At 41.0% G+C, this 131,510-nt stretch overlaps 5 protein-coding genes and 3 long non-coding RNA genes across 10 annotated transcripts; 5 read left to right on the forward strand and 3 right to left on the reverse strand.

Moving 5' to 3' along the window:
- Window positions 1-4,076: 4,076 nt before the first annotated feature.
- On the forward strand, window positions 4,077-6,668 carry LOC118560346. The gene is made up of 5 exons (XR_004929263.1): window positions 4,077-4,310; window positions 4,500-4,613; window positions 5,695-5,721; window positions 5,812-5,985; window positions 6,064-6,668. It is a non-coding gene; the product is annotated as an uncharacterized LOC118560346 (long non-coding RNA).
- Window positions 6,669-9,405: 2,737 nt separating this feature from the next.
- Window positions 9,406-35,974, forward strand: LOC105918435 (zinc finger protein 34). Its single transcript, XM_036131294.1, has 3 exons — window positions 9,406-9,678; window positions 24,825-25,610; window positions 35,069-35,974. The coding sequence occupies exons 1-3, from the start codon at window positions 9,519-9,521 to the stop codon at window positions 35,389-35,391; spliced, it is 1,269 nt and encodes a 422-aa protein (XP_035987187.1). The 5' UTR covers window positions 9,406-9,518; the 3' UTR covers window positions 35,392-35,974.
- An 11,829-nt stretch (window positions 35,975-47,803) lies between these two features.
- On the reverse strand, window positions 47,804-57,802 carry LOC110366402 (zinc finger protein 664). 2 transcript variants are annotated; one of them, XM_036131293.1, is made up of 4 exons: window positions 57,545-57,585; window positions 51,135-51,157; window positions 49,278-50,500; window positions 47,804-49,105 (listed from the first exon to the last, which is right to left on the reverse strand). In XM_036131293.1, the coding sequence occupies exon 3, from the start codon at window positions 50,475-50,477 to the stop codon at window positions 49,290-49,292; it is 1,188 nt and encodes a 395-aa protein (XP_035987186.1). In that variant the 5' UTR covers window positions 50,478-50,500; window positions 51,135-51,157; window positions 57,545-57,585; the 3' UTR covers window positions 47,804-49,105; window positions 49,278-49,289. The 2 variants fall into 2 exon arrangements, with proteins under 2 accessions (XP_035987186.1, XP_035987184.1); XM_036131291.1 differs by lacking the exon at window positions 51,135-51,157 and having other exon boundaries at window positions 57,545-57,802.
- Window positions 57,803-60,123: 2,321 nt separating this feature from the next.
- On the reverse strand, window positions 60,124-98,261 carry LOC105922647 (zinc finger protein 239). Of its 2 annotated transcripts, none has more exons than XM_036131296.1 (2): window positions 97,985-98,261; window positions 60,124-62,944 (listed from the first exon to the last, which is right to left on the reverse strand). In XM_036131296.1, the coding sequence occupies exons 1-2, from the start codon at window positions 98,142-98,144 to the stop codon at window positions 61,947-61,949; spliced, it is 1,158 nt and encodes a 385-aa protein (XP_035987189.1). In that variant the 5' UTR covers window positions 98,145-98,261; the 3' UTR covers window positions 60,124-61,946. The 2 variants fall into 2 exon arrangements, with proteins under 2 accessions (XP_035987189.1, XP_035987188.1); XM_036131295.1 differs by lacking the exon at window positions 97,985-98,261 and adding an exon at window positions 71,972-72,296.
- LOC118560356 lies at window positions 72,360-89,291 on the forward strand. Its single transcript, XR_004929277.1, has 3 exons — window positions 72,360-72,591; window positions 84,096-84,097; window positions 89,282-89,291. It is a non-coding gene; the product is annotated as an uncharacterized LOC118560356 (long non-coding RNA).
- Window positions 98,262-98,961: 700 nt separating the features above from the next.
- Window positions 98,962-102,737, forward strand: LOC118560307 (E3 ubiquitin/ISG15 ligase TRIM25-like). Its single transcript, XM_036131222.1, has 3 exons — window positions 98,962-98,970; window positions 100,353-101,380; window positions 101,960-102,737. Exons 1-3 carry the CDS (start codon window positions 98,962-98,964, stop codon window positions 102,006-102,008), a joined length of 1,086 nt encoding a protein of 361 aa, XP_035987115.1. The 3' UTR covers window positions 102,009-102,737.
- A 13,021-nt stretch (window positions 102,738-115,758) lies between these two features.
- On the forward strand, window positions 115,759-117,594 carry LOC118560335 (E3 ubiquitin/ISG15 ligase TRIM25-like). The gene is made up of 2 exons (XM_036131277.1): window positions 115,759-116,218; window positions 116,300-117,594. Exons 1-2 carry the CDS (start codon window positions 115,759-115,761, stop codon window positions 117,412-117,414), a joined length of 1,575 nt encoding a protein of 524 aa, XP_035987170.1. The 3' UTR covers window positions 117,415-117,594.
- Window positions 117,595-118,719: 1,125 nt separating this feature from the next.
- LOC118560354 lies at window positions 118,720-119,891 on the reverse strand. Its single transcript, XR_004929274.1, has 3 exons — window positions 119,354-119,891; window positions 119,197-119,250; window positions 118,720-118,913 (listed from the first exon to the last, which is right to left on the reverse strand). It is a non-coding gene; the product is annotated as an uncharacterized LOC118560354 (long non-coding RNA).
- Window positions 119,892-131,510: the final 11,619 nt, after the last annotated feature.

The raw sequence follows: 131,510 nt of genomic DNA on the forward strand, positions 1-131,510 counted from the left end.
TGCTCGTATCTTAACATGTTAACAGCACCAGACACCTCTAAGGACACCTCTAAGCACTGTTGTTATGTATTTTAAAAATTGTGTGTTAATATCCAGGTAGGTTTCATAAGCAACCTTTTTTAACAGTTATTTGTTGTTATCAATAGTTCATCCTTGGCCCCGTTTTACAAAGAATGGCCGATCTACCCTGAGTAGAAAGCTGCTACTCTGAGTAGTTCTACCTCACGCTGTCCTACTCAGCATTTTCGGTTTCAAAACAGGTGATATCAGTCAGGTAACTAAACTTAGCGTCCAATCAACCCTGAGTTAAGCACGAAAGAAGCTCCGTCAATGGAACACAAATAATGAAATTTACCATGGCAATAGCAAGAAATAAGAAGCATCAAAGTGCACATTTCTCGCGAGTGGAATTAGAAATCTTTAATGAAGGCACATGGAGCATATTAAACCATAATTAACGTAAAGAAACAATGCTGTTGCTGCTAAAAAAACAGCAAAGAACTGCACTAAAAGTCTATGCAAGAGTTATATGAGAGTTATTTGACAGAGAATTAAAGCTGTATTCTCTGGGGTGAGGTGGGGTGGAAAGTTGCAACCAGCTCCAGTCAACAGGCTTCTTCCTCATTTTGGGCCGATTCCAGTAAACTTCCTCATTCAGTTCCTGCTTGAGTCACAGCCTTCACTGAACATGTTCAAACATGCTTCTCCTTTTCAGACTGACACATTTACTAAAAACAATCATACTCGTATTATTTAATTCATTGAATACATAAGTGCTTCAGTCTTTAATAAAAAGAAAAAAAAACAAACATACAATTTCAAATACATGTGAACTGTCACATGTATTAGAAAAGTTGTGTTAGCAGTTTAAAATCCTAGAGAGATACATTTCAGGCTTTATATTGAAGTATTTTGTGATTTTGACAGAATGAGTCCTTGAGACAACTTACAACTAACCCTGTGGCCTTTGATATCTATGTGTGTGTGTGTGTGTGTGTGTGTGTGTGTGTGTGTGTGTGTGTGTGTGTGTGTGTGTGTGTGTGTGTGTGTGTGTGTGTGTGTGTGTGTAGTTTTTTTTTTTATCTTTGAAAGATCTTCTTTAACTGTTTTTAATCCACCACTAGTTTCTCTGTTAAGTTTTTCTTTCCTGTATCTCGCTTAATGTTAGAGGCTTAAGAGAAGTCACCAAAATAATCTCTATATTGTTATTTTGTAAGGGTGAGAAAGCAAATATTATTTTTCTTCAAGAAACTCACTCTAATTTGTGTTTTAGATCTTAATGAACATTACATTATTCTTATTAATATCTATGGTATTAACTAGTGTTGCGCTGATGCCATTTTTTGACCCTGATTGTCAAGATCTCAGCACTGAGGTCTGGTTTGATCACCTATGCCACACACCTGTTTAACTCCGCCCTGTTTTTCATTACAGCTCACCTGTTCCACCTGCTTAGAACAGTATATATTCACTTTCCAAACCAGACAGCATTGCCAGATTATTTTCAAGCCTTAGGTGCGATATTTTCCAGCGTTCATACTGTCTGATTTCCTGATCCCGACCAGTTCCGTCTATCGACCACTGAGCCTGCCTGTCCTCTTACATTCTGTCTGGTTGATTGTGTACTGTACCTTTGACCTGTGACCCGACCACGTCTTGGATTATCCTCTGGCACCTCTTCGGATTTCTGACAACCCGGCTCTGACCTTGGACCACATCCCCGACACCGATTCCGGATTATCCTTTTTTGATCATCCTGCTACTGTTTCCCTCCACGGCTCCGACCATCCGCCTGTCCGACGACTGCCGACGCAGCAGCGTCCGGGACACCCAGGGCGGTCACCGCCGCGCAGCGTAAACAGCCAGCCGGCTGGGATTTTACATCGGACTCCGGAGCAAGTCTGGACATTGAGCTGAGGTTAGTGACAGTCACGTTTCTGAACAATCATCTCCTGATAGACGTGGTCACTAATCTACTGTCTCTGTCCTTAGTTTTCCTGCCGTTGGCGTTGATTGCCCCGTTTCAGTTAAATAAACTGTTTATCGGAACTTACTGTTTGTCTGGTTTGAACACTGATTCCATCTAGTTTCGATCCTAACACTGATACCGATACCCGATACCTGGCTGTGCAGTATTGGCTGATACCGATATTATTTGTTTGAAATTGGTTTGTGTGTGTGTGTGTGTGTGTGTGTGTGTGTGTGTGTGTGTGTGTGTGTGTGTGTGTGTGTGTGTGTGTGTGTGTGTGTGTGTGTGTGTGTGTGTGTGTTTGAAGAACTGCATAATACTTAGGGTAGTAGAACTTTTTATTGCCTACCTGGAATTGGTGACAATACTTGAATAAACTTTTGTCTCTCAAATGCCAAAATAGTGTAATATTCGTGAAATTATAACATGTATAATAGTAGTGCAACAGTAAGACAGTAAAATTACATTAATAATTGAACAATCTCTTTTAAACCCTGAGTTTTGGCTCTCAAATGCCAAAATAGTGCAACTTTCATGAACTTATATAACATTTATAATACTAGTCAGGAGAGAGAAGGCTGCGTTCAAGTGACATACAAACATCAAAATGGTATCAGTGCCTATTTGTTGGTACTCGCCGATACCGATACCACCATTTTAGTGCTGGATCGGAACCCCGTCCCATACTGGTATCGGTAACAGTGCAACACTAGCATTAACACCCCTGGTCAGAAAAACAATTAATTTTAGAAATTTCTGGAAGTATTGAAAATCTCAAACTTTTCTATCCATCTGCTGATATCATTTTTTGAGGGGATTTTAATACGTTTTTTTATGATGTTCTTGATAGATACCCCCCACCCCTCCATGAGTATGTATCAAGCTGCTCTTTTAACTCTTCTGTTATGATTTTCTTCTCTCTGAGATCCTCCAGAAGACCACTCATAGTGTTCTTTGCCCTTCTCTCTTGCTGTCCTTGGTGTTCCCTCTCGGTTTTTCCAGACTCTCCACCCCAGCTAAGGCTTCCCTCAGTCTGGCCCTTAGATCGTCATTGGATGAACGCAGAACATAGGAGGGGTCCTTGTACAAAACTAGATGAAAATGTTTTTTTAATGATAACTAGCACATTTTTATTAGTGCAATGTGTTCTCAATTGCACCACAATTTTACTTTATTTATTATTAAATACTTACATGTTTAAATATAGTGCATCAGTGTTGTCACAAAAGTGAAATGACATATCTGATACCTGATGCTAAGAAAAGGGACGGTTAAAGCCTGGTGGCCCGCCAGGCTTGTAATACACTGGGGGAAACCCTGGAGACAGTTTTTACTACAATATAATTTATGTTTAAGAGGAATATAAAACTGAGTTCTATGACTGCTGTATTTGGGGTCACCCCTCCAGGTATACATACCAGGCCAATGCATCGGCATTGATCACTTTACTTGCTAGACACTTAATATATTTCAATAGAAACAAAGCTACCACTCCAGCTCATAAGCTGTGGATAGAAAATACTATGTCCCAGCTGAAGTTTGAACATTTGAAACATACTGCCGATGACTGAGTTCAGAAACTCAATATGACTTGGTAGCCATTTCTTTTGTACTTTGAGTTGCAAATTTTATCCTTGGATACATGGAATCTGGACAAAATAAATGACACTTGAAGTTATTTAATCATAAAACCAGCAATATAGCTTGAAACCCATCAGGAAAATGTAGTAAGAAAGAAATGGAAGCATTACTTGTAGAATAAGTTGCACATACACAGCTAAATAACTAAAAACTGACCTGTTTATTATTAGAATGTACCGTGTATAAGAAGGAAAACTCAGAAACAGCTGATAAGTTTTATTGTAGGGAAAAGTATTGGTAAATATCTGCTCCATTAATGACGGTTTAGAAAAGCTCTGGGGTCCGTTCTTCGTACGTCGCTAACTCAGTTAGCTGGATTTCATTGTTGACGATTTGGCATGATCTTGGATCGTTTGGTTCTTCGAAACTCATCCCGGACTTGTTGTCATAGCAACATGTGCGCCAGCTTAAACCTGCTCGCTCTCAGGTTTATTTCATGTAAACAGGATTAGATTGTAGCAGAGGAGATGAGAAGGACCTCGCTGCAGCCTTGCGGAAAGGGGCGGGGACGGACCACTGTCAGTCCCATACCTTATATGGAAATGGGATTATTGCACTCCGGAAATGAAGGGGGCGCTATTTTCATTATCACTAGTACCTTAAAGAAGCGGAGTTGAGAAGTCGATTAAAAGAAGTAGAGGTTCTTCCACTGATGTTCGGCACACGATCCATAATGCAAAACCTACGAAGTCAGCAAAAGGTATTTTTACCTTCTTAAAACTTGTTTTCACATAGTAAATCATTTTTTAGATTAGGTTTAAAATATAATTAACAGCTGTAGACAAGTGAAATTCGTAATTTATACAGCGAAGGCTAACATGTAGCATAGATAATTATTTTCCTGCAGGGCACCATTAGATGGAATTTGTTTGTTATTTTAATCACACAGATCCACGCATCTATCTATTTGCAACATATTGATGTCCCCCTTGCTCATACAATGCCGATGAGTCGCACAAGGTACAGAACCATATAGCAAAAGCTGCTATGGCTCAACATAACGGTATGTAAAGTAACACTTGAAAAATATAAAATATTTTTTTTACATGCTTATCAGTTTTCAAGTGTTTTTCTTTTATTTTTAAATGTGTTTTTGGAACATGAATGTTACATTTCTGGAAAGTCAAATATTTTTTATAAACTAACAGCTGTCATCATATGTGGGTGTAGTACCCAGATGTGATGCTCTAATAACGAGTAGCACTGCTTCAATATATTTTTAATAAGTAACTGTGCAAAAAAACAAAAACAAAAATACACACAAGTAAGAGTAACAAAGTATTTTGTGAGATGGCTATTATTAAGTCCTGTTTTACTGATCATAATGTGCGATGTAATATTGCCCATTTATTTTAGCAGACATGAATAAAAATGAAGTTATGTACACTGTTCGGCATTTTCTAACCAAAAATGAAAAATATTATTACAAGAAAACAAATTAAGGTTAGAAGAAACCTAGCATGAACAACATTTATCTGTGTATCGTGTTTTATTTTTTTGTAGGTTAAAATGTGTTCTTCATTCAGTTAAATTACACGCATTGGGTTGCGTATCAACAAATTTACTCAAGATTACAACATAAGGAAAAATAGACCTATTTTTTTTATTTTTTTTGTCAAACGTTACAGAATAATTGAGTAAATCTACTTAGTTAATACCTGCCCTTGGCTGTTTGAGCAATATCACTTTTACAATTTCAATTAATTTTTTGCAGAATATATATCTGTTAACTGGAAGCCATTGTGACTTCTAAAATTAATTGTTAAATCCTACAAAGCAGTAACAATAAAGTTAAAAAATCTACAGTGATTAATTTCAAACATGCCTTTTTTATACCAATCATTTGTATATTTCCTGATGAGTACTAACCTTTTCCTTTTATGTCAGTAGCTATTACGATTTGTCCTTAAATTTACGTTAAAGTTAAATTTACAATGTGCAAATGACACTAAAACCCTAAATGATTTAAAACAAAAATTAAATTCATTATTTGGACAGCATTTTTTATACCATTAGAGATGGAAAGGATAAGATCTTGAGCGATATAAAGTATTAACTAGCGTTTAATGCTCTTCACCATGCAGGTGCAAAGGATATCGCCAATCTTACAGGTAAGATTCACTCATAATCACGTGTCATAGCTATTCTTCTGGTATGACTGTCTTGCAATGCACCTGTTTTTTTATTTTTTTTATTTTCAGATGCCTTTGAATGGACTTGAAGCTGTTCTCCAGGAGGTGGTACTAGCACAGGGAGACACAGCTTACCTCACCCTGGCATGCCAAGACACACCTTGGCATCGACCTTCAAGTGCTTTGAAGCCATTGTGTCTGACCCAGTTTCCGGGAAGAAGACTCACTTTGCTTGGCTGGATGGTAAGGACCTTTGAATATTTTCACTTTAAACATGCAAAATTAGATTTGAACTACGTGAAATATATTTTTTATTAACAGGTGAGATCCACTGGGATAAATTTTAAGAGTCATTCAAAGCAGAAAATCGGATTCCTTTTGGGGTCGAAACGTGTTCTTCCTGCAACCGGCCATATAAAGACTGTGTGGGCTTCACCAGAAATGGAAGGGGAGTACCCTCGTTACTACTGTGATGCCATACCCGGACGCTGCCCTGAAAGTCAATAATGAATGAATCAGTTGTTTTCCATATTTCTGTTGTCACACATTGTTCGTTTTTTTTTTTTTTGTGTGTGTGACATGCCATTTTAAAACATTTCTGATGAAGCACATTTGCCTTTTAACTTGTGCGGTCATTCGTTTTGAGTTATTTCAATATTATGTAAATTTTTGAATGTTCTTTTTGTTGTAGCTCATTCATTCATTTAGTTTTCATAGAAATATTGTCGGTTCCAGAAAAAGTTACATTGTGGCTGTAAGATGTTCTAAAGAGAGTAGAACCAATAAAGTTATTGTAACTATACTGTAACAGCATTGTTTAACATTTTGATAATCTTGTTTTAAAAATTTGACATACAATCAAAGTTAATAACTTGCAATATTTTATATGTTTAAATAAAATGTTTCCTAAAATCTTTGAAAAATGACTGGAATCAATAGAAATTTTCTTTACAAATCCGACATACAGCTAAGTTGTTTATGTTTTACCAGTCAGAATTAGATTTTTTTTTTTTTTGTAATAAAGCAAGCACAGAGAAAAACATTGTTCGGTTACATAGTCATATTGCAAACATGATTAATGTATGCTGAACAAAGGTGGAGACCAGATGGAGGTGAGGAAAGCTCAGGTGAGGAGCAATTGCACACATCAAGCCGGACTTTATGAAGGGTGGAGGAGATGAGACCGCCGCCGTTAGGCTGGGACAGAGGTGCATGATCAAGTGATTCGCTGAGCAGATAAGATGAAGATAGTTATAGTTAGAATTTACACATTGGTTTAACTTATGTATCCAGTGACTTTATTCAAAAAGGTTTTCATATAGAAAAAAAACCCTCATCCACAGCGGATCATTCTCTCTGCCGGTTACCAGCACCATGTCTACTGACGGATTCCGAGCGCCAAAGATTATTTCTTGTCAAATAAACTTTCTAAAACCTATCTCTGTGTGAGTCTTTCCAGGTTGAAGCTACATTTAAAGTTTCAAATTAATCCCTTTTGGTTTAGCAAAAAGTGGATATTTAAGGTATTTGGAGCGCAGTTTATGAATCGATTGCAATTGGTAGAATTGATGTGGAAATTCTAAATGGAATAGTGGGACACCAATCAGTTTTATGTAGAAAAGTTTCCAATGAGACATTATGGTAAACAATGATAATAGTTGAGCCAGGTCGCCTGCAAAGAAGTATATCTTAGTTTTCGGAATGCCACTTGTTAGAAGTTCAAAAGTCATTTGGTTTGTTTGTAAATTGTATTCACAATGTGAATAATAAGAGAAATATTTGGCAAATAAACAGAACAAAAGTGCACTGTAAATGGACATACTAAATTGGACAAAATTGTTGTCTAAATGTCTTACCGACCAAACCTCTTTTCTATCTAGTCCTTATTAAATAAGGCAAAGGCTATTATATTTTAGATTTGAATTTATTTATTTTAAGAGTACCATTCAAACATCAAAATCTGTTATTCGAACTTCAGCACTAGCAAGTATTTGGTTATATCTGTTTTCTTACTCAACGCTGGAGATAGGCACCAACCACCCCCGCGACCCCATAAGGGATTAAGTGGGTCAGAAAATGGATGGATGGATGTTTTCTTAATCTGCGATGGACTGGGAATCTGTCCAGGATCCACCGCAGCAGCCCTAACGATCCCACTATAGGGATAGGTGTGGATGGATAAATGTGTTGTAAATGTAATGTACATTTGTCTCTAAAATATTAATTTGATTTATGGTTGGCAAACAAATGGCGTTATTAATATTATAATTATTATAACACGGCTGGTACAGGAAATAGTGTCACTGGCGCCCCCTTAATTTCCGGAGTGGAATGGTCCCATTTCCATATAAGGTATGAGACTGACAGTGGTCCGTCCCCGCCCCCTTTCCGCAGGCTGCAGCGAGGTGTACTTGGAGGAGATAGGGAAGTCCGTGTCTAGCCAGTGCACTTGGACCACCTAGTGGCAGAGGAAGGGACAGAATTGTGGAACACCATTTTATTTTATGTTCAATAAAAGACGAAACAAATAATGCTTTGTTCCTGTCGTTTTATTTAAACAATTATTTATAAAGAAAAGTCAGCAAGTCATCTTTTGCCTGCAGTAAGAGATAGTTATGTAAAGTCAGCAATACTACTATGTGTAAAATGGTTTATTAGAATTTACTCTGAAGGTCCTTTTGAAGCAACTCGATCTCTAGTGCAATTTTTCTCTTTTTCTTGTTGTGGAGTTCAATTTCTCCTCTTAATTTTTTTTTTCAGGACAAAATACTTTTTCTTTTGTTGAAGATGCCGTTAATATATGGAACAGATGGCACCTTGAGTCATTTTGTGAAAAAAAAAAAGAAAAAAGAAAAAGGGTTAAACATGTAAAAGTAAAAAGAACCCGATTTTTTTCAGCCTTCTTATTGGTGGCTGTTAAAAACAGACAAACACATAATTTAACAGTGGCTTTTAAAAAAGAGGAAGAAGTTACTTTTTAAAATACAGTATAATAATTAAAGCTATCATTTTGTAGAATATTCTTGTACTTCACTTTTTCCCCATGTTCTAGTGGCTCCCATGGAGGCTCTGACATAAAAGAACTTAGTACTTATGAAATTATTAAAATGCAAAAATTCATACTGTAGAAAGTGATAGAAACATCTATCATGGACAGTATTTACAATTTAATTTGTCTGCTGCTGTTTGCCAGCCCTCTCTCTTGGTTTTAGCAGACTTTGAGGTGTTACCTGTCGTTTTAATTGACTCAAATTCGGCATAAACTTCTTTTAAAAGCTCGTGTTCTGCTTGAGAGAAAAACTGTGGGCGTTCTTTGTTCATGCTGAACAGCCAATAGCAGCGTTGCTGATCAATGTTTCTACTATCGATACATTTCCCCTTTTAAACAAACGCATGAACGCGCAGTTATCTCAGATAACTCAATCCAGCCATACTAATCGTAAACAACAGGTGTGTTCGAAGAACCCAATTAGCCGGATCATGATTAGCCGGATGAAATCATCTTGGATGTCTCATTTGATCTCGGATGTTTTAAGCAACGTACGAAGAACGGACCCCTGGTCTGGTTCTGACAATGTCGTCTGTTGCTGTTGCATATCTGCTGCTCCTCTCCAGTCCAGCAGGGGGCGGTAAACGGACCAATCAGCTGCTTAGTCTCAGCGTGACGCTCAGCGGAAGTAAAACTAAAAGGCTCCAGCAGCAGCGTGTGTGGACTCAGCAGGAAGACGGTTGTGTTTGTCGTATCTCAGCTGAACATTTGCGTAGTTTCAGCAACAATGTCTCCAGTTCAGCATCTGAGAGAGTTTATCAGAGAGCGACTGACTGCTGCTGCTGAAGAAATCTTCTCAGAGGTTGAGAAAACCATCGTCCGCTACGAGGAGGACGCCAGACTGCTGGAAAGCTGCTGGAGACCCCAGATAAAACTCACCAGAATCGGTATGAAGCTACAAAAAAGTGTCTGATAAACCAGTTTCTGATTTGAGCTCTTAGTTTTACACACAGGCTTCAGCCTCTGAGGCTCCGTTCAGACCGTTTTTTGCATCCTTTAGGTTTCGGTAATATGTTTAAAGTGGGTTTGACTCCGCTTGGAAGGGAAGAGAGTTGCAGCAGTGAGATAAGGTGTGTGGGGCCAGGGAATGGGGTTTGCCTGGCCCCACACACCTGAATCAAATAGCACAATTAGCTCCTCAGTATGTAGTCAAGTTCTTCAGAGTCCTGCTAATTAACCGATTATTTGACTCAGGTGTGTCAGACCAGTGACACGTCTAAAGTTTACAAGACACCAGCTCTCGAGGATTGGAGTTGGACACCCCTGTTTTATATAATCATACTTTCAATTATCTCACCACAGCATTAAGCTACTCTATTGAATAATAATAATCTGATTAATAAAAACAGTTAAATTTCTTGCTGCCAATAGTCCTTGTTTACAAGCATCTTTCTCAGGCCATTTGCGTTGCGTGTGGTTAATGCAGAGATATGCAGGTCAATATTAAATCACAATTACAAGTTACAAAAAATCACAATTGTTGAAATGCATCGCGATTTAGATTTTTGGCAAAATCGTACAGCTCTACCTGCAGGTGTGTTCTGTGGTATGGAGGACCGTTCCTGCCATAATCAAGAATATAAACAGAAATAAATAAAGGAGTCATTTAAACAATCACTAAACCAAATGGTTCCTTAAACTCTAAATTAGTGTACCGTTAAATGCAACAAAATACTACTTACTTACCTTCACTGTGAACAATATGAGAGCCCAGAGAGATAAGATAAGATAGGCTTTATTGATCTCACATTGGAGAAATTCACTTGCCACATGGGCTCATTAGTCAATAATCAGAAGAAGGTGCAAAAGTAGGAAAGGTGCATCGGTTATATACAGTGTATCTTCATATATACAGTGGATCAAAATAAATAGTAAAATAAGAATAAAAATACAAAAAGAAGAGAGAGCATGTGTTATTTTGAGAAACTCCTCCAGCCTCATCTCTCACACTTTCAGTTGTTTGGAACTTTTTTTTATTAATACTCTGACTGTAGATATGGCCAAGTTTAGGCCAGTAGATCTTTGCTTGGATTCATTACCTATTTATTTTTTTAACATAATCAGTCTTCTTTAAAGGACATTTAATTGTATTATTTCCTAGAAAACCAGGATGCCATTCCATACTTATTCAAGTTATACACAATCTGATCAACTATGAGTTTTAAAAATACTTGAGTGACATATTTTATATAGTTGTTGCTTTTGGTGCTAATAACTGTGTAAACAGATTTAGTTATAACAGTTTTTGTGGCATGAATTCAGCACCTAAACCCAGAAACAATTGTCTTTTTTTGACTTATAACCATTATGAAATTTTGATGAGAAACCAGCTCAGAGTGCATATGTAACACCCAGAAACAAATTAAAAACACTATTTTAGAAAAACCAGTAACAAGTAATGGCGAGTTACACAATGAAAGCACCCAGTGTGCTGAAAAGTGCACGTCTTCTGAGGTTTGCATTCCCCGTTGTAGAACCTTGCATCTATCGCAAGTCAAAAGTGTAAAAAAAATAAAAAAATAAAACACTTTTTGTTTGCAATCTGAAAAAACAAAATTATTCTTAACTTGTGGTTATAAAGGGAATGGCAAAAAGTGTTGTTTTAGAAGTCAAGATGCTGTAAAATATGGCAAGTCATGCAGTTTTTAAATCCGAGTTTAGTGTCCATTAGTGCTCAGTGGTGGCCACACCTTAACAAACTCATTCCGCGAGCAAAAATGTTAGCTTAACCACTATTAAACTGATAAATAAGAAAATTTGAGGAAGCTAATGCTAGCCATTAACCGTTGGCTGTCACGCAGTCTGTGTCCCACCTCTTCAGGCAAAAGATGCTGCATGGGGGCATGATGAACGTAGCAGCGCTGCTCAGGATAAATTACTTTTAGATTTAAACTTTTACACATTAGTGGAAACACTGGAAAAGTATTTCCTATCCATCCGTGCCCATAAAACAGTCTTAAATGACACGTTGAGTGTGGGCCGCCAGTGTTGCCAGTTCTTGAGAGAGAAATAAACAACCAGCTGTACTACCTCTACCTTGTAAACAGTAGAAATATAGAAGCTTAAAGTCACTTATAAAAAGCGGCCATGGCAGGCACATGCACAGATAGACCCTAAGTGGGGCTGGAGCACCTGCCCTATTTCTTCTTTCTTTTTCACGTTTATCTATTACAGTGTATAGCAAGTGGAGTGGTAACTTTTCTGGATTTAATTTTATCAGTGCACCACATTTCCTGTAAAAGTGCCCCTGACTGGTCTTCAGACAGGACACAGTGTCCCCTGCGCTATCTGCAGGTTTCAGCTCCACACCATGCTGCTGCACTAGCTGCTCGGCTTTTTGCTGGCTGGATTGGCGCTCCTAGTTTTTCTTTTGCACATCCATATTTTCCCCACAAAACGTGGATGTGGGGAAAATTAAGCATGTAGTAGATTATATAAAGTAGACACAGTAGGAATTTATGAGAGGGTGGTTTATTTTATTTTCAGCAGGGATGAGTTTCTGCCTTCACAGCTTTTCGAAGAAGGTGTCTCTATTTGTTTTTGATTTAATGTTCCTTCTTCCTTTTCCTGATGGAAGAGGAGCAAATAGTGTATTGCTTGAGTTGGTGCAATCTGTGGCAATACGTCTGGCCCTTTTGGCCCTCTGGATCTTTTCCTTGTCAGAATGTGGGATTCCACTATGCTTTAGGGGAAGGCATCCTGCATTCCCTTGTGCTTTCCTCACCACACGTACTAAGTCCATCCTCTCTTGTGCCATGCAGCTCCCATGGCACCGTCATGCTTAGAAGCTTCAGAGCCAGCATGTCTAGAATAGCATCCTAACATAGGCGTTAGGATGCTGCAGATGAAGCAGAGCCGTGTAAATGGCTAATGAGACCGCATCCTCTGTAGAACAATTCTTGTAAGTTTACTGCAGGCTATCCAGGCCAGCAGGGATGGCATCCTTGATGTACCGCTCTGATCCGGACAGACTGCATCCATCCCATCTTTCTATGTGATTTTGTTAATTAGTCCAAGGCCAATTAATAGCTTCAATTCTTTTGAACATTTATCACTTAGTTTCTGTCATTCAAACTACAAACCAATAAAACCTCTATTGTGTGTTGTTTTGTAACATCCACCTGGCCCTTTTTTTTTTTTTAGATCAGTTCTCATGCTTATCTGATTTAGTGCTAATAAATGCTAACAAAGTCATTATAGTGGGGGGATTTTAACATTGATGTTTACAGTGAATGTGAAAAGCTTAACCCTAAACATTCAATTCAATTTTATTTATATAGCGCCAAATCATGAAACATGTCATCTCAAGGCACTTTACAAAGTCAAGTTCAATCATATTATACAGATTGGGTCAGATTATACAGATTGGTCAAAAATGTCCTATATAAGGAAACCAGTTGATTGCATCAAAGTCCCGACAAGCAGCATTCACTCCTGGGGAACCGTAGAGCCACATGGAGAGTCGTCTGCATTGTACATGGCTTTGCTGCAATCCCTCATACTGAGCAAGCATGAAGCGACAGTGGGAAGAAAAACCACCCATTAGCGGGAAGGAAAAACCTCCGGCAGAACCAGAACCAGGCTCAGTATGAACGGTCATCTGCCTCGACCGACTGGGGTTACAGAAGACAGAACAGAGACACAACAAGAGAAACAAAAAAGCACAGAAGCACACATTGATCTAGTAATCTGTTCTACATTAGATGGTAGTAGCGGGTGAGCCGTCTTCTCTGGATGATGTCACAGTTAACAGAACGCCAGACCAGGTGTACCTACTATGAAGAGAAAAGAGAGAGAACAGAAAGTTAAAGCAGAAATGACAACACATAATGCATAATTGAAGAACAGTAGAACTCAATAGAGTGAGAAAATTAGATCCTGATATACTCCAGTAGCCTAAGCCTATAGCAGTAAATCTATAAAGGTAGCTGAGAGTAACATGAGCCACTAGTTATAATTTTTGTCAAAAAGAAAAGTTTTAAGCCTAGTCTTAAAAGTAGACGGGGTGTCTGCCTCACGGACCAAAATTGGGAGTTGGTTCCACAGGAGAGGAGCCTGATAGCTAAAGGATCTGCCTCCCATTCTACTTTTAGAGACTAGGAACCACCAGCAGACCTGCAGTCTGAGAGCGAAGTGCTCTGTTAGGAACATACGGGGTAATCAGAGCTCTGATATATGATGGAGTTTGATTATTAAGGGCTTTATACGTTAGAAGAAGAATTTTAAATTCTATTCTTGATTTAACAGGAAGCCAATGAAGGGAAGCTAAAATTGGAGAAATATGATCCCTCTTGTTGATTTTCATCAGAACTCTTGCTGCAGCATTTTGGATCAGCTGAAGGCTTTGAACTGCATTTTGTGGACTTCCTGATAGTAAAGAATTACAATAGTCCAGCCTTGAAGTAACAAATGCATGGACCAGTTTTTCAGCATCACTCCTGGACAGAATGTTTCTAATTTTGGCGATATTCCGGAGGTGAAAAAAGGAAACTCTGGAAACCTGTTTAATATGGGATTTAAATGACATGTCTTGGTCAAAAATAACACCAATATTTTTTACTTTATTACCAGAGGCCAGGTTAATGCCACCCAGATTAAGTGATTGGTTAAGAAGTTTATTTTTTGAGGACTCTGGCCCAAAGATTACAACTTCGGTCTTGTCAGAATTTAGATGCAGGAAATTTAAAGTCATCCAGCTTTTGATGTCATCAAGACATGACTGCAGTCGAAGTAATTGATTGGATTCATCAGGATTTATGGATAAATATAGCTGAGTATCATCAGCATAACAGTGGAAATTAATCCCATGCTGTCTGATAATTTTGCCTATCGGAAGCATATATATATAGTAAAGAGAATTGGTCCAAGGACTGAACCCTGTGGTACTCCACAAGTGACCCTAGAGTTTGAGGAAGATTTATTATTAACATGAACAAATTGGAATCTGTCTGACAGATAAGATTTAAACCAGCCTAATGCTTTCCCCTTAATCCCTACAGTATGTTCAAGTCTTTGTAGGAGAATATTGTGATCAACTGTATCAAACGCAGCACTGAGATCTAACAGGACAAGTATAGACACAAGTCCATTATCTGAGGCCATGAGAATATCATTAGTGACCTTCACCAGAGCTGTTTCAGTGCTATGATGAGCTCTGAAGGTAGGTAGGTCATTACTTTGTAAATGTTCACATAGTTGATTAGCAACTACTTTCTCAAGAATTTTAGATAAGAAAAGAAGATTAGATATAGGTCTGTAATTTACTAACTCATCTTGATCAAGAGAAGGTTTCTTAAGTAAAGGTTTAATAACAGCTACTTTCAAAACCTGTGGTACATATCCATTTACTAAGGATAGATTAATCATGTCTAAAATAGTGCCACTGATCAAAGGGAATATGTCCTTAAACAACTTGGTTGGGATTGGGTCTAACATACAGGTAGAAGGTTTAGATGAAGCTAAAATTTTAGATAGCTCAGAAAGCTCTACTGCTTCTAAACAGTTCAAACACTGCGCAGATTCTAAAGATTCCTCCAATGCTGCCTCACTTACTGAGGACGAGGTAATCATGTTTGGGAGGATGCCAATTATTTTATTTTTAATGGCATCAATTTTATTTATGAAGAATCCCATAAAATCATTACTACTAAGAGCTAAGGGAATGGATGGATCAACAGAGCTGTGGCTCTGGGTAGGTTTGGCAACTGTACTAAAGAGAAATCTAGGATTATTTTTATTCTCTTCAATTAATGATGAAAAATATGCTGCTCTAACTCTGCGGAGGGTCTTGTTATACAACAATAGTCTGTCCCTCCAGATTAAGTAGGATTCCTCTTGGTGTGTAGAGCGCCATTTTCTCTCCAATTTCCTAACATTGTGCTTCAAGATGTTAAACATCTGCTGAGTTCTACTACTGCTCTCCAACATTGCATTATTTATTTCAACTTTTAACTTTTTTCTCTCTTTTTTTCTCTTCATAGTAGCTACATGTGGTTTGGCTTTCTCTTTAGCTTTGACACCATCCTGGGGGGGCAGATCATCTGTTGTTGTTTCAGTATGTCCCGCAGCGCTATCTTGGCAAACTCACGCTACCGCCTCGCCAACATTCCAAAAAAAATTAAAAAAAACAGGCAAAAACACATGGATACGCAACCCCCCCCCCCCACCCCCCCCCCCCCCCCCCCCCCCCCTCATCTTCTTTAGATAACGTATCACAAGATCGTTTTAAGAGTAACTTGGTGGTTGATGGTATCAGATTGCCAGATAGCGAGTCTGTGAATGCTGGCCAAACGATTTAGTCCGGTCCGGTGGCCAAATGCATTATCATTATTCAACGGGTGTATCTCCTCGCTGCATCGACCGATCTGCACCAATCTGGACCCGTTTCTGTCATTACTCCAGACTTTTTCAATTGAGAAAGCTGCCTGGAGAGGAAGTGAAATGTCTTCAACTACGAAAGTCCAGTCCAGTTGCTTTGTTTTTTTTTTTTACTTTTTTTTGGAACACCCTTGTTCTAGTGCACCAAGGGAAAACAATTGGGCAAAACAATGCAACCAGCGCAAAAGTGCCACTTCTGATAATCAAATAAACCACCAGCCCATTTCAGACTGTTTCAGCACAAGTTGCATTTTATATATTGCATCAACTTCAGGAAACTAAAAAAAGTTGCTGAGAAGCTGAGGTCGGACCGTTCCTTTCCTTGTCTGACGCGCTCGTTGATAAAAAAGGAATCCGCTGAGATCCAATAGTGCTGACAGTGTAAACTTTATTGACAAAAATAAAGTAAACGAATAACGTATCCAAAATATCCTGACAAAGGTTAATCACAGCAATCTGTATAGCGGTCAACAAAGAATACAGCGGCCCGCTCACCCACTCTTACCGTGACACTCCAATAGGTGAGTAATATGCCCAATTAGCAATCTCCGCCCACATCCTGTTTACCTGTTTACCCATACCTCCACAAACAAACAAAAAGTTTTAAACCCAGACAAACGGACATCAAATTATCTTTTCATTTATGGTTCCTACACACCAGCCCCTAATTATTAAGTCATTACATAATAATTACATTCTTAAAATAAGTAGGAGACATAATGATTAAATCTGTTAAAAACTCAAGTCCATACAAAATCGTTTGCACAATATATTTTTCCTTTTTTTTTGTTAAAGTCCAGAAGTTCTAATCAGGATCTAATCAAAGGTTAGTAGATTGAGTCTATTAGTCGTAGTTAGCAGATACAACTTTATTCTTCATCCATCTTCTGTTCCTTGGTGCAGGCAGAGTTTGGTTATTGGACGATCCAATATGCTGTTCTTTGTTTTAATACGCACTTGACGTACAAATCCTCTTCTGTCTGGAAAGGTTTCCAGAACTCTTCCCATCAGCCAAGAATTGCGAGGTGCTGTCCCGTCCATAATAAGCACAATGTCGCCAGGGATAAGATTGCGCTTAGTCCCCAACCATTTCTGACGCTCCTGTAGCTGAGGCAAGTATTTCTTAACCTACCTCTTCCAGAACAAGTCAGACATATACTGAACTTGCCTCCATCGTCTTCGTGCATAGATATCTGCTTGCTGGAAGTTTCCAGGTGGTAAAGATGGCTGAGTATTCAGGAGTAACAGATGATTTGGTGTCAAAGCTTCAAGATCATCAGGATCTGTGGAGGCTTTGGTGATTGGACGGCTGTTAAGTATAGCTTCCACTTTACAAAGAACCGTGTGAAGGCCTTCCTCATCTAGATGTTGCACATTTAAGGTGGAATTGAGGACCTTTCGTATATGGATCTAATCAGTCGCTCCCAAGATCCTCCATGATGCGAACCAGCAGGAGGATTAAATGTCAACTTGATTCCCTTCTGAAGAAGGACACCATTGATTTGTGACTGGTTCCATTCTTGAATAGTTGCTCCCAACTCACGCTCTGCTCCAATGAAGTTTGTCCCGTTATTTGACCGAAGCTCTTTAACTTGACCACGCCTTGCTATGAAACGTCTAAGAGCAGTTATGAAGGAGTTTGTGTCCAGTGAAGCTGCAACTTCAATATGGATAGCTCTTATTGTGAGACAGGTGAAAATAACACCGTACCTTTTCACAATGCTTCTCACTTCAAACGGCCCAAAATAATCTACGCCAACATGGGTAAATGGTGGTTCATCTGGAGTTAATCAATCAGGCGGTAAGTCTGACATCTGCTGGAGAATTGGTGGTGCATTTATTCTTCAACAAATAACACATCTTGACAAAATCCTTCTAAATGTGGTACTAGCACCAGTAATCCAGTACTTCTCTCTCAGCTTGGATAGCATGTAATTACGTCCACCATGACCCGTTTGTTGATGGATGTCCCTCAGAAGATCTGAAATGTGGAGGTCTTTGGCTAGTATTATGGGATGTTTAGATTCCACTGGCATGGATGATCTTCTTAGCCAACCACCAACTCTCAAAATCCCATCTTCTATTATTGGACAGAGTTTATGAAGGTGACTAGTGGCTTTTACACCTTTGCCTTCCTTAAGTCTTGAAATCTCCTCCTCAAAGGTGATTTTTTTTTTTTTTTTTTTTTTTTTGAGAACTTTATTTCCAGCTCAGCTTTTTCTACTTCCTTTACAGTCAAAAAACCATGGTCCACTTCTCCCTTAATCTTTATCCTTTTATCCTTCAGCCACTGCCTTTGTTGTTCGACATTCAAACCCTTTTTGGTGAGCTCCATAGTTAAATGTTTGTTCTTCTGACAACAAGACCAAAGCCAGTTCTTGAATCTTAAGATCCAAGCAACAGACCGTTTGAGACTAGTCCTGGAAGAAAAATAACTAAACAGCCGAGTCACTGGATTGTGATTTTTCTCTCATCTGCAACAGATTGACTTCAATAACCTTCTTGACTTTGGGAACCTCTGATGAAACTTTATGGTCTTCGTACAAGGTAACATGCCATTCACTTTCGGGGTTAAGCAGAAAGCGAGGCCCTGACACCCACAATGTGTTTTTAAGGAAAACATCCACTCTTGAACCTCTAGAGGCCACATCTACAGGATTGTTTGAACTTTGAACATATCTCCACTGAGAGACATTTGAAGCTTTCTGTATCTGAAATTCTATTCGTAACAAACACTTTGAATCTTGAGGTCTCATTTTTAATATATCTCAACACAGATGCACTGTCTGTCCAAAACAGAGTCTTTCTAATGCATATGCAGTTCTCATTTCCATAGCACATCAATGCGGCTTGCCATTGTAGCAGCAATAAGTTCCATACAAGGAATCGTTACGGATTTTAAAGGAGCCACTCTTGATTTTCCCATAAGGAAGGCGCTGTGTACTCTGCCGTTCTCATTTTGTGATATCAAGTAAGTGACGGTCCCATATCCAAACTCACTTGCATCACAAAAATGATGTAAATGTGTACTGACTACTTCTCCAAAGTCTGTTTGTTTCAAATATCTCATGAAGCTGAAGTTCTCAACCAGCTGCAGTTCTTGCAACCAGTTTGTCCATTCTTTGGCAACTGATTCAGGAATGATGTCATCCCAGCCACATGCTCTTTTGCTGAGATCGTTCAGGATTTTCTTTGCGAGCAGAACAACAGGACTCAATATACCAAAAGGATCATAGATAGAACTCACAACGGACAAGATTCCTCTTTTAGTGAGTGGTCTGTCTTTAATTCTGATCTTGAATTTGAATGAATCAGACTGGATACACCTTTCAACTGCGAGCACTCTTTCCATAGGTAAAGGATCTTTGTTCATGTCCAGCCTCTGAATGTTCTTGGCTTGATGGCTTTCAGGAATTTTCGCCAAAACCAGTTACTTATCCACTTTTTAAGTTGGAAGCCACCTTTAGCACAGATAGAGACGAGTTCATGGTAAAGCATCAATGCTTGCTCTTCTGAAGCCACAGCCATCAAACAGTCATCAACATAAAAAGAGTGAAACAATTTATCCACAGCTTCTTTGCTGAACTCATCCTTATTATCTTATGCACAGTTTCTCAGGGCAAAATTGGCACAACTTGGGGAGGATGTTGCCCCAAAAAGATGGACAGTCATTCTAAACTCTGCCAGATCTTTATTTAGATTTCCCTCTGGCCACCATAGGAATCTCAATAAATCTGCATCTTCAGCGGGAGTCTTCACCTGATGGAACGTTGACTCAATATCAGCCGTGATCACCACTGGTTCTTTTCTGAACCGAGTCACCACCCCAATTAGTGAATTGGTCAAATCTGGACCTTGTAGCAACTTTGCATTAAGTGATGTGCCTTGAAAACTGGCTCCACAGTCAAAGACAACCCTTATCTTTTGTTTCATGGGATGATAGATTCTATGATGCTGGATATACCAAACCCTTCCATCACTACGTTGTAGTTCCTCTTCAGGCACCCGTTCAGCAAAGCCTTTGACAATAAGGTCATCCATTAAGGTAGTATAGTCTGTGTGAAAGGATGAATGTCTTTGAAGCCTTTTCTTCAGCTGTAAAGCTCGCTGCTCCACCAACCCTTTGTTGTTTGGCATTTTAAGATCCTTCTCCCTCAAAGGTAAGCTGATCTCATAATGATCATTGCATCGCTTTACAGAACTTGTAACAGATTCCATAAACTTCTGATCTTCCCTTGAAAGTCCTTGACACTCCTCGGTGTTACATTCAGGAAAATCATTCTTGAATTGTTGTTGCCAGAGCTCCTCCAGATTGACCACTGAGAGTCTGTTCACACTTAATTCTGGCAGCTCCTCATCCATTACATTTCCACTTTCTCCTGTAAGTGGTCCATTAACAGTCCAGCCAAGCATGGTTCTAACGGCATAGGGACCATTATCAACACTCTGTATAACTTCCAGGGGTTCTAATGCTTTAGGAACAGTTGTTCCTATCAGTAACTCAACATCAGCCTCTATCTCTGGAAGATGAATGTGCTTCAGGTGTGGCCAGCCTTGTAGATCCTGTTGTGTAGGGATATTTCCTCTGTATACAGGCATGCATTCTTGGGTATATGTTTTGGGAAGCTCACAGAATTTCTCCTCTTTAAGTCCAGCCACTTCCAAACCCACAACAATGTGGCTACTCATAATTCTTTCCTGACCCATTGTTCTTAAAAGTATGAGTTTTCCTTCCAGTGAGACCAAGCTTCTTTATCAAGTTCTCTGTACAAAAAACTGCTGTACTCCCCTGATCCAAGAATGCATAAGTTGAAAGTATATGGCTGCCTTTCTTGGCTTTAACTTGCACTGGAACAATAGGAAGTTTGCATTTTGAATGGCCAGCCCCTGTTAAGCCACTTGACACAAGTGTCTTGTCCACTACACTCTTTGGCTCTTTATCCATGAGGTCAGAAGGGTCTTTGTTTTCCTTTGGATAGATGTGTAACACAGTTGGATGCTTAAGACCACATCTTTTACAGACCGTTTTTTACAATTCTTACTGATGTGTCCAATACACAAACAGCCAAAACAGACGTCGTTTTCCTTCAAGAAGCCAATCTTCTCTCTGTGAGTCTTTCGTTCCAACTGTACGCATGATGCTAGAGCATGTCCACCTCCACAACAAAGACACTTTCTCTGTGCTGGCACACTAGGGTCATTTACTTTCACATTTTCAATCTTTTCCAGTGGAGCAACAGCTGTAGCAAAACTACTCTCTTAATTTGAAATGAGGCTGTGTTCCCTGCTTGTTCACACATTTACTTATTGTTGGTGATGGAGCACCGGTAATGTTTCCATACACAGGATCACCTAGGATTTTTACTTGTCTCTCAACAAAGTTGACAATGTCAATAAAGTTAGCTCTCTAGCTACGTCTCTTCTGTAAATCACAGGCTGTGGTCCTCCATTTGTCCTGCAGTTTGTAAGGCAATTTTTTGATGATCATATTCGCTGGAATGTCCAACTCTTCCAGGTACTGTACTTCCTCCATTGCATTTGAACATCCTCTAAGGAAAAGGCTAAAATGTTGAAGCAATTTCACATCATCAGTCTTAATTGGGGGCCATAAGAGAACTCGTTCCATGTAGGCGTGTGCACTTTTCTGTTCATTTCCAAATTGCTCCTTTAACAATGTCTTTGCTTTCTTGTATCCTCTTTCAGGATTGAGATGCTGACATCTTTGAACAAGTTCCTTTGGATGGCCACTTGTGTACTGCTCCAGAAAATGAAGTCGATCGCTGTAGCTTTGTGTGTTTCTTTCAACTCCATTTTCAAAAGCCTTCACAAATGCATGATATTTCAGTGGGTCTCCATTGAATACTGGAATTTCCCTTTTTAGGTAAAGAAGAAAAGCACTGCTGTTGAATCAATAAAGTTATTTCATTTTGTTTCCTCATTATGTCCAATATGTTATGATCCCCATTTCCAGAGCTGTAATTAATATTTTGATTGCTTTCATGTTGATGTTGTGTTCTGTCTGGATCACCAAATGGAAATAACGGCACACCATGTTTCTTAGACGCAGTCTCACCCTGTGAATGTTGAGGTGATAAGGGTTCTTTGAGCTGTGTTGCTGGATCACAACATTTAGTTTCCATGTCTTGCAGTTGTATTGCCACTTTTGGAACAAAGGCCTTTGCATCAAATGAGAGAGACGATACTTTGACTGTTCCTTTTCTTAGATAATGGTTAATTCCATCTAAAGTCTTCTATGTCTTGTGGAGCTTTGTGATTTTAATTCACTCAGTTTGGCAACTTGAGCTGCAATCTCCTCATCCAGGTTTAGTTCTTTCAGTTTCTTTATTTTTTGTTCCTCTTCTTCTAATAGATGTCTTTCCTTTGGCAGGTTTTGTTTCACCATTAAAGCTGCCAAATCAGCTTCAGCTTTAAGACTAGCAGAAGATGATGATGATGAAGCAGATGATTTTCTGTCTGAGGCGCTTGCTCTGCTTTCCATGTTTAACACACTGTCACTCGGTTTTACATCATTTTGCAGATCCTCCATATTCTCTGAGGTCACAGCAAACTCTGGTGCTTCGTTTATTTCTGCATTAGCACCAGAGCAATGTGCTCTTCCGGGTCTTCATTCTGACACCTCATCAGGTTCATCCAGCCATCGTTGAACGTTGCCTTTAAATGTGTAGCTGTATTCCATTATGCTTGCAAGCCATTCACTTTTATTCTTCTCCTCTGGGAGTAAAGAAATCAATGTGTTATGTGACAATGTTGCACATTCACTTAACTGGATCAAACTCTTAAACAGCAGATGAACATGAGCAGCATTTTCTTTTGTTTTCAAGAGTGATTTAATTTCAGGAATAAGGTCTTTAATTTTATTCACAGCACCCTTACGTTCCTCCTGAAGATTTTCAATTTTATTTGCCAAACCTTTAGCAGTCATTTTTCTCTCTCTTTTACTCCTTTCCATTGCAGCATAAGTTTGACTCCTTCACAAACTCAAACTTGAGGATTCAGCACGCTTGTTGCGTCAAAGCATCCACCGATTCATCCATTAACATCACAGCAACAGTTTCACATATGGTGCAGAAGACATAAAAAATAATAGCAGGATTTTCACCGCAGCAGAATTCTTGCGACCTCATTTTGCACATCCACTTTCAGCAGATAATCAAACTTCACAGACAAGCACCCAGCATTTCGCAATCCATCTCATTTGGCGTTACGACTTTAACGTGCGCTTACCTGGCTTCCAGCGGCACCTGCTGCTCCAGAAGTTGTTTCACATACCTCTGTATTATGGCTTACTTTGATCCTCTACCATCCGTCCTTTATCTAATGATCCTGTTGCCATCCGTAGTTTTTTGTTGACAATATTGCAGCAACTTCAGGAAACTAAAAAAAAATTTGCTCAGAAGCTGAGGTCGGGCCGTTCCTTGTCTGACACGCTCGTTGACAAAAAAGAGGAATCTGCTGAGATGGAGAACCATAAAACCTCTGCAGTTTTATGGAAATTCCACAACTCCGCTAATGTCAGTTTCTCCTTTGAATACAACTTTGTGCAAAATTGCACGTCGTGCTCAGATTGTATGATTTTGAGCCCATATAAAATGTGCTTTCCGAATACTATATCCAAACACATTTCAACCCAATCAGGGAATATTGTGCATGTAAACAAGCTCCTGTCATTAACCAGCTAACGAGCTAACAGCCGCATTACGAGCTACCAGACAGATGTGCAGGCGGCACCCCGAAGCATGACTTTGGCTGCGCAGGACTCTGCTTACAGCCCCGAGCCAAGCGCTGTCGGCGTTTCCTCATTTTGAAATGGAACGAACTTCAGTTATAGAAACAACTTAACCTGCCGCTGACCTCCCATCACCCTCATCAATGACTTCATGGTATTTCAGCTGCTGCATCACCACTGTGGACTTCCTGTGCCATGTCAAATCTCATGTTTTTTGTGAAGTGCTACATGCTCCCTCTCTTTTAGGAACCATGTTCTGTGTCATCATTAGTAGAATTTACTACAAAAAAATCTGTATTTGAAAATACCCCCTCTGCCTCGCTGTGTTCAACTCATTCTGCAGCCAGTCAGCATTGACGATACTTTGCAGGTGCGGTAAACAGCTCTGAGACACAACGAATCAATCATGAAATTCTTTGCCAGAGCTTTTAATTGTTGATTCTGATCGATTTTTCGTTGCAGTCCTAGTAGAAGGTATTCCTGGATCAATGCTTCTGTGCTCTTTGGTGTATCTGCTTTGCCTGCTCTTGAGCTTTCCTCTCCACTACATGCATGCTCGGGATTGTTGGAAAGTTAACGACAATGCAAGTGACGGTTCACTGTGGCTCTATGCTCATTCATAAGGAGTGAATGCTGCTTGTCAATTACTCGATTTGCTTGGTTTCCTTCGATTGGAAACTTTGACCAACCTGTCTGTATATTTTGATTGAATTGAATCTGTAAAGAGTCTTGAGATGACATGTTGTGAATTGGTGCTATATAAATAAAATGTAATTACATTTTTTCATTGCAAACTCATCTTAGAAAAGCTGTGGGTGCTTACAGTCCCAGATATCCAGGAACAACCAGGTTGATCCATGATAGTCATCATTGTAAATATATTAATGACCGCTTCATTTGTCCCCGTAGACATCCCAAAGCCACATGTCTCTATGGAGGAAGAAGTTTCGGCCGACCAACAGCCTAGTTATGACCCGGAGGAAGCAGAATCTCAGTGGACTGAAGAGCGGATGGAAACAGGTCCACCTCTGATTAAAGAACAACAGCCAGAACCTCCACTGATTAAAGAAGAGGATTCAGAACCTCTTCTGATTGAAGAACAGGGGAATCAGGGACCTCGATGGATTAAAGAAAAAAACAAGCACCCAGAACATCCACTGATTGGAAATCAAAATGTAGAGCCTGAGTCTTTATTGGCTATAGAGGAAAAAAAGAAAACAGAACCACTGACTGAAGAGCAGGGGGAAAAAGGGGGACATTTACTGATTGAAGAGGAAGGCCTAGAACATCCACTGATTCAGGAAAACAATGAAATAACTGATTCCTCAAGGCTTAAACGTGAACAACAGTTACTAGAACATTTACCAACTACACAGGACCAGAAGGACGTATGCAGCTGTCTGGAGGGATCACACTTTGTCCAAAAGCAGGTCATTGCTCAAATGGAGGCGTCTATTCTTCGGGGAAAGCATGAAGAACCAAGAACTGAGCAGTTTTCCTTTCATATTTCTCCTGTAGTTAAGAATAGAGATCAGGGAGGCAGCAGCTCAACTGAGTCAGAGAGTCGGCCTCATACTGATACAAAAAAAGCCTCTTTGAAATGTGACATTTGTGGGAAATTTTGGAGAAACAACTCTGAACTGAAACGGCATTATCGATCCCACACAGGTGAGAGACCTTTTCCTTGTCAGACATGTGGAAAAAGTTTCTCATATTTTAGTTATTTAAAAGTTCACATAAGAATCCACACCGGCGAGAAGCCTTTTCTTTGTCAGACATGTGGAAAATGTTTCTCTGACAGGAGTACTTTAATGGGTCATAAGAGAACCCATACAGGTGAGAGACCCTATTCTTGTCAGACATGTGGAAAACGTTTCTCTCGTATTAATACTTTAAATGTTCACAGGAGAATCCACACAGGCGAGAGACCTTTTCCTTGTGAAATATGTGACAAAAGCTTCACACAAGGTAGCAAGTTGAATATTCACATGAAATGTAAACACAAAAGTCAGAAGTAGTCATTTTTTATTTTACATAGATTTGAAAATATAAATATTACAATGTTTCCTTTTAGTTTTCCACAACAGACCTGCTGCTGCCGTTTGGATTGGAGTAAAGTATTTTCTATAAACCTGATCGCTGCGTTTGTAGACCAAGTCAGATTTAAATGAGGTTTTATACGTAGTTCTCACACAGAGTATAGTTTTTCGCTGTCTCTGAAAGTTTCTAAAACAATTTGCCAAACTAGTTTTGCACAAATAAATAGGGTTTTAGACCTTGCTAAACACACATAAAGACATTTAAAGTGCTTTCAGACAAGGCAGACTTAGTTGATCTCTACAAATACATACATTTTGGTTAAACCAGTCATGTCTGGTACCATGAAACTAGAGGGTTTTATGTATACTGTGAGCTTTATGTTGGGATAAAACGGGGAACAAATAAAGAACAATCAAATACTTTTATGGGAAGTGTTATACAGAAGCAGGACTCATGAGATGTTAGAATAAGAAGAAGGTCGCTTTTTAGGAAGAAGAGCCTCAAGGCAGCATCTTGAAAGCAACAGTTCTCAATAAACCACTATTGTCAGTATTCACGTTTTTTGTGTGTGTGTGTGTGTGTTTTTTTAATAGTGTCCTGTCTAGCAATGTGGCGATAAGAATTGTTGTCTTAATGCCAAAAGAGCCCAAGAGATTTTACTTTTACACAGGGTTCCCACGGGTCCTTGAAAGCCTTGAAAGTTTGTGAATCTGAAAAAATAAATCCAAGGCCCTTGAAAGTTCTTGAAAACAGCCAAAAAAACACCTTGTCCTTGAAAGTCCTTGAATTTTTTTGTGGGGTTGAAAGTTCACACGGATGACGACTCGTGTCATTATTTTACTACCACACGATCTTTTAAGATTATGTTGATTCCGCAGACTTTTAATTTGCAAAAGTATGTTCGTTCTTCTTCGTTAGTTGGTAGGCTACGGTTTAGGCCTACGTGCGTATAATAGGTTACATTCCCGCAGTGTTGCTAACTCAGCAACTTTATCGCTATATTTAGCGACTTTTCAGAGTCAAAGTCAAAAACTAGCTTAATCAAAGATGAAAGTAAGTGAAACAAATTGATGTAATTCTGAACATCTCAATGCTGCACTTTTTTCCATAAAATTCCATGAAACTGTAGACTAATGTACATATTATATATAATGTAGTATGGCATAGCCATGTACTGTGGATATAAATGTAGGCTATGAATATAATCAATATCAATGTAGGCTATAAATTAAGTCCACTTTCTTGCATTGCTTCTGAACCAACAACTTCTATGCCATTTAGTCTTTTATTGAATTTGCATTGTATTAAAATATGATAACCCATTCAGCGGTCACAGTAGGTAAATGCCGCCACGTGTGGTCCTTGAATTTGAGGAAATTGGTCCTGGAAAGTCATTGAAAGGTCCTTGAATTTTATGTTCACCAAGGTGTGGGAACCCTGTTTACAAGTGGAGCCTTACTGCTTTCGCCATAGCACTCCGCTTGATTTATATATGCAAGTTGCTTTATTATAATTTATGCAGGGAATATTTCATGTTATATGGACACCAAAACAAGAAGGTAGAAGAGAAAAAAAAGCAGAAGAGGTGAAAAAAAGAGGACAAAAAGGGAGAGAACGATACAGCATCCACAGTCCGAAGTCCAAAAGAACAGTACAACCAGCCGACAAAGCACTAAAGACACAATCAACCAAAGCCTCGATACCATCACTGAAGAATATACCGTATTAACCAATACGATATGTATAAAGTGACAGGAGAAGATAATAATAGGGGTTTTCTTTATGGAAGTGAGTCTGTAAGTACCTGAATCCAAGCACCTGTAAGTGTTTGTGAGAGTGCACTTGTGAGTGAAAGGTTTATCCATGAGAAAAATGCTCAATAGCGGTTGTAAGGAGCCAAAGACTTGCCCCCCAGAGCACTGAGGCAGACGTTAAGGGAGCCAAACCCCCAGATGCCCCAATGGATCTCCACAGCAAAGGTGCCCAAGAGGGGCCAAACCCAGGAAATCTGCCATCCCCAACCAAGGGAAGAGGAAGACGGTCCCCAGGAACACCAGAAAACAGCCACAATGCCAAAGCCCCGGGGAGCCACAGGGAGGAGCCCGTGGATTCCACCGGCAGCCAGCTACAGCGGAGCGGATCTGGCCATGGGCTCCAGGAACCCGAGGCCACGGGGGTGCCCCTCCCTCCGGTGGGGGCCCCGTCCGAGCCACTGGGAAGTTAGGTCGCACAAAGCCGCCAGAAGGGATTCGGCACCTGCCCGAGCATCCAGCCCCGTACATTGACTACCACAGATGCACCACTAGGCCAAGGTGGCAGCCAGCGGAGGGGAGCAGGATGGGAGGAGGGGCTGCACACTCGGTGGAGACCTGAGATGTCATGGGAGTGGGGGCAGTACAAACCCAACCTGACAAATAAACAGAAGGCCTCATACACAGTGACATTCACTCGTTCCCACCCTAGTGCCCCCACACGCAGATACTCCTAAAAACAAATAGGACGCTTTACACTTACCACACACACCCTATATTCACAGGTCCAGGTGCTTGCACCCTAAAGGGGCACCCAGCCCTCAGACCCAGTAAGTGAACCCTAAAATCAAGATGGGGGGGGAATTCCACAACTTTCCTGGTCCATGCTCCGGTCCTGACCCCCACACCTAGGACCCACTCACCCACCCACCCAGAGATAAGTGGGGCCAGCATGAACCGAACGGGCCAATCAACCAGAGTCATGTCAGGTTCAAACACCTAAAACATTCATTAAAGCAGCACAAAAAGAAAAGACAACAGATCTTCTCTTGCAAGGAGAACGCCAGGAACACACTCAGGCATGTGTCCCCCATCGCTCTGAAGTGCATCCGTGCTTCCCCTTTTTATTTTCCCTGGGAAGCAAACTGCAATTTGACCTTCAACATCATAAACTAGCAGTTCAGTTATACAGAACAATTGAGAATTCAGTTGTTAGGGAAAGGAGTTACCACAGATGGTTAAGTGCAATTAATCACAGTTGCAGATAGTGCTGCAAAAACAACTTTTATCATGAGAGTTTCTCTTCACAAAGCCTTACGCTGTAACATAGGAGAGAAAGATTAGTCATCTGAACAACACTTTAATATCTGAATAAATTCAAATCTTAAAATTAATAGTAATGAGTAAATGCGTGATAAATGCAATGAATATCATAAATAAAATAAAACAAAGAATAATAAAATAATTCTAATGTATATATATATATATATATATATATATATATATATATATATATATATATATATATATGTGTGTGTGTGTGTTATGAGAGTTATGAAAGTGTCTAAGATGTATAATAAAATTCGGGTCAGGGACATCACCGGACAGAAAGACCTGCTCCCCGGCGACGTCCCCACCCTTCAAGTCCTACATATGTGGCAGCGTGATGTAGCAGGCAGAGGGAGGCGTCTGGAGATAGTGGGAAAGGACCGGGGAGCATCATGTTCATCCAGGAAGCCAGCTCCCCCGCTTACTCCAATAGGCATCCCGGTTCTCCGAAAATCCACCCGGAGAGGGAGGCTCCGCCAGCTGCCGCAACCGACCGCAAACCGGGAACAGCCCCCCCCCAGCCCCCCCCCCCCCCCCCCCACCCCCAGTGGGGACAGCCCCTGCCATCAGATGTTAATGTCTGTGAAGGGGGGTACCGCCCTCACAGCTTAACAGGCCCCAAGGTTCCCCAGCACACCAGAGGGCCCGGTAGAGCCGCCAAAGGACAACACACTCCAGGAGCCCCGGACCCACCCTAGACCCATCCAGCAGCAGCACAGCTACCAGGTCAGTAACCCACGTCCGCCAACGCGGAAGATAAGAGATAAGATAAGATAGTCTTTATTGATCTCACAATGGAGAAATTCACTCGTCACATCGGCTCATACAAGAAGGTGCAGAGTAGAAAAGGTGCATTCAGTTATATACAGTGAATCTTCATATATATATAATGGATCAAAAAGAATACCAAAAAATACAAAAAGAAATAGGAATGGGCATATGATGTCTTATTTACATGCATAGTGGTCTATTAATATATATATACTTATATATATACATATACCTATACGCCTACATACATACGTACCTACACGTATATATGTGCATATACATACGTGCATACATCTGTGCATACATAAATACATACATGTGTACTACTGACATATGTTCAGGTGTTGATAGCAGCAGAAGTCACTTCTTTCAGAATTATTGCACGGGTTGTAGTACAGTGTATTAAATAGATTATTGCACATTAGTCATTGCACATTAGTTGTTGCAGTTGTGGTCACAGTCATAGTGCAGCATTGTATAATCTGGTAGCAGCATGAATGAATGACCTGTGGTAGCGCTCCTTTTTAGAGACAGGATGTCTAAGTCTTGCACTGAAGGAGCTGCTCAGCTCCTCTACAGTCTGGTGCAGGGGGTGGAAGGTGTTGTCCATGATGGATGTGAGCTTGGACAACACCCTCCTCTCAGCCACTTCCTCCACAGAGTCCAGAGTGCAGCCCAGGACAGAAGTGGCCTTCCTCACCAGCTTATTCAGTCTCTTTCTGTCCCGCTCTGTGCTGCCTGGAGCCCAGCAGACGACAGCGTAGAGGAATGCTGAGGCCACCACAGAGTCATAGAAGGTCTTAAGCAGAGGCCTGCTCACTCCAAAGGACCTCAGCCTCCTCAGGAGGTGGAGGCGGCTCTGGCCCTTCTTATACAGGGCGTCGGTGTTGTGAGTCCAGTCCAGTTTATTATTGACATGAACACCCAGGTATTTGTTCTTCTCTTGTCAACATTTAAACTACCAATAAGAGTGAAACTTCTTCCACATGTCTGACACGTAAATGGTTTTTCTCCAGTGTGGGTTCTGTAGTGCTTCTCCCACTGAGACTTAAAATTCAAAGATGTGCCACAAATGTCACATTTGAAAGATGTTTTCTTTGCATCAATATGAGACTGACTTTCTGTCACAATGGAGCTGCTTCCTTCTTGATCTCTGGTCAAAACTACAGGAGGTATATGAATGGAAAGCTGCTTGGTTCTTCCTGCCTTTCCTGATGAGTAGAAGTCCCAATTAGAAGAATGACCTGGTTCTGGACAAGCCACTGTCCCTCCTGACCGCTACAGACATCCTTCTGGTCCTGTTTAGTTGGTAAATGTTCTGCTACCTGCTGTTCATGCTTAAGGCTTGAAGAATCTAGTTTATCATCTTCTTCCTCATTCAGAGGAGGTTCTGGGTCCTCTTCTTTAATCCATGGAGGTGCTAGTTCCCTATGCTCTTCAGTCAGAGGAGGATCTGGATCCTCTCCTTTAAGCAGTGGAGGTTCTGGGTACTTCTGTTTTTCAATCAAAGAAGGATCTGGTTTCATCAGCTTCTCTTCAGTCCAATAAGGTTTTGCTTCCTCCTGATTATGACTTGACATCCCCCCTGGCATTTATAAGTCTGTGGGGACAAAATAAGTGATCATTAATATAATTACACTGATGACTGTCCCATGGATCAAGCTGGTTGTTCCTGGAGATTCTGTACTGTATGCATCACACGGTTCTTCTAAAATTAGTTTGTAGTGCTTCATCTCAAAGGAGGGGAAGTTCTAACAGCAAAATTTTGCTTTTAAACAAAAAGAACACAAAACCTTTAAGGACAGTAGGGAATGCATCACACAATTACCATACATAGTTCCCATGTGACAAAACATTCAGGCACATAAAGAATGATTTAAGAAAAAAATCAATACTCTTTAGACACTTGATTGTATTAACGCAATTATTTCTCCGGGAAGCGAGAGGGTGCTGTAGCGACAGGTCATTAGCTTGAGGAGTAACCCTACAGTCACACAATATTCTTCCCTATTACTGATAAACATTGCACTATCGAACAATGTGAGAGCTAAACAAGACAAACATTATAGCACCATTTACACTACCCTTTTTTAACCGATCCATGCCGAGTTTGGCCCGAGCTTGGTTCTTATGGCCATTTACACATCACGCTTGCACGGTTCCTCGCCTCCTAGTGACGATCTACGGTACACTACTGCTCTCTAGGATTGAAGGGGGAATCAAGCAAATCAAAATGGCGGCACCCGTAACATTCAGGAAGTTTTGCTTGGTCATAATTGTGACCACGATGCTCAAATGCTGAACTGAAGACATTGTTGCTGAAACTACGGAAATTTTCAGCGGAGACACGACAAACACAACCGTCTTCCTGCTGAGTCCACACACGGTGCAGCTGGAGACTTTTAGTTTTACTTCCGCTGATCGTCACGCTGAGACAAACCAGCTGATTGGTCCGTTTACCGCCCCCTGCTGGACTGAAGAGGGGTAGCAGATATGCAGCAACAACCAACAGACAACATTGTCAGTCTTAGGTCTGAACTTTTTTTAAATGACATTGATGAAGCAGATATTAACACATAATACTTTTACAGGGAAATATTATATAAGTGTTGCAGTGCTTGTTTTCATGCTAGCCTCCCTACTATCCTCAGATGTATTGCATTCTCTAATATAGGTGAAGACATGAATCAGCTTGTTGCTCTTTTATTCCACCCTGTATGTCTGTGTAACCTATTTTACAACTAATATTCATTTATATTAATATCTCAAGCTTTATGACTAGTTAAACTCTACACTCTGTTGCACTCTCCAGACTGTGATTCAGACTCAGCACAATGCCGCCTTCTTGTGGTCATTGTTGAAAAGCTTTTTTCCCCCCACACGATATCCACCTAATAGTATATAGCCATTAAATCAGAATAAAAAAAAAATCAGTTTTCATAAATTAGTAATAAACAATCCTTCGAATAAACAGATTTCTCAGTCACTGCATCCTGAGTTATTATTACTGTTCATGGCTTGGTGACTGGCACATTAGGACACTGTTTAGGACTGTTCACATACCTGAGACTGTTGTCCAGAAATAGTCTGTGTTCCTGAGAGTCAGCGTCCTATAAAAGGGGAGCAAAGCTGTTTTTTAGAGGGATTCCCATAATTGCAGTATGTTCTCCCTCCCTCGGTTGCTTGCTTGTCAAAATCCTCTGTGGTGAAGGGAAGCATGTTGTGCTGGCTAGCTGACGTCAGTTAGTCATTCTCTTAGATGTGATTAAAATAACACAGAGAAATCCTTTAAAAAACAAAAGTAGTCCGTCTCTGTTTTATTTATTTACGGTGTCAAGGAGAACACATGATGCTGCCCAGGTACTTGTATAGCGCTTTAACTAGTCTGCCGACCCCAAGGCACCTTACACCATGGTCAGTCACCTATTCACACCCACTGATGGTGGGGAGCTATGTTAACAGCCACAGCCACACTGAGCCCTCTGACCACATTCAGCAGGCAATTCGGGTGAAGTGGACACAACCATTGAGACGGTTGGGTCATTGAACTGGCAACCTGCCAATTGCACGACCAACTGGTTTCACAAACGCTGCCACAAAATCAAGTTGTCCTAATATCAGCCCAAACAGCTGATATTAAGACAATAGTTGAAAAGATGATTCTGCACACATATAGAATAAATGAGTGACAACTTCTCTTCAAGTACAAGAATTTATTAACAGAAATATGAACATCCAGACAACACCACTATAGAATGCTGTTTATCTAACTTAACACTACATTTCAATCAACAAATCCTCTCTACTAGGCTGGAGTTAAGGGACTATGTACACACACACACAATATCAAAAGGACAAATAAAAATGGTTGAAAACCATGACCAAAAGAATGATTTGATGAATCTAAGGTAGAGAACTAAACTTCATTTTAAAGAAAATGAAATGAAGTTAAATTAGCTGAACTAGTTTAGAACAACCTATGATACTGTATATGTTCAACCTAGTCACAATGAAAATGCTGAGTTAGACAAAATATTACTTGAGGAAATAACATTTTAAAGAATGATTTACTTAATAAAAACCTTTAGGACACTTGATTTTTATGAATAGAATTATTTCTCCAGGAAATAATACTCAATTCAGTAACTAAGGAAGCTAGAGGGTGCTGTAGCGGACAATTTACATTACCTGGATGAGTTAATTCTAAAGTTAAAGCTTGAACGGTTAAGTTACACAAAACATACTTATATCAGCATTTATCTACCCTGTTAGTGCTGCACCAGTGCTTGTAGTACTATTGAATGATGGTGGAGCTAAATGAAGACAAGCATATATATATGCATGTATGAATGTATAAGTGTGTATAAAGCGGAGCACTAATGCTCCACTATAGTAAATCTGTTGGGGCTCACTTTGGCATTAAGACAGCAATGGGGTACCGCGCGCGAGCTATTTTTAGAAACACAACGTCACGATGACGTCACATCACGTGGTACGCAGTGGGGCAAACTCCAGAAACCCGCCGCTGTTTTGCTGTAAAAGAGACGTGCGTTAGCCTAGGTTTTACTCGGTAAACGACTGCTTTTTCCAAATCTAAGACCATGGTTTTTAAACATTGTTGCTATGGAACGTGCAACAGCGACTCGAGTTACGCTGATCGGCCGCATATGAAGGATGTTTTCTTCAAGACTGCCAAGGAGAAATGTGTGCGCTGGGACCGGGGCGGTCGGCCTACACAACAGTTCAACCCGGAAAAAGTTACCAAATTCAAGTACATATGTAGCAAGCATTTTGTCGGAGGAAAGGGCACAACCGAAGAACATCCTGACCCAATTCCAGCGACATCAAGTCAAGGTAAGAGTATTTTGGTGGCCGACATGTTAATAAAGTAGCGCCTGCTACCATGACAGCATATAGGCTATCATGGTAGCAGGCGCTAACATGATAGCCTGCTACCAGGATAGCTTACTCAAAAACATTTCAAATGAGACAAACATTAAACATATACCCATTCTTGGACGGTGATTGCAAACAACAACAAAAAAAAAAAACGGCCGACGCTGCCATGATCGCCGCGCAGGAAAAAAAAACAAAGCTTACCGTTTATCAACTCGGCCAGTTTTCCAGTCTTTTTAAGCCCTCGAACCTCAAGCTATCGTTTGAGCTGAAGGTTGATGTGTTGTTCGACAGTGCGACCAGTAACTGAACTGAAACGGCATTATCGATCCCACACAGGTGAGAGACCTTTTCCTTGTCAGACATGTGGAAAAAGTTTCTCATATTTTAGTTATTTAAAAGTTCACATAAGAATCCACACCGGCGAGAAGCCTTTTCTTTGTCAGACATGTGGAAAATGTTTCTCTGACAGGAGTACTTTAATGGGTCATAAGAGAATCCATACAGGTGAGAGACCCTATTCTTGTCAGACATGTGGAAAACGTTTCTCTCGTATTAATACTTTAAATGTTCACAGGAGAATCCACACAGGCGAGAGACCTTTTCCTTGTGAAATATGTGACAAAAGCTTCACACAAGGCAGCAAGTTGAATATTCACATGAAATGTAAACACAAAAGTCAGAAGTAGTCATTTTTTATTTTACATAGATTTGAAAATATAAATATTACAATGTTTCCTTTTAGTTTTCCACAACAGACCTGCTGCTGCCGTTCGGATTGGAGTAAAGTATTTTCTATAAACCTGATCGCTGCGTTTGTAGACCAAGTCAGATTTAAATGAGGTTTTATACGTAGTTCTCACACAGAGTATAGTTTTTCGCTGTCTCTGAAAGTTTCTAAAACAATTTGCCAAACTAGTTTTGCACAAATAAATAGGGTTTTAGACCTTGCTAAAAACACATAAAGACATTTAAAGTGCTTTCAGACAAGGCAGACTTAGTTGATCTCTACAAATACATACATTTTGGTTAAACCAGTCATGTCTGGTACCATGAAACTAGAGGGTTTTATGTATACTGTGAGCTTTATGTTGGGATAAAACGGGGAACAAATAAAGAACAATCAAATACTTTTATGGGAAGTGTTATACAGAAGCAGGACTCATGAGATGTTAGAATAAGAAGAAGGTCGCTTTTTAGGAAGAAGAGCCTCAAGGCAGCATCTGGAAAGCAACAGTTCAGAATAAACCACTATTGTCAGTATTCACGTTTTTTGTGTGTGTGTGTTTTTTTTTAATAGTGTCCTGTCTAGCAATGTGGCGATAAGAATTGTTGTCTTAATGCCAAAAGAGCCCAAGAAATTTTACTTTTACACAGGGTTCCCACGGGTCCTTGAAAGCCTTGAAAGTTTGTGAATCTGAAAAAATAAATCCAAGGCCCTTGAAAGTTCTTGAAAACAGCCAAAAAAACACCTTGTCCTTGAAAGTCCTTGAATTTTTTTGTGGGGTTGAAAGTTCACACGGATGACGACTCGTGTCATTATTTTACTACCACACGATCTTTTAAGATTATGTTGATTCCGCAGACTTTTAATTTGCAAAAGTATGTTCGTTCTTCTTCGTTAGTTGGTAGGCTACGGTTTAGGCCTACGTGCGTATAATAGGTTACATTCACGCAGTGTTGCCAACTCAGCGACTTTGTCGCTATATTTAGCGACTTTTCAGAGTCAAAGTCAAAAACTAGCTTAATCAAAGATGAAAGTAAGTGAAACAAATTGATGTAATTCTGAACATTTCAATGCTGCACTTTTTTCCATAAAATTCCATGAAACGGTAGACTAATGTACATCTTATATATAATGTAGTATGGCATAGCCATGTACTGTGGATATAAATGTAGGCTATGAATATAATCAATATCAATGTAGGCTATAAATTAAGTCCACTTTCTTGCATTGCTTCTGAACCAACAACTTCTATGCCATTTAGTCTTTTATTGAATTTGCATTGTATTAAAATATGATAACCCATTCAGCGGTCACAGTAGGTAAATGCCGCCACGTGTGGTCCTTGAATTTGAGGAAATTGGTCCTGGAAAGTCATTGAAAGGTCCTTGAATTTTATGTTCACCATTTTATGTTATGTGGGAACCCTGTGGGAACCCTGTTTACAAGTGGAGCCTTACTGCTTTCGCCATAGCAATGGATCTCCACAGCAAAGGTGCCCAAGAGGGGCCAAACCCAGGAAATCTGCCATCCCCAACCAAGGGAAGAGGAAGACGGTCCCCAGGAACACCAGAAAACAGCCACAATGCCAAAGCCCCGGGGAGCCACAGGGAGGAGCCCGTGGATTCCACCGGCAGCCAGCTACAGCGGAGCGGATCTGGCCATGGGCTCCAGGAACCCGAGGCCACAGGGGTGCCCCTCCCTCCGGTGGGGGCCCCGTCCGAGCCACTGGGAAGTTAGGTCGCACAAGCCACCAGAAGGGATTCGGCACCTGCCCGAGCATCCAGCCCCGTACATTGACTACCACAGATGCACCACTAGGCCAAGGTGGCAGCCAGCGGAGGGGAGCAGGATGGGAGGAGGGGCTGCACACTTGGTGGAGACCTGAGATGTCATGGGAGTGGGGGCAGTACAAACCCAACCTGACAAATAAACAGAAGGCCTCATACACAGTGACATTCACTCGTTCCCACCCTAGTGCCCCCACACGCAGATACTCCTAAAAACAAATAGGACGCTTTACACTTACCACACACACCCTATATTCCCAGGTCCAGGTGCTTGCACCCTAAAGGGGCACCCAGCCCTCAGACCCAGTAAGTGAACCCTAAAATCAAGATGGGGGGGAATTCCACAACTTTCCTGGTCCATGCTCTGGTCCTGACCCCCACACCTAGGACCCACTCACCCACCCACCCAGAGATAAGTGGGGCCAGCATGAACCGAACGGGCCAATCAACCAGAGTCATGTCAGGTTCAAACACCTAAAACATTCATTAAAGCAGCACAAAAAGAAAAGACAACAGATCTTCTCTTGCAAGGAGAACGCCAGGAACACACTCAGGCATGTGTCCCCCATCGCTCTGAAGTGCATCCGTGCTTCCCCTTTTTATTTTCCCTGGGAAGCAAACTGCAATTTGACCTTCAACATCACAAACTAGCAGTTCAGTTATACAGAACAATTGAGAATTCAGTTGTTAGGGAAAGGAGTTACCACAGATGGTTAAGTGCAATTAATCACAGTTGCAGATAGTGCTGCAAAAACAACTTTTATCATGAGAGTTTCTCTTCACAAAGCCTTACTCTGTATCATAGGAGAGAAAGATTAGTCATCTGAACAACACTTTAATATCTGAATAAATTCAAATCTTAAAATTAATAGCAATGAGTAAATGCGTGATAAATGCAATGAATATCATAAATAAAATAAAACAAAGAATAATAAAATAATTCTAATGTATATATATATATATATATATATATATATATATATATATATATATATATATATATATATATATATATATGTGTGTGTGTGTGTGTGTGTGTGTGTGTGTGTGTGTGTGTGTGTGTGTTATGAGAGTTATGAAAGTGTCTAAGATGTATAATCAAATTCGGGTCAGGGACATCACCGGACAGAAAGACCTGCTCCCCGGCGACGTCCCCACCCTTCAAGTCCTACATATGTGGCAGCGTGATGTAGCAGGCAGAGGGAGGTGTCTGGAGATAGTGGGAAAGGACCGGGGAGCATCATGTTCATCCAGGAAGCCAGCTCCCCCGCTTACTCCAATAGGCATCCCGGTTCTCCGAAAATCCACCCGGAGAGGGAGGCTCCGCCAGCTGCACCCCCATAGCCAGAGGGGTCCGGGACAGGCCGCAGGGCCTGAGAACCGACCGCAAACCGGGAACAGCCCCCCCACCCCCAGTGGGGACAGCCCCTGCCATCAGATGTTAATGTCTGTGAAGGGGGGGTACCGCCCTCACAGCTTAACAGGCCCCAAGGTTCCCCAGCACACCAGAGGGCCCGGTAGAGCCGCCAAAGGACAACACACTCCAGGAGCCCCGGACCCACCCTAGACCCATCCAGCGGCAGCACAGCTACCAGGTCAGTAACCCACGTCCGCCAACGCGGAAGATAAGAGATAAGATAAGATAGTCTTTATTGATCTCACAATGGAGAAATTCACTCGTCACATCGGCTCATACAAGAAGGTGCAGAGTAGAAAAGGTGCATTCAGTTATATACAGTGAATCTTCATATATATATAATGGATCAAAAAGAATACCAAAAAATACAAAAAGAAATAGGAATGGGCATATGATGTCTTATTTACATGCATAGTGGTCTATTAATATATATATACTTATATATATATACATATACCTATACGCCTACATACATACGTACCTACACGTATATATGTGCATATACATACGTGCATACATCTGTGCATACATAAATACATACATGTGTACTACTGACATATGTTCAGGTGTTGATAGCAGCAGAAGTCACTTCTTTCAGAATTATTGCACGGGTTGTAGTACAGTGTATTAAATAGATTATTGCACATTAGTCATTGCACATTAGTTGTTGCAGTTGTGGTCACAGTCATAGTGCAGCATTGTATAATCTGGTAGCAGCATGAATGAATGACCTGTGGTAGCGCTCCTTTTTAGAGACAGGATGTCTAAGTCTTGCACTGAAGGAGCTGCTCAGCTCCTCTACAGTCTGGTGCAGGGGGTGGAAGGTGTTGTCCATGATGGATGTGAGCTTGGACAACACCCTCCTCTCAGCTACTTCCTCCACAGAGTCCAGAGATCAGCCCAGGACAGAAGTGGCCTTCCTCACCAGCTTATTCAGCCTCTTTCTGTCCCGCTCTGCGCAGCCAGGAGCCCAGCAGACGACAGCGTAGAGGAGGGCTGAGGCCACCACAGAGTCATAGAAGGTCTTAAGCAGAGGCCTGCTCACTCCAAAGGACCTCAGCCTCAGGAGGTGGAGGCGGCTCTGGCCCTTCTTATACAGAGCGTCGGTGTTATGAGTCCAGTCCAGTTTATTATTGACGTGAACACCCAGGTATTTGTTCTTCTCTTGTCAACATTTAAACTACCAATAAGAGTGAAACTTCTTCCACATGTCTGACACGTAAATGGTTTTTCTCCAGTGTGGGTTCTGTAATGCTTCTCCCACTGAGACTTAAAATTCAAAGATGTGCCACAAATGTCACATTTGAAAGATGTTTTCTTTGCATCAATATGAGACTGACTTTCTGTCACAATGGAGCTGCTTCCTTCTTGATCTCTGGTCAAAACTACAGGAGATATATGAATGGAAAGCTGCTTGGTTCTTCCTGCCTTTCCTGATGAGTAGAAGTCCCAATTAGAAGAATGACCTGGTTCTGGACAAGCCACTGTCCCTCCTGACCGCTACAGACATCCTTCTGGTCCTGTTTAGTTGGTAAATGTTCTGCTACCTGCTGTTCACGCTTAAGGCTTGAAGAATCTAGTTTATCATCTTCTTCCTCATTCAGAGGAGGTTCTGGGTCCTCTCCTTTAATCCATGGAGGTGCTAGTTCCCTATGCTCTTCAGTCAGAGGAGGATCTGGATTCTCTCCTTTAAGCAGTGGAGGTTCTGGGTACTTCTGTTTTTCAATCAAAGAAGGATCTGGTTTCATCAGCTTCTCTTCAGTCCAATGAGGTTTTGCTTCCTCCTGATTATGACTTGACACCCCCCGGCATTTATAAGTCTGTGGGTACAAAATAAGTGATCATTAATATAATTACACTGATGACTGTCCCATGGATCAAGCTGGTTGTTCCTGGAGATTCTGTACTGTATGCATCACACGGTTTCTCTAAAATTAGTTTGTAGTGCTTCATCTCAAAGGAGGGGAAGTTCTAACAGCAAAATTTTGCTTTTATACAAAAAGAACAACAAAACCTTTAAGGACAGTGGGGAATGCACCACATAATTACCATACATAGTTCCCATGTGACAAAACATTCAGGCACATAAAGAATGATTTGAGTAAGAAAAAAATCAATAATCTTTAGACACTTGATTGTATTAACGCAATTATTTCTCCGGGAAGCTAGAGGGCGCTGTAGCGACAGGTCATTAGCTTGAGGAGTAACCCTACAGTCACACAATATTCTTCCCTATTACTGATATAAACATAGCACTATCGAACAATGGGAGAGCTAAACGAGACAAACATTATAGCACCATTTACACTTCCCTTTTTTAACCGATCTATGCCGAGTTCGGCCCGAGCTTGGTTCTTATGGCCATTTACACATCACGCTTGCGCGGTTCCTCGCCTCCTAGTGACGATCTACGGTACACCATAGACATAATATAAGAGTAGACGCGTCATTGGGCGGGTTCTGCCTATGCTGCGATGCGTCAGAGCGTCCGCCATCTTAAATGTGGCAAATCTGCAGTTACTCAGTCACTTAAACAGTATCAGAGGGACTTTAATCTCTGAATATACTTTGTATTCGTAGTATTTTTTTTGTAATGTTACAAGTTTATTTTCGTGTCCCTTCAGCTTCATTCTCCTGAATTTATTCTCCTAAAGAATAAAAATATTTAAAATAATCTAACCTGGCCTACTCCAGGAGTGAAATAATTCTGCAAACTGTGATTATTCTAGAAATGTTCCCCCTTAATTCTCATAATATGATGTTTTTATCATAACATTATCACTTTTGTGTTTGTTTGTTTATTTTTACTTTATTGACCTAGGACTTTTTTTTCTCATATTATTATTTTTACCTCTTTAATACTCACCCAAAAAGTCTGTTCCTAAAGGTTCACATGTGACACGGTTTTATGAAATAACGGTTTTATGAAATAACGAAGACCACAATGTTTAGATCAATTAACAAATTGATCCGTATATTCATAACACATACAAAAAATTTATATATATATATATATATATATATATATATATATATATATATATATATATGTGTGTGTGTGTGTGTGTGTGTGTGTGTGTGTGTGTGTGTGTGTGTGTGTGTGTGTGTGTGTATTTATTGCAGCACAGGAATGAGGCATCTTCTCTGATCCACGTTCACAATAACAGAACTCAACTTTTTTCTGCCACATACAATATGGCGGTGACGTTGACGTGCGAACCTGCGCCCTATGACGCGTCTACGTATATATGTCTGTGCGGTACACTCACTGAGCTATATAATACACTGGAGTGCTGATTTTGCCGAAAATCTGAAGTCACTGGCCGCCATCTTGCTACTCCCTACTCTCACAGAATCCCACAGGATTTGGTTGCAACAACAAGCAGTTTTCTGGCTGAGTGAAAACGTTTCACAGGTAATTCTACAGTCAGTGGATGTACTAACACTATCAACTACTAGGAAATTAGCTGCTCAAATATTTTACATGTTATTCATATTAAATATATATACATGTGTGTATATGTATATATATGTATACAAATATGTAAATATATGTTCTTGTATATTGTTATTTATATATTTATAAATGTTTATATATATATATATATATATATATATATATATATATATATATATATATATATATTTATAATATGACTTTCTCATTACTTAATAGTTTTAGAACATAACATAAAAGTATATGACATTTGACATTTTAAAAGTTTTAAGCCCCCCCTGAACATGAGAAAATGTTCTCCTGTGAACATTTAATTCTCTCGCGCATCATACTACGAGAGAATTTGCAGTCTACACTTCATCTCCGGTAAATACAACTTAATTCTGCTCTATTCATTGTTCTACTTAAATAGCGGCGGAGGGGAGGTAGCGATCCCTACACGGCCCGGAGAAGCCGCCGCCGCTGTCTGGAGCAGAAGCCTGCTCCAGCCGCTGTCTGCTGCTTCAGACAGCGGCGCTACGGCGGCTGCTATAGCGATCGCTACACGGGCCGGAGAGCCGCCGCTGTCTGAAGCAGCAGACAGCGGCGGCTCTCCGGCCCGTGTTACGATCGTAAAGGCCCATTCATACCTCACGTAAAAGACGGATACGGATACGTGTGGAGTGTTTCATACGTTCTAACCGTCGATTTCGTCCGTACTTTGACACGAAAATTGGGAGCTTACGCTTACGGACGAAACGGATCAATCCGGAGCAATACTACCGGAAACGGTGGGGGCGCTATTGAGTTTGTAGTACAAAATGTCAACAAAATCACGAAGAAGGTTGTAATTCTGGGCTTTAAACAATGGCGGGATTCGAGGAACAATTTGCGGAGCTTGTCCGCAACTACCCACATATATGATGTCTCGTGTCCGGGGCACAGGGACAAACAAAAAGTTTACTTACGGAGCAAATACAACAAAATCACGTATTGGACCGTCGCCGTGTTTGATCAGTGACGAATCATTGGCGCCCAGCACTGCCACCTAGAGGGAATATTGGTTATTGCGCGCCTCAACGGACGGAGGTATGAAGGAGTCAACGGATAGAACGCACGGACAGAAATACGGACGTGTAGGCCAAACGTAGGGTATGAATGGGCCTTAACACGGGCCGGAGAGCCAAACATGTCTGAACATCCATCCATCCATTTTCTGACCCTCTTAATCCCTCATGGCGTCGCGGGCGTTGCTGGAGCCTTTTTCCTAATATAAAATAATTGTAGCCGTCCAGTGGTTTCATGGCTTTCGTGCTCTCTTGTCCGTACTGGCCTGCCGTGTTTATAAAGCAGCTGTGTCGCGGTACGAAACCCTTGGCCAGCATTTCACAAACTCGCTCCGTCCCTTCAGGCTTTTGCTGTGTGGATCTGGCAATCTGATACCATCAACCATCAACTTACTCTTAAAACGATCTTGTGATACGTTATCTAAAGAAGAAAAATACCTGGAGAACTCGTCATTTTGTCAAATGGCGTGCCAACCAATATGGCCGCCACGCAAGGGATTCTGGGTAACGGAGTCACGTGGTTGCAAGGGGTCTATTTCCCAGTAGGTGAGAATGTTAGTATATCCACTGTCTGTAGAATTACCTGTGAAACGTTTTCACACTGCCAGAAAACTGCTTGTTGTTGCAACCAAATCCTATGGGATTCTGTGAGAGTAGGGAGGAGCAAGATGGCGGCCAGTGACTTCAGTTTTTCGGCAAAATCAGCACTCCAGTGTATTATATAGCTCAGTGGTCCACACACGGTGCAGCTGGAGACTTTTAGTTTTACTTCCGCTGATCGTCACGCTGAGACAAACCAGCTGATTGGTCCGTTTACCGCCCCCTGCTGGACTGAAGAGGGGTAGCAGATATGCAGCAACAACCAACAGACAACATTGTCAGTCTTAGGTCTGAACTTTTTTTAAATGACATTGATGAAGCAGATATTAACACATAATACTTTTACAGTGAAATATTATATAAGTGTTGCAGTGCTTGTTTTCATTCTATAGCCTTCCTACTATCCTCAGATGTATTGCATTCTCTAATATAGGTGAAGACATGAATCAGCTTGTTGCTCTTTTATTCCACCCTGTATGTCTGTGTAACCTATTTTACAACTAATATTCATTTATATTAATATCTCAAGCTTTATGACTAGTTAAAGGTATACTATGCAACCGGGGTTGATTTTCCAGCGAGAGTAAAAGTGCACTGTCGTAAAGATGCTCAGCTGTTCAGGTTTCTCCATCAAGACAGGCGCGGTTGTTTTGAGCTTAGCAGACAGGCGAACACAACGAAAAGTGGAAAAAACGGCAGTACAAACAATGACTAACACAGTGAAGGTATGAACATCAAGCTTCCCGGCGGCCGCCTCGCCCAGCCGCGGCCGCCGCCGCCTCGCCAGTTTTATTATTATTATTATTTTTTTAATTTATTTTATTTTTTTATGTTTTTTTACGCTACCGCCACCGTCTCGCCAAGCCGCAGCCGCCGCCTCGCCAAGCCGCGGCCGCCGCCGCCGCCTTGCCAGTTTTATTATTATTATTTTTTCTTTTTTTTTTATGTTGGTGAGACGCTACCGCCACCGCCTCGCCAAGCCGCGGCCGCTTTCGCGCGTGCATATAGTGAATGGCAGGGCAAAAACACATGGAGTTCTCGCCGTAAAGTGAGACTTCTGTGTGTGCGGGCCGAGAGCTCTTGCAATTGCAAGTGCGGTATTTACCCCACAGACCACCAGGGCGGCCGAGAAAACCTTTGTTTGACCTAAAATGACTCATTTAATCATCCAAAACAGTATGGAACACATTAATTAACTGAAAAATGTTGCATAGTATGCCTTTAAACTCTATACTCTGTTGCGCTCTCCAGACTGTGATTCAGACTCAGCACAATGCCGCCATCTTGTGGTCATTGTTGAAAAGCTTTTTTTCCCCCCCACACGATATCCACCTAACGATTGGAATGCCTCTGTGTGCAACCGGGAGCACAACAAGTCGTAGGCATTGTTTAGATTCCAAAAATAAACGAACTAAAAGTACGCTCTAAATCACCCGTTTTCTCATGTAGTAGACGAGAGCAGCTCTGTTTTTGCCTACCCGCGGGACCCGGATGTAGCGCTGACGTCACGCGTGACGTCACGTGTGAACTACCCTATAGCCATTAAATCAGAATTAAAAAGAAAAAATCAGTTTTCATAAATTAGTAATAAACAATCCTTCGAATAAACAGATTTCTCAGTTACTGCATCCTGAGTTATTATTACTGTTCATGGTATGGTGACTGGCACATTAGGACACTGTCTAGGACTGTTCACATACCTGAGACTGTTGTCCAGAAATAGTCTGTGTTCCTGAGAGTCAGCGTCCTATAAAAGGGGAGCAAAGCTGTTTTTTAGAGGGATTCCCATAATTGCAGTATGTTCTACCTCCCTCGGTTGCTTGCTTGTCAAAATCCTCTGTGGTGAAGGGAAGCATGTTGGGCTGGCTAGCTGACGTCAGTTAGTCATTCTCTTAGATGTGATTAAAATAACACGGGGAAATCCTTTAAAAAACAAAAGTAGTCCAATTAAGAAAGAATCCTTAAAAGGTTGTTTCATCCTATTTAATCAACAGTATCTAGCCAAAACTACTTTTCTGTAGTTTTGGCTAGATAAGAAATTTAAAAGTAAAAAATGCAAGCAAGCAGGGTATAAAAGCATGGCAAGGAGCATCACGAGGGTATTCAGATGGACCCTGATTATCCTTGAAATGCTCATGCTTTAAAGTCACCTTAATCCTGTTTGATTAGAGTCAAATATCAGCCAGCAATCTGTTTTATTTACGGTGTCAAGGAGAACACCTGATGCTGCCCAGGTACTTGTATAGTGCTTTAACTAGTCTGCCGACCCCAAGGCACCTTACACCACAGTCAGTCACCCATTCACACCCACTGATGGTGGGGAGCTATGTTAACAGCCACAGCCACACATCAGCACCACTGAGCCCTTTGACCACATTCAGCAGGCAATTCGGGTGAAGTGGACACAACCATTGAGACGGTTGGGTCATTGAACTGGCAACCTGCCAATGCGGTACCGCGCACGTGACGTCACCGTCTCAAGAGCAACGCCCCTTTTGCCGCTTAGGTAGGGCATACAGGAGAGAACGCATACAGGAGAGAACGCACGGATAACAGATATGACCGACTTTACAGCCGTTAAACTTTCCCAAGACGATGTCCCAGGCACACGGATTACTGGTCGCACTGTCGAAGAACACACCAACCTTCAGCTCAAACGATGGCTTGAGGTTCGAGGGCTTAAAAAGACTGGAAAACTGGCCGAGTTGATGAACGGTAAGCTTTGTTTTTTTTTTTCCTGCGCAGCGATCATGGCAGCGTCGGCTGTTTTTTTTTTGTTGTTGTTGTTGTTTGCAATCACCGTCCAGGAATCGGTATATGTTTAATGTTTGTCTCATTTGAAATGTTTTTGAGTAAGCTATCCTGGTAGCAGGGTATCATGTTAGCGCCTGCTACCATGATAGCCTATATGCTATCATGGTAGCAGGCTATCATGTTAGCGCCTGCTACCATGATAGCCTATATGCTATCCTGGTAGCAGGCTATCATGTTAGCGCCTGCTACCATGATAGCCTATATGCTGTCATGGTAGCAGGCGCTACTTTATTAACATGTCGGCCACCAAAATACTCTTACCTTGACTTGATGTCGCTGGAATTGGGTCAGGATGTTCTTCGGTTGTGCCCTTTCCTCCGACAAAATGCTTGCTACATATGTACTTGAATTTGGTAACTTTTTCCGGGTTGAACTGTTGTGTAGGCCGACCGCCCCGGTGTTCCAAGCGTACACATTTCTCCTTGGCAGTCTTGAAGAAAACATCCTTCATATACGGCCGATCAGCGTACCTCGAGTCGCTGTTGCACGTTCCATAGCAACAATGTTTAAAAACCATGGTTTTAGATTTGGGAAAAGCAGTCGTTTACCGAGTAAAACCAAGGGTAACGCACGTCTCTTTTACAGCGAAACAGCGGCGGACTATGCAAGCTTGCCCTACTGCGTACCACGTGATGTGACGTCATCGTGACGTTGTGTTTCTAAAAATAGCTCGCGCGCGGTACCGCATTGCACGACCAACTGGTTTCACAAACGCTGCCACAAAATCAAGCTGTCCTAACATCAGCCCAAACAGCTGATATTAAGACAATAGTTGAAAAGATGATTCTGCACACATAGAATAAATGAGTGACAACTTCTCTTCAAGGACAAGAATTTATTAACAGAAAAATTAACATCCAGGCAACACCACTATAGAATGCTGTTTATCTAACTTAACACTACATTTCAATCAAAAAATCCTCTCTACTAGGCTGGAGTTAAGGGACTATGTACACACACAATATCAAAAGGACAAATAAAAATGGTTGAAAACCATGACCAAAAGAATGATTTGGTGAATCTAAGGTAGACAACTAAAGTTAATTTTAAAGAAAATGAAATGAAGTTAATTTAGCTGAACTAGTTTAGAACAACCTATGATACTGTATATGTTCAACCTAGTCACAATGAAAATGCTGAGTTAGACAAAATTTACTTAAAGAAATAACATTTTAAGGAATGATTTACTTGATAAAAATCAATAACCTTTAGGATACTTGTTTTTTATGAATAGAATTATTTCTCCTGGAAATAATACTCAATTCAGTAACTAAGGAAGCTAGAGGGTGCTGTAGCGGACAATTTACATTACCTGGATGAGTTAATTCTAAAGTTAAAGCTTGAACGGTTAAGTTACACAAAACATACTTATATCAGCATTTATCTACCCTGTTAGTGCTGCACCAGTGCTTGTAGTACTATTGAATGATGGTGGAGCTAAATGAAGACAAGCATATATGCATACATATATGCATGTATGAATGTATAAGTGTGTATAAAGCGGAGTACTAATGCTCCACTATAGTAAATCTGTTGGGCTCACTTTGGCATTAAGACAGCAATTCTTAATGCCACACTACCAAACAGAGCACGTTAAAAATTGGTATTCATATAGACAGATACTTTTTTTAATATCAAATGAGTGGGTAAACATTCTGAGCAAGAGAGGAACGAGTGCCTCAGAGAATTTTTCATATAACTCTACAACATAACCATCTTGTCCAGAACCTTTACCATTCAGAAATTATTTTATAGTATTAACAATCTCTTGAATTGTGATATCAGCCTCCATTTCCTCTCTTGCTGCTTCACTCAGTTTAGGGAGGTCTAGTTGAGCTATCCAATCTGAAACTTTCCCCTTAGCTTTTGATGTACACAATTGTTAGTCATATTATTTAAATATTTCATTTATAGTTTTAGGATCAGTAACTTTGAATTGCCTTTGCTGAAAAGTGCTATATAAATAAACTTGCCTTGCCTTGCCTAACTTTACTGTTTGACAATAAAACTGATTTACTCGGAACAGCAGTGTTAAAGTCTGTAAATCTAAAATATGTAGAAGTTCTACAGACTGATTTTTTTGGCTTTGATGAGCACCCCCTAATGAATATTTCTAAGCAAAATAAAACTTGTCAGGATCATATGGGTCAGTGTCGTGATTTGCAAGTTGAAGGACCCAGGTTCAGGTAAAGAATAAAGAAAAATTATGAGGAATGAATAAAATGTACAAATTTGTTGCAGCACAACAACTAAATACAGGCATGGAAGAACATGATGGCAAGGGGAGAAATCCATAAATAAAACAGAAGGTCCAGCACTAAGCATGGCTTAAAGTAAAAAGATAAATAAATCTTGAGGCTGGAATTTTTTTTTCGTGGTGGTGGTAATAGGAATTACATCTTAACTTGCTTTTGCTGCTTCTTTCAATGTTTACTGAAAACGTTCTCTGAAAAGAACAAAACATTATTGTTTTACATACAAAGTCTCTTTAGGTAAGAATCACTTGAGGTTCCTATGTATTTGGACTATAGTTTGTAATCCTGTTCAGAAACATGTTTTGTTATACTGGCTGAAATGTTCCTTCTATCCTGAGTGTAGTCAATATATTATGTACTGAAATGGAATGAAAAAAAATTATCCCTGTGAGAGCTCGCATATGTGTTTTCGCTTGTGAACAATTAAAAAATGTTTATTGGAGATCTTTTTTTTTTTTTTACACATCTCACGAGTACAAGGTCTCTAACCTGTGTGGGTTATCTTGTGAACATTTAAATGGCTAATCTGAAAAAAACTTTTTCCACATGTCTGACAAGAAAAAGGTCTCTCACCTGTGTGGACTCTCCTATGAACATTTAAATTACGGTTACTACGGAATTTTTTTCCACATGTCTGACAAGGAAAAGGTCTCTCTCCTGTGTGGGTTCTCCTGTGAACATTTAAATTTCCAAGATGTGAGAAACTTCTTCCGCATGTCTGACAAGGAAAAGGCCTTTCACCAGTGTGGATTCTCCTGTGAACATTTAATTGACTACTACGAATGAAACTTTTCCCACAGATCTGACAAGTAAAAGGTTTCTCACCTGTGTGGGTTCTCTTGTGAACATTTAAATCACAAATTTTATAAAAAGATTTTCCACATGTCTGACATGGAAAAGGCCTCTCACCTGTATGGATTCTCTTGTGAATATTTAAATGACCAATCTGGTGAAAGGTTTTTCCACATGTCTGACAAGAATATGGTCTCTCACCTGTGTGAATTCTCTTGTGAATATTTAAATTACCCTTGCTAGAGAAACCTTTTCCACATGTCTGACAAGTAAAAGGTCTCTCACCTGTGTGGGTTTGGTAATGCTTTTTTAATGTATAATTCTTCTTTAAAGATTTTCCACAAATGTCACATTTGAAAGACTTTTTTTTTGTACCGCAATTAGGCCGACTCTTTTTTGTTCTGGTGTGAGACAGACTGTTTTTTGTACCAGTATGAGATTCAGTGGAAGACTCAGGCTTCACATTTGGTTCTTCATTCAATGGAGGTTCTGGGTCCCCTTCTTCCTCTTTAATCAATGGAGGTGCTGGTTCGCCCCGCTCTTCAATCAGTGTTTCCATCTTTTGTTCCTCTTTAGCCCATGAAGACTCAGGCTTCACATTTGGTTTTTCATCCCTCTGTTCTTCAATCAATGGAGGTTCTGGGTGCTCTTCTTCTTCTTTAATCAATGCAGGTCCTTTATCCCTCTGTTCGTCAATTAGAGGAGCTTCTGGATCTTCTTCTTTAATCAGTGAAGGTTCTGGGGCTTGATCTTCAATCAGGGGAGGATCTGGTTCCACCTGTTCCTCTTCAGTCCACCGTGGCTCTACTTCCTCCTGGTCATGACAAGACCTTCCCCCCTGGTCACAAAACTTTTGGACGGCAGAAGCTTCCTCCTCCATGGAGACATGTGGCTTATGGAGGTCTAAGGGGACAAAAACAGGAGGAAAAGACAAATGAGATGATGTTTGGATTAAAGATTTTGTTGTCAAATGTCAAGTACAATACATTTATACTTCAGCGGACCAATGCTGCTTGTGTGAGAGTTATTGTTGGTTTACTGGTAGTTATAATTTTCATATGAAATTCCTCTGAACCAGAGATTGTAAATTCCTCTACACTGCAGATGCCATCTATATAAGATGTTGATGTTTTTCGTGTAAAAGCCAGCGACAGAAACCAACATCACCCTTAGATTTAGATTTTAGTAACTGTATCAAGTTGCCATCTTAATGCTAGTCCTTACCTGGCTAGGTACATTACTGAGCCCACTACATTTTGCAAGCAATACTGTGGCTCTTCTTGCTGTTTTACAACAGCATTGGAAAGAAAAGTATTGACTTGTTTCCATTTTTGTGCATAAACAAAAAGGTTTAGTCAAAGCCATCCACTGCATGTGGAAGCATTTGTTTCATGTCCCAAAGCGTCATCCTTTTTGTCTGATGTGTTCAAAATTATATCACGGATTATGAAGTCTACTTTACTACCTGACCCGTTCTTGATTATCTTTGGGAAATCAGATGCAACCAACAATTTACAATCAAGACAAAAACATTTACCGTATTTTCCGGACTATAAGTCGCTCCAGAGTACAAGTCGCACCAGCCATAACATGCATATTTAAGAAGGAAAAAACATATATAAGTCGCACTGGAGTATAAGTCGCATTTTTGGGGGAAATTTATTTTATAATATACAACATCAAGAACAGACATGTCATCTTGAAAGGCAATTTTAAATAAAAATAGAATGGAGGCAACAACAGGCTGAATAATTGTACGGTTAGCTTACGCTACATGACACAACTGAGAATGTGCCTGGTATGTTAACATAACATATTAAAAGATATTCAGATAACTATAGCATAAATAACATGCGAAGAAGTTAACCAAAGCGCCCGTGTCACTCCAAATAACTAAAATCCAGTGAAATCTTCATCCTCGTTATCACTTTCAAATAACTCTGTTAACTCTGGAGGTAGAAGATGCGGCACTTCCACTTCTATGTCGCTTATGTCTGATTCAACACAGGCCTACAGCGCCCTCTTGCGGTTTGGTGTAAAAATAACAGGTGTAATGATATACTGGTAAAAATGTGTAATAATTTCACACATAAGTCGCTCCAGAGTATAAGTCGCACCCCCAGGCCAAACTATGAAAAAAAACTGTGACTTACAGTCCGGAAAATACGGTAATTTCTTATCTCTCAGCATTGCAAAGAAGCTACTTTTATTGTCATGGAAAGGACCTTCAGTTCCAAACTCCAGAATGTGGCTTAGAGACCTTGCTAATACTTTGCATTTAGAGAAAATACGTTATGTATGAAAGAAAAATGTGTCTTTTTTTAACGTTTGACAGCCTTTGATTGACTACCTGCAATCTGTGTGACAAGCAGTTGAGAAAATGATCCTGCTCTATAAGCAGTTGTGTGTTTTATGTTATACACATTTTTATTTATTTTTATGTTAAAAAACTAAAATCTGAGCTTTGTTACTGTCCAATTTATTCTGCAAAATGCTTTCTGCTCAATAAAAACTTTCTTAAAAAAGTAACAATGGCAGTTGGTTTTAGTTTAATCTATTTTTTTTTTATTCTGCCTGTCTGGCATTAGTATTCCTGTGTCCTGACAAATTACACATCCCAGTTATGACATGTTTTAAAAATAGCTTACATATTGTTGTTTCTTTTTTAAATGTAATAATTTGTATGTAAACAATCTCAACCAGGAACTGTCCCTCCTGTACATGCATAATATCTTTCTTTTACTGTCAGCCAGTTTGATTCCTTTCAACCAACCATTTTTAGATCATTCACTTCAATGCACACACTACTTAGTATTCAGCGATATCAAAGAAAACCCTCCTCCACCCATCTTCACCAGCAACAAAATCACATCTCCAGACTACATCATTCACTTCTACCATCACCAGATATTTAGAATTTGTCCCACAACACCTCTGACAGCCTAAGTCTAAGCATCAAAAGTTACATTTTAAATCATTCTTTCACTGATTTTACTCTATTGTATGCGCTTTAGGTCGCTCCTGGTTTAGTTCCCTATAGTTCTATAAGTCTGTCCAACCTGTGACTCTGACGCCATAGCTGTCTCTGAATTGGCTGGAATAAGTATTCATGTACCCTGCTGAATTACACATAGCAGACAAGATATGATGAGTCTTAAATATAGCATACATACCTCTTTACTGAAAAGTGACACTATGAGTTACTATAAAATTATACTGAGATTTACTATGAGTTACTATGAGGTTTTAATACACCCGCATCTGTGCTCTGCTAAAAAGCACATAACATGAAGCCGTTTACCGACTTGATTCATAAATATAAATCATCCTAACGTAACCAATTTCCAAATCTCCTCGGCGATTCTGGTCTTGTCAAGGTTTTAAGTTTGGACATCCAAACTAAAAACTGTAGTAGATTTTCTCCTGCATGAGACATAGTCACGGCACAGAGAAGTGCACTTAACCCAGAACATGTTGACCAACTACTGTTTCTAAATTTAAAAAAATATTACGGAGTTGAATGGCATTTGTGATAAGTTCACATTATGTAGAGGAAGAGTTCTTTGACTTTGTGTTCCGTTTGTCTTCAGTACTGATGATTCAGCCAGCAGTTTTTAATAAGATAGTGAGAGGTTTTCAATATGTTTAGTTAAAGGCAATATAGAGGGTGTGCTCGTGGCGCAGCGGGTAGCGCGGCCCATATACCGAGACCTTAGTCCTTGACGTTGTCGGCCCAGGTTCAAATCCGACCCGCGGTCCTTGGCCGCATGTCTCTTCCACCCCCCTTCCTGTCAGCATCGTTTCATAAAAAAGCAAGCCACTAGAGCCGTGAAAAATTCCCCCCCAAAAAAAGACTTTTTTTATCTATGTTTAAAAAACTGAGGATAAATATTTAGCTTTCTTTTGCACAAAAAGTTTTTAAAAGTGAACTACACTGTCCAAAAAAAGTGGGCACCTTTTTGGTTACTGTTATATGTTAAATGAATTGAACCAAATGCACTCTGTTTTCCTGTTAATATATCAGTGTTCAATAAATTGAACATAAACACAATATTTGGCTGGTTTTGTTGATTGAATGAGTGAGCATTAATTTGAAAGTAATAAATACTGATACAGGGCAGTCAAAAGTAGCCGGTCAACGGCGGCAAATCTCCGAACCAATCCGAGCTCAACTCTGAAAAACTCTTCTCGCGCAACGCTCGCGGAGAAACGGCCAAGGGAGCGCACAGCACAGCTGGTGTTGAGCATGGAATAAGCAGTTAGAGCGTCTCACTGCGCGCTCTGAAGTTAGTAAATTGTCATATATTCACCTAATCTGATCTGTTTTAAATGGTGCTAGTAATTCAAATTCAACAACTAATTTTATGCAAATTTGTTCAAAACCTTGTTAAAACATGATGATAACATGTGAAAAAATGTTTTAAGAATAATAATTAAAAAAAACAACGGTTGTTTTTGAAGAATTGATCATTCACTTTTTTTGATTTTTATTCAATTTAAAACATGCACTCTGACTCTATTGTTTAAATAATCACCTGTCTTGAAAGCTTCCAAAATACATCAGGGAGACTCTTTTTCAAAATTCTCCCCTTTCTGGGGCTCGGGCACCGGCATAAGTGCACCCTCCTACCTGATAGTGTGTGGCCTGCTACTGTAAAAAAGTTTGACTGCCCTGCCGATATTGGGAGTCAAATCATATCAAGCTGAGCTATATCAAGAATCGTATTGTATCGTGAGCTATGTATCGAGAATCGTATCAAATCGGCTCACCCTAGATCAGGGGTGTCAAACTCATTTTGGTTGAGGGGCCGCATACAGCTTAATCTGATCTCAAGAGGGCCACACGCGTTAACTAATTGCAAGATTAAATAGAACTAATAAATGTGGACTTGTTGATTTTTATATTCAATTAATTTCACTTTTACACAATATGTTATGAATAACCTCAGCGTTTTTAAGAAAAGTATGTGCAATTTCAACAATACTTTTACTCAGTTAAACATTTACTTGTGCATTATGCATAAGAACTGATCACAGTGATTATACAATGTTGAAAAACATTTATTCACATTTTTTTGGAACTTAAAAACACTGTCCTGCATGACAAAATACATCAAACAGATAAAAATTAAGAAATAATTTAAATTTTCCACACCTGACGCTTAATCTGCTAATTAAAACACAGCGCCCCTCGTGGACAATATAGGAACTGCATATTTTCAATTAAACGAAGTACATGGTTTTTTTTTTTATAATTGTTTTATCATTCTCTACCTTTTGTTTCTTTTCTTCTTGTTCTTCCTTTCCACTCCTACTTTCCCATTGTAGTGTCCATATAATTTGACATATTCCCTGCATGAATCATAATAAAACTATTCACATTCATAAATCAAGCGGAGCATTATGGCAAAAGCAGTACTGCTCCATTTGTGAAAGTCAAATCTGATGAGCTCTTTTTGCCATTAAGACAACAATTCTTATTGTCATATTGCCAGACAGGACACTGGAAAAAAAAAAAAAAAAATTTTTTTTTTTTTTAATAATGATAATGCATTTAGCCACAGGGCCGGACAAAATCGTTCGGCGGGCCGCATCCGGCCCGCGGGCCGTATGTTTGACACCCCTGCCCTAGATGATACCCAGCCGTACGAAACATGGCTTCAAACACTTTAAACAACCTATCACAGAATACCGTTAGCTACCGGTGAAACTTGACTGATACCGCCACTGGGTTGTTGTCATTCCTCTAACTACGCAGGGAGCCAGGGAACAGCCACCATCAATCATACGGTATCTCAAAGTGACAAATGCAATCATAATACACCAGGTGGGTGGGAGCAGCAGGGACTCGCCAGGGATTTTTTTACAAAGGGAGGGGGAAAAAGTAAATGTGCTGACTAAAAACGCTTTGAACTCTAAAGTGAGTGTGCAACACTAAAAGGGGAAAAAAATGGTGAGGACTGTCCCTGTCAGGGCAAAGTTGGTGAGGACGTGTCCAGACCAGTCCTTCAGAAGGTTACGCCTATGATTAGGATATCAGGAAAACATAGAAAGCTACTGTGGACAACACAGGGAGCACAGAGAGTAGGCAGACAAGAGTCAGAATTAACAGAATACAAAGAGCTACAGTCAAAATAGGGAGGATGAGACAGGAAATAAGACAATAGACTAGGAAGAAAAAACTAAAGAGAAAGAAGAAATGTATATAAAACATGAGCACACACAAAAACAGAAGAGGTATAACCTAAAGTTCGGGGGTCAGTTTGGCTGACACCAACGTAACGTCTCATTGTTTGCAGTTTCATGTTAAAGTGGATCCAGCTGTGCTGTTCTGAACAGACCGCCACTGTAAGCATAGAACATCCAGGCTGCTTTATTTATTATTAGGGCCTTTATTACAGCTCACTATAAGGCTGTATTGTGCCCAATCTGTTTATATTTTTAGCAGAGTAGTTGTACAAAACCAAAATGTTTTTACGATGGTTCTTGTTTCTAATTGAATTATTTTACTTCTATGCGGGTTGGAATATCTCTATACCTCCCTATAATCAAAGGAGTCCTGCAGAGTGAAATACTGATTGTAATAAAATACTGACTAAACCTATTCATGGTGTTGCGTTCTATCATTTCCCCCTACATTTGAATCTATTATATAACTCTTAACTAATTTTGTGATACATCATAGTACATTGAACCCAGTCAAATGTGCCCTATTTTTTTCACCTTGAGCACCTGGTCCTTCAGTGGTCTCTGCACAGCCCTGGTCCTCCATACCACAAAACAAACCAGCATGGACCAGATATACTTCAGGGTCACATTTCAGAAACATAGATAAGCACAGTTACCTAAAATTTACTGGGCTAAGATGCAGGTTTATAAGCCAACATCTTGAGAAGACCCCCACCTCACTCACCTGTGAACATCCAGGGGCAGGACATAGAAACTGTGGAGAGTTTCAAATACCTGGGTGTTCACGTCAACAATAAACTGGACTGGACTCATAACACAGACGCTCTGTACAAGAAGGGCCAGAGCCGGCTACACCTCCTGAGGAGGCTGAGGTCCTTTGGTGTGAGCAGATCTCTGCTTAAGACCTTCTATGACTCTGTGGTGGCCTCAGCCCTCCTCTACGCTGTCGTCTGCTGGGCTCCTGTCAGCGCAGAGCGGGACAGAAAGAGGCTGAATAAGCTGGTGAGGAAGGCCACTTCTGTCCTGGGCTGCTCTCTGGACTCTGTGGAGGAAGTAGCTGAGAGGAGGGTGTTGTCCAAGCTCACATCCATCATGGACAACACCAGACTGTAGAGGAGCTGAGCAGCTCCTTTAGTGCCAGGCTTAGACATCCTGTCTGTAAAAAGGAGCGCTACCGCAGGTCATTCATTCCTGCTGCCATCAGATTATACAATACTGCACTATAACTGTAACCAAAACTGTAATTATAACTGTAACTGTAATAATCAACATGCAATAACGAATGTGCAATTCTGTTTAATACACTGTGCAATAATCCTGAAAGTAGTGACTTCTGCTATTACACCAGAATATATGTCAATACACATGTATATAAGTCACCGTGAATGTACATAAGACATCCTCTGCCTTATTTCTATTTTGTATTTTTATTCTTATTATCTTATCTACTTCTTTTTGATCCACGGTATAAACGGGGACACACTGTATATACCTGATGCACCTTGTCCTACATTGGCACCTTCTTCTGATTACTGATTCAATGTGACATGTGAATTTCTCCAATGTGAGATCAATAAAGCCTTTCTTATCTTATCTTAACATCTGCTGTGGAAAATATAGAAACTATCATGCAGATGTGGGAGACTGGGAGGATGTTAGTTTCAGGTCTGAACGGAGCCTCAGAGGCTGAAGCCTGTGTGTAAAACTAAGAGATCAGATCAGAAACTGGTTTATCAGACACTTTTTGTAGCTTCATACCGATTCTGGTGAGTTTTATCTGGGGTCTCCAGCAGCTTTCCAACCGCCTGACGTCTTCCTCGTAGCGGACGATGGTTTTCTCAACCTCTGAGAAGATTTCTTCAGCAGCAGCAGTCAGTCGCTCTCTGATAAACTCTCTCAGATGCTGAACTGGAGACATTGTTGCTGAAACTATGCAAATGTTCAGCTGAGACACGACAAACACAACCGTCTTCCTGCTGAGTCCACACACGCTGCTGCTGGAGCCTTTTAGTTTTACTTCCGCTGAGCGTCACGCTGAGACAAAGCAGCTGATTGGTCCGTTTATCGCCCCCTGCTGGACTGGAGAGGAGCAGCAGATGTGCAGCAACAACAGACGACAGAACCAGACCAGAACTTTTCTAAACCGTCATCAATGGAGCAGACGTGAGGTGGAAGTTTACTCTAATGAGCATCAGCAGGGTCACCATGAGGAACAGAGAGCAGAGGGACTTTCACCTGAGCTACAGTCAGACTTTAAAGCTCTGGTTACAATAAACAGGAGGAAGCATTTCTTTGAGCCTCTAGTTGGATTTGAATCATGATATGAAAAATATCTGATCCTCAGCTCCATATTATAGAGCTAATAGGAGCCATACAGTTTGATAGGTTTAGCTCCATAGTCTTTATTTCAGTGAAAATAATGGCAGTCAATCCTAAAGTAGCTGAAGACATTAAAAGATCCTTCAGATCAGAACATTGCTTCTCATTCCTGCAGCTGGTTCAATTCTCTATGTAGACAGAAAAAAGTGTTGCTCAATAAACCAGGTAAATATAACACATGGTGACAGTAGGACATAGTGAGTGTAAAAGTAAGTCTCTCTCTTCCTTTTTCTGAACATTCAGTTCTGTTATAAAATATTCTGTATTAAAAATAAATAAATCATAGCAGTTCATCACACAATTAGTTAACTGTTTTATTGATTTTGAGTGTAATATTGCATAAACGAAACTAATAAAACAAGGATAAAGTTTTATAAAAGGTAATGGAGACATATCATATGATACAGTTCTTAATACCTACAATACTGACAACAGGACAAAAGATGAGGCTCTGTGTTATTATTTAATCCCTAGAAATTAAATGCTTTTTTTCCCACAGAAAGTGTTTAATAGTAAAGATGCACTACTGGCTCACATGCATAGACCTAACGACCTTCATGCTTTGCGCGCTTTTAAACCAGAGGGAATTTGTTGATAGTGCTGCCCCCTTGTGGCATGAAGTGGTTTTAAACCAGAAGTAGGTTTTGATTTCTGAAAAATCCCTGATGAAGCTGATGAACGCTGAGTGCTGCATGGTCACCTTTTCTGCGCTCTGGGGTTGGAGAGCTGCCTTTCAGCACCTGGAGGCGGGTGTAGCCTCTTCTCCCTGCAGGTTATGGCAGAATGTAAAGCTCGGAGTCTAAAGCGCAGGTTTTGGTAATATCACAGTAAGTTGGGCAAAAGTCTGGGTTATTTACTGCCCTGCAATGGACTGCCGACCTGTCCAGGTTGTACCCCGCCTCTCGGCTATTGACAGCTGGAGATCGGCACCGGCACCCTCTCACGAACTATTGTGGACTATTTATTCTCCCTTGCCATAAAGATCTTTGCCAACTGGCGCCAGTTGTGTGTGTATATATATATATATATATATATATATATATATATATATATATATATATATATATATATATATATATAAAATTATGTCTATGCACAACACCGGCAGCACGATCGGTCCCACCATCTTATTTGCGCATGCGCGAACAGAATAACTTCCGGTAGGCAATATTTCGTTTTTCTTACGTTTTAATTCTTTTGTCTTTTTCCATGCACACGCACATCAGCACGCAGTTTTCCTTCATAGAGCAGAGCTGTACTTGAACGTTTGCTTACCAGGTTCATCCACTGAAGTCAAACCAACTCCACTTCGAAAAACCACCATCAGGCCATTGAGTTTTTATAGGTCACGCATACATCATGACATACGGTAGAAACGCTGGCTTGGACCTTTCAAGATATAAGCCATATGTTTAAGGTTTATTAACTGGAGTCACTTGTCGTTCTTACCCCTCTGGTCTAAAAAATATTTATGTCCTTCTGTGAATCTGGATATAAGAGAACGATTTATTTTGTTTGTTTTTTTAATTATTATTTTAGTCACTGTTTCACGTGGTTAATTGGCTACTTCTAATTTTAGAAGGCCTATTTATTCTAAATTTCCCTGTTAAACTTGCTCAAAAATATTGTTTCCAGTCACTGATTTCAATTAAGGGTGATAGTAGATAATCCTTTAATGCTGCTCACCAAGAGTCATCAAGACCCGATGTGGAGTTTCAAAATGAAGGCCTCCAAAATTATTTTCTAGTCACTTTTATGTAATGTGCCGACAATCGCTTGCCCTCGTCCAAACAAGCGACTGCCGTAATCAAGCATGTGAAATTTTGAGCTTCTACAGACATGCACAGGCAAGCTTGCAAAGCGACAACTTTTGTCGCCACTACATTAAACTACACCCATTTATCAGGATCATCCGTGAGGTGTGCCCTTACAATTATGATATTCTCCAGGCTGTTTCCTTGTCTGTAATATAGAATGAGCCTGGTTTTTCTTTTGTAGACAAAAAGATTTCAGCAAATTACAGCAAGATCTTCTGACTCTTCATCCTTGTTGGTCATGTTCTGCTTTGAAAATATCACAAACCCTCCAGTTTCATAACCAATACAATTTCTGGGAAATAGTCTTGGCTGATAACATTTATCCCATGTGTTATCATTACCATTATGAAAATGAAGAAAATGAGCTGAATTGTATCCTTTGGTCTCCAACTAGAAGAATTGTATTGGAAAAGGATTAAAAAAAAATTGTAAATATGGATGCAAAAACAATTAAATAAAAATATGTATTTGACATCTACTGAAAATAGATATTAGCAGTTGTATCAACCTGCTGTACCAGACCCTATATGACACAAGCCTAGTCGTAATCAAATTTAATTATTGCAGCCAACAGTTAATAGGATAAATCTGAAAGGCCTCCGCAGAACTGAACTCCTGTCATCCTAATCTAGAGATTTTACAGGCTAAGAATAAATGTCAATCAAGCTTACTAGAGTGGACGGGATTTCAAATAAAAATATATTTAAAATAAAACATAAAACCTACACAGCTCCTCAAGATATAAGACCCTTGGAAAGCACCCAAATCCTTATTACAGGATGGAAGGACACTTACCAAAAGAAAATCTCCAAGAGAGTAAATGTGATTGAAAAAAGGACTAACATCAAGATTTAAAAGAACAAAAATCTGAAGGTTAAAAAAGAATAACAAGGATTCAGAAGATTGTTATTCAGCTGCTTCTAAAAAGTAGAGATGAAAAAGGGCTAAAAAACTTTGGCCCTGCTCTGCAGAATCATTCTTGTGATTTTGTTTAATTCCTACCAGTAACGTACAATTAGGAATTAGAACAATGAATGAGTTTGCTTACATAAACTCTAGGAACATGAAACATCTCAACAGCTAACTAGAAAAAAAAAAAAAAAAAATCAGTCAATTATTCAGCCTTTGTATGTGTATATATATTTCTTAACTGAAAGAACTGAGTGTAAAACATTGCTTAATTCTAAAAAATAAAAAAAACAAAAAAAAGATCTACAAGACAGACAGAATTTATAGAAAAGACAGGACTCCAATCCAGAAGGTGGCAGCAGAGGGTCTCTAGTGGAAAACTACTAAGAAGAATTTTAATACTTTTTATTATTTGCAGAAAAAAAAGACAACTTTTCCGTTTTGTTTTCATTTCATGTGAAGATTCAAACTGCCACTTTGAGTGAAGCTTTGTCCAAATATTCCTCATGAAAAAACCTGTCACCTGTATGCGTTTTCTTGTGAACATTTAAAGAATCCAGTCGAGAGAAACTTTTTCCACAAGTCTAACAAGAAAAAGGCCTCTCCAGTGTGGATTCTCTTGTGACTATTTAAATGACTCAGGCAAGTGAAACTTTTCCATATTTCTGATAAGAAAAAGGCCTCTCCCCTGTGTGTATTCTCTTGTGAACATTTAAATGACCCAGTGCAGTGAAACTTTTCCCACATGTCTGACAGGAAAAAGGCCTCTCACCTGTGTGGGTTCTCTTGTGACTATTTAAATGACTTATTCCAGTGGAACTCTTACCACGTGTCTGACAAGAAAAATGCCTCTCCCCTGTGTGTATTCTCTTGTGAACATTTAAACTGGCTATTTGAGTGAAACTTTTTCTGCATATCGGACAAGAAAAAGGCCTCTCCCATGTGTGGATTCTTTTGTGTTCGTTTAAATGACTCAGTGCAGTGAAACTTTTTCCACATGTCTAACAAGAAAAAGGCCTCTTCCCTGTGGATTCTCTTGTGACTATTTAAATTACTCAGTCCAGTGAAACTTTTCCATATGTCTGATAAGAAAAAGGCCTCTCCCCTGTGTGTATTCTCTTGTGAACATTTAAATGACTCAGTGCAGTGAAACTTTTTCCACATGTCTGACAGGAAAAAGGCCTCTCCCCTTTGTGGGTTCTCTTGTGACTATTTAAATGACTTACTCCAGTGAAACTTTTTCCACATGTCTGACAAGAAAAAGGCCTCTCCCCTGTGTGTAATCTCTTGTGAACATTTAAACTGGCTATTTGAGTGAAACTTTTTCTGCATATCAGACAAGAAAAAGGCCTCTCCCCTGTGTGGATTCTCTTGTGTTCGTTTAAATGACTCAGTGCAGTGAAACTTTTTCCACATGTCTGACAAGAAAAAGGCCTCTCACCTGTGTGGGTTCTCTTGTGAACATTTAAACTGGCTACTCGAGTGAAACTTTTTCCACATGTCTGACAAGAAAAAGGCCTATCACCTGTGTGGGTTCTTTTGTGAACATTTAGATCACTCTGTTGAGTGAAACCTTTTCCACATGTCTGACAAGAGAAAGGCCTCTCACCAGTATGGGTTCTGTAATGCTTTTTCAATTGACTCTTGTGCTTCCAAGACTTCCCACAAACATCACATTTTAAAGACATTGTCTTATTGGTTGGTAAATGTTCAGCATCCTGTTGTTCATGTTTAAGCCTTGAAGAATCATGTTTTTCTTTTTCTTCCTCCATCTGTGGAAGTTCTGGGTTCTCTTGCTCTTCAATCTGTGCTTTTGGTTCTATTTGTTCCTCTTTAATCCATGAAGACTCAGGCTCCACATTTTCCTCTTTAATCCATGGAGGTTCTGGTTCCCCCTGTTCTTCAGTCAGAGGAGGATCTGGTTCCATCTGTTCCTCTTCAGACCACTGAGGTTCTGCTTCCTCCTGGTCATGATTGGACCTCCTCCTCTGCTTGCAGAGCTGTTGGATGGAAGAAGCTTCCTCCTCCATGGAGACATGTGGCTTTTGGAGGTCTGTGAGGACAAAGAAAGAGATCATTAATATAATTTAAGTAATGACTGTCTCATGGATCAGCCTGATTCCTGGAGATCCTGGACTGAAGGTGTCACATGGTTCATCTAATATTAATTTATGGAAGAAGTCTCTATTGGTCCTTGTAAATGTACGTTTCAATGAAATGTGTCTTCTGCATTTAACCCATCCCCTAGAAAGCAGTGGTTAGCTTCTATAGCTGCTCAGGGAGAAATCGGGGGGTAAGGGTCTTGCTCAGGGATCCATAGTGGTAGTCTGTGGGAATCAAACCAGCTACCTGCAGCGTTCCCTGAACACAAGCTGCTCTAACCACTAGGTCAGCACTAGTGGCAGCATTGCTGGCTTCTGACCTCTTCCTTATCTGTCTGCAGCTCTCCGACAGGCTCTGATCTCGGTCTCCATTATCCCTTTCCGTTTAAATAAATCGTGTTAATCTGCTCCCGTTGTCCTGTTTGATCTCTGCAGTAGAGGGTGACACAGGAGTGTATTTCAACTTCTGTCCCATCCTCCTCCCACATAAAAAAAAACTTTTGTGTCCCGTCCCAATCCCAGGCCAGAGTAGAAAAAAAAGTCCTGTTGCGTCCCACTCCTGGTAATATTACTCCCACTCCCATCCCGCTCCCATTCTGAATGACTTCCGCTCTTGGGCCGCTCCCATTCTTGTTATCTTCGTTAAGTTTTCTGGCAATACATTAAACCTGAATGTCTATGAAGGGTCAGTTAAGTTCCTGTTTTAGCTGTGGTAAAGGCCAGTTAAAGTAAAAGGAATAATAAATAAATAATAAAAGTAGCAAACAAGGAAACAGACCATGCCTTAGTTGAATAAACAAAATGTACAATGTTGCCTTTTACTAATTCATTAAGAAATTGTTTCACATGAACAATCAAGTTACTTTTATGTTTCAAATTGCTGAAACTAAAGAAAAATGCACATAGCAAGTGATCTATACTCAATTAAGAAAAAAGTACATAAAAGGCATTACTTTCACAATTTAGATAATGTACCTCAATGGTTGAAAAACTCAGTATTGTAAAAGAAGAAGTTGAATATCATTCAAGCATATTAGTATTTTTCCATACGCAAAATAATATCCATAAACTAATTAGGGTTTACTATTGGAACCAATACATACATCAAACATTAAACACATTCTTAGACAGACCTCTCAACTTATATCAAAAATTGAGAGTGAGGTTATGTTAATTTTCAGTGGTGATGCAGAGCTGAAGGCGGGGCTAACTGGACCCAGGAAAAGCTCAGTCTCATTTTTATCCGACCAGACATGAAAGTAGACATGTTTTACTTTTGTTAAAAAGTGAAAGAGAAATGTTCACACGTTGTTAAGTTAGTAGGTTAAAACAGAAAAAAACACAACTGTTCAAATGATACTAAATAAAATATTAAAGTACTTTTAAGTTATTGGCCATATTATTACACTGTTACACATTGGGAAATGAGTCCAGGAAACCTGTTTTACAAGCAGGGTACTGAGTGTTAACACCGTGACATTCAACTCTTGTCAAGTTTGTTAATATTTGCAACTTTACAGTCACTCTGTAAGTTTAATAGTCCTTACTTCTGACTTTGTGTTGCAAATCCAACTTTTCCAGGTTGAGTTCGCCACTAGCAGTTCATCCTACCCCATGTTCATGTGTTTTTGAGCGTGGGCGGAAAAAAATTGATCGGAAGCACTGTTGGCTTCGGGGTTGTGTAGTTCTTTTGACTTGCAATATAGTTTAGGTTTCTTGGAAAAAAACTACAAAATAGCGGCGGCGATCCTACATTTTTGATTTTCTATTTTATTGAAATTTTTGGCATCGATCCTAGTTTATTGTACCTGCTATTGGTTTACTCCTTCTTCCGTCTGCTCCCGTTGATATTTAATCCCGTGACCCACGGGATTCCCATTAAAAATGTCAGCCTTTACTCTGCATGTGGGTAAGAGCCTTAAAAAATGACAAATTGACAGTATAATTCAACCCTTCTTGTGGAATTACAAAACTCCCAGAATAGCCTAGAAACATTTAACCAGATCCAAATTTCCAGGGGGCCCTTTCCAGTAAGATGACCAGACTTCTGAAATCAAATCTGAGGATATTTCTTGCTTGTGGATAAAAATCAATACATCTCATCAAAATGAAATTAGGAAACAGGGACAGTAATGGTTTCATTTATTTTTACATATTTATTAATATTTAAACAACAAACAACAATATATATATATATATATATCGATCGATCTCAAATCTCCCCCTCCTCCAACAAATTTAAAGAAAGCTGGGAGAAAGATATGGACATTGTAAAATTTACACTTGCTGTAATAATGAAAGACACTGCCTGATCCAATTTAAAATTACAAACAGGCTTCTTTAATCAAAAACGAAAATCCATACCATCTTTGCTGGTGTGTTATCGACTTGCGATAAATGTCAGTCCTCTGATGCAACTCTTAACCATGCATTTGTTTCATGTCCCAAAGTGTCAGCGTTTTGGTCTCATGTGTTCAAAATGATATCACAGATTATGAAGTCCATTTTACTACCTGACCCGTTCTTGATTATCTTTGGGAAATCAAGTCCACCTGTCAGGGTTCTGTGTTCAGTGCCAGTGGCGGCTGGTGCTAAAAAAACTGAGGGGGGCGCACACAAACAAACAAATGAAAAACAAACAAAGCAAATCTTAAAAAATAGCACTATTTGAACATGAATTTTGCCCTCCTTTCCTTCTGCCCAGCAAATTTCTCAATTATATTCTTGTTAAAGTCAGTCATCTCTGTGACTAGTCTTTTCTCCATTGACAACATGGCCAATGCATTCAGCCTGTCCTGAGTCATTGAGTTTCTCAGAAAAGTCTTGATTCTTTTCAGAGTTAAAAAGCACCTTTCAGCTTTCAGCTGTGGTCATGGGTGTGGTGATGAGGATCTTCAAGAGCGTGACAGTTTCTGAAAAGACTTCTTCTAGATTGTTTTCCTGATTTTAATAACATTTGCTGCCATTTTTTAAGGCTGTGTTATGAAATGTGTTACAGCATTTTTGTGGGACAAGATTATACAAAATTCAGTAACCAAATGTTTTATTCCCCATTACCCATAAACTTCAGTACAACTTAAATAATAAAATATCTTGCTGACAAACATTACATCAACATACCTACACAGCATAGACACAACTAAAGGTATTTCTAACTACAAAGCACATCTTCCTAATATATTAAATAACATTACTATAAACCAGTGTAACAGTGATTTTCCACAACAACTCACCTCTGCAGCAATCCTTTCATGGTCTTCTACACTGAGTATCCAACGCTTCTTCACTGGCTGATTACTACCTACACCGCTTTATCCAACCATGGAGTGGAGAGATCACTTGCCTGCTGCTGAATTTGTAAATTAAGACGATCCGGTCCAAGCTCCTTTATCCTGTTTTTTTTCTTCAAGTGAACGCTTTGTAAAAGCATTTTTTTTGTAAAGACAAAACAGAATTTTCTCTCATTTTGAAACTACTCAACTTTGCAAGCATAACCGTGAATCAACCTAACGAACTGCAGCTGAGCTGAGTCGAATCGGGGATTGTCCAATCACACAATGTTTTTAAAAAAATTAGCCAGTACTGACACTCTACCAGTAATGACGCAACAGAATAGGTGTGTCCGGGACGCCGAGCAGTGCGCCCCTATGCAAAAGCCTAGAAAACCAATTAAAAGTCAGCCTCAGATCACGTGCTTGCCCAAGTAGGCGGCGCCTACATTCACTCCCATTAGACCGGCGCCCCGCACATAGGAAAGGAGGAAGTGTGCACAATGTGAGCAATTAAATAGAATTATGTATTTACTATTTTAATAAATTCTAACATGTCTATTGGACACACAGTATGAATAAATACATTTCTAAGTACTTTGCAGTTCAGAAATCATTTATTATCTAAACGATTTAAAGGGGGCGGCGCCCGAGCGCCCCCTACTGGCCAGCCGCCACTGTTCAGTGCTCTCTAACTCTGCTCCACAGGTGGCTGCACTTGACGGGTGGGCGTGGCCCGCACAAGCAGCTTGTTTAGGAACCCTCTGCTCTGGCTTAAAAGGAGTGCACTTACAGCTGGAAGACACCAGAGTGTTAGCCCGTCGTGGTATGCCTAGGCCACAGATCTGTCTCCCGTGCTTCGTACCTGTGAGTTTTGAAAACCCTGTTTTTGGATTAATCTTGTCTCCTGTCCTCTCCAGTTTCATCGTGCTCTGAGGACCAGTTTCCTGAATCCCAGCCTTCTTAGATTTTGCTCTGGCATCTCCACTTTCACTCCCTTGGTGTTACCAAGCCGGGCGAGGATATCCCCCTTCCTGGATTCACCTGGTTTGTCTGGACACACTCCGGTTCTTCCAGCTGCTCCTCCAGCCTGCCGCCGCAGTGGTACTGCTTGGGCTCCTCGCCTGTGTTACATCTGCCAGCCCTCCTGTCATTGAGCCACCTCCTCCCATCAGAGAGTTAGGGTCACAGAGTTCCTTTTCCACTCATCCCCCCTTATCAACCAAACGTCATTTCGGCTCTGACGTTCCGACCTCGCCAGTTGCACATATCGTGTCCTTTCCCTCATTTGAGCCTTTTATAAACATCTTTAAAACTGTTCCTGTTTCGGTCACTGTCTGCGTGTGGGCCAAACACCTTACAACCATGACACCACCCAACAATTTACAGTCCAGACAAAAACGTTTCATTTCTTATCTCATCATTGCAAAGAAGCTACTTTTAAATGTCATGGAAAGGACCTTCAGTTCCAAACTCCAGAATGTGGCTTAGAGATCTTGCTAATACTTTCCATTTAGAGAAAATGTGTTTTGTGATAAAAGAAAAATTTGTCTTTTCTTAAAGTATGGCAGCCTTTGATTGACTCTCTGCAATCTGTCTGTGTGACAAGCATTTGTGAAAATGATCGGTGCTATATACTTATATTAAATCTGAGCATTGTTACTTTCCAATTTAATCTAGAAAATGTTTTATGCTCAATAAAACTTTTCTTAAAGCAATACCAATGGCAGTTGGCTTTAGTTTAATCTATTTTACATTTTTTTTCTGCCTGTCTGGCAATAGTAGGCCTGTGTGCTGACAAATTACACATCCCAGTTATGACATGTCTTTAAAATGGCTTACATATTGTTTCTTTTTCAAATGTAACAAGTAGTATCTAAAATGTCCGAACCAGGAACTGTCCCACCTTTACACGCATATCTTCCTTTTACTGTCAGCCAGTTTGATCCCTTTCAACCAACCATTTTTAGATCATTCACTTCAACGCACACACACTCCTTAGTATTCAGCGATATCAATGAAAACCCTCCTCCACCCATCTTCACCAGCAACAAAATCATATCTCCAGACTACATAATTCACTTCTACCATCACCAGATATTTAGAATTTGTCCCACAAAACCTGTATAAGCACCAAAATGTATGAGAGCAGTAGTACCGCAAATCGTCACTAGAAGGCGAGGAACTGATCTTAAAGGGGAAGTCCGGTCAACAAGGAAAAATCAATGGATCATTAGCTATACCTAAAACTAATATGTTTGTGGTGATTTAATAAATTTAGGGTTAATCAGTTAAAAAATAAAAACAAATTGTCGTCACAAACACTGATCCTGGGGTCGGCCATTTTTACCCATATTTGGGCACATCAAAGGATGTGACGTCACATCCTGTGACGTTTCTTAGCGGAGCGGCACAGCGCTATAGTTCAATAGGTTCAGGTTCACTATGACATCTATAAAGAGAGACTTTACAGATATAACTTACAATTGAAAAATGCAAGGGAATCTTTCTTCTCTGAGATCATGAAGAAAAACATTAATAATGCTCGTGTCTTATTTGCCATAGTCGACAAATTTCTACTCCAGAACTACAGGCCCATGTCAAACCTCCCCTTTACCAGTAAGATTATTGAAAAAGCTGTGTTTCAACAATTAAACACCTTCTTAACAACGACCAGCCGATTTGACGTTTTCCAGTCTGGTTTCCGTGCTCACCACAGTACAGAGACCGCCCTTATCAAGGTGTTTAATGACATCCATATAAATACAGACAGTGGAAGAACCACCGTGCTGGTACTATTGGACCTCAGTGCAGCATTTGATACTGTTGATCATTCCATTCTGTTAGAACGCCTGGAAAACTGGGTCAGCCTCTCTGGTACAGCTCGCAACTGGTTTAAATTCTACTTAGAGCCTTTGACTGTTCTAGTTAAACTGTTTTACTGTTTTTAATGTTCTTTTTTAATTCTACATTTTATTCCTACTTGCTTTTATTCTGTTCTGTTTTCCTATATTTTAATCATGTAAAGCACTTTGCGTTGTCTCTGTACTGAATTGTGCTATATAAATAAATTTGCCTTGCCTTGCCTAAAGACGTGTTTTTACTCCCTGATGACATTGCATTGCACCGTGATGTCACAAACTGAGAGGTGGAAGAACTGTTCTAAACCAAGATAGGTGCACCAAGCAAAGTAGATTCAAATAAAAATTACTCTTAATTAAAAAAAACTAATTTATTGAAAAGTATGTAATAATTTAATATTTAAAGTATACAGTTTGAATTCTGATTTTGACCAGAGTTTCCCTTTAAAACTTTCCTTTTTGACAAAGCTTATAGTTAGAGTGGCTCATGTTACCCTGAGCTACCTCTATAGGGTAGTTCACGCGTGACGTCAGCGCTACATCCGGGCACGGTGGTTGGCAAAAAACAGAGCTGCACTCGTCTACTACATGACAAAACGGGTGATTTAGAGCGTACTTTTAGTTCGTTTATTTTTGGAATCTAAGCAATGCCTACGACTTGTTGAGCTCCCGGTTGCACACAGAGGCATTCCAAATCGTTGGATGTACGTTTCAGTCGTTTACCGAAGGAGGAAGGACGAAGAAAGAAATGGATATTTTCAATGAAAAGAGCGCAGGCAGACACTCCCAATGGACCGGGGGAGCCATCATACTACGAAAGAATTTGCAGTCTACACTTCATCTCCGGTAAATACAACTTAATTCTGCTCTAGTCATTGTTCTACTTAAATAGCGGCGGAGGGGAGGTGGCGATCGCTACACGGGCCGGATAAGCGGTAGCAGCAGCAGCCGCTCCTCCGGCTCCATTACGCCCCCGTTCACGGGCGCTAGTACTTCTGTGTTTACGCTGCAATGTCGCCGACACCCCCACCCATTTTAACAAGACAAAAACACCAAAATAATCCGTAGTAAACAATGTTTTTTTTTATCCCAACGGGCGGGTCTTCCTCTGCTGAGACGCGGTCTGTGTCTGACGCCGCTTTCTGCTGTTGCACGAACGTGTGAACAACATCCATCCGATCCATCCATCCATTTTCTGACCCTCTCAATCCCTCATGGCGTCGCTGGAGCCTTTTTCTCGATATAAAATAACTGTAGCCGTCCAGTGGTTTCATGGCTTTCATGCTCTCTCGTGTGTATTGGCCTGCCGTGTTTATAAGGCAGGTGTATATGTCGCGGTACGGAACACTTGGCCAGCATTTCACAGACTCACTCCGTCCCTTCAGGCTTCTGCTGTGTGGATCTGGCAATCTGATACCATCAACCATAAACTTACTCTTAAAACGATCTTGTGATACGTTATCTAAAGAAGAAAAATACGTGGAGAACTCGTCAGTTTCGCTGTTTGCGTCCGCCATTGTGTTCGTCTTTTGCCAACCAGTCCGGCGTGCATGCGCGAAAATCCCGGATCAAAACAATAACAATGAACTGGTCTATAGTAATGCTGCTATAGGCTTAGGTTACTGGAGGAAGTCAGGGCCTATATTTCTCACTCTACTGAGTTCTACTGTTCTTCAATTTTGCATTGCTTGTCATTTCAGCTTTTAAGTTTTTTTGTTCTCTCTTTTTTCCTTCATAGTAGGTACACCTGGTCTGGCGTTCTGTTAACTGTGACATCATCCAGGGAAGACAGCTCACCCGCTACTACCATCTAATGTAGAACAGATTACTAGATCCATGTGTGCTTCTGTGCTTTTTTGTCTCTCTTGTTGTGTCTCTGCTCTGTCTTCTGTAACCCCCAGTCGGTCGAGGCAGATGACCGTTCATACTGAGCCCGGTTCTGCCGGAGGTTTTGCTTCCCGTAAATGGGGCATTTTTCTTTCCACTGTCGCTTCATGCTTGCTCAGTATGAGGGATTGCTGCAAAGCCATGGACAATGCAGACGACTCTCCCTGTGGCTCTACGCTTCTCCAGGAGTGAATGCTGCTTGTCGGGACTTTGAAGCAATCAACTGGTTCCCTTATATAGGAATTTTTTTACAAATCTATATAATCTGATTGATTTTTATTTTGTAAAGTGCCTTGAGATGACATGTTTCATGAATTGGCGCTATATAAATAAAATTGAATGGAATTTAACTGTGTTAGCGTGATGTGTAAATGGTCCTAAGAACCAAGCTCGGATCATTCTCGGCACGGATCGGTTTAACAACCGTATTGCAAATAGGGCTATAGATGTACTTTTTTTAATCTATATTAAAAAAAAAACAAGGATAAATATTTGCTAGGTTTCTTATGCACAAAAAGGTTTTATAAGTTAACTACCCTGTCCAAGAAAACTGGGCAGCGTTCTATCAGTTTCCTCTAGATTTGAACCTATTATATAACTCTTAACTAATTTTGTCATAATAGTACATTGAACTGTAAAAGTTATGTTAAATTTGTATTAATAGTTAGCCCTAGAATCCAGTCAAATGTGCCCTTATTTCAAAAAAATACAGCAAAGACCAGAAAAACTTCAGGGTCACATTTCAGAAATATAGATTGGTACAGTTCGCTAATATTTACTGGGCTACGATGCAGGTTTATAAGCCAACATCTGCTGTGGAAAATATAGAAACAATCATGCAGATGTGGGAGACTGGGAGGATGTTAGTTTCAGGTCTGAACGGAGCCTCAGAGGCTGAAGCCTGTGTGTAAAACTAAGAGATCAGAAACTGGTTTATCAGACACTTTTTGTAGCTTCATACCGATTCTGGTGAGTTTTATCTGGGGTCTCCAGCAGCTTTCCACCCTTCTAGAGTCTTCCTCGTAGCGGACGATGGTTTTCTCAACCTCTGAGAAGATTTCTTCAGCAGCAGCAGTTAGTCGCTCTCTAATAAACTCTCTCAGATGCTGAACTGGAGACATTGTTGCTGAAACTACGCAGATATTCAGCTGAGATACGACAAACACAACCGTCTTCCAGCTGAGTCCACACACGCTGCTGCTGGAGCCTTTTAGTTTTACTTCCGCTGAGACAAAGCAGCTGATTGGTCCGTTTACCGCCCCCTGCTGGACTGGAGATGAGCAGCAGATATGCAGCAACAACAGACGACATTATCAGAACGGTTCAACAGAGAAGGAGGGAAGGAATGTGGATTTGGATATAATGACAAATCTTGGCCATTAATTTGTTACCAAGAAAGTTATCAATTTGGTCACAACAACATCTGGACCTCCATCTCAGGTCCTGGTTCCTCCAGAGTAGGAGTGTACCTGGATCACAGAGCAGGTATTCTGTCCTTCTACAGCGTCTCTGAAACCATGACTCTCCTCCACAGAGTCCAGACCACCTTCACTCAGCCGCTACATGCTGGAGTTTATGTTTGTTCTGAAGGTTCTGCTAAGTTCTGTAAACCCAAATAGACAGAATCCACTGAAGGTTCAGTGAGTTTGATTCTGCTTTTTAAATCTTCAGCAGATTATTTTCTTGATTGATGTTGTTTTATGTCTAAACTGCACAGAAATTAATAGACAGAGATTGTCAGCACTTGTTTTCCTTCAGAATTGATGTTCTGGTTCTGTTGAGTTTGTTAATTTCTCAACATTGTTTTCTAAACCAGCTGATCAGCCCCAGCATATGCTGTGTTTCTATCATTTTTGCTTTTAGCAGCTAAGACTGTGACCTTAGCAATAAAATGTCAAATGATTCCCCAGGTTTAAAAAGTGGAACCAGTTCTTACATCCGGTTCTGGTTTGGACCCATTTTGTTGAGTCCAGACACACATGAGACAACAGATATCATCTAATATTGTAAATTTCTCATCTGAGAATTGTTATATTTTGAATGTTTCATGTTTAATCATTAACTTAAAACATCTTTAAGGTAAATAACCTCAAAACAACAAAATCACCACACCTCTGATTAATATTTCAGTAAAAATGACAATGCAGCTGTACAATATAGTTTTATTTGAAACTTAAAATTTGCAGGATGTGTTTAGCAGCAAAATATGTAATAAAGAGATATAATGTGAATTTATGATATTTTATTGAATGAGGTGTTAAAGATTTACACCACAATTATGACCTAAATTTATTATTTTTGATGAGCATTAATGTTTTTTCAATAAATACTTTATCTATTAAAGTGAGACATTGTTTCTATCTACTAAGTCACTTTATTTTATTTTTCTGTTGGCATTAAACAGGCTTTTAGCATCATTCTTCAAATGTTTTTTCAACGTTTCTGTATATCAGATATGTTCTGACCTATGTGGATTCCTATTATAAACTAAAGCCATATGAAATTTGTGTGAAAGGGGCAGTGGATGGGTGTTCCAGGTTGGTTATATGGCTTCACACATGCTCAAAAAACAGTAATCCCAAAGTTATTACTAGATATTTTGTTTCACAAGTTGAGAAAAGAGGGAGAACCGTAGCCAGAATTCATATAGAAATGGAGACAGAGAATGGAACAATGGAAGACATTTAAAGATATTTGCATCTTGATCATGCTGACAGCTATTCTGAAAACTGCTTCATTGAAGGATCCAGCACCCAGAGCTAGCACATCAAGAGCTGGTGGGCTTTCTTAAGGAAATGTCGTGTACAGTACTGGATGAATCTTTTTTAAAACTGAAGGATTCAGACTACTGTACTGGTGACTTCTTGGATATGCAGCTACGTCTGTTCATCTGTTTAAATATCATAGAGGTATGTTTGAATGTAAATGAATACTATATGATACAGACTTTTGAATATGGAGTGTTTAAGAAGTTATTTATTTTCTTGTGATTCAGGAAGAACTCCAAAAAGTGGTTCACTTATGGAACACCCACATCATTCGTAAGATTAGAGATGCAATTGCTCCAAGCGGCCGGCCCTACATGCTGTAAATCCTTCCACGGCCTTTTGGTGAATATCATCTCAAACAGGTTTCTGAGCAAGTAGTGGAAACTTGAAAAGCCCAATGTCTTCAGAGAGGACCATTCACGTGATGAGACAGTGTTCGTACCTGCAGTATCATACTTTATGATGGCAGAAAACTTTCTTCATGCTCCATCCACACATGATGAAACAATTGAGTAATGCTTATTTTTAAGAGCGTGAATAAATCTGTGAGACGTGTGATATTTGCTTGTACAAAATTAAGAGATTTGGTGCAACAAATGACTTGTGAGCCTGTCCAGAATGACCCTGTCACTTTCCCACACAGTCAGAAATAGGCAGGTGCAGACTCCAAAACCACTGAAGGCCAAGCAGTCAAAGAAATACAGATGAAGGAAAAAAAAGAAACATACCTCTGTTTTCACTGACTCCTGTGTACCTATAGCTTTCATCATGATGTACATAACTTTTTGAATTTTGCTGCTAGGCTTTATTTTTTGTGTGATTCGTGTTATGTATGACAGCAAATATATGCTGCTACATATATTAGGACAATAACAAGAAATTTAAGTTTACATTTGCCTTGTAATCTATCAGACAGGACACAAAATATTTAAGTTACATATGTTCTATGAACCACACCACTGCCACTGATATTCAAAACATACTTTTCATATTTATAAAAGGAAGACTCCTAAAGTTTGTTACTGAACACTGAGACCCAGGATATGTCCTGTTAGACAGTGATGATATGGATGTGGTCAAATGAGTTGAAAAATAAAGTGCATATGCTTGTGTTCAACATGAAAACTTTTACTGAATATTTGGTAATAATCCATTACAAAATAAAATGTTATGGTTTGTGATCAAACCAGCTCATTCTTTCGTTAAAAACAGAACAGTACTTGTTGTTACATCATTTCACAGAAGAACATATATTAGAAGTACCTTTAACAAAAGCCCTGAAATATCCTTTTGAAACAAAGTTCTCTATCTCCAGAAGATGACCTAACTACAATATGATATATGTGTATTTAAAGGTGAATACATGGATCTCAAATTGAACATGATAAAATCATTTCACATACAGCAGACAAAAGTCTTTGCTATAAATCAGGGAACTATTGGGCTCAATGCATTTATATATCTTACAATCAACTTTGAAGAACATAAAGAAAAATAATGCTCTGTGGAAACAAAAGGAAAATAAGTGTAGTTTAACACATAATTTATAATTTTTACCTTAAAGCTTTGTATCAACAGCAAAAAACTTGTATTTCACAATGTTGTTGGAGTAATCTTTTTAACCAGTATTTTGCTCTATATCATTGTCAACAAAAACAAAAGCTAACTGATTCCATCATGGCTCACTGTCATATTTTCCAGAAAACATATAGTCATTTTTCTGAGTCAAATGGTAAGCTTTCTTCTGAAATATATTACATAGTGGTGTTACGTGCACCGAAACATTTTAGATTTTCCAAAACAAATTGCCCTTTTTCCATGAAAGGATTCCAACAGTTATCCCTTTTTAGATCTTTTGTTCAGAAAGAATAGTTCATTTGCTACAGTTGAAATGTATGATTATTTATTTATTTTTTGCTTCCTTTGGCAAATCCACTCTCCTTGTTCCTCCAATTTTTTTGCGTAGCTGCTTTCCTTCTTGTATCCATCCTTTCTAAAAGCCAGTTTGTTCCTCAAACATGATTTGGGGTTTCTATGAGTTGCATCAAATTCTACTTGGTCATGTGGTCTTCTGGATCTTTGTTCATTTCCCATCTTTGTTTTGAGTTTTCCAAGTAACGTCTGTCGATGCACATCTCTTTCACTTTATCCTTGGTACTTGGAGCAAAATCTCCGGGTGAAATTTTGTCACCATAGGTGTGAATGTAGGTGGCCGAGTTCTCATCATCCATGCTTCCTCCGACAAATGGCGACTTCTTAAAAATAAATAAAGGGCGCCCCTCTGTCTCTCCATCGTCTCCCATGACACTCAATTATCCCACGAGCTGATGCCAGGTTATGTTTCATTGTTACAAGGAGAAAATTATCTAATTTTAACAGGATAAGTCTCTCTTGTTAAAACGAGAAACTTATGTCATTAAAACGAAAAAGTTATCTCGTTAAAACAAGTTTCCTTGTCACCCGTCTGACTGCAAAACGCTTCTGTACGATCCGTGAACGCCCATGTCCTCCCGCAGCAGGAAGAGGAAGCCTGTGAGCCTTCACTGACGGCAGCAAATCCAGATATTACACATACAAATCCTACTACGCATTGGTGGATCCCTGTTATGGAAATATTATTCTGCATATGGCCTCACACCACTCGGATGTGTGAGCATTGGAGACACAAGGACACACATAAGGCGCACACTTCAGCTCCTCGGCTCTTGGCCTCAAGGTCAAATGCTCTGGTGTGACTATGCAGATAATGAATGTCTGGGATATGACTGTCTCTGTTTGTCAGGTTTAAACACCTAAAACATTTTTTAAACAACACACAGGGAGGAAAGACAACAGACGTTCGATCCTTTTAAACTTGCAAGGAGAACGACAGGGACAAACTCAGGTACATGTCTCCTATCGCTCTGAAGTACATTCCTGCTGCCCCTTACTTTTTATTTTCAGAGAGATCCTTAGACAACTCACACTGTGAAGAGTAGGGAGTATGGGAGGCATATAGCAATGTGACCTTCGAAATAATACAAAGCAGTTTCCCACAGTTCAGTTATGAGTGTGCACACCAGATGGCTGATTGCAGTTCATCACAGTCTCGAACATAACTTGAAACACAACTATCACGTGTTTTTTCTGCTTTCTGCAGGCCTTCTGTACACACAAGAGAGAGACAATCAATACACATATACAGTAAAATAAAATGGTAACCACTGGTCTATATGTTTCAGTAAATATATGATAAAAACAATAAACACAGTAACACAGAGAGAGAGAGAGAGAGAGAGAGAGAGAGAGAGAGAGAGAGAGAGATTAAGAAATCACTGGAATAAACTCAAACCTCAAAACCTTTTTTATAGTAATGAGTAAATACGTGACAAATGCAATGAACATGGTGAATAAAATAAAACATGTAGAGAATAATAAAAATGATTCTAACACTGTTATCTCATGGTACAGTTATAGGGTATTTAGGGGTAGCCGGGGAGGAGACAGGGCACAAACAGACTGCAGCGGGACTGTGGGGTGCGATTACTTTCCATCTATGTGATCTCTGCGCTGTTTCTCAAAAAAAGTGCTGGAACTTCATCACTGCACCATTTCCTTTTTCAATAGCTCTAGGAAGTCAGTTATTGTTTAGAGTTCCTTCAACAATCCCTCACGGCAAACGTGTGTCAGGGTTTAGTTTTGATCTGGCTTTTGTTCACAAATATTTTTCAGTTCTTCTTTCTTGTCAGGTTTTAGTTATGTTCTGGCTTCATTTATTAGTTTCAGTTTCCTCCTCCCATTCTCACTCAGCTTTCCCTTCACTCCCGCTGCAGTTAGTCACACCTGTCAGTCACTAATTAGTCAGTTACTCACTTCACCCTCCAGTCTCCCTACTTAAGCCTCCCTCTCCCTTCACTTCTCTGCCGCTCCGTCTTCAGTACACCACTAACTCCTCGCCTGTCTACTTGTGTTTTCCCTACTCGCTGTTGGAACTCTGCCATCTCTGCATCTCAATAACCTCAGTAGTGATGGGTTGATGAGGCGTCATGAAGCGATTCGACACATTGCCAAACTGTATTGATACTGTGGCGATACTGTGTCACTGAATACTGACACCTGCTGGACCTTAAAAATCTCTACAGGCAACCTAGTTGACAGAGTTAACTAACACTGATCTGATGACCATGTATATGCAATGTTTACAATTTAAGTCATTGTATGTTGCATTGTATTATTTTATATTTCCATTTGAATTTAAAGTATATTGGATTTTTTTTTAGTTCCAGTCAAATAATGTCAATCTATATCATAACGTAACAATCTCTAAGTAAACATGTTGTGAATGAGGATGCTTGTGGACTGGCTTTTTTATTTATTTAAAAAAAAAAATTCCTACCATGTCCTTTCAATGCACCCCCCCCCCACACACACACACACACACAAACACACATACTCCCCCTTTTGTGTTGAACAGTGATGTGTGGTGAAAACAGCTTTAATTCTCCATCACATAACTTTCATATGGCACATGCATTGACTTTTTCAACAATTTTCTATTGCGGTTTTCAACAGCAACGGCATTGTTTCTTATGGTTTAATATTGTCCATATGCCTTCTTTAAAGATTTCTGATTCTACTCAAGCTTATTTCCTGTCATTGCCATGGTGAATCACATTATTTGCGTTCCAGTGATCGGGCTTTTTTTTTCATGCTCATGCTCACGTTCAATGGTTGATCGGGCGCTGTGTTTAGTTACCTGACTAATATCATCTGTTCTGAAATCAGACATGCTGAGTATGACAAAGGGAGGAAGAGCTGCTCAGAGTTGCAGCTTTCTACTCAGTCGTTTTTTCTGAAACGGCGATCAGAACAAAGACGGACAGCGCAACCTGTCCAACCATAAAGGCGTTTGCCCAACCCATCAATCAGCGGTGCGCTCCGATCAGCACCTGCCGCTCACAGAGCAGGGCCGTGGAACACCATCACACCAGAGTTGCAAAATGGTTAAAAAAAACTTGGTTTATTATTTAGTTTACAGTTCAGCTTGGATTTTATTTACTGTGCAGCATAGCTTTGCTGTACGCGCTGAATCCAGATGCTGTGCGCGAATGCACACGTGCGCAGTTTAGAGGGAACAGAAACAGTTTGGCGCGTCAGTCAGTTCGAAACAGTTCCTGTATCGGTCACGTGACTTTCCCATAGCGATATGCGCATCGACACAGGTTTTGCTCTACAAGCTCGACGCATGCGCCGATGCATCGGTGTTGCCGGACCCATCACTAAACCTCAGCCTGCTATTGATATTACCAGCTGCATATTTGCTAACCCCCCTGGACATTATCTGCCAGCCCTCTGTGTCCATCTCCAGCAACTGTGGAATTATCCTGCCTCATCTGTGCAACTAATCCTGCTGTGACTCTGATCTTCAAGTACTCTCTCTGTTGAGCTTCTGGTCCTGCTTGCCAGCTCCTGCACACATCTACAACTCTACTCCAGTTCAGTCCTGCATCTCTGGTTCCACCTGCCATTATTCATCTTCCTCACAATAAACTCTCTATTTTAGCTCTGTGTGCGCGTGCTCTGTCCGGGTTCATCCAAGAACAAATCATGGCAACATGTAGAAAAAAGCATGTGTGCAAAGAGAGCCAATGAGGAAACCGCTTGACTTTTCACCAAAGATTTGGCTGTATTTCTGGGTCTTAGTGCAGGGGTTAAAGCAAAAATAATCAGTTTGACTGAAATTTTTTTTAGAGTCAGCCCATATATTCCCAGGACTGTGGACATCATGCCACATTAGTTACCTCACTTGCTTATTGTGCAGTCAACTTTAATCAAATCTGGTAGTTTTTAAAATATGCATTTAAAATATACCATTCCTGTCTCTGTCCCAACTTTCAGCATCAGAGCCTTGGCGTAATCCTTGAGAGCCCTCTACATACTCTCCTTCACTTTCCACATCCAGAACATCACCTGGTTAACTTTATATTTGCAGCATCAAGTTCTTTCTTCACACTTTTGCCAAACTGGTCCACAGTCCACTTTACAATTTCAGCTCCCTTCCCTCCCTGTTCTCCAGAAAACCTCCATAAACTACAACTAGAACAAACCCAGCAGCTTGCATCATTACATCATCTACTTCCAACCTCAACATTAACTCCACTGGCTCGCTGTCTGATTAAGTATAAATTAATCCTATGAACATACTAGGCCAACCACAACCTGGACAATGCAGGACACATTACCAGCACTATGATGTCATACATTTTAATTTAACACAGATCTCACATTGCAATAATCAGTCGCTGCTTTGCCCGTTATTGCACAGCAATTAATTATCACAGCTCCTGAGTTTATAAAAAGGCATCACTTAACTATTTTAAAGTGTAATATAATTGAGTTTTAAATTAAACAAAATAGTAAATAATGAGGAGATCCCTGGTTTATCAGCTAAGTTACGGGAAGCGGGGGAATAAACGCTGGCAGGAGGAGCGACAGGCTTACCAAGGGAAGTTGTTGTCAGATGTTCAATCAGCTTAACTTCCTGACCTGCTGGTTCATAAATCCAAAGAAACCCCTTGACCACCGCTACTTTCATTCATGGCATCTGTGGGCAATTTGAGACACTCCTTCAAAAGTTAATATGATTGAACGCCGAAAAACGTGAGACTGGTGGATGTCTGCTTGCAAAGACCCGCCCTACTCTCTTTCTGATTGGCTAATATCCCGGCTCTGCCATGTTTAGTTGGTTGAGAGCAGCTTTAGTTTAAAACCTTGAAAAAACAAATGCTAGACGGAACAATTTGCGCTAATTTTCCAAATGACGGAAATCCGTTGCAGCGACGGAGAACTTTAACCCCTCCATTAGTGCCTCTGTGTGTGTTAACAGATTGATCTACACATTTGCAAATAATATTGCGGCAATAATGCCCCCATATGCCTCTCCGGTGCTCCCGCTGGCATGGATACAAATGGTGGAGCTTCTGGCTTTTTTAGCCATTTGCGAATGTCCATCTTTCTGACTTAAAATATCCTCGTTTACGCTTGGTTTGTTTCTTCTTATCCTTTAAATTTTAATGGTGGTTGGTGAACAACTTAAAGGGGCATTACCACCACATTTAGTTTCTTCTTCCTTTGGCGTTTTGAAGAGTGCTTGATGGATTCAAGGAAAACTAAGAACTTGGAATCTTATTTTTATATTTTAAAATAAACTAATTTATCTAAATTTAAATTACTGTATATTTTGGCTTGGAAAAAAAGGAGAGGTGGTTTCCTACACCTTGTAGGCTGGAATTACAAATATCAAATAAAATAATACATTTTGACTGAGGGGGCATTTTTCCCTGGATCTGAAGCAAAATTGTGTGCTTCTTTGCATGCACATGGTTTTACAAATATTACAAATACAGAAAGACAGTTTATTACATCCTAAGAACAGATTAAATCACATTTAACAACTAGGAATATCACAGAAAACAACATAAGTAAATTTTTTAACTATGCCTACATTAGGATTATTTCCTTACTAACTAGTGACTTCTTGAGATTTGTTTTGAAAAACATGACTAGCTGCCATTCTAATATCATGCTGCAAACTATTCCAATATGAAACAGCTTAGTATATCAAAGTATTCTTCAGTTTTTTGCACAGGCAAAGTAAATGTCAGATCAATGGGTCATCTCATCGCATCTATCTTTGATGCATGGCATCAACATTGGCTATAGACCAGTTTACGCGTGACGTCGGCGCTACATCCGGGTCCCACTCGTAGGCAAAAACAGAACTGTTCTCGTCTACTACATGACAAAACGGTTGATTTAGAGCGTACTTTTAGTTAGTTTATTTTTGGAATCTAAACAATGCCTACGACTTGTTGTGCTCCCGGTTGCACACAGAGGCATTCCAAATCGTCAGATGTACGTTTCTGTCGTTTACCGAAGGACGAAGAAAGAAATAGATAATTTTAATGAAAAGAGCGCAGGCAGACACTCCCAATGGACTGGGGGAGCCATCAGTTGATCACAATATTCTCCTACAAAGACTTGAGCATACTGTAGGGATTAAGGGAAAAGCATTAGGCTGGTTTAAATCTTATCTGTCGGACAGATTCCAGTTTGTTCATGTTAATAATAAATCTTCCTCAAACTCTAGGGTCACTTGTGGAGTACCACAGGGTTCAGTCCTTGGACCAATTCTATTTACTATATATATGCTTCCGATTGGCAAAATTATCAGACAGCATGGGATTAATTTCCACTGTTATGCTGATGACACTCAGCTATATTTATCCATAAATCCTGATGAATCCAATCAGTTACTTCGACTGCAGTCATGTCTTGATGACATCAAAAGCTGGATGACTTTAAATTTCCTGCATTTAAATTCTGACAAGACAGAAGTTGTAATCTTTGGGCCAGAGTCTTCAAAATATAAAGTTCTTAATCAATCCCTTAATCTGGATGACATTAACTTGGCCTCTGGTAATAAAGTTAAAAATCTTGGTGGTGTTTTCGACCAAGACATGTCATTTAAATCCCATATTAAACAGGTTTCCAGAGTTTCCTTTTTTCACCTCCGGAATATCGCCAAAATTAGAAACATTCTGTCCAGGAGTGATGCTGAAAAACTAGTCCATGCATTTGTTACTTCAAGGCTGGACTATTGTAATTCTTTACTATCAGGAAGTCCACAAAATGCAGTTCGAAGTCTTCAGCTGATTCAAAATGCTGCGGCAAGAGTTCTGATGAAAATCAACAAGAGGGATCATATTTCTCCTGTTTTAGCTTCCCTTCATTGGCTTCCTGTTAAATCAAGAATAGAATTTAAAATTCTCCTTCTAACGTATAAAGCCCTTAATAATCAAGCTCCATCATATATCAGAGCTCTGATTACCCCGTATGTTCCTAACAGAGCACTTCGCTCTCAGACTGCAGGTCTGCTGGTGGTTCCAAGAGTCTCTAAAAGTAGAATGGGAGGCAGATCCTTTAGCTATCAGGCTCCTCTCCTGTGGAACCAACTCCCAGTTTTGGTCCGTGAGGCAGACACCCCGTCTACTTTTAAGACTAGGCTTAAAACTTTCCTTTTTGACAAAGCTTATAGTTAGAGTGGCTCATACCCTGAGCTATCTCTATAGTTGTGCTGTGATAGGCTTAGGCTGCTGGAGGACATCAGGGTCTAATTTTCTCACTCTACTGATTTCTACTGTTCTTCAGTCTACTGTTCTCCAGTTTTGCATTGTATTACATTGAAATGACTGTCGTCATTTCAGCTTTTAACTTTTTGCTCTCTCTCTTTTTCTTCATAGTAGGTACACCTGGTCTGGCGTTCTGTTAACTGTGACATCATCCAGAGAAGACGGCTCACCCGCTACTACCATCTAATGTAAAACAGATTACTAGATCAATGTGTGCTTCTGTGCTTGTTTGTCTGTCTTGTTGTGTCTCTGTTCTGTCTTCTGTAACCCCAGTCGGTCGAGGCAGATGACCGTTCATACTGAGCCCGGTTCTGCCGGAGGTTCTTCCTTCCCGTTAATGGGTGGTTTTTCTTCCCACTGTCGCTTCATGCATGCTCAGTATGAGGGATTGCAGCAAAGCCATGTACAATGCAGACGACTCTTCCTGTGGCTCTACGCTTCCCCAGGAGTGACTGCTGCTGCTCGGGACTTTGATGCAATCAACTGGTTTCCTTATATAGGACATTTTTGACCAATCTGTATAATCTGACCCAATCTGTATAATATGATTGAACTTGACTTTGTAAAGTGCCTTGAGATGACATGTTTCATGATTTGGCGCTATATAAATAAAATTGAATTGAATTGAATTGAATCATACCAGGACAGAAATTGCAGACTACACTTCATCTCCGATAAATAAAACTTAATTCTGCACTAGTCATTGTTCTACTTAAATACCGGCGGAGGGGAGGTGGCGATCGCTAGACGGGGCCAGGAGAAGCAGAGTCGATGCGCTGCAGCAGCAGCACGCCGTATTGTTTTAGTTTTCTTCGTGCAATCAGTGTGCAACAATGTTCACCAGACAGCAGCTGCATTACGCCCCAGTTCATGCGCGCTAGTACGTCTGTGTTTACGCTGCAACGTCACCAACACCCCCACCCATTTTTACAAGACAAAAACAGCAAAATAATCCGTAGTGAACAATGTTTTTATTAACCTACCGGGTGGGTCTTCCTCTCTGCTGAGGCGCGTCTGTGCCCGACTCCGCTTTCTGCTGTTACACAAACATGTCTGAACATCCATCCATCCATTTTCTGACCCGCTTAATCCCTCATGGCGTCGCGGGGGTTGCTGGTGCCTATGTCCCGATTTAAAATAATTGTAGCCGTCCAGTGGTTTCAGGGGCTTTCGTGCTCTCTCGTGTGTACTGGCCTGCGTGTTTATAAGGCAGCTGTATATGTCGCGGTACGGAACACTTGGCCAGCATTTCACAGACTCGCTCCGTCCCTTCAGGCTTTTGCTGTGTGGATCTGGCAATCTGATACCATCAACCATCAACTTACTCTTAAAACGATCTTGTGATACATTATCTAAAAAAGAAAAATACGTGGAGAACCCGTCAGTTTCTCTGTTTGCGTCCGTCATTGTGTTGGCCTTTTGCCTACCAGTCCGGCGCGCATGCGCGAAAAACCTGCATCAAAACAATAAAAATGAACTAGTCTATAAGAAGTCAGCCCAGAGTAAGTATTGTAGCGCTATTCTGCGCCACCTGTGTGGGTTCTCATGTGAACATTAAATGGACCAATTCGATTAAAAGTTTTACCACATGCCTGACAAGAAAAGCGTCCTACACCAGTGTGGGTTCTTTTGTGATCATTCAAAATATTAATCTGATTAAAAGATTTTCCGCATGCCTGACAAGGAAAAGATCTCTCCCCTGTGTGGGTTTTCCTGTGAAGATTTAAATTACCAATTTGACTAAAGGTTTTTCCACATGTCTAACAAAAAGGTCTCTCCCCTGTATGGGTTCTTTGGTGAGCATTTAAATTACTCTTAGCAGAGAATTTCTTTCCACATGTCTGACAATGAAAAGGCTTCTCTCTTGTGTGGGTTTTCCTGTGAATATTTAAATTACCAATTTGACTAAAAGTTTTTCCACATGTCTGACAAGAAAAAGGTCTCTCCCCTGTATGGGTTCTTTGGTGAGCATTTAAATCACCCTTAGCATAGAATTTCTTTCCACATGTCTGACAAGGAAAAGGTCTCTCACCTGTGTGGGTTTTCCTGTGAATATTTAAATTACCAATTTGACTAAAAGTTTTTCCACATGTCCGACAAGAAAAGGGTCTCTCCCCTGTATGGGATCTTTGGTGTACATTTAAATCACCCTTAGCGGAGAATTTCTTTCCACATGTCTGACAAGGAAAAGGTCTCTCACCTGTGTGGGTTTTCCTGTGAATATTTAAATTACCAATTTGACTAAAAGTTTTTCCACATGTCTGACAAGAAAAAGGTCTCTCCCCTGTATGGGTTCTTTGGTGAGCATTTAAATAACCCTTAGCGGAGAATTTCTTTCCACATGTCTGACAAGGAAAAGGTCTCTCACCTGTGTGGATTTTCTTTTGAATATTTAAATTTTCACAAGGGTTTTTCTCTTCCTCTTTAAGCCATGGAGATGCCGGTTCCCCCTGCTCTTCAATCAGCGGTTCCCTTTCCTTTTGTTCCTCTTTAGCCAAAGAAGACACAAGCTCTAAATTTTGTTTTTCAATCAATGGAGGTTCTGGGTGTTCCTCTTCCTCTTTAATCCATGGAGGTCTTTTATCCCCATGTTCTTCAATCAGAGGAGCTTCTGGATCCTCTTTAATCAGTGGACGTTGTGGTTCCATCTGTTCCTCTTCAGTCCACCGAGGTTCTACTTCCTCCTGGTCATTACTGGACCTCCTCCCCTCGTCACAGAGTTGTTGGATGACAGAAGCTTCCTCGTCCATGGAGACATTTGGCTTTTGAAGGTCTGTGGGAACAAATTATGTGATTGTTAATGTAACTACTCTGATGACTGTTTTATGGATCTGCCTGGTTGTTCCTGGAGATAAAATTAGTCTGTAGAGAAAAATTCAATTGTATTTATATAGCGCTAATTCACAATGTATGTCAGCTCAAAGCTCTTAGCGTCAATTCAATCAAAACATTTTAGATTGGTCAAAAGGTTTTCCATCTAAGAAAGTCCAGCAGATTGCGTCAGGTCTGTGACTAGCAGCATTTACTACCCCTGAAAAGACGTGTAGTCACAGTGGGCAGACCTTTGCATTGTCGTTGGCTATGCAAGAATCCTTCATACCAAGCATGCATGTATCAGTGGATACAGTGGATATGAAAACATCTCAAGACAGAGCAGGGACAGGAAAGAGCACAGAAGCACTCATCCAGGAATACTTTCTTTGTTAGGGAGAGTAACAACAGATGATTTGCCCCCCAGGATTGAGTCAAAGCCTAAACAGAACACAAGACTAGACTATGAAGAGAAAAAAAGACAGAAAATAAAAGTTAAAAGTTGGTATAACAACTAGGGTTGGGCAACGATTAAAATATTTAATCGCGAGTAATCGCATAATTTGCCTGATTAATCGCAATTAATCGCATTGTATTTACAAACTCCAAGAATGAATTCAAAAGTAGTGTAAAGAGCACTTTTATTTTAATGTTCTGCTGCCATATGAACAAAAGTGTTGTAACATTTGTAGCACTTATCAGTAACACATATTTAGGGTAAAGCTCAACTTAAACATGTAAAACAACAAATAGCAATAATAATAAGTTTAAGCTTATTGCCACTGACAGGGAATTCTCTTTATGAGGAAAAAAATCTAACAAAAACAGGCAATTTCTGAGGTAACCGCAGGGAGCAGCATTACCATTTTATGTTCAATACCAAAGTTTAACTTGGCAGTGGTTACAACTAACTTGTTTCTGTCATATTCGTTGCTGGAAGAACTTTAAACTGAAATGCTTGCTAACTCGATATGCTTGCGTTGCTTGCGTTTATTTGACGTTAACACGCGTTTTTTTGTTGTTGCTTTCTCGCGTGCATATAGTGAATGGCAGGGAACAGGCAAAAACACATGGATACTTTGAAGCGAGAAGCGACTTCACCGACGGCGTCGATGCAGACCCCGCTCCGCTCTGCACAAAACTTGTTCCGTTCGCCAACTCACCGCCTCGCCTAAGAAAATTCCTGCGGGAAACACCGCTTTTCGCATGTCGGCTTTGTTTTTTTCCGGCCAGCACCTTTGTTCCTCTTTGAATCCGAGGTTTGGCTGACAGTGAGGTTATTGGCGCATTATCGCCACCTACTCTTCTGATTCAAACCCCTACACCGCAGCAACAGACCTTCACAAAATAAAAGCATGTGAGCAACATGCGTTAATGCGCGTTAAAGAAAATATCGCCGTTAATAGTCTAATGAGTTAACGCGAAATTAACGCGTTAACTTGCCCAGCCCTAATAACAACAAATAATGCAAAGTTGGAGAACGCAGTTAGAGAACCACATCTTGATGTCCTCCAGCAGCCTAGACTGGGACATGCCTGGAACACCTCACCAGGGAGGCGTCCAGGAGGCATCCTAACCAGATGCTCGAGCCACCTCAACTGGCTCCTCTGGACGTGGAGGAGCAGCAGCTCTACTCTGAGTCCTCCCTGGATGACTGAGCTCCTCACCTTATCTCTAAGGGAGAGCCCAGCCACACCACGGAGAAAACTAATTTCGGTCGCTTGTATCCGGGATGTCGTTATTTCGGTCAAGACCCAAAGCTCCTGACCATAGATGAGGGTAGGAACGTAGATCGACCGGTAAATCGAGAGCTTCGCCTTTTGGCTCAGCTCTCTCTTCACCACAACGGATCGGTACAGCGCCCGCTTCACAGCAGACGCCGCACCAATCCGCCTGTCGATCTCCTGCTCCATTTTCCCCTCATTCGTGAACAAGACCCCAAGACACTTGAACTCCTCCACTAGGGGCAGCACATCCTCCCCAACCCGGAGGAGGCACTCTTCCCTTTTCCGGTTCAAGACCATGGTCTCGGATTTGGAGGCACTGATTTTCATCCCGGCCGCTTCGCACTCGGCTGCGAACCGCTGCCGGGAGAGCTGTAGATCACGCCCTGATGAAGCCAATAGGACCACATCATGCGCGAATAGCAGAGACACAATCCTAAGGCCACCAAAACGGATCCCCTCAACACCTTGGCTGCGCCTAGAAATTCTGTCCATAAAAGTTATGAACAGAATCGGTGGCAAAGGGGAACCTTGGTGGAGTCCAACTCTCACCGGAAACGAGTCCGACTTACTGCCGGCAATGCGGACCAGACTCTGACACCGGTCATACAGAGACCTGACAGCCCTTATTAAAGGGCCCGGTACTCCATACTCCTAGAGTACCCCCCACAGGATCCCTCGGGGGGATTCTCCAGATCCACAAAACACATGTAGACTGGTTGGTCAAACTCTCATGCCCCCTCCAGGATCCTGCTGAGGGTGTAGAGCTGATCCAGTGTTTCACGGCCAGGACGAAAACCACACTGCTCTTCCTGAATCCGAGATTCGACTATGCAACGGACCCTCCTTTCCAGGACCACCACCCCAGTCTGCCAATCCAGGGGAACTGCCCCCGATGTCCACGCAAGGCTGCGTTAACCAACACAGCCCCACAACATTCAGAGCCTTAAGGTACTCAGGGCGAATCTCATCCACCCCCGGGGCCTTGCCACCGAAGAGCTTTTTAACCACCTTGGCAACCTCGGCACCAGAGATGGGAGAACCCACCCCGGGGTCCCCAGGCTCTGCTTCCGCAATGGAAGACGTGTTGGTGGGATTAAGGAGGTCTTCGAATTATTCTGCCCACCGATGCACGACGTCCCGTGTCGAGGTCAGCAGCACACCACCCCCACTGTAAACAGTGTTGGTACTGCACTGCTTCCCCCTCCTGAGATGCCGGATAGTGGACCAGAATCGCTTCGAAGCCGTACAGAAGTCTTTTTCCGTGGCCTCCCCGAACTCTTCCCATGCCCGACTTTTTGCCTCGGCGACCAGCCGAGACGCCTGCCGCTTCGACTGCCGGTACACGTCAGTTGCTTCCGGAGTCCCACAAGCCAATAAAGCCCGGTAGGACTCCTTCTTCAGCTTGACGGCTTCCCTCACCGCTGGTGTCTACCAGCGTGTTCAAGGGTTGCCGCCGCGACATTCACCGACAACCTTGCGGCCACAGCTTCGACTAGCCACCTCAACAATAGAGGTGCAGAACATAGTCCATTCAGACTCAATGTCCCCCGCCTCCCTCGGGACGTGTTCAAAGCTCTCCCGGAGGTGGAAGTTAAAACTCCGTCTCACAGGGGACTCATCCAGACGTTCCCAGCAAACCCTCACAATACGTTTGGGCCTGCCAGGTCTGACCGGCTTCCTCCCCCACCATCGGAGCCAACTCACCACCAGGTAGTGGTCAGTGGAGAGCTCCGCCCCTCTCTTCACCCGAGTGGCCAAGACATGCGGCCGCAGATCAGATGAAACGACAACAAAGTCGATCATTGAACTGCGGCCTAAGAGCAAATGTCGACACCCCTACGCTTGAACATGGTTTTTGTGATGGATAATCCATGACGAGCACAGAAGTCCAACAACAAAACACCACTCGAGTTCAGATCAGGTGGGCCGTTCCTCCCAACCACGCCCCTCCAGGTCCCACTGTCATTGCCCACGTGAGCGTTGAAGTCCCCCAGCAGAACGAGGGAGTCCCCAGGAGGGGCACTCTCCAGTTAACCTGACAACAGCCAGCTGTATGTATCGCTCCGCCTAGCTACACTCACATACATCTGGGACACGGCCATAGGAATTGCCTTTACTGAAGGCTGGGCCTTATCAAAACTCCTTGCATATGATTGGATAAGCCACTTGTCTGTCATCTTTATCGACGTGCTATTTCAACCACTCACACCGAAGCTAACCCGTGACGCTGATGAGACCGACGCCGGAAAAAAAACCCTTTTTTTTTTATGTGTTTGCGGCTCTAGTGCAGGGTTTCCCGCAGCGCTATCTTGGCGAGGCGGCCGCGGAAAACGTGTCGTCCACCCCCCGACCCTCCCCCACCCCGCTCCCGTTCCGCGAGCCGGTCCGCAGAGAAAAAGTCATCCCCCCCCCCCCCCCCCCCCCCCCCCCCGCTCCGCGAGTCGGTCCGCCTCGCATAAGCAAATTCCTGCGGGAAACACTGTAGTGGCACACCTTTTATTGACAGTGAGCTGACAGGAAGAGGGGGAAGACAGGCGGCAAAGCGCCGCGGGTCGGAGTCGATCCCGGGCCGAGGACTAAAGGTCTCCCAATATGGTTCGCGCTAACCGCTAACCGCTCCGGGGCGCGTCCACGTACGCGCCCCGGAAAACAAAACTTGCCAAATCCGGTCGGGAGAAGGGCGAAAACATGGTTTCCACCAACAAAAGCCTTCAGAGCTGTTCTCTGATTTTCTTTTAATGAAACAATATCAGATAGATTGGACAACATGGAAGAAATAGCAGCATCAATGCTAACGCTTGCTTCCTCGATGCGAGCCGCCATTGTTGTTGGAATCTCACGGTGGCTTCTCCACTACGTCACATCCATGAAACACCCGCCCTGCGTCCTGATTGGCCAGACCAAAAATTTGGTTGGGGAAATCATTTTCAATGAGCGGTGTCCCAGATGTATGTGAGTGGAGCTAGGCGGAGCGATACATGCAGCTGGCTGTTGTCAGGTTACTCTCCAGTACCCCCTCCAAGGACTCCAAAAAGTGTGGGTAATCTGTGCTGTTTGGCACATAAGCACAAACAACAGTCAGAACCCGTCCCTCCACACGAATGCGGAGGGAGGCCACACTCTCATTCACCGGGGTGAACCCCAACGTGCAGGAAGGGGGACCCATGTCACCTCTTCAGGCTGAGCCCGGCTGGGCTCCATGAGCAAAAGCCCGGCCACCAGGCGCTCGCCAACGTGCCCCACCTCCAGGCCTGGCTCCAGAGTGGGTCCCCGGTGACCCGCGTCCGGTCGAGGGAACACGAAATCCATTTATGTAAATCATCATAATGGCCTTTTTGGGCTGCCATTTGTCTGGTCCCTCACCTAGGACCTGTCTGCCTTGGGTGACCATACTAGGGGCTTAAAGCCTCTGACAGCATAGCTCCTAGGATCATTGGGACACTCAAACCCCTCCACCACGGTAAGGCGGCAGCCCAGGGAGGGGTGAATGTTAAAAATTATTATTATATTTCTAACCTTCTTTTGGGGGTGGAGAATTTAGTTACATTAAACTCCAAAGGTTATTTGAAAATTGTCAGATAGGACAGGGTTGTGAGCAATTACTGTTAATTCTTCACAATAAATGACATATGTCAGCACAAGGTATGAAGGCAAGAATGTCTGTTTCTGCACATTTTGAGCAAAACCAATTGAATCTAGGATAGCATTAAAGGCTATATTAAGGTTATCACATTCACTGTCAACATGAATGTTAAAATCCTCAACTATAATGACCTTGTCAGTTTTTAACACTATATTAGATAAGAAGTCTGAGAACTGATTTAAAAAACTGATACAAAACAACAAACAGAAGAGGTTTTATTGTTTTGCAGTTTGGACGAGGCAAATTAATCCTGAGGTTCCACTGAAAATGGAAACATTGCGGGTGTCCCGTACCTTCATGCCTGATTTCTGCAATTCTAAAGAGGAGTTCCAGCCAGCATGATGCAGCACTTTTACGAAGCATCCAAGAAGCTCTGTGCTTACTGCTTCTCTAAAAAAAATTGCGGCTGTTCTATATTTGCTGCTCTTTTCACCGTCTCCACGTCAATCTGGAGCAGAGAGGATCGTTCAGGGAGGAAGTCAGTTTAAAAAAAAACAAAGTGGATCTATTCAATTCAATTCAATTCAATTCAATTTTATTTATATAGCGCCAAATCATGAAACATGTCATCTCAAGGCACTTTACAAAGTCAAGTTCAATCATATTATACAGATTTGGTCAGATTATCCAGATTGGTCAAAAATGTCCTATATAAGGAAACCAGTTGATTGCATCAAAGTCACGACAAGCAGCATTCACTCCTGGGGAAGCGTAGAGCTACAGGGAGAGTCGTCTGCATTGTCCATGGCTTTGCTGCAATCCCTCATACTGAGCAAGCATGAAGCGACAGTGGGAAGAAAAACCACCCATTAACGGGAAGGAAAAACCTCCGGCAGAACCGGGCTCAGTATGAACGGTCATCTGCCTCGACCGACTGGGGTTACAGAAGACAGAACAGAGACACAACAAGAGAAACAAAAAAAGCACAGAAGCACACATTGATCTAGTAATCTGTTCTACATTAGATGGAAGTAGCGGGTGAGCCGTCTTCTCTGGATGATGTCACAGTTAACAGAACGCCAGACCAGGTGTACCTACTATGAAGAAAAAGAGAGAGAGCAAAAGTTAAAAGCTGAAATTACGACAGTCATTTCAATGTAATACAATGCAAAACTGGAGAACAGTAGACTGAAGAACAGTAGAAATCAGTAGAGTGAGAAAATTAGACCCTGATGTCCTCCAGCAGCCTAGGCCTATCACAGCACAACTATAGAGATAGCTCAGGGTATGAGCCACTCTAACTATAAGCTTTGTCAAAAAGGAAAGTTTTAACATTAGTCTTAAAAATAGATAGGGTGTCTGACTCACGGACCAAAACTGGGAGTTGGTTCCACAGGAGAGGAGCCTGATGGCTAAAGGATCTGCCTCCCATTCTACTTTTAGAGACTCTAGGAACCACCAGCAGACCTGCAGTCTGAGAGCGAAGTGCTCTGTTAGGAACATACGGGGTAATCAGAGCTCTGATATATGATGGAGCTTGATTATTAAGGGCTTTATACGTTAGAAGGAGAATTTTAAATTCTATTCTTGATTTAACAGGAAGCCAATGAAGGGAAGCTAAAACAGGAGAAATATGATCCCTCTTGTTGATTTTCATCAGAACTCTTGCCGCAGCATTTTGAATCAGCTGAAGACTTCGAACTGCATTTTGTGGACTTCCTGATAGTAAAGAATTACAATAGTCCAGCCTTGAAGTAACAAATGCATGGACTAGTTTTTTCAGCATCACTCCTGGACAGAATGTTTCTAATTTTGGCGATATTCCGGAGGTGAAAAAAGGAAACTCTGGAAACCTGTTTAATATGGGATTTAAATGACATGTCTTGGTCGAAAACAACACCAAGATTTTTAACTTTATTACCAGAGGCCAAGTTAATGCCATCCAGATTAAGGGATTGATTAAGAACTTTATTTTTTGAAGACTCTGGCCCAAAGATTACAACTTCTGTCTTGTCAGAATTTAAATGCAGGAAATTTAAAGTCATCCAGCTTTTGATGTCATCAAGACATGACTGCAGTCGAAGTAACTGATTGGATTCATCAGGATTTATGGATAAATATAGCTGAGTGTCATCAGCATAACAGTGGAAATTAATCCCATGCTGTCTGATAATTTTGCCAATCGGAGGCATATATATAGTAAATAGAATTGGTCCAAGGACTGAACCCTGTGGTACTCCACAAGTGACCCTAGAGTTTGAGGAAGATTTATTATTAACATGAACAAACTGGAATCTGTCTGACAGATAAGATTTAAACCAGCCTAATGCTTTTCCCTTAATCCCTACAGTATGCTCAAGTCTTTGTAGGAGAATATTGTGATCAACTGTATCAAATGCAGCACTGAGATCTAACAGGACAAGTATAGACACAAGTCCATTATCTGAGGCCATGAGAATATCATTGGTGACCTTCACCAGAGCTCTTTCAGTGCTATGATGAGCTCTGAAGCCTGACTGAAACTCCTCAAGTAGGTCATTACTTTGTAAATGTTCACATAGTTGATTAGCAACTACTTTCTCAAGAATTTTAGATAAGAAAAGAAGATTAGATATAGGTCTGTAATTTACTAACTCATCTTGATCAAGAGATGGTTTCTTAAGTAAAGGTTTAATAACAGCTACTTTAAAAGCCTGTGGTACATATCCATTTACCAAGGATAGATTAATCATGTCTAAAATAGGACCACTGATCAGAGGGAATACCTCCTTAAACAACTTGGTTGGGATTGGGTCTAACATACAGGTAGAAGGTTTAGATGAAGCTAAAATTTTAGATAGCTCAGAAAGCTCTACTGCTTTTAAACAGTTCAGACACTGCGCAGGTTCTAAGGATTCCTCCAATGCTGCCTCACTTACTGAGGATGAGGTAATCATGTTTGGGAGGATGCCAATTATTTTATTTTTAATGGAATCAATTTTATTTATGAAGAATCCCATAAAATCATTACTGCTAAGAGCTAAGGGAATGGATGGATCAACAGAGCTGTGGCTCTGGGTAAGTTTGGCAACTGTACTGAAGAGAAATCTAGGATTATTCTTATTCTCCTCAATTAATGATGAAAAATATGCTGCTCTAACTCTGCGAAGGGTCTTGTTATACAACAATAGACTGTTCTTCCAGATTAAGTAGGATTCCTCTTGGTGTGTAGAGCGCCATTTTCTCTCCAATTTCCTAACATTGTGCTTCAAGGAACGCAGCTCTGAATTAAACCAAGGAGCCAGCTTCCTGTGAATAATCACCTTCTTTTTCAAGGGAGCTACATTGTCTAATGCAGAACGCAATGACGAAGTCATACCGTTTACAAAGACATCTATTTGTGAATTGGAAGAAACAACATTGCTGCCATCTACAGGGCATTTCTGCAATACGGAGGATATTAAAAAGGGGACAGACTCTTTAAGTTTTGATACAGCATTATCCGATAAAGATCTACTATAATGGAACCCTCTTTTGGGGGTGGAGAACTCAGTTAGATTAAACTCAAATGTTATTAAAAAATGATCAGATAGGACAGGGTTGTGAGGAAATACTGTTAATTCTTCACAATCAATGCCATATGTCAGCACAAGGTCTAAAGTATGGAGCCAAGAGTGCGTCGGTTTATGCACATTTTGAGCAAAACCAATTGAATCTAGGATAGTTTTAAAGGCTACACTAAGGTTATCGCATTCTGTGTCAACATGGATGTTAAAATCACCCACTATAATAGCCTTATCAGTATTTAACACCAAATCAGATAAGAAATCTGACAACTCATCCAAAAACTGAGTGTAAGGGCCTGGTGGACGATACAAAACAACAAACAGAAGAGGTTTTATTGCTTTGCAGTTTGGATGAGGGAAACTGAGGGTTAAATGTTCAAAAGAACTGTAGTTATTAATTGGCCTGGGACTAATTAATAAATCAGACTGAAAGATGGTTGCCACTCCTCCTCCTCTTCCCACAGATCTGGGAATGTGGAAATTTGAATAATTGGAGGGAGTTGACTCATTTATACTAACGTAGTCCTCTTGTAGCCAGGTTTCTGTGAGACAAAACAAATCAATCTGTTTATCAGAAATCAATTCGTTAACTAACAAAGTCTTTGGAGTGAGAGACCTTATATTTAATAGACCACATTTAATTGTTTTATTTTTAGGTTCAAGGTGAACCGTATTGATTTTTATTAGGTTTTTATGATTTGTTCTTTTTAGATAAGTTTTTGATCTGTTAAGTTTTGGCCGTGGGAAAGACACCGTCTCAATAGGATAATGGATGGGTAACAGTACAGAAGCTGCAGAGAGGTGTGTTGAGAGGTGGTTGAGTTTACAAATAAAAGACTACATGTGTAGACTTTGGATCTCACTTTACTGTGAATCATCAATACATCATTACCTGAGGCTTCAGCATCAACCCACCAGCAGGTCTTTCTTGATACTTGACACCATGAACAATGAGACGTTTGTCTTGGAGGTAGAAAATCACACCATTTTATACAATATCAGGCATCCCTTTTATGAAGCCATTAGATAAAGAGCAGCCACACAAGAAACAGGTGGTGCCTGGTAGGGCAAAATAGGTTCAGAATTCAATCTGAATTCTAGTCCATGGCCAGATGGCACAACAAGCCATTAGATAAAGAGCAGGCACATGAGACATGGGTAGTATAGGCAAAATAACCACTTCACTGGTGTATCGTTCTATTTGAAGTTTACAAGTACCCTACTATTGCACAATGACGCAATCCTCACATGATCCGAATCCAACTGAGCAGTGGCACTCTGCTCTGAATCACTCCCGTTGGTGTAGTGCAGCTGCACTGCGGTGCTCCCACAACACTTCCTTCAGTGGACCACCAGCATAAGAGTTAACGTTCAAATGAATTGTAGCCATTAATGGTCCTGGGACTAATAAATAAATCAGACTGAAATATGCGTGCTACTCCACCTCATCATCCCGTATTTCTGGGTTAACTCATTTATACTAACATCTTGTAGCCAGGTTTCTGTGAGAAACTAAATCAGATAATCAGAAAATAATTCATTAACTAGCAATGTCTTTGAAGAGAGATACCTTATATAAAAAAATTAATTTTTTTTTTAATTTTTTGTTCATGTTGAATTATTTTGATGATTTGCATCTTTTAGATCACTTCTTAATCTGTTTGGGTTTTGCCGTAGTTAATCCACTGCCTGAATGGGGTAATGAGTGGGTAACACTACAGACGGTGCAGAGAGGTGTGCTAAACTATGGCTCTACTTCCATTTTTGAGAACTAAGAAATCCACCCAGACCCCGAGAAGAAGAGCTGCACCACCCAAAGTGGGATGGATGCCGTCGTTCCGGATCAAACGGGTACATTAAGGCAGGTTGCAGTTCCCTTACAAGAATCATTCTACAGAGGATGATGTCTAATTAACATTTCACATGCCTCGGACTCATCTGCAGCATTTGAACACCTACGTTTAGATGCTATTCTAGACATGCTGACTCTGAAGCTCCACAACTCAGCTTGACGGTGTGGCATGGGAGCTGCACGGCAGGGGAGAGGAAGGACGTTGCATGGGCGGTGAGATAAGCATTGGGAAATGTGGAATGCCATCTATAAGATCTAAATGTGGTTTATGCTGCTTGAATCCACAAAGGGTCCACACGTATTGCCACAGTTTCTACCGACCAGACAGTACACTGTACACTCCTCTTCCATGAGGAAAAGGAATAAGGTGCATTCAATCAAAAACAAATAGACTCACAGACACTGTCTTCCCAAAAGCTGTGTTTTTGTATTTAACATTTCCCCTCGTTTACAAATAACCCCTTTTAAAATCAGATCATAAATTGTATGATTTATTTTTAATTTAAACATAAAGGAAATAATTCTAAATCTCTGTGATATGACTAGGGAACGAGGAAAAAACGAGAATCAGATTGAGACAGGGCTCACAGAAGAGTGAATTTGGGCGGGCCGTATACTCCATGGTGAGTAAACACCCTGCAAAACTGATGCAGACCTTGCAATGCTGTTACTGGACTAGTAAGTACAATACGTGCTAACCTCTGTTAACTATAGTGACTTTAGAATGGGGATCTTAAATTCTGGTCTTCGAGGTTTGTTGTGTTTCAGCTCTTAGATGTGTTCCTGATCCAACACACCTCAGTCAAATAATCAAGTCATTATCAGGACTCTTGAAAACCGTAATTGAAGACCGTTAGGGATTATGAGATTACAGAGACTGGACTGCAAAGGCAGTTAACATGGAAATTACAGACAGACAATAGACTCTGGAGGCACAGAGTCAGAAAAATATAGTATAAAGTAGTGATGTGTCGACTAGGCGTCATGAAGCGTTTCGACACGTTGCCAAACTACTGATACTGTGTCACTGAATACTGACACCTGCTGGACCTTAAAAATCCCTACAGGCGACCAAGTTAACTGACACTGATTTGATGACCAAGCATACACAATAATACAATTTAAGTCATTGTATGTTGCATTGTATTATTTTATATTTTTATTAGAATTTAAAATATATTAGATTTTTTTTTAGATACAGTCAGAATTCAGAAAGCTTCCACGATAGGAAGCGAAACGTCTTCGAACTTCAGAAAAAGGTCCAGTTGTTTTTGTTTGTTTGTTTGTTTTTTAACTTTTTTGGAAAATCTGACAAATGTTTGCTAATATTTACAGGGCTACGTTGCAGGTTTATAAGCCAACATCTGCTGTGGAAAATATAGAAACAATCATGCAGATGTGGGAGACTGGGAGGATGTTAGTATCAGGTCTGAACGGAGCCTCAGGCTGAAGCATGTGTGTAAAACTAAGAGATCAGATCAGAAACTGGTTTATCAGACACTTTTTGTAGCTTCATACCGATTCTGGTGAGTTTTATCTGGGGTGTCCAGCAGCTTTCCAGCCTTCTAGAGTCTTCCTCGTAGCGGACGATGGTTTTCTCCACCTCTGAGAAGATTTCTTCAGCAGCAGCAGTTAGTCGCTCTCTGATAAACTCTCTCAGATGCTGAACTGAAGACATTGTTGCTGAAACTACGCAAATATTCAGCTGAGACACGACAAACACAACCGTCTTCCTGCTGAGTCCACACACGCTGCTGCTGGAGCCTTTTAGTTTTACTTCCGCTGAGCGTCACGCTGAGACTAAGCAGCTGATTGGTCCATTTACCGCCCCCTGCTGGACTGGAGAGGAGCAGCAGATATGCAGCAACAACAGACGACATTGTCAGAACCAGACCAGAACTTTTCTAAACCGTCATCAATGGAGCAGACGTGAGGTGGAAGTTTACTCTAATGAGCATCAGCAGGGTCACCATGAGGAACAGAGAGCAGAGGGACTTTCACCTGAGCTACAGTCAGACTTCAAAGCTCTGGTTACAATAAACAGGAGGAAGCATTTTGAGCCTCTGGTTGGATTTGAATCATGATGTGAAAAATATCTGATCCTCAGCTCCATATTATAGAGCTAATAGGAGCCATACAGTTTAATAGGGTTAGCTCCATAGTTGTTAGGTAAGTCAAAAACATGACAGTCAATCCTAAATCAGAATCAGAAATACTTTGATAACCCCAGAGGGAAATTATTTTCGTTACATGCCCCAGATATACAAACAACATAATTACATATATACACAACACTCCACACAAAAAATATAACTATATATACATATGTAACTATTATATTTATAAATATTTACAGGTCTAAAATAAAGTGATAGAGTAGCTCAACAACAAAAGATCCTTCAGATCAGCACATTCCTTCTCATTCCTGCAGCTGGTTCATTTCTCCACGTAGACAGAAAAAAAGAGTTGCTCAATAAACCAGGTAAATATAACACATGGTGACAGTAGGACATAGTAATGAGTGTAAAACTAAGTCTCTCTCTTCCTTTTTCTGAACATTAAGTTCTGTTTTGACAAAAGATCCAAAATTAAAAATAAATAAATCATATCAGTACATCACAAATGGACCATTAATTAGTTAACTGTTCTATTGATTTTGAGTAATGGTTTTAACATGTCATGTTGCATAAACTAATAAAACAAGGATGAAGTTTTACAAAAGGTAATTTTGATAAAGTTCCTAATAACTAAAATAATAATACAGTCAACAGGACAAAAGATGAGGGTCTAAGAAAGCTCCAGGATGAGGCTCTGTGTTATTATTTAATACCTAGAAGTTAAAAGCTTTTTCTCCACAGAAAGTGTTTAATAGTAAAGATGCACTACTGGCTCACATGCCCTGTGCTGAACAACAGACTGTTGGAAAACGTTTCATTGATTACTTTTGGTAGGATAAAAGGAAAGTTTTTTCATAATTGAAATGAAGGGCTGGAAAGATGCAAAAAAAAAAACAGAACAGTTTCATGAGAGAAGTAATAAATAAAATAAATAAATGTGCTTCTTACCAGTTGACTAAGATGTAATTGGTTTGGGGCTTTGTAAAGAGGAAAGTTATTTGTATCTCTTGAAAATATTAAGTCAAACAAACTAAGTGTTGCATGTGGGGTTCCTGAAGCCCCTAAAATAGACATAAAGACCTTCATGCTTAGTGCGATTTTAAACCAGAGGGACTTTGTGGACTGGTGCTGCCCCCTTGTGGCATAAAGTGGTTTTAAACCAGAAGTAGGTTTTGATTTCTGAAAAATCCCTGTGGCTGCCATCATTGACAGCTATGCAGTTTAAGTTAATTTCATATATTTAAGTTACAAATAATTTTTTTATTTAAAGGTCATTTTGTGGTTTTGAAGGGTTATGATGAAGTTGATCTACCGTTAAAGTCTGATATGGAGTGAAATTGAACGTCTGAGAGGAATCAGACGTTTTTAGACATTTCCTCCGTCTGCAAAATGAGCGTCAGCCTGGGTCAGAGCTGCTGTGAGGACCGAACATTTTCCCCACAAGTTTTATTTTGTTATAGATCTGAATTTTGCATGGAAAGGGGGATTCAGACCTTTCAGGCCCATTTTGTGCGTACGCAAGCTTTATAAAGGCGACCTCTGCTCCTTATTCTGCAGGCTGTAAAACCTGATAACCCTCCCTGTTCTTCCTGCTCTCAGACACACATTGAAGCTGGTGGAGCAACATCTGCTGGAGCTGAAAGCTGATTGGCTGCAGCCTCTCTGCTCTGACACGTGATTCGTAGATCAGAGCTCAGAGCTGTTGCTGTTTTCAGGAAATGAAACTCACACAGTCACTGTGACCGAGAGGAGAAATGGAGCAGAACCAGCTGGACCGAGAAACCTTGTCCTGTTCGATCTGTCTGGATCTACTGAAGGATCCGGTGACTATTCCCTGTGGACACAGCTACTGTATGAAGTGTATTAAAAACTTCTGGGATGAAGAGGATCACAAAGGAATCCACAGCTGCCCTCAGTGCAGGAAAACTTTTCTACCGAGGCCTGAGCTGAGTAAAAACACCATGTTAGCAGCTTTAGTGGAGCAGCTGAAGAAGACTGGACTCCAAGCTGCTCCTGCTGATCTCTGCTATGCTGGACCTGAAGATGTGGCCTGTGATTCCTGCTCTGGAAGAAAACTGAAAGCCATCAAGTCCTGTTTAGTCTGTCTGGCCTCTTACTGTGAGAAACACCTTCAGCCTCATTATGATTCAGCTGCATTTAAGAAACACAAGCTGGTGGAGCCCTCCAAGAACCTCCAGGAGAACATCTGCTCTCGTCATGATGAGGTGATGAAGATGTTCTGTCGTACTGATCAGAAGTGTATCTGTAGTCTCTGTTTAATGGATGAACATAAAGGCCACGACACAGTGTCAGCTGCAGCAGAAAGGACTGAGAGGCAGAGAGAGCTGGAGGTGAGACGAGAAAACATCCAGCAGAGAATCCAGGACAGAGAGAAAGATGTGAAGCTGCTTCAACAGGAGCTGGAGGCCATCAAGCACTCTGCTGATAAAACAGTGGAGGACAGTGAGAAGATCTTCACTCAGCTGATCCGTCTCATCCAGAAAAGAAGCTCTGATGTGAAGCAGCAGATCAGATCCCAGCAGGAAACTGAAGGGAGTCGAGTCAAAGAGCTTCAGGAGAAGCTGGAGCAGGAGATCACTGAGCTGAAGAGGAAAGACGCTGAGCTGAAGCAGCTCTCAGACACAGAGGATCACAACCAGTTTCTCCACAACTACCCCTCACTGTCAGCACTCAGTGAGTCTACACACTCCTCCAGCATCAAGATCCGTCCTCTGAGCTACTTTGAGGATGTGACAGCAGCTGTGTCAGAGCTCAGAGATCAACTACAGGACATCCTGAGAGACGCATGGACAAACATCTCACTGAGACTCACTGAGGTGGATGTTTTACTGTCAGAACCAGAACCAAAGAGCAGAGCTGGATTCTTGAGATATTCATGTGAAATCACACTGGATCCAAACACAGCAAACAGTGATCTGTTACTATCAGAGGGGAACAGGAAGGTGACATGGATGAAACAACCTCAGTCTTATTCTAGTCATCCAGACAGATTCACTGGTTATTCTCAGGTTCTGAGTAGAGAGAGTCTGACTGGACGTTGTTACTGGGAGGTGGAGTGGAGAGAGAGAGTTTTTGTAGCAGTCGCATACAAGAATATCAGCAGAGGAGGAGATGAGAGTTTATTTGGAGCTAATGACAAATCTTGGGCATTAGATTGTTACCAAGGAGGTTATCAATTTGGTCACAACGACATCTGGACCTCCGTCTCAGGTCCTGGTTCCTCCAGAGTAGGAGTGTACCTGGATCACAGAGCAGGTATTCTGTCCTTCTACAGCGTCTCTGAAACCATGACTCTCCTCCACAGAGTCCAGACCACCTTCACTCAGCCGCTACATGCTGGAGTTTGGGTTGTAGGTTCTCTTTGGAGCATTGGAGGTTCTGCTGAGTTCTGTAAACCCAAATAGACAGAATCCACTGAAGGTTCAGTGAGTTTGATTCTGGTTTTTAAATCTCCAGCAGATTATTTTCTTGATTGTTGTTGTTTTATGTCTAAACTGCACAGAAATCAATAGTCAGAGATTGTCAGCACTTGTTTTTCCTCAGAATTGATGTTCTGGTTCTGTTGGGTTTGTTTATTTCTCAACATTGTTTTCTAAACCAGCTTATCAGCACCAGAATATTTGCTGTTTTCCCTCCTTGTTGCTTTTAGCAGCAAAAACTGTGAACTCAGCAATAAAATGTCAAATGATTCCCCAGGTTTAAAAAGTGGAACCGGTTCTTTGATCCGGTTCTGGTTTGGACCCGTTTTGTTGAGTCCAGACACACATGACACAACAGATATCATCTAATATTGTAAATTTGTCATCTGAGAATTATCATATTTTAATGCTTTAATATGTTGAATAATTAATTTAAAACCTATTTAAGGTAAATAATCTCAAAACAACAAAATCACCACAACTCTATTTAGTATTTCAGTAAAAATGACAATTCCGCTGTACAATATAGTTTTGTATGAAACTTAAAATTTACAGGATGTGTTTAGCAGCAAAATCTGTAATAAAGAGATATGTCAATTTATGGTGTTTTATTGAATGATGTGTTACAGATTTACACCACAATGACCTAAATCTAATATTTTTGATGAACATTAATGAGTTTTCAATAAATAAAGATTTTAAGTATTTAAGTGAGGCATTGTTTCTATTTACTGAGTCACTATTTTATTTTTCTGTCGGCATCAAACTGTTTTTTTATCATAATCTTTCACATATACAATTTTTTTTATGTATTTCAGATATTTTCTGACCCAAACACTTTGAAACTCTGAGCAGCTCAACACTTTCCATTTATTTTTGGACCAGATCTGCAGGGATTTAAAGCTGATTTTTATGCCGAAGTCTTTATGCTGATGATGTATTACTCTATCTTCAGCACTCAAACTCTTCCCTCTTTCAAGTAATTAGATTACTAGAATCCTTCTCAAAGGTTTCAGATTACTCTATAAACTGGTCTAAATCTACTGTACTGCCAATTAATTGCTCTTTCCAGAACCCCCTAGATTTACATTTGCAATCAGGAAATATTACATATTTGGGTATCACTGTGTCGCTAAACTTGCGGATATAGTAAAATCTAATCACATCCCACTTCTAAAAAAAGATAGAAGATGACATGGATAGATGGAAAACGCTTCCAATTTCACTTATGGGTCGGGTAGCTTCGATTAAAATGATGGTCTTACCTAGAATTAATTACTTATTTTATCCTTCTACATGTTCCTCGTGTTCGAACTGATAAAGGAAAGAAAGCATTCAGTGTGTTGGCTCCTATAGCGTGGAATCAGCTCCAGTCTGAGCTCAAGATGTCAGAAACTATTTCATTGGACTTATTTCGAGCGGTTCTTAAAGATAGACAACAAGCTTGTATGAAACAGTGTCACTGCTTTTAAATTGTTTTTATTGTTTTATATTTGTGCATATGTATTAATTGGTTTTATTTTTGTAACCAGGTTGTAGTGTTTTTGCAGATTTCTGCCCAGGTCCCCCTTGAAAATGAGATCCAGATCTCAACGGGGTTTACCTGGTTAAATAAAGGAAATAAAAAAAAATAAAAAATAAAAAAAAAATTTTCAATGATCCCCAATAAACCATCATCTGACTGGTTTAAATCTCTAGACTCTTCAATGTCAAAATTTTTTTGGAAAGATAAACCGCCACGTATCAGCTTAAAGACGCTACAGAAAACTAAAGACAGAGGTGGACTAGATCTGCCTAACTTCCATAAGTACTACTTTGCAAATAGACTACAATATATTACTAAATGGATAAAACGTAATCCTTTGACGAGCCCTGGATAGATATAGAACAGAAAATATGCAATAATATCATGATTTCAGATTTGCCGTTTATTAGCTCAAATATAAAACGGCATACATGCTTTAAAAATATCAATATCAGCTCTACTCTGACAGCATGGTGGGAGTTTCTTAAAATTACAAAGTCGTCACTTATCCCATGCAGTCGTACACCCATCTGGAACACCCCTGACATCCTACAAAATAATAATATGATAAACTTTACATACCGGAAGAATAAAGGTATTGAATATCTGGAACATTTACTTGATGGAACCGAGTTCATAAATTTTTCCAAAGTAAATATGCAATATGGCATTAGTAAAAATAAATTTTTGGAATATGAACAACTTAAATCTATAATTAGAAATAAATTTAAGCATATTAAAGGTGGTTTACAAATTCCAACTAATATATTAGAGTTCCTAGATTTACCCCCCCCCCCCCCCACCCCCTCTCAAACTACTGTCTAAATCATACAGGACACTGACTAAAATAGATGATTCGATATCTCTTCCTATTATGAAATGGGAAGAGGATCTATCAGCCAGCTTTGAACAAAACTTCTGGGCTCAGATATGTCTAAGAACTTTCAAATTGACTAGTAACACCAACTTACAACTAATACAATACAAAATCCTTCACAGAGTACACTACACAGGACAAAGATTATTCAAGATGGGTCTGGCACAATCTAATATCTGTCCACACTGCATAGGCAATCATCCTGATAATTATATTCATGCGTTATGGTTATGCACACCAGTCCAGAGATTCTGGACACAGATATGTAAGGACTTATCAAAGTGCCTGAGCTGTAAAATTACACCTTCCCATGAATTGGAAAAGTAAGGAAAATCTCAGTATCAATCAGTATAGAGATCTTTTGTTGGATCATATTAATCTTGAGACAGCATCTGTGGACGTTCTGGTGGGCTTGTGTCCGGCCCCCTGTCCCGGTCCTGGTCCGTGTCGTCTCCCGGTACGGGTTTCGCCTGGGGGGTGGGGTTTGGGATGGCTCGTCCGGGCTGGCTGGCCAGGGTCCCCCATCTTATTAATTTATTTGTTTATTTATTTTTATTTATATATATATATATATATATATATATATATATATATATATATATATATATATATATATATATATATATTTTTTTTTTTTTTTTTTTTTTTTTTTTTTTTTTTTGGGGGGGGTAAAGCCAGTAGGCTTGGTGGGTGGGCTGGGGGAGGTGGAGGTGTTGGTCCTGGTGGGTGGTTGGCTGGCGGGCCCTGCGGCCTCTACCCGGCCCCCGGGCTACGGTGGTGCCGCTGGAGGGGCCCCTTTCTCCGGGTGGGGCTTTCGGGGAGCGGGGGTGCCTATTGGAGTCAGTAGGGGAGCTGGCTCCCTGGGTTGGCTTCCCAGTCATTTGCTCCCCATCCCCGGACTCCTCCCTCTGCCTGCTCCATCACGCCGCCACACATGTAGGTCCTTGGGGAGAGGGCGTTACTGGAGGTTGCCACTTTCTGGTGACGTCCCTCTCCCCAATTTTATCATGCATTTTAGACACTTTCACTCCAAACATTTTCACAACGCACATTCATGTAGAACACGGTATGGGGGGGTGGGGGTGAAGACGTCTGGGGAGGGGCTTATGTTGTGTGAGCCTCGCCTCGGACGGCTCCCTTCACCCCCTCTCGCATTTAGACATTGAGGGTTCTGGGTAGTTGCTTGGAGGGGGGGCGCTGGCACCAGCTCCCTTCCGGAGGGGGGGTGGGCTGTGCCGTGCACCCCCTTCGGTGCTCCCAGTTTTAAACACACTTGAGAACAACATGCAACAACACAACATCTGAGCGGGCATCGGGAGGATCGGGGGTCTTTTGCACACCCCCGATCTCCGATTGCGGCACGGAGTCTGGGGCCTGGAGGAGGAGTGGGCCACTGGGTCCGGGGTCTTGGTGGGGGGCTGCTGTGGGTAGCCAGCGGCTTGCCGGGTCTGGGGCTGACGCCTCTGCTCTCCCCAGAAAGGGGTGGGGGGCAGGGGTGGCTAGGGTAAGGTCGGGGAGGGAGGGGGTTTATTAGGTATTTAGTGGGTGAGGGGGGTTCTGGTCGGGTGGCCCGTACGGGTCGTGTTGGCCCCCCCTCTTTGGGGGGCCTGGTCCGGGGGGCGTCTGGTCCAGGGGCGGGGCCGGGGGTCGTATAGTTGAATTGTGGAGACCCCCCCCCCTCCCCACTTGGGATTTTTGGATGTGAATGTTATGTGGGAATGTGTGTACAGCATCCTTTTTTTGTGTCTGTGTGTGGTGAGTGAGGCACTAGGGAGGGATGGTGTGAATGAGTTTTTTTTTTTTTTTTTTTTTTTCCCAGGTTCAGGTCCGGTCCGCTCCCTCTCCCAAGAACATCTCAAGTCTCAGATAGGTGCGGAGCCCATCCCCCCATGTCCTGCCCTCCTCCGCTGCGCTGGCAGGCGCCTTGACCCTCTGGCGCATTGACGGTCCTCGGGTTTGGGGCGGTTTCCCGGGTGGGTGCCGGCCCATTCCCGGTGGTGGCTTCGTGGGGGGCGGCCAGGGACCACTTCAGCGCGGCTGGCTGCCGGCGGAGCCCCGCGGCTCTTGGGGGCGTCGGCATTGCGGTGGCTGGGGGATTTCCTCGGGGTCGTCTCTCCTCTGTCTTCGGGGGGGGGGGGGGGGGTTGCAGATTTCCTGTGATGGCCCCTCTTGGGCGCACTGCTTTGGGAGTCCGGGGTTATGGGTCCCCTGACCCCTGCCTCTGTGCTTGGGGAAGGCGGGTCTTTGGTTCTCCACAACCACTATCGAGCTACTTCCCTCTGGATAATTTTCACCTAAACTAGTGCTCTCTCACAAACTCCCACAGGTGCTGGGTCCCAGGTATTAAATGTTCACTTATATACAGAAAGCCTATAATTTATTTATTTATTTTCTTTCACTTTCTTTTTTCAGGTATCACATTACACATGTCAGCTTAAATAATAATACATGTGATTTAGCAATGACATCAAGGTGTTACTCGATTGTATCTGTTGCTTTATGTCTGTTGGTTGTTCTGTTCTTTTTGCATCTCTCTTTCCAGGTGATGGAGCAGACAGAGGACGTTTCATCATTCTCTCCCTTTTATCTCTTCTTTCTTTCACCTCTTCTCTTTCTTTTTTTTCTCTTCTTGTTCTTCCTTTACTCTCCTACTTTCCCATTGTAGTGTCCATATAATTTGAAATTATTATTTTAAAAAAAAAACTTGAACTGTTTTTGCTGTGGGAAACATTTATTTGCTTCAGTTTGCAGACAGCAGCAATAAAGTGTGACTGAATATCCAAACCAAGAAGCTGTGGCTCTCCACAGAACCTGGCTTTGTTCTGCTGAAGAGAGGAAACCTTCATGTCAGCGTCCTGCTGTGAATAAACATGCTCTACAGATCTGAGGTCAGATTCACCAGCAGCTTAAAATGAACTGATTGTTGCTCGTCTTGCTGCTGTGACTCATGCAGCCTGTGGAAAACACAGCAGAACTGCTCCTTATTCCAACACCAAACACATTTAATCCCACTTTGGATCATCTCACCAGAACAGACACACAGACTTTGTTCTGATGAAGCGTTTCAAACACCCACAAACAGCAGAATGCCCCATTTCCCTTGAACGCAGCTTCTGCTGAGTGTTTTCCAGGCAGAAAGCTGAGCAGGTGATGGAGAAGGTGTTGCATCGCTCCTCAGAGACTGGACTTGTTCTGAAGACCCAGAACCAGCGAGACGCCAGGATCCTCACAACAGTCCAACACTAATGAGCAAAAGGTGCTGCCATAAAAACTAAAGTTGTTTTTACCATCATCAAGTAGAAACAACATCAGGACCAGCCGTCTGAGGAAGAGCTTCCACATCAGAGGAGGATCTCTGAAACCACATCAACACCTGGAGAAACATCTAATCAGCTCCTTGTTGTTGACTGGAACCAGATGTTTGAAACTCACCTCCACAGATCCAGAGAATGGAGCCTGTTGGATTCTCTGCAGATCTTCAGCCAACTTTCCCCAGTCCACTCTGGGTCTTCACGTCCAGGGGCGGTCCTAGCCTGTTTGGTGCCCTGGGCCAACAACCCAACCACTGAACTCAAGTCGCACTCAATGGACTAAATACAGCTCCCACTTTTAACTTTATTTTTAACATATTTATATTTATTTATTTGGCTTCTTGAGTCGAGATCAGTTCTAATTTCATACCACAAACATGAAAATGTGAACTGGTATGACAATAAAAAAATCCTTGAATCCTTGACTCTGCGCCACTGAAGCTCACATAAACAGCTCTCATGAATTTTATGGTTTCCTTTAGCTGAGAAAAAGCCAAATAAACGTAGCCTACCTGCAGAGACGCTACAGTCGTTGGTATCAGGTCTGGACATTCAGATGTTGGCTCCTTACCAAAGAGAAAATGTGGAGAGCACATAGGTGTCTTTGGTCAGACTCCACAGTAAAGTCCTCTGGATTACAAGCTCGTATCCAACCAGACCCGGCGGCATGGGCGGGCATTGGGGGGCCGTGCCCGCCCTGTGAGCCAGCTGTGCCCGCCCTGGACTGGAAGCTGTCTTTTGTTTTTATATATATACCTCGGAGTGGCCATCGTTCTATTAGTACTATCTTTGATGTGTCAATCATACAATTTAACCAATTAAATCAACGACTGAAGGCAACATGCTAGCCAATCACGGATGGAGTGGGGCGGGTCACTGAGTTATAGTCTTCAGTCGCCGACGCGGTGTTCGGCGGCTGTGGTCACCGTCGGTGTCGGTAGAGCGGGATGGAAATTTGGTCTGATTACCAAACAATTACAAGAAGTGACAACAAAGCAGAGAGCGAGCTGGAAGCAGCGCGATTAATTACTGTTTGAAATGTCAGCACTGAAGTCTAAAGTGGAGTAAACATTGACGCTAGGAGGGTTAGCTACGACAGCTAGCAGCACCAGGAGCAGATCTACTGCCAAACTGGAGAAACTTGGGTTACTTGCAGACAGAAGGGAACTCTGCTTTGTTCTGCTCCTTGCGCTCCACACCTGCTGTAATTACAGAACCTCTTCTAGTGTGAATTTTTACTTCAGTCAGTGTTCAGCCTGATCTCATGCTAATAAGCGTGTAGCTTATGCTGGACTTATGCTGGTTACCCTATCTCACTGATAGTTTCCAGTAACCCAACATAAAACCTGCCCAACTTAAAAGAAAAAAAAAAGCCCAAATCTCAAACTCTCACGTTTAAAGCACAGAACTATTAAACATAAGAATATGCCATTAGCACACAACTGCACTGAAGCAAAGAAAAAAAACTGTGCATACGGCCTCCGAACAAAATATGCAATCAGACAACCACATAACACACACAATCTCTTTAACAATCATGATATATCAACCGGAAAAAATTTATTTATAAATAGCTTCCCAACATGAGTTGTAAATCTACCTTAATATAAACTTAATTTCTCTCAGTATAGGTCAATTAAACATTTCTCTTACATGCAGTCATGAAATATTTTTAAGTTGATAAGTAGAACTCAACCCCTCCTGGGCGTTTACACTGACCAAACACTTGATTAACCATTATTCCTTTCTTGTTTTATCATACCAATCAATATTATTCATTATAACTACTATTCAATGATGATGTCAGATCGACAGATTCGACTTATTTAAAAAAATAAATTGACCAGTATGAGTTGTAGGAGATGGCATTTTATTAAAATGTTTTGGTTTCCTGTCCGACGTTGACAACTATTTTGATATATTTTGTTAGTAATTCTTTCTAAAAGCCCAACAAATGTTGTGAAAAGCTTCCCAATTTTTTTTACAACCTGCCCATTAACTATTTTTGTTCCAGCTAATTGGAACAAAAATTAGGCTTTTGTGTTCAAATGCCTAATTGGTGTGAAGCCTGCCTAATTTGACAAAACTGACTACACTATTGCTATATATATATATATATATATATATATATATATATATATATATATATATATATATATATATATATATATATATATATAAACATAAGAAATAAGTAATAAAAAACTTTTAAAAGTGTGCCCCCCTAAAAAAATGAAATGCCCCCCCTGTGATTTGTTTCTGCAGCCGGGTCTGTATCCAACACTGACATTTCTCACCAATCTTCAGGGTTTAGGAGAACCAGTGAAAAAAACTTCCTCCATTGGTTACAATCATCATAAGGCCTGTCACTGCGGCAGATACAGGTAAACAAGTCAAGCTGGTATTGAAGCAGCACTGTTACAGCCTGGTAGAGACTAAATAATCTGTCCTTTGTGGAAGAGTGACAGCAACAAAAACATTGTTAAAAAGCCTCAGAAAAGTCTTATTTGTAGTTTGCCTCACAGCACATATTGTAAATAAGGAGGTCTGGCCAGATGAGACCAAACCTTCCCCTCTAAGGCCTACAAACAAGATGCTTAGAGTGGTGGAAACTAAAACCACCATCCCCATGGTGAGACATGGCGGTGGCAGCATCATGATGTGGGAATAACTCTTTCCAGCAGTGACAGGAAAGGTGGAGGGAGCTCAAACATGGCAACCCTGGAAGAAAACCTGTTAGGGGTACGATGATGGTTCAGCTTCCAGCAGGACAACCAGAAACCTGCAGCCAGAGCTACGATGGCTTCGTGGTTTAGATCTAAACATCTTCATGAGCTAGAATGACCCTAAGTCCTGACCTAAACCCGCCTTTTAGAGTCTTCATCCAGTCTGACCCAGTTTGAGCTTTTCTTCAAACCACAATGACCAACATTTCAGTCTCTAGACGTGCAGCGCTGCTAAAGACGAGCTCCAAAAGAAATGCAGCGTTAATTGCATCAATAAAGGTATAAAGTGTTGCCTTTGGGTGGCTAAAATCCATACATGCCACACTTTTCAGCTTTTCAACAAGTAAAGATCTTGGAAACTATTTATCACTTGAGTTCAACTGTAAAAATATGCACTGCTTTGTGTTGTTCCATCCCATGAAATCCCAATGAAGCACGTTGGATTTAAATTTTGTAATGTGACTGAAGTTCAAGGCACATAAAGACTTTTGGACATCAGGACTCTAGAACTGCTTCAGCTACTAAACGGAGTCCAGAAACAGAAAACATTGAACCACAGTAAATCCATCACCAGAGGTATAACAGTACAGACGCCTGTTTCCCTTAACAAAGATAAAATGTCTAACAGACGTTGTTTTTTGGGATTTCTTTTACAAAACAAACAAGGTGCAACGTTTCATGAATGAGATCAGAAAACACAAGGAGGAGAAAAGTGTCTAAATAATAAAAATCTGTTACTGCTCTGATCTTCCTTCTGGCTGTGGCTGGAAAATGCTCTATGAAATTTATACACACAAAACAATCTGAAATTTAACACGTAATAATGAATAAAATGTGCAACAGTGAAGCAGAAAAATTCAGATGTTTCATTTAATCTGCTGTTAGTGGCAAACATTAGATTTGGTGTTTTGCAGCTTAAAGCAGCAGGAAGCAGAGACAAGCAGCACGGAGAATCTACGCTTTCAGCTTCAGACTAATGTGTCCTGTGCTGACTTCCAGTCAGAAGGAGCATCTCTACATGTTTGTGTATTCATGGCGGAGTGGTTCTGAGGTTTGTTTTTGTTCCTAACAGTGATGAAAAGGGACACGGATGCTGCTTCAGCCCCTCAGCCTGTGCAAAGTCCCGTCTGAGGACTTAAAGTCTGCCGAGGCTTAAAAGACGGACTCCGTCCTGTCAGCCACAGCGAGTCACACCAAGAGAAACCAACATCTGAACTAAACTGTTTCCGTCTGTCTTGAAGACCAACGAGACACCAACACTGTGGCTGAGCTTTCACTGTGTGCTAACGACGTGAAGATGAAGAGGAGGAGGTCATTTCTCCTGCAGCAGAGCCGGGATGTTGATGTTCCAGCCGATGGCCTGCCTGTCGAAGCCGCAGGTGAACAGGTTGCAGGCGGTGCTGTCCTCACACCAGGCGGAGCAGCAAACCATGCGACGGTGACCCTGAACACAACATCCGGACATCAGCTTTGATCCCACGACAATCTGCAGAGTTTTTCATTCAGACATGCAGCGCAGCTCAAATGCTCTGAAATCTACCGGACCGTCTTAAAGCCCTGTTCACATGGGATACGCCGTGTAATAAAGAAGTTACCCCCTGTTATGGAAATGTATAACCATTTTTGTCTTAAAGATGTATTTTTCTTAAAGCTCAAACAGTTATCTTGTTATCACTAAAACCGTCTGGGAGTCTACAGAGGGGGAGGTGGCAGCAGTGGATTTATTCAAGCTCTGTAGATACCAGGCATGAACAGACATCAGAGTTTTATACGGTTTAAAAACCTTTTTATGGTTCTTGATGTTATCTCGGTTGACTCCTAAAGGGACACCTGGGCTATTAATTAAAAGTTAGTTCCTGAAGTTAACATGGGAGAACAGACTTCCTTTGTCTGTGTGCAGATAAGCTCCTGGACACTGAATGTCTGCGGGGACTTCACCCTCCCTGGACACCCCTGGAGGGGCCGGTCAGTCTATTAAATTGGGACTCTAGGCTGCGTTTCGTTGCTTTACTGTAATCACTTAACTTCTGACTGCTTTTTGTCCTGTTTCCCACAGCCTGGCACTGAGACAGAGGACACATGTGAGGGAGATGAGGATCCATCCACTGTGGAAATAGCGTACCGCGAGCGAGCTATTTTTAGAAACGTAACGTCACGATGACGTCACATCACGTGGTACGCAGTAGGGCAAACTTGCATAGTCCGCCGCTGTTTCACCGTAAAACAGACGTGCGTTACCCTTGGTTTTACTCGGTAAAACGACTGCTTTTTCCAAATCTAAGACCATGGTTTTTAAACATTGTTGCTATGGAACGTGCAACAGCGACTCGAGGTACGCATATGAAGGATGTTTTCTTCATTACTTTCCCGAAATTCATATGTAAATTCATATTCACATATGTAAATATATGTTTTAATATATGTTTTTGTATGTTGTTATTTATATATTTATAAATGTTTATTATATATATTTAAATGAATAAATGCAAAATATTTCAGCACGTGACTTTCTCAGTACTTGATAGTTTTAGAACATAACATAAAAGTATATGGCATTTGACATTTTAAAAGTCTTAAGTCCCCCCTGAACATGAGAAAATCCTCGTTATTCGATGCTGTAGCGCACATATTCCCTAGTTACTGGGGGAAAATGGGGAGTACCAATATGGCGGCTGGTGGCTTCACAGCGACTCGTTCAAACAGCGGGCGATTAGCACTCCAGTGTATTATATAGCTCAGTGGTCCTGCCTGAGCTCACTACGTCTGCCAGCCTGTGCTCCCTGCCTCCGTCTGCCTGTGTTCATCCCAGCCTGCCTGCTCCAACTCCGTCTAGCGCTCCAGTTCGTGCCATCACCATCCTCCTGCTCCAGCCCGGTACAGACTGTTAGTTTCTTCCTCCACTATCCATCAACCTTCAATAAAACTCTCAAAAAAGCTCTGCGTGTGGCTGTGTTCGGGTTCATCAAACAAAGCATGACAGACACAAAATATGATGAATTAAATAAATTTTTTGCGAAAACATGTTTTTTTATGTCTTAAACACTGTTTTCGTAAAACATTTCACAAAGACTGGAGAAATGCATCTAGGACTTTTGGCTAACTTGTAGAACATATTTGACAAATGTGCAGTAAACCGTTAAACAGCATCAAAATAGCAGTGGCATAATTTTCCATTACAATTTACCTTCAAGTAAACATCACGCAGCACAGCAGTGAGGGCTGTGCAGGTTTCCATCACTATCCTACTCAGTGTTGTGCTTCCAATCCTGTATTGAAAACTTAATGAGTTGAAGGTCACACCTGTCAAAATAAAGAAAGTGGTTTAAATAGTCGGGTGGATTTAGATCAGGAGTCACCAGCCTTTTTGAAACTGAGAGCTCCTTCATCGGTGTAGTGTCATACGAAGGGCTACCTGTACCGACCTTTGAACTAGAAGAGTCTGCATTCATCCTAACTTTATGTCAAATAAACACATTTTTCATGCTACAGGGTTTTAGGCACCACATTTGGTCCTTGGGGGCTACTTGGTGCCCACAGTCACCATGTTGGTGACCCCTGACTGATGCTTTATGTATAGGAGAGTGGGCATGGATGGAGCTTGATAGATTAACAGATATTTATTTATTTGTTTTAGAATAGAATGTAGTGGACGTATGAAGGACAAATGTCCACTCACAGGGTGATTATAGCTATGGCTGTATGTACTTAGGTGAAGTGATTTATTATGTGATGTGGATAAAAGACCTTGCCTCATGTCCACCTCCCTTAGATGTAATGAGAAGCATTGCAGAAATGTATTTTTTGTTAAACACACTTACCTGTTGCCAGAAACCATAAGGTCACAGAGAGCCTGTCCCTGGGGCTGAGGGATTTTCTTAGGTGTGTGTCTCTCTTTATTATGTGTGGAGTCACCCTCTCCAGGAGACAAGAAAAGTCTACAACATACAGGGAAGGTCCCGAAATCCCTTCATATCATCTACCTATTGATAGATAGGGGTGTCATTAAACACACACACTTAGAACTTTGAATATTTATGTTTACAACCTTCTGATGCTATTAAAGCCATAAAAAAACAGTGAGTTATGCAATGCAAATGAAATTTCATTTTAAAAATTTACCATCATAAATCCTACTTTAGCATGTTTTGAAATCTAAAACAAATGTAGATGCTATTTAGTGTTTAGACAATCAGTCAAAATAAAATTCATCACATCCACACATCTGGTGACAAGGTATGCAATTAACGGCAATAACAATAGTCGACAGAATTATAACAACAGCAGGCTATTGAAATTGCCAAGGCAGCGCGTTTCTCTCTAGTGAGCTTCATATTTAACAGTTCAGTGCTGAACAACAGATTGTTGAGAAATGTTTCATTCATTACAGGAAAAAATTAAAGCTTCTTCATAAGTGGAATGAAGGTCTGGAAAGATGGAGGAAAACAGAACAGTTTTGTGAAAGAAGGAATAATTAAAATAAATAAATGTGTTTCATACTACTTGGCTAAGATTTAATTGGTCTGGGGCGTTGTAAAGAGGAATGTTATTTGTATATTAAGTCAACCAAACTAAGTGTTGCATGTGGGGTTCCTGAAGCCCCTAAAATAGACATAACGACCTTCATGCTTAGTGCGATTTTAAACCAGACGGACTTTGTGGACTGGTGCTGCCCCCTTGTGGCATGAAGTGGTTTTAAACCAGAAGTAGGTTTTGATTTCTGAAAAATCCCTGTGGCTGCCATCAATGACAGCCATGCAGTTTAAGTTAATTTCGTAGATTTAAGTTAGAAATAATTTGTTTATTCATTTAAAGGTCTTTTAGCGGTTTTGAAGGGTTATGATGATGTTGATCTACCATTAAAGTCTGATATGGAGTGAAATTTAACGTCTGAGAGGAATCAGACGTTTTCAGACATTTCCTCCGTCTCCAAAATGAGCGTCAGCCTGGATCAGAGCTGCTGTGAGGACCGAACATTTTCCCCACAAGTTTTATTTTGTTATAGATCTGAATTTTGCATGGAAAGGGGGATTCACACGTTTCAGGCCCATTTTGTGCGTACGCAAGCTTTATAAAGGCGACCTCTGCTCCTTATTCTGCAGGCTGTAAAACCTGATAACCCTCCCTGTTCTTCCTGCTCTCAGACACACATTGAAGCTGGTGGAGCAACATCTGCTGGAGGTGAAAGCTGATTGGCTGCAGCCTCTCTGCTCTGACACGTGATTCGTAGATCAGAGCTCAGAGCTGTTTCTGTTTTCAGGAAATGAAACTCACACAGTCACTGTGACCGAGAGGAGAAATGGAGCAGAACCAGCTGGACCGAGAAACCTTTTCCTGTTCGATCTGTCTGGATCTACTGAAGGATCCGGTGACTATTCCCTGTGGACACAGCTACTGTATGAAGTGTATTAAAAACTTCTGGGATGAAGAGGATCACAAAGGAATCCACAGCTGCCCTCAGTGCAGGGAGACCTTCACACCGAGGCCCGTTCTGAAGAAAAACACCATGTTAGCAGCTTTAGTGGAGCAGCTGAAGAAGACTGGACTCCAAGCTGCTCCTGCTGATCTCTGCTATGCTGGACCTGAAGATGTGGCCTGTGATTTCTGCTCTGGAAGAAAACTGAAAGCCATCAAGTCCTGTTTAGTCTGTCTGGCCTCCTTCTGTGAGAAACACCTTCAGCCTCATTATGATGTGGCTCCATTAAAGAAACACAAGCTGGTGGAGCCCTCCAAGAACCTCCAGGAGAACATCTGCTCTCGTCATGATGAGGTGATGAAGATGTTCTGTCGTACTGATCAGAAGTGTATCTGTTATCTCTGCCCTGAGGATGAACATAAAGGCCACGACACAGTGTCAGCTGCAGCAGAAAGGACTGAGAGGCAGAGAGAGCTGGAGGTGAGACGAGAAAACATCCAGCAGAGAATCCAGGACAGAGAGAAAGATGTGAAGCTGCTTCAACAGGAGCTGGAGGCCATCAAGCACTCTGCTGATAAAACAGTGGAGGACAGTGAGAAGATCTTCACTCAGCTGATCCGTCTCATCCAGAAAAGAAGCTCTGATGTGAAGCAGCAGATCAGATCCCAGCAGGAAACTGAAGGGAGTCGAGTCAAAGAGCTTCAGGAGAAGCTGGAGCAGGAGATCACTGAGCTGAAGAGGAAAGACGCTGAGCTGAAGCAGCTCTCAGACACAGAGGATCACAACCAGTTTCTCCACAACTACCCCTCACTGTCAGCACTCAGTGAGTCTACACACTCATCCAGCATCAAGATCCGTCCTCTGAGCTACTTTGAGGATGTGACAGCAGCTGTGTCAGAGCTCAGAGATCAACTACAGGACATCCTGAGAGACGCATGGACAAACATCTCACTGAGACTCACTGAGGTGGATGTTTTACTGTCAGAACCAGAACCAGAGAGCAGAGCTGGATTCTTGAGATATTCATGTGAAATCACACTGGATCCAAACACAGCATACAGTTATCTGTTACTATCAGAGGGGAACAGGAAGGTGACAAGGATGAATCAACCTCAGTCTTATTCTAGTCATCCAGACAGATTCACTGGTTGTTATCAGGTTCTGAGTAGAGAGAGTCTGACTGGACGTTGTTACTGGGAGGTGGAGTGGAGAGAGAGAGTTTATGTAGCAGTCGCATACAAGAATATCAGCAGAGCAGGAGGAGTGAATGAATGTTTATTTGGACGTAATGACAAATCCTGGGCATTAGTTTGTTACCAAGGAGGTTATGAATTTGGTCACAACAACATCTGGACCTCCATCTCAGGTCCTGGTTCCTCCAGAGTAGGAGTGTACCTGGATCACAGAGCAGGTATTCTGTCCTTCTACAGCGTCTCTGAAACCATGACTCTCCTCCACAGAGTCCAGACCACCTTCACTCAGCCGCTACATGCTGGACTTTGGGGTGGAGGTTCTGCTGAGTTCTGTAAACCCAAATAGACAGAATCCACTGAAGGTTCAGTGAGTTTGATTCTGGTTTTTAGATCTCCAGCAGATTATTTTCTTGATGGTTGTTGTTTTATGTCTAAACTGCACAGAAATCAATAGTCAGAGATTGTCAGCACTTGTTTTCCTTCAGAATTGATGTTCTGGTTCTGTTGGGTTTGTTCATTTCTCAACATTGTTTTAAATTTCTCATCTGAGATTCATCTAATTATCTGACTAACTAGTATTTCAGTATAAATGACAATGCATCTGTACAATATAGTTTTATTTGAAACTTAAAATTTACAGGATGTGTTTAGCTGCAAAATCTGTAATAAAGAGATATAATGTGAATTTATGGCATTTTATTGAAAGATTTTGACCTAAATCTAATATTTGTGATGAACATTAATGTTATTTCAATAAAGACTTCAAGTATTAACGTGAGATGTTGTTTCTATACACTGAGTCACTTTATTATTTTTTTCTGTTAGCATTAAATATTTTTTTAACATAATCTTTCACATGTTTTTTTTACTTTTCTCTATTTCAGATATTTTCTGACCCAAACACTTTGAAACTCTGAGCAGCTCAACACTTTTCATTTGCTTTTGGACCAGAACTGCAGGGATTTAAAGCTGATTTTTGCTGCTTTTCATTCTAATTCAGTTTATCTTGAACTCGTTTTGCTGTTGGAAACATTTCTTTGCTTCAGTTTGCAGACAGCAGCAGTAAAGTGTGACTGAATATCCAAACCCAGAAGCTGTGGCTCTCCACAGAACCTGGCTTTGTTCTGCTGAAGAGAGGAAACCTTCATGTCAGCGTCCTGCTGTGAATAAACATGCTCTACAGATCTGAGGTCAGATTCACCAGCAGCTTGAAATGAACTGATTGTTGCTCGTCTTGCTGCTGTGACTCATGCAGCCTGTGGAAAACACAGCAGAACTGCTCCTTATTCCAACACCAAACACATTTAATCCCACTTTGGATCGTCTCACCAGAACAGACACACAGACTTTGTTCTGATGAAGCGTTTCAAACACCCACAAACAGCAGAATGTCCCATTTCCCTTGAACGCAGCTTCTGCTGAGTGTTTTCCAGGTAGAAAGCTGAGCAGGTGATGGAGAAGGTGTTGCATCGCTCCTCAGAGATTGGACTTGTTCTAAAGACCCAGAACCAGCGAGACGCTGCCAGGATCCTCCCAACAGTCCAACACTAATGAGCAAAAGGTGCTGCCATAAAAACTGAAGTTGTTTTTACCATCATCAAGTAGAAACAACATCAGGACGTCTGAGGAAGAGCTTCCAGATATGAGGAGGATCTCTGAAACCACATCAACACCTGGAGAAACATCTAATCAGCTCCTTGTTGTTGACTGGAACCAGATGTTTGAAACTCACCTCCACAGATCCAGAGAATGGAGCCTGTTGGATTCTCTGCAGATCTTCAGCCAACTTTCCCCAGTCCACTCTGGGTCCTCACATCCAGGGGCGGTCCTAGCCTGTTTGGTGCCCTGGGCCAACAACCCAACCGGTGAACTCAAGTCGCACTCAATGGAATAAATACAGCTCCCAATTTTAACTTCATTTTTTACATATTTATATTTATTTATTTATTTGGCTTGTTGAGTCGAGATCTGAGTTCTAATTTCGTACCACAAACATGAAAATGTGAACTGGTATGACAATAAAAAATCCTTGAATCTTTAACTCTGCACCACTGAAGCTCACATAAACAGCCCTCATGAATTTTATGGTTTCATTTAGCTGAGAAAAAGCCAAATAAACGTAGCCTACCTGCAGAGACGCTACAGTCGTTGCTATCAGGTCTGGACATTCAGATGTTGGCTCCTTACCAAAGAGAAAATGTGGAGAGCACATAGGTGTCTTTGGTCAGATTCCACAGTAAAGTCCTCTGGGTTACAAGCTCGTATCCAACACTGACATTTCTCACCAATCTTCAGGGTTTAGGAGAACCAGTGAAAAAAACTCCCTCCATTGGTTACAATCATCATAAGGCCTGTCACTGCAGCAGATACAGGTAAACAAGTCAAGCTGGTATTTAAGCAGCGATGTTACAGCCTGGTAGAGACTAAATAATCTGTCCTTTGTGGAAGAGTGGCAGCAACAAAAACATTATTGTAAGAAAGCCTCAGAAAAGTCTTATTTGTAGTTTGCCTCACAGCACATATTGTAAATAAGGAGGTCTGGCCAGATGAGACCAAACCTTCCCCTCTAAGGCCTACAAGCAAGATGCTAAGAGTGGTGGAAACTAAAACCACCATCCCTATGGTGAGACATGGCGGTGGCAGCATCATGATGTGGGAATAACTCTTTCCAGCAGTGACAGGAAAGGTGGATGGAGCTGAAAACATGGCAACCCTGGAAGAAAACCTGCTAGGGGTACGATGATGGTTCAGCTTCCAGCAGGACAACCAGAAACCTGCAGTCAGCGCTACGATGGCGTGGTTTAGATCTAAACATCTTCATGAGCTAGAACAGGGGTCGGCAACCTTTACCACTCAAAGAGCCATTTGGACCCATTTCACACAGTAAAGAAAACACTGTGAGCCATAAAACCCTTTTGAAATTTTTAATTAAATCACACTGCATATAACACATTTTTTTTGCGACAGAATGGACCCGGAGCAGAAGCAACGCATCTTTGCCTTTTTTTTTTTTTTTTCTTTTTCGTACAAAGTACAAAACTTCTACTGTTGTTTTATGGAAATCATCAACTCTGCTAATGTTGGTGCAAGTAAACACACGCCATGGTTGGATTTTTTGATTTTCATCCCATATAAACGGTATTTCAGAATACTTTTCTTTTAATCCGAACACATTTTAATCACATCAAGGAAAGTTAAGCACGTAAACGAGCTCCTGTCATTAACCAGCTAACAGCTGCATTAGACGAGCTATCAGACGTTCAGGCGGCATCTGAAGCTCGACTTCAGCCGCGCAGGACTCCGCTCTCTTCAGCCGCCTCTCTGCCTGCTCGGACGCATTTTTCTCTGCTCCCTGCTTGCTTGCATTTTCCTGCCTTTTACTTTTTATCTCCTTTTTATCTCTTTGCCAAAACCACGGAAAGTTGGATTTAGTTATTTTTATTTATTTTCTTTTTATTTATTTTTGATTTTGAAAAGATGCCTACCTTCACCACAGTGGACCTTGACACGCTTCTACAGAAGATCGCTGTTATAGAACAGAAGATATGCTGACTCGAACTGAATTATGATGTAAACGGCGCGTATGGAAATGAAACAACCCTGCCTGCGACTCCAAACGGGGACCACCAGCCCAGCAACTCTCTGAATAAACAGATCCCTGAGGAAAATGAGAATCCCTGGACCACTCTGGGTGCAAGACCAAAGGATCAACGAACCCCGCGCCTAGACAAAGAAAACTGGCCGAGACTACAGAGAGATGTCCCAGGACAAGTGAAACAACAGCGGGCTGTTCCCACAACAAATGATAGGAGTAAACCTGCTGGAAATGCTGGAATTCCTTTACGAAACAGATTCGCTCCGCTCCAAAATGTGACCCAGGAGAATCATGACAACACTCAGAGGTACGTCAACGACTTTCGCTCTAATACATCAGAGAAAAGACATGCCACAGGGCCAAGGACCCTGATTTTATGCAGTGGGTCTGTATGTGGGATTAAACATTTCTGTAACAAGAAAAACACAGAGGTGTTAATTTATAACGACTCGAACTATGGCCTGATGTCTGATTTATTAGACATCCTTCCAAGGATCTTGAAAGAGCGCCCGACCTTGGAAAAACTCATAATACAAGCTGAAGCCCTGGGCGACGTCACCCGGATAAGAAAATCAGAAGTGTTGAAAGAGGATTACATTTGTCTGTTGAACTTAGTTCATGGCAAAAATGTCAAGGTGCTTCTGAGCGGCCCTCTCCCCCCCGTTTACTGTGGAGACGAGATTTTTTCCAGAATTCTGATGCTAAACAAATGGCTGGAAAAAACATGCAAAGAAACAACTGTAACCTTCATAGACAACTTTAACATCTTCTGGGAAAGAAGACATCTGTTTAGCAGCAATGGCTTTTTTCTAAATAGGTCAGGTGCAAAACGACTGATTTCAAACATCTTCTATTCTGTGAACCATGCATCATCAGCTTTGTTCCAAAACAAAGTACATCCAGTGCCTAAACAAAAGATAAGCCCAGTGCAGCCCGAACAAACCAAGATAAAGATGGCCAGAAAGACAACACAGAGAGAGGCTACATCAGAGCTACAGGAGGATTCATCCCAGATCTCAGCAGGACAACGAGAGGACCAAGAAAATCCATCGTCACGAACACCGGTCCAGACTACACCCGCCTCGCCTTCCTCTCCACAAAGCCCAGAGGTTCCTTTTCTGGATTTTTCTCACAACATGAACAAAGTCCTTAAGATTGGTCTACAGTTGACATCCTCTCCACATATTAATTCTGAAAACCGCAGTTCTGTGACTAAATCAGCATCTTCCAAAGGACGCAGAGGTCCAGATCCTCCTCCTCCTCTACATATCACAGAACATGCCTGTCCTGAAGACCTTCGGATAACGTCCTTGTGATATACAGCAGGCCCTGGCAGTACATTTATCAGTCAAGACCGCTACCAGCATAAGCCTGGGCCTCCTGACGGAGAACATGGAATATCTGTTATGATACGTGGCAGAAATAAGAAAAGCAAAAGGAAAACAGACAGGAATAATCAGTCGTACTTAAAAGTCATAAACTGTCAGATGCAACCTGCCACAGAGACACCATCAACTACCAAATCATATAAACTAGGTTTATTAAACATTAGATCTCTGTCAGGAAAATCCCTTTTAATTAATGACTTTATTATTGACAACAATCTTGATGTAATGTTTTTAACAGAAACATGGTTACATGAATCTAATGAAGAAGTTATACTGCTGGAGTCGACTCCTCCAAACTACAATTTTCTTTGTGAGAGCAGACAGCAAAGAAAAGGTGGAGGAGTAGCAACATTGTTTAATGATTCACTAAAGTGTAAAAAGGTGTTTTTGGGAAAATTTGACTCTTTTGAACATTTGGCTCTCCAGGTAAAGAGCCCGGTACGAACTATGTTTCTGAATGTTTACAGGCCTCCTAAGTCCACATCAAACTTTTTTAATGATTTCAGTGACCTCTTGTCTGTGATATGTGTTGATTATGACTTTTTAATTATTGTTGGAGACTTCAACTTTCACGTTGACAACCCTGAAGACAGAAGTGCAAAAGAACTGTGTGACACACTTAAAAACTTTGATTTAACACAACTTGTTAAAAAGCCAACACACAAAAAGGGACATATTTTAGACTTGATCATCACTAAAGGTCTAAACATTTCTAAGGTCAATGTAACTGATGTTGCCCTATCCGATCACTTCTCCGTTAGCTTTGAATGTATCATTTCCAGTGACTCATTTAGCCGAAGGGACATCGTAAGAAAACACACCTTTAAGGACAATGCCACAGAAACTTTTACTCAAGCTTACTTTGCTACTTCAACCTTGGGCTGCAACTCAGTAGATGAGCTAGTAGATAACTTTCAGTCTAAAGTTTCAGACATCATTGACTGCATTGCTCCAATTAAAGTGAAGGTTTTTTCCAGGAAGAATAAATCTCCTTGGAGAAATGCTCCAGCAGTTAGAAGTGAAAAAAGGGAATGTCGAAAAGCTGAACGCAGGTGGAGAAAGAATAGACTCCTGGTTCACTATGACATCTATAAAGAGAGACTTAACAGATATAACTTACAACTGAAAAATGCAAGAGAATCTTTCTTCTCTGAGATCATCAAGAAAAACATTAATAACTCTCGTGTCTTATTTGCCACAGTCGACAGATTAACAAACCCTCCTGTGTCCGTGGCTCCCGAACTCCACTCCACCAGGGCCTGCAATGAATTTGCTAACTTCTTTACTAAGAAAATCCTAAAAATTAGAGGATCAGTTTGTACATCCACACCAACTCTAGAACCAAAGCCGTATTCAGCTGGGACTTATCCTGACAAAATGTCCCAATTCAGCCAAATAGACTCCAAAAGCTTAGAGCAGATCATTCAGCAGCTACGTTCCTCCTCCTGCTGTCTTGATGTTCTACCCACAGTTTTCCTTAAGAAAGTTTTACCTGTCATAGCGGCTGATTTGACCCAGATAATAAACACGTCCCTTCTGTCAGGTGTTTTCCCCCAGTCCCTAAAAACAGCAATTATCAAACCACTGCTGAAAAAGAACAATTTAGACAAACTTCTACTCCAGAACTACAGGCCCATCTCAAACCTCCCCTTTATCAGTAAGATCATTGAAAAAGTTGTATTTCAACAATTAAACACCTTCTTAACTACGACCAGCCGCTTTGATGGTTTCCAGTCTGGCTTCCGTGCTCACCACAGTACAGAGACCGCCCTTATCAAGGTGTTTAATGACATCCATATAAATACAGACTGTGGAAGAACCACCGTGCTGGTTCTATTGGACCTCAGTGCAGCATTTGATACTGTCGATCACTCCATTCTGTTAGAGCGCCTGGAGAACTGGGTCGGCCTCTCTGCTACAGCTCTCCACTGGTTTAAATCCTACTTAAAGGACAGGGACTTTTTTGTATCAGTAGGTAACTTTACATCAGAGATGACAAAAATCACATGTGGGGTTCCCCAAGGGTCCATCCTGGGTCCCCTCCTTTTCAATATCTACATGCTCCCTTTAGCCCAGATCATAAAAAACAACAACATCAGCTACCATAACTACGCAGACGACACACAGCTCTACATCACCATGTCACCAGGTGACTATGAACCAGTTCAGGCACTGAAGTAAATGCCTAGAAGAAATCAATACGTGGATGTGCCAAAATTTTCTTCAATTGAATAAAAACAAAACAGAAGTTATAATATTTGGACCGATAGAGGAGAGATCAAAAGTTAGCACACAGCTTCAGTCGCTTCAGCTAAAAACCACAAATCAGGCCCGAAATCTGGGTGTAGTGATGGACTCAGACCTGAACCTCCAAAAGCATCTAAAGACAGTTACAAGGTCAGCTTTCTATCACCTGATGAACATTTCCAGGATTAAAGGACTGATGTCTCAGCAGGATCTGGAAAAACTAATCCATGCATTTATAATTAGTAGAATTGATTACTGCAACAGTGTCTTCACAGGTCTGCCTAAAAAGTGGATCAGACAGCTGCAGCTGATCCAGAATGCTGCTGCCCGCGTCCTCACTAAGACTAAGAAAGTAGAGCACATCACCCCAGTTCTAAAGTCCTTACACTGGCTCCCTGTATCTCAGAGAATAGACTTTAAAATACTTCTGTTAGTCTATAAATCCCTAAATGGCTTAGCTCCTAAATACATCACAGACTTGTTATCAGCGTATAAACCATCCAGACCATTAAGGTCTTCTGGCTCCAGCCTACTCTGCATACCCAGAACCAGAACCAAACATGGAGAAGCAGCATTTAGTTCCTATGCTCCACTTATCTGGAACAAACTTCCAGAAAACTGTAAAGTTGCGGAAAGCCTTAGTTCCTTTAAATCAAGATTAAAAACACATTTGTTTAAAATTGCCTTTAACTGTCCTAGTTAACTGAATCACCACTTTTTCGTTCTATTTTCTATCTATATTTTATTCCTACTTGCTTTTATTCTGTTTTATTTTGCTATATTTTAATCATGTAAAGCACTTTGCTTTGTCTTTGTACTGAATTGTGCTATATAAATAAATTTGCCTTGCCTTGCCTTGCTCACAGCCTTGAGTCAAGCACTGTTCGCTTTTTCTCACTTTGAAAATGAACAAACGTCAGATATAAAAACGACTCTTACCCTGCTGTTTAGCTCTCTTCACCCTCATCAATGACTCCATGTTATTTTAGGTCCTGTGTCACCGTGGTCCCCTTGTCATTTGTAGAATTTACTGCAAAAAAACAGAATCTGAAAATACCGCCTTTTTCTTCTTCTTCTTCTTTGAAATTTTCTGGCGGTTGGCAAACAACAGATAGATGCATTTCCACCATCTACTGGAATGGAGTGTGGACCAGAATGACTCTCAGGAATTAAAATTATATAAATGTTTTACTTTTAGATATCGAAATACTATACCGTAAATGTTACTATCTGAATAACTTCTGAATAATTGAAACAAATCTAATTTAACTTTTACTTCAATCAAATCAAATGAATTGCTGTCTCTCCTCTTCATATTTATTACAGTATAACATCACGTGCTCAACTGTTTCATCTACCCCACAATATTCACATTTGCCATTCCTATGTTTTCCTAAAATAAACAGAGTACCATTTAATCCGGTATGGCCAAACCTCAATCAAGAAGTGATTGTTTCTTCTCTTCTTGTTCTTTCTGTTCTTCTCATTACTCCAATTTTCTTTTGAATTTTATAAAACCAACATCCTTTATTTCCTTTCTCCCATTCCTTTTGCCATTTTTCCTATATTTTCTGTTTAATAAACATTTTAACTTCAGATTTACTAAAATTAACAAATAAATCCACTGATGAATTTCTAACAGCTTTTTTTGCTGCCTTATCTACCTGTTCATTCCTTTAATTCCATAATGTGCCAGTATCCATACACAATTTATAATTAAACCCATCATATTTATTCTATATAGTGTCTGTTGTATTTCTATTAAAATATCTAGCCTGCTTTCTGAGTGATTATATTGCAAACTAATTAAAGATTAACTAGAATCTGAACATATGACTGATCTTAGTGGTTTAACTTCTTCCACCCATTGAACAGCTAATAATATTGCAATCATTTCCCCTGTATAAATTGAAAGTCCATCACTTATTCTTTTCATAATTTTAACATTAAATTCTGGTACAATAAAGGCTACTCCTATTTGATTTGTTATATTTTAGAGGCATCTGTATACATTTTTACATAAGTATAATATTTATTAATATATTCCTGTACTATATATGAGTTTAATATGAATTCCTTATCCTTTCTTCTTTCCAACAAAGTAAAATCTACCCTAGCATCTGTAATTATCCATGGTTGTATAACTGATAATGGAACTGTTTAGCTTATACTAATCTGATCTATTTTGAATTCTGTTATTTTTTCCTGTACAATCCAATTAAAACTTCTAATATCTTTTACTTATTTTTCCAAACAGGGTTTTATTACTTGTAGAGTTGGATGATCCTTTCTATGACCTATTAAATTAGCCCAATAATTTAATGTTAATTGCACTCTTCTAAATACAAGTGGCATTTCTCCCATTTCTACTTATAATGCTGCTGTAGGAGTAGTTTTAATTGCTCCTGTACATAATCTCAATGCTTGATATTGAATCCGATCCAGTTTTTGTAAATTTGTCTCTGCTGCTGAATTATACACAATACTTCCATAGTCTATCACTGTTCTAATTAATCCTGTATATATATTCTTTAGTGCTATTCTATCTGCTCCCCACTCCCTACCAATTAAGCATCTCATAATATTTATTACTATCTTGCATTTGTCTAAAACTCTTTGAATATGTATATTCCATGTGATTCTTTCATCAAACCAAACCCCTAAAAATTTAAATTGCTTCACTCTTTCTATTTCTTGATTATATAATTTTAATTTACCATCATTCATTTTCTTCCTTGAAAAGAACATTGTTTTAGTCTTATCCACTGAAAATTTAAATCCCCATTTTAATGACCATTCTTCAACTTTAACAATAGCTTGTTGCATCTTTTTAGTAATAAATTCCAAATTTCTCCCTCTCTTCCACATAGCTCCATCGTCAGCAAAAAGAGAAACACATCATCTATCATTATCGAAAATAATAAAGGACTTATTATACTTCCCTGTGGAGTACCATTTTCAGCAATATATTTCTCAGAATGATAGTTACCTATTTGAACTTGTATTTTTCTTTTAGTTAGAAAATCTTTGATCCACCAATACATCCTACCTGTAATACCCATCTTCATAATTTTAATTAATAAACCTTCTTTCCACAACATATCATATGCCTTTTCAATATCAAAAAACACTGCTACAATACTTTCTTTACTAATTTGAGCTTTTCTGATTTCAAATTATAAACTCAAAACAGCATCCATAGTATTCCTACCCCTCCTAAAACCACTTTGGTATTTTGATACCATATTTTGATTCTATATAATAAATCATTCTTTCATTAATCATTTTCTCCATTATTTTACAAATATTTGATGTTAACGCAATTGGTCTATAATTGAAAATGCCGCCTTCTCTGCGCTCACTGTGTTTATTTCGCTCTGCAGCCACTCAACAAGAATTATTTCTTCTTCTTGAGTTTATTGGCAGTTGGCAAACATCTTTTCAGTGCGCATTACTGCCACCAACTGGTGAGGAGTGTTCGTCAGCCAACATTGACGACTGCCTGCATGAGGTACACAGCTCCACGACATAATTGTTTCCAACAGCTGAGCCGCATCAGATGGATCGAAGAGCCGCATGCGGCTCTGGAGCCGCGGGTTGCCGACCCCTGGGCTAGAATGACCCAAAGTCCTGACCTAAACCCGCCTTTTAGTGTCTTCATCCAGTCTGACCCAGTTTGAGCTTTTCTTCAAAGCACAATGACCAACATTTCAGTCTCTAGACGTGCAGTGCTGCTCTAAAAGAAATGCAGCGTTAATTGCATCAAGAAAGGTATAAAGTGTTGCCCTTGGGTGGCGGCTAAGATCCATACTGTCATGATATTTTTCTAGGATGAACCCGGACACAGCGCGCACACCAGTGTTGTAGTCAAGTCACTATGCCTCGAGTCCGAGTCCAGGTTCGAGTCTCCAGTGTTCAAGTCCGAGTCAAGTCCAAGTCATTAAAAGAAAATCTGAGTGGAGTCAGATTCAAGTCCACTACTCATCCGAGTCAAGTCCGAGTCGAGTCACTATTGATCAAAGTTCGTTGTAGGAACATGCCGTGACGTGTGATGTATGACATGAAGCAGTAACGTTCCATTGCACTAATAATGGCGTTTCGCGAGCGAGCTATTTTTAGAACGTGACATCATATCATGTACAGGGCAAATATGCGTTTTCCTCCACTCTTTCACTGTAGTTACCCTTGGTTTTACTCGGTAAAACGACTGCTTTTTCCAAGTCTAAGACGACTCCTAACCATGGTTTTTAAACATTGTTGTTATGGAACGTGCAACAGCGACTCGAGGTACGCCGTATATGAAGGATGTTAAAGCCGCAAGCGGCGTCGATCGGCCCTCGCAGCAAAGCGCGCTCCGGCTCCGGCCGGCCGGCGGGGTTTGCGCACCGCCAGCCGCCCGCCACCGCAGATGCTGTCACGCATTTTCCCCACCCGTCCACCGGGCGATTCCCACAAACGCGGCAGCCCTCCCCAATGACTCACAAAAAATCTGGTGCAGATCGGTCGATGCAGCGAGGAGATACAGCCGTTAGATAATGATAATGCATTTGGCCACCGGACCGGACTAAATTGTTCGGCGGGCCGGACAATTTATACCGATTCCTGGACGGTGACTACAAACAGAAAAAAAACGTCCGATGACGCAATGAACGCCGACCAGGAGAAAAACATCGACTTACCTTTCTATCAACTCGGCCCGTTTTCCAGTCTTTCTAAGACCTCTACACTCAAGCCATCGTTTGAGCTGAACGTTGGTATGTTGTTCCACAGTTCTACCAGTAAACTGGGCACCTGGACATCCTCTTGTGAAAGTTTAACAGCTGAAAAGTCGGTCATATCGTTGTATCTGTTGCATGTGTAATGGCTGGTTGCTACGTGCGCTCCCACACTGTTTGCCCTACCTTAGCGGCAAGGGGCATTGCTCATAAGATGGTGACGTCACGTGAGCGGTACGCCATTTAGATATTAAAATCATACACCAAATAATATTCTAATGACATATTAAAATTATAGCCTAATGATATAAAAAAAGTCGAGTCTTTTTCTCAATTTCCGAGTCAGAATGATCTGAATGTGGGAGTCCGAGTCCAAGTTCGAGTCATCAGTGCTCAAGTCCAAGTCAAGTCACGAGTCTCTAAATTTAGCTAATGACTCTGACTCGAGTTCGAGTCTCAGGCTCGAGTACTACAACACTGGCGCACACACAGAGTTAGATTTTAAGAGAGTTTATTGTACGATGTGGATGGTGGATGAGGAACCAGAGTCTATTACCAGGTAGAGTTGTTGGGTGCAGAAGCTGGCCGGCAGGAGTAGTGCGGAGAGACTGACCAGGAAGTGATACTTCAGCTGATGACTGGAGACCAGGACGGAACCCAGGAGTCGAGAACTTGAGACCAGGACGGTACACAAGAATCGAGAACTTGAGACCAAAGCAGAGCGCCTTAGCGGGTGGCTAGAAACCAAAGCAGAGCGCCGGAGCTAGTGACTTGAGACGACTGCAGAGCGCCGGAGCTGGTAACTAGAGACCGAGGCAGAGCGCTGGAGCTAGTGACTTGAGACGACTGCAGAGTGCCGGAGTTGGTGACTGGAGACCAAGGCAGAGCGCTGGAGCTAGTGACTTGAGACGACTGCAGAGTGCCGGAGCTGGTGACTGGAGACCCAGGCAGAGCGCCAGAGCCGATGACTAGAGACCAAGGCAGAGCGCCAGAGCCGATGAGAGGAGACCAAGGCAGAGCCTGTGACTGGAGACCAAGTCAAAGCGGCAAAGCCGACGAACCCTAGACTGCGGGCTGAGCTGGAACGGAGTCTCTGGTGGTGAACAGAGCTGGAACAGAGTTACTGGCTGTGGACTGAACAGGAGTTGAACCTTTACGGACCATCGAGCAAGAGCAGACTGAGGTGAGTAGAACACTAGGAAACTAAAGAAGCTAAAGAACACTAGGGAACTAAAGAAGCTAGAGGACACTGGGGAACTAAAGAAGCTAGAGGACACTGGAGAACTAAAGAAGCTAGAGAACACTGGGGAACTAAAAATCTATAGGACACTGGGGAACTAAAGAAGCTAGAGGACACTGGGGAACTAAAAAGCTATAGGACACTGGGGAACTAAAGAAGCGAGAGGACACTGGGGAACTAAAGAAGCGAGAGGACACTGGGGAACTAAAAAGCTATAGGACACTGGGGAACTAAAGAAGCTAGAGGACACTGGGGAACTAAAAAGATATAAGACACTGGGGAACTAAAGAAGCTAGAGAACACCGGGGAACCGAGAGTCCAGAGAACTCCGGGGAACCGAGAGTCCAGAGAACCCCGGGGAATCAAGAGTCTAGAGAACCCCGGGGAACAGAGAGTCTAGAGAACTCCGGGGAACCGGAGATATACAGACACGCCGGAGCACAACCAACGCGCGGTTCGCCAGGGGAAGGAACAGGCGTATGGAAACGCCAGCCGGACAAACAGGCGTTCGGCAACGCTAGGACTCAACAGGCATACGAATACGCTGGAGCACAACTAGCGTGCCAGAGGGACAAACAGGCGTACGGAAACTCCTAAAGGAACACCTGGGCTATTAATTAAAAGTTAGTTCCTGAAGTTAACACGGGAGAACAGACTTCCTTTGTCTGTGAGCAGATGAGTCCCTGGACACTGAATGTCTGCAGGGACTTTACCCTCCCTGGACACCCCTTGAGGGGCGGTCAGTCTTTTAAATTGGGACTCTAGGCTTCGTTCGAGCAGATAAAGGCTTACAACACCATGGAGGGGACGCCAGGTAATATACTACATGAAGCTTTATGGTAACGTGAGGTTTTGTCTCCCTTTTGAGTTCCAATTGTAATAAATACATGTATATTTAAGTGTTTTGTCTCTGATAATTGTTTTCTTACTTTGCTGCCAAATCTATGAACCGGATGAGGCGAGCCTTCATGAATGAGACAGGATGAACTAACAGGCCGTCTGTCAAGAGATAGATTAAGGTAATGTGTGATCTGTCATGTAATCATGCATCATATCAAAGAGAAGGACCTCCCATTTCGTGTTGGCACAGGGCCTCAGACCCTACCTGGTCCTGCTTTTGGGGCTTGTTTTTCAATGCATCCTCCAAAAGCAAATAAAAAGTTCATACTGAGCCTGGTTCTGGTTCTGCTGGAGGTTTTTCCTTCCCGTTAAAGGAGAGTTTTCCTTTCCACTGTCTCTTCATGCTTGGGCAGTATG

Source organism: Fundulus heteroclitus, unplaced genomic scaffold (genome assembly GCF_011125445.2).
Source record: "Fundulus heteroclitus isolate FHET01 unplaced genomic scaffold, MU-UCD_Fhet_4.1 scaffold_42, whole genome shotgun sequence".
Taxonomy (NCBI): domain Eukaryota; kingdom Metazoa; phylum Chordata; class Actinopteri; order Cyprinodontiformes; family Fundulidae; genus Fundulus; species Fundulus heteroclitus.

Excerpts from the sequence above, each read along its gene's own strand:
- LOC105918435 (XM_036131294.1), top strand. The coding sequence starts at position 9,519 with ATGTCTCCAGTTCAGCATCTGAGAGAGTTTATCAGAGAGCGACTGACT. Across the intron at positions 9,679-24,824 it reads GATAAAACTCACCAGAATCG|ACATCCCAAAGCCACATGTC; the intron begins GTATGAAGCTAC and ends TTGTCCCCGTAG. Across the intron at positions 25,611-35,068 it reads ACCTTTTCCTTGTCAGACAT|GTGGAAAAAGTTTCTCATAT; the intron begins GTGGAAAAAGTT and ends CTTGTCAGACAT.
- LOC110366402 (XM_036131291.1), bottom strand. The coding sequence starts at position 57,704 with ATGTCTCCAGTTCAGCATCTGAGAGAGTTTATCAGAGAGCGACTGACT. Across the intron at positions 50,501-57,544 it reads GATAAAACTCACCAGAATCG|ACCTCCATAAGCCACATGTC; the intron begins GTATGAAGCTAC and ends TTGTCCCCTTAG.
- LOC105922647 (XM_036131296.1), bottom strand. The coding sequence starts at position 98,144 with ATGTCTTCAGTTCAGCATCTGAGAGAGTTTATCAGAGAGCGACTAACT. Across the intron at positions 62,945-97,984 it reads GATAAAACTCACCAGAATCG|ACCTCCAAAAGCCACATGTC; the intron begins GTATGAAGCTAC and ends TTGTCCTCACAG.
- LOC118560307 (XM_036131222.1), top strand. Across the intron at positions 101,381-101,959 it reads GATCAACTACAGGACATCCT|TTCTCTTTGGAGCATTGGAG; the intron begins GAGAGACGCATG and ends TTGGGTTGTAGG.
- LOC118560335 (XM_036131277.1), top strand. The coding sequence starts at position 115,759 with ATGGAGCAGAACCAGCTGGACCGAGAAACCTTTTCCTGTTCGATCTGT. Across the intron at positions 116,219-116,299 it reads CCAGGAGAACATCTGCTCTC|GCCACGACACAGTGTCAGCT; the intron begins GTCATGATGAGG and ends ATGAACATAAAG.